Genomic DNA, 144,179 nt, shown 5'->3' on the forward strand with positions numbered 1-144,179 from the left:
TCAGATAAATGTTTATCATTTACGCACGAAATTAGGGATGGCAATTTCACCCGAAAAAATATCTACAGTGGATAGAGTAAAAACCTGCAAAGTAGGCACAAGTACGGTCACGGGTAATTACCCATTAAAATAAGCGAGTATAAATGCGGACACGAATATCTTACTATCCACCCTACCTCATACCCGTACTACATATTTACTTAATGTCATTTACATTATTATATAAAAATGCATGTTTATCAATTAAAAAAGATATATTGCTATTAAACTATTACATATTTTAATAAAAATATTTATTTATTTCTTAACTCAGCAATAATATCCATAATTTTTTTAATATTGTTAAAAAAACTTAAAATTATATGTTATTTTATAATTAATTACGGATAAACGAGCACATTGCTGTCCAAATTCTTCCTATTGTTATTCCTACACAAAACTAGTATAATAATTGAGAACCATAACTTACACTCAAGTGATAAAGAAAAGGGTATTATTGGAGTTTAAAAAAGTTTTATTCTATCTCCCCGCAATTTCTCAGACATTCAAAGAAAAATCAAAATTTTGAAATTTGACTTCTCAATCTCTCTCAACCACCTTCAACCAAAGAGAGGATCACATCACAGTAACAGAATCTCGATGAGTCTAGAAATGGCAGCGGAATCATCGGAAGGCGAAGAAGAAGGAAAGTTAAGCGGCGGCAACCAGATATTGACTGTCGACGACGACCTCCGAGAATTGGGGAAAAAGGCCGCCTGGAGCGTCAGTTCCTGCAAACCCGGCAACGGCGTTTCTTCACTCCGAGACGACAATCTCGAAACCTATTGGCAGTTACTCTCACACATTCATTCATCTTCGCATGCATTTATTTTCATAATTTGTATATAATACTAACTCCATTCATTCATTCAATTTGTTTGGTTTTTCAGATCTGATGGAGCTCAACCTCATTTTGTTAACATTCAGTTCCAGAAGAAAGTTCGACTTCAAGTAAGTAACTACATGCTTTCACTAAAAATGAATTGAATTGCTTAATTCAATAGTTTACTTACTTTTTGGATTCTAATCATGTTTATTATTTGGGGAATTTTGGTTTTGATTTTTTGTTTAGTTAGTGGTGCTTTATGTGGATTTCAAGCTTGATGAAAGTTACACTCCCAGTAAGATTTCCATTCGTGCTGGAGATGGCTTTCACAACCTCAAGGTATTTTTTTTTTTTCAAACTATGTTGTTAAATTGACATGGCACTGAAATACAGTCTCTAGTAATATTTTGAGAAAATGGAACTAATTAAATGAAATCACGGGTGATGGAGCCTTATAGGATGGAAAAAAAAACCTTATAATTAATTTTTATTTACTTGGAGAAGGCGTAGGGTATGATACAGTATTTTGAGAGATTTTGTGAAAAACCATAGAGAAGAACAGAGTATTTTGAGAGATTTTGTGAAAAGCTGTAGAGAAGAAAGGGATTAGAATTGCATATATTTGAGCCATACAATACAAGACATAAGAGATATGAAAGAGTATCGACTAGTGTGCGGACACATGGTGGAGAGACAGCCAATTTTTCCATTACAATATGTTTGGATCAAGGTTCAACCCTAAATCCCTACCTTTTTACTTTAATTTTGGATGTATTCACGGAACACATCCAAGAACTAGCCCCGAGATGCATGCTTTTTGCAGATTATATAATCCTATTTGGATAGTCGAAGGAAGATTTAAATGAGGTTGTATACTTGGAGACGAGTTTTAGAAACACATGATTTTCACCTAAGCAAAAGTAAAATGGAGTGTATGGAATATAAGTTCAACAAAATGAGAAGTGTTTTTAACCTAGAGGTGAAAATTGGAGACCATATCATCCCACCAGCCTCGCGGTTTAAATATCTTGGGTTCGTAATACAAAACGATGGAGAAATAGAAGATGTAAACCATTGAATGTAAGTTGGATGGCTAAAACCAAGGAGGGCTTCAACAGTTTTATGTGACACAAAGGTACCGCTCAAGCTAAAGGAAAAATTTATTGGACTGCGGTAACATCTGTGATGTTGTACGAGACAGAATGTTGAGTGGTTAATAATAAACACGAAAATAAAGTAAGTGTAGTAGAGATAAGGATGTTGCGTTGGATGTGCAGTAAAACTAGAAAGAATAGGATTAGAAATGACAATATTAGAGAGAGTGTTGGGATAGCTTCTATAGTAGAAAAGATGGTGAAAAATAGACTTAGGTGATTTGGGCATGTAGAGAGAAGACTTGTAGATTTTGTGGTTATGAGAGTAGATCACATGAAGAGAAGTCGAACAACAAAAAATATCTAGAAAAATTATAAGAAAAGTTATTTAAAAAGATCTCGAGATTAACGCTTTTGATAGAAGTATGGTCCTAAGTAGAACATTAGGACAAAAATTGATCCATGAAGCTAATCCCACTTAGTGGGATAAAGCTTGGATGTTGTTGTTGTAGTTGTAGGTGTATTTTGGTATTGTGTGTTGAGACACGAGAGACACATTTAATATGAAATGTTTGATGTTGATGCTATTTTTTATTTATATTGGTTTGGTTGATGATCAATTTGGTTATTCTGAATTTGTGAACAATTTTATATTTTAGGAGATAAAAGCTGTGGAACTTGTGAAACCAACTGGTTGGCTTTATCTTTCATTATCTGGACTTGATCCTCGGTAAATATTTTTCTTTTATGTCTTGGTTTTTTTACCCAATCTCACATGTTGTTTGTTGTCTTCTTACTCTGTTGAAAGCAAGTGACTTTACATGTTGTGCAAACTAAACCTGCAAGTCTTTCTGCAATTTTGATATACACTTATGATTATGAAGCGAACCAATGTAATCTAGTAACTATTCTTCTAAAACAGCGATTGGTTCCTTTGTTTTTTGATGCATAAATTTTGCTGCTTTTTCTTTTAATAGTGATTGTTGTGCTGTATCCTTTGATTTACTAGTTTGAAGATGTGTTTGGTAAATAATATACATAAAATGAGTGTAATGATCTCTTTAAAGTGAAAGTGTAAAGTGAGCAATATCATGACTAAATCGTTGATTCAAATCCAATTGAACAGTTCTATTTTTTCGTTTATTAGACCGTTGGATTGTGCTCTTGATTCTTATACTGGAATTCAATATGCCAGTGAAGCCTAACTGACATAAAATTACCATGTAGAAGATTTCTCTCTTTTGATAGCATCTTATGATTTCCTTTCATCGCCAATTGCAGTGAAACTTTTGTCAACACATTTATGTTACAAATTGCTGTGTTGTCCAATCATCTCAACGGAAGGGATACTCATGTGCGGCAGATCAAAGTTTATGGGCCTAGACCGTATGTCTTCTTATATTTTTTAATCATTTTCTTAGACATACAGTTACAATATTTCAGTTTTTTTATGCAAACCCCTATTGCAGGAACCCCATTCCACAGCAGCCATTTCAATTTACTTCTAGAGAGTTCATTACTTATTCTACTATAAGATGAGATTTTATGGAAGAAAAAATCAAGCCAAACATAGTGTGTTAAATCGAAGAAGGCTTCTCAGTTCTCACTGATCTGAATTCATCCAAACATGTCATCAGGAAATGTGGCTATCAGTACCCTTTGTTTGTTTCTGGTATTTATAGTTTGTTTAGATCTGCAAGTGGTATTTATAGTTTGTTTAGATCTGCAAGTGGTATATGACCCTTTGTTTCTTGCTGGAATTTATAGTTTGTTTAGATCTGCAAGTGGGTTTAGATTAGGATTAGATATGGGATCTGCATTTTCCAAGGCATCCTGTTTTTATATTTCAGAACAGAATGATATGTAGATATCATTTGCATTTCTTTACAATATTAAACCTGCTATCTTTCTTCCTTCCCACGGGAAGTAGTTTTTTTCCGAGCAGAGCCTGTAGATCAAAGTCTAGGTGATGCATTTAAATTAAGAGAATTGCTATATAGTACGAATGAATACATGCACGACTTGATACGGATAAACAGTGATCCAACAATTATAGTTCACTCGCCGCATTTTGTCGATCACCAATTATAGTTCATTCACTGCATTTCGTAATCACCAATTATATTTCATTCCCTGCATTTTTTCATCTAATTTCTCGCCCCATTTAGCTTTTTCCTTAAAATAATTATACCAAGTCATCAAAATAATTTTAGAAGTCTATAAACGTTGATCATGCAAGAGCTTTAGTAATTGTGTTCTCCATTTCTTTTGAGAAATGGAGAAGATCTCAACTCCCCACACACACCCTCACCAATCTCCCCTATACTCTTTGCTATCTAGTTTCATCATTGCTTGGCTTTTCTGGATCTTTTTACGTGTGGCTCTTCCCAAAGTGGCAACTCTAGGAATTTAACCACTATAAATAAAATTTGTCATTTTTCGTTGTGGTCAGTCACTTATTGGGTACAGAATAATTTTAATTTAAGTGGATACTGAGGAAAATTTATTTTAAAACCTTAGTATAATAAAGCTCAATAGTTCCATTTGGGACCAAATTCATTATACATTGGGTCTATTTAGATTAACTTATTTGAACATATATATGGGTCCGTTTGTTTGAGTTTTAAAAAAATAGATTTTTTTTTTGTATTTTTGAAAATAGATCTTCCAAAACCATTTTTTAAAATATTATAAATTTTGTTATATTCGTTTTTTCTAAAATACATTAATTTTGACATCCTAGAACATAAACATAAATTAATGAAGACCAAAACTTAGTCAAAATCACAATTTTTTCAAAAAGTTGTATTTTAAAAATGTTTTTTATGAAAATCTATTTGAAATAGCTTCAAAATTAAGTGATTTTTTGAAATTTTGATATCTATTTTTTTTTCTCATAGATAGATGAAATACCTAAAATCACATTTTAAGAATAACTATTCAAACAAAATTTTCATTTGAAGCTTTTATAAAAAGTTTTTTTGTAAAATTTTTTTTCACAAAATTTTGTAACACTATAAAAATCATTTAAAAAAAAAAAAAACAAAACAAACGGGCCCATATTGTCACATATTGCCATAAGTTTTGTGCAACTGTTTGGAAGACTTAATCAAGACATCTTATGACATTTTTCAAAATCTTTTTTAAACTTATTTTTATTAATTCTTCAGGATAACTAATGAAAATGACTTATAACATATATAAAAATAATTTATATTTAGTTTATAATTTTATTATTCTGGACTGGGCCGAGCAGGCCCATCGTCGAGCAGGCTCAGTCCGTCGTTAAGGCCCAAATCGATTACCACCCCCTTTGTGATCGTTGGAGAGTTTTGATCCACGTGTCCCACGTAAAGCACGTGGCAAACTGCCTAGCGGGAGATTCAGTCTTCTTCTCCTGAACCCTACAGGTACAGGTAATCGATGAGAGTCACTTGTTGACTTTGACCTACCACGTGGAATTCTGGAAGTTTCCTGATTTGGGCCTCAAATAATCCAGTTCAAAATAGGGGACCTTGGCCCAGCGCTGGGAACTATAAATACTCTCTTTCACTAGAGGATCAGGTATTCTTCAATCATAATCCTACTCTTACTCTCTGTACTTGCGCTCCTTTGCTTTCTCTCACTTTAGCATTGGAGTATCTTGCAAATACACCCCCATTCACCAGTCCATCTAAACGCAGATCAAGACGATCCATTCTGATCAGGTACGATCAATTATAAAAAAATAACTATAAAAGTTTATTTATAAACACTTACTTTAATAAGCATTTGAATTATAAATTAAAAATAAGTTGTTTATCTAAAGAGGCCCTTGTATTCTTGATAAAGCCATAAGAGGTGGCTTTTATGATGGAAAGCCAAAAGATGCGTGAAAGCAAATACTCTAAACTAACAATCAATTAAACGTTTTGCATTCTTTACCCTATATGATTTGAGAGTTAACTGATTAGTCTTTAAATTGTCAGTTTAAGATATAAACCAAATTGATTAATTGTTTTTTTTTCTGGATTAGACTAATAGATTACCTATTTATGAAAAAAATTACTTTTTAGATTTATATTGTTCAAATAAATAAATTATTCAATGTATCTAAAAAATATTTTTTTTATAAATAATTAAACAAAATTTATTGTTTAACTTCCTTTTACATGAAAACCAACCAAATACAAAAATTTTATATAATCAATTCCGGAAAACCAACCAAATACATTACAAATTGGTAATGCAAGTGGATGCACAGTTTATTCACAAATCAAACGTGCTAACAGACACATAGTCTCATACAGGTGTTCTGAATACTCTTTTGCCTTTGACTAGATCTTTGATAATCAGACAGACAAATGAAGTAATGATTTTTTCTCAACTGGACCCGTCCCCCAACATAAAATAGAAAGCAAAAGAATTGGTTTGGTGGTGTCACTAAAATTATTAAAACTCATATCCTACTCATACAGCACTACTTATTCACAATATTTATTTGGATATATGGTATAGGACGGCATAAATTGACCCAAACCTAACAATGTGGGGTACCATTAGTCTCAATCAGATTATTAGTTTCAGTCATTCAAATGTTATGTCAACCAAACAAAATGATTCAATTCTTACCTGTATGTATCATAGTTGAGATAGTCATTATATCTAGCTCTTACTACAAGAATTCAATTGACAATTGACATAATCAGCAATAAACAACAACAACTTACAACAATTCAGAATTGAATATGTATTACTTATATATATTACAAAATTCACTAAACATCTTTCAGTTTAAATTTACTTGCAGGACTATGAAACAACATACAGAATAGATTACAGAATTGATACAACTTATACAAGGGGAGAAGAGAATATTTATGATTGCGGATCTGAGAATTTTCACCTGCATGCCAGGGTGCTGTTCTTAATGAACCGTGCGGCTGTGCCTGGCATTTTTATATGCAAAAACTCAGCAGATGATGATCGCGTATTAACACGGCTCTCACTCGCAGGCTGGTTTGGTATCAAAGCTTGTCAAGCAGATGGCAAAGGCTTGAAAGGCAGAAAGAGGATAAGAGTAGTCCATGGTGAATATATCTTTTCCAATCTTTCCGAACTGCAAGATTACCCTTTCTTGCTCCGCAGGCGAAACATTATGAGACGGATCAACAGCAGCTACGAGTTGAAAGTTCTTTACAGATGCGACTGTAACACGTCCCATAAAGTTTAGGCACCAACACTGGAGCTGCTCGTGCCATCTGGGAGATTTGTTTTTGAGTACCAAGGGCTCGATGGAGCCTTCAGTCAGTTCTGGTAGCTCTGATAGGCTGCCAGAGTACAAATCTGACATTGGGCTTTTTTCTTTCAGTGATGGTGAGGGAGTAAAAGGTTCACCAAATATTTGAGGTAACGCTGTTGGAGTTGGGGCATTTCCACCTTCCTCGATAGCTGAGATAGGTATAGAGTTCATGGTGCAGTGCACTCTTCTTGGCCCTCTAGTCCAGAGAGCATTCAGCTCGTAGGAAACGGTGCTAACAAGATTGCTACATACTGGAACTCTTGGTGACACCTGCTTAGAATTAAATCTCCCACTTGGACGATGCTTTGGTTGAACTGCAGCATCATGTGAAGGTTGACTATCGTATACAGAGAATTTGGTGCCCCAAAAATTAGACCTGCAAAATGTATAAAAATCAAGTTGTGGTGATTAAACTGGGCAGGATGAAAGTCAATAAAAGAGCAATCATTGTTTCTGTCCACCGAAACTTGCCTCAGTTTACCAACATATTTGTTGCTGGCTCGAGAAAAATCGTCTGCAGCCAAGGATATGATAAAGCCGGTACCTATAGCCCTTCTTATCTTTCTGGCGGCTAGTAACAACTTATTACTCTCATGCTCCGCTATACAATTACAAACAAACCAAAACAAACTGATTAAATGTGTAGACTATAAAATACAAAAAAAGAAAATATGACAGTGCTGATAATGAACCACAGTCTGAATGATAATAAATCAAAATAATAAATGAAACGCATAAATTAAGAGCAAGTTGAACTTCAACGTTCCTAGTCATGCTTTGTGATTGTAAGCTTGAAGAGTAATTTAAAGATGAAAATTTTGAAAATTAATGTTCTTTATCTTAATAAAAGTGATGAAATGTTTTTCAGTAGTGAAATACTTACATGGCACCAAACCTAAGTACAACTCGAATGTAGAAGTTTCTCTGTTCCTCCTAATAAAGCACTGTATTGGATAATCACGAGGACCGGGCTATTCATACACATAAAGGAAAGAGAACATAAGAAACACAAAAGGGATACGATTAACTTGGATCGGACCAGAAAAGGTATGAAGAATTTATTACCTGCTTCAACGAAATAGGAAACGTGATCCTTCCACATTGCTGAGGAGTCTTGACGATCTCTTTCATAATAGACCTCCAAGATTTACATACCGAACCACAAAACACAACAACAGCACGCGCAGGCCAAGACGTCTCACTCTCTTCAACCCTCCGGATTATATCCAAAAGCAATTCAGGCGGCAGACTCGCCCACTGTCCCTGCTGAATAGGCTCAACTGGAGTCACATCCGGAGCTACATGCGACTTTGACCGAGAGAGCCAATGCTTGCTCTCACCACCCCGCTTCGATATACTACCTATCCCATTTCTCATCCCCTTGAGTTCCCGGACTATACTCTTCAACGACATGACTCCACACCTTACAAACCACGCCAATCCAACCACAACAAGCTTCTAGATTTCTGCTCCTAACTAACAAAAACACAATAACTAATCATAAACATGCTGAAAAATCAACCTTTGATTTTTGCTTACTTGAGTCAAACAAACCCATCAAAATTTAACAACCACTTAGTCAAATTCATAAACAATAACTCATGAAATGTAGCAACTTTTCATCTTCTGATGAACTTCACACACATAAAAAATGCAATAAAAAAAGCTACATCATGGATCTAAGAGCAAGACCCCAAACCTCAAACCCCAAAAAGTAAAAATCATGCAATTACCATAAAAATTTGAAATTGAACAAAAGGGGCTAACCTGAATGAAGAAAAACAGCGATAAATAGCAACAATTTTAGAATACGGATCTGTTAAAAAAAAAAAAGAAGAAGAAGAAGCAGAATCGGAGAAGAAGGAGCACGAGCAAGAAGAGAAGAAGTTTATTTGAATTTGTGGCGAAAATTGGAAGAGCGAGTAGTTGACATGGGTGAGTTAAGCGCCACCGCGATTCTGCAGAATCGCGTTTGTTGAATAATTTGATCAAGCTTTTTGATCATGTCTCATTTTTATAATAATGAATTGTTATTTTGGGGAAAGTGAAATGTGATCTGCTTTTGAACTCAATGTGGTGGTCGTCTCAGTGTTTTGATTTTTTATTTTATTTAACTGTTTAATTTATTTCTCTCTTTAATGGTTTTAATTTAAACTGACATTATAAATATAAATAGTAACGTTTCCAAACACAAAAATACAAATAACAGTTTCTTAATCTAGTTAACGACTAGACTAATGAATTAAATTAAGTGGTTAATCTATTTTAAATATTTTTTACATGCTTTTTAATAGGTATTTTATGCTAAAAGTATTCATTTTAATATTATGTATTTCTAAATTATAAAACTGTAAATTAGAGTGATTATTTATTATTGAAGTACTAATGGTAACTTGTCAAAATTGTGTGTTGACTTATTATTACTCAATACTACTTTAGCAGAATTTAATTTGCATATCCTATAATTAAAACGTTTTAAATTGTTAAACAAAATTGTCTTCCGATGAAGAGAATAGTCTCTTTCTTTTCCCTGAAATTTATCACAACAATCATAATCTTGCAAGCATTTTGAAAATCTATACTAAACCTTCAAAAACGGTTAGTTTCACGACACATCTCTCTTAATAATTACAAATATCCGTTATCAAGATTTGAAATCAAAACTAGAGGTTGAAAATGAAATAAATTATATTTGTAAGACTTTTTTAGTTTTCAAAATGAGAGGTTGTTGATTTCACAAAATCACAATGTTGATTATGAAATTGAATTTTAAAAATAAGGTGACAAAATCTATATGTGCTGGAGATTATGCACAAAATAGATGGAAAATGGATTGTTAGATTCGAGTCAAGATCATTTGTGATTTGAGTCAAAATGAGCAAGTATAATGGAACAAGATCTCATAAAGATAAGCAACCCATTTTCCTTGATTCAAGTCATGTTGTATCTATAATTCGAGTTATGTACAAAGCTTGACTCGAGTCAAACTAGTCAGAACCAAATAGGAAAAAAAGAATAAGCTTGTGATTCGAGTCATGTAGGTTGGTGATTCGAGTCAAATGACGCAGTGGCTAGCAAAAAATCTTTTACTCGAATCAAGTGCAACTTGTGATACGAGTCACAGTGTTGCACGATTTGAATCATGTACAAACTGTGATTCAAGTCTTAAACATGAAAAATTGTGTGCTCCTCTGTTTGATTTGATTTGAGTAATGGATTGTGAGTAATTCGAGTCACGCAGAATAAATCTCATTTTTTTAAGATTTTCAAAATAGTTTGAGATTTCACTTTCCACATAACTTAAACCAACATCAAATATGATTTTTGTTCCATTAACTCAAGCAATTGATTGAAACCATAATGATTATACTAAAATACAAACAATTCAATTTATGCATGCTAAAAACAAATGGATTCAAAACTTGATCTAGAGATGTGCAATTATGAAGGATACTCAATAAACAATCATGAACGGAACGAAAACCGTATTGGAGTTCTCCCCTAAATATATAAGATACATACAACTTCAGTCTTTAGTACCCTCATGAACTTGAAGAGCGTTCCACATTGGCTATGCACTTTTAAGATGTGAAATAGTGTAATATACCTTCAATTTTAATGCATAGATAAGTATATTTCTCGCCTTCAATTCATATGATTCCTTATTGGTTTCCTTATGTGACTAGTCCCTTAGGATTTTCTCAGTAAAAATACCATTAAATTCAATTTTAGGAATAAAAGGTCCATCAGTCATAGCCACCCAAAGCATTTTTTCTATTGGCATTAAGTGAATGCACATATTGTCCTTCCAATAATCGTAGTTTTCGCCTTTGAAATTTTGAGTTGTATTGTACGCTCCATTCAGATCATCATTATCATATTCTCAACTTTTGGACTCAATTAGACATGATCAAAAGAATAGATTTGAGGCCAATTATTTGGTGAGAATGTGAGAATTCAATATTCAAATGACAAGTTTTAAAAAATCATTTGTTTCAAATTAAAGTTCAAAAGTTATTTGTATAGCGGAAAATCGTGCGTACAAAATATATGCTTTTGGACGGAATATACACATCACTTAATCGATATACAAAATAAAAAATAGATGAAACAAGCAACCAAAAACAATGAAGAGGTTTATTGAATTGCAATTGTTTTAGATAATTTGTGTAAACGAATAATCTCATTACAACAAGAAATCTAATATCACAGTCATGAGTATAAATCAACAACAAGAATAAGTCAAAGTCTCAATCTAACAAAACCTACACTTATGAATAAAATCACCATTAATACAATAAATTTTATTCGCATGAGATTCTAAGTAAGCAATAAATCTAAACATGTAACTATATAGAAAATTAAAAAGATAGGAATAGAGAAGATTGCACTATGATTTATACTTGTTCGACGCTTTCGTCCTCGCTTGCGCCTAATCTAGTATTTAATGGTTGCCCATTGAAAAATTTTGTTCTTCCACTGCGATTTTGAGAAATTTATGCAGAGTTGTTTTGTATAATCACAATTCAAATAATGCTAAAAATAAAAAAATCTTCTATTCAATAACAAGAACAAGTCAAAGTCTCAATCTAACAAAATCTACACTTATGAATAAAATCACCATTAATACAATAAACTCTATCCACATGAGATTCTAAGTAAGCGATAAACCTAAACATGTAACTATATAGAAAATTAAAAGGATAGGGAAAAAGAAGATTGAACTATTATTTATACTTGTTCAACGTCTTCGTCCTCACTTGCGCCTAATCCAGTATTCAATGGTTGCCCATTGAAAATTGTTGTTCTTCAACTGCGACTTTCAGAAATTTATGCAGAGCTGTTTTGTATAATCACAATTCAAATAATGCTAAAAATAAAAAATATTCTATTTGAATCCTTGTTGACTTGTACAGAGTACCTTACAATGAGCTCTTGAAAAATCTTCACTCGAATTTAGCTTAAATATTCCAGCTCCATGAATGTTGCTCCAAGTCTCTGTTCTGCAATGATCTTTACTCTATCCTACTGGTATCTTGTGTCTTGGTCTTTCTGAACATGAGAAAACTCCAACTTTTTTGTAGGCTTCCACATAACACTACCAAAGTAATTTTAAAGAGAAAAACCTCCTTTTTTTCTACTGAATTTGTCAATCCCAGCCACAACCATACACACAGAAGCAAACCCCTGAAATCCTCAAGAAATATTCAAAGAAAATGTTAATCGTAATAACGATCCTCCTCACAAATCTCACATCCTAAGATGAGAGCTAGATCCAAGTGGCAATGGATCATGCAAGAGGTTGAAGATGAAGAGATTTCATTTTCATAACTCAAAACAAGATTCAAAACTCTTTTTAAAATTAATAGAAAGAATGTGTTGTGAATTATAAATCATAAAATGGATGTGTATGTTTTCCAACATTATGAAAGGGATTTGAGAAAAATCTTTATATATGTCCCGGATATCTAACACAATAAAAGATATAAATATGCTATTTGATTCAATTCATAAGAAAAAAGTATGAGACGAGTCAAAAGATCAAATGATTTGAATCAAGATCCAAGAACCAAGAAAAACTAACCATATGGTTCGAGTCAAGCTTTATGTGATTCAAGTTATATGATTCGAGTAAAAAAAACCTCTAATTGGAATTAGATCTACAGAACGAAAACCCAAAATTTCCCATTTGTGTTTGATTCAAATAAAGCACGTTTGTGATTTGAAACAAGCCTCTCTGATTGGATTCATGGATTATTGTAATTCGTATCATACAAACAGAAGCAAATCCTGCTTTTTAGAATTATGTTTTATTCACGTCATGATATCTGTGATTCAAATCATGAATTCACATAAGAGATTTCTGGCTTCATTGCTACTATGATTGGAATCATGTAAACTTGTGATTTGAATCACACTTCTAGATACTTAATTTTTGCAAAATATGAAGTGTTTTTCATAATCCAACCTTTACATGACTTTAACTATTCTCAACTGTGATTCTTAATTATATTCATGCGTAAAAACATACTAAGACTCAACTCTAAGATGCATAATCGTGTGACAAGACTCAATGATGATTAAAAAAGCAAAAGCTAAAGGACAAGCAACAAAATATAAACCCTAAGGGGCTGAAGCAACTTGAAGGAGCAATTCAAGTAAGTCTCAGGTTATTTCATTACTCAATGACAATGATGATAATGATGAATCATCTTAAGAAGATGTGGAAGTTCCAAATATTTAGGTGAATCGGAGACCTCAAAGAGTAAAGAATGTTCCAAAAAGGCTGCAAGATTGTTAGCCGAACAATGACAATGAGGTGACTGAAGAAGGTGATTTAGTTCACATGGCAATGATGGAAGATGGTGAGCCCATCAACCATCATGAAACATAAATATGGCATATAATAAAAGAAAATGGAATAAGATCTAGCTGCAATTGAAATGAATGATACATGAGAGCTAATAGAACTGACATGTGATAAGAAGGTTATTAAAGTAAAGTTGGTGTTGAAGTTGAAACACAATCCAGATAGATCAATTGCAAGACACAAGGTCGAGTTAGTTTTTTGAGGTTTTTTTGCAGAGATAAGGTTTATAATATTAAGAGGTTTATGCTCATGTAGCTAGAACTGAAATAATTAGGCTCGTGATAGCCATAACAAATACAATGGGAGGCTGTATTTTCCACCTATCAAGTCAACAACTTTAAATGGACAAATTGGGGAACTAGTCATTGTCACTCATAGGGGTGGACATCGGTTCGGGCCGGTTCGGGTTCGGGCCCAAAACCCCAATCCGGCCCAACCCTCGGGTGACACATATAGGCCCAATTTCGACCCTATTGTCGCACGCTCGCGAAAATGAACAGAGTCGCCACCAATATATTTATCCCAAAGAGGGAAAGGAATATCAGAAAACCTGAAATAAGGATAAGAGAAGGTCTTGCGACCAGAGATAAGGTACGGGAGTCGGTTACGCAAGGGGAAGGTATTAGCACCCCTCACGTCTGTGGTACTCCACAGGATCCACTTATGTTTTTTCTACTCTAAGGGTGTATAAATCTAAAGCTTAATTACTAAGGGAATGCATGCAAATGAAAGAAAAAGAAACACGGGGAAAAAAAAGGTTTATAAATAGTTGTGCTCGCTTAGGCCCCGCGACCTAATGCCTACGTATCCTTTTCAGGAATCAGAGCGCCGTAGTTCGGCTCTTTAGTTTTTGTTTGTTTTTGTGTTTTTTAGTTGAACAGTTACATTCGCACTCCGCTGCTCGACCTCTGGAGTCTTAAGCTGGGAATGGAGCGGAAATAACGTGTCCGATTAGGAGAAAGAATGCCCTGAAGGCAAGAGAAAGAATGCCTCTGAGGCAAGAGAAAGAAGAGAGAAAATTGGTTTGTGTCTTTTAGATGTAATTCCATGATGAACAAAACCCAATACAAGGCTTCGCGTCACTTCCTTACTTTGTTTAGGTCTGAGCCTTTATTAAGTGTTTTAGATGTTTTTGGTTGGGTATTTTTAAGGGAATTTACTTTGCGATTCGAATCACATAAAAATGTATAATGATCGAGAAGCAGATTAGGGAATGAATCCCACTCACTTCTATCCCATTATGTAATGTTCGAGAAACAGATTAAGGAATGAATCCCACTCATTTCTATCCCATTAGTTAATGTTCGAGAAACAGATTAGGGAATGAATCCCACTCATTTCTCTCCCATTAAGTAGTGACCGAGAAACAGATTAGGGAATGAATCCCACTCATTTCTATGCCACTAAGTGATTGAGAAACAGATTAGGGAATGAATCCCACTCATTTCTCTATCACTTTCTTAATGTGATTCGCATCTTCCTTTATTAAATGTTTTAAAGTTGAAAAGGAAAAGAAGAAAACTAGCCTAAAATGAATAAATAGCCTAATGTCATGATTATACCTAATTGTTAGGATTTTAAGGGAAAAGACTAACCTAAAGGTTATGGAGATTATAGGTCCTAAATCTAAAGGAACAAACAAGTAAAATTACAAGCAAAAATTACAAGCAAAACAATGATACAAAATTAGTGCAAAAATGACTAAAAGAAAGACTTGAAATATGGTACAAAACATAGAAGCAAATGATGCAAAATATAGTACCAAAAGTGAATTAGAGGACTATTATTTTTATTGATTTTTATATGACAAAGAACAAGAATTCTAATCAAGCAAAAGAATTAAAATACAAGCCTAAACTAATATTTTTTAGTGATTATTTTCTATGTCAAAATTGTGTATTAAAGGTCTAAAATGATGGTAGAAAATTAGTATTTTTAGTACCTAAAAGAAATAGGAAAAAAACTAATTAAAACCTAAATCTAACATGAACAGGGGGTGCAAAATGAGTTTAAGGTGTAGATAGCGAATTGGGGCGCAGGGCCCAAAAGCATGAGGCCAGGAGCTGTTTTTGTTGCAATTTTCTTAGCCAAAAATGGCGCTGCATGGGCCCAGGGTGGTGCAGAAAGCAAAATGGCCCAAGGATATTGTGTGTTTTCGTTTTGCCAAAAAAAGTGTATGATCGGGCCAGAGTGGGGGTGCATGGCAGTTCGTTTCAAGGCCCAGGGGAATTCGATCCACTTGATTTTGTGTTAATCTTCTTCAATCAGTAATTAACCCCAATTAGGTATTAGTTAATTCAATTAATACTGTTAAATGACAATTAACCAATTAATAGAAAATAAGAAAAAGAAAAAAAGAAAAGATTAAGTTATGTGACGCTTAGACTTATCGCTCTCAGACCCTCTCGTTCTCTCCATGCTCACCGGAAACCGTCTCCGCCGCGTCGGGGGCGGCGGAGCTTGAGCAAATGCGAAATTAAAACACTCAACCATACCTATTTCTCTCCCTCTCTTCGAATCTTTAACTCTCTTTCACCGATTCAAGCTCACACTCCCCTAATCGGACCAACCAGCAAACCCTAGATCTAGAGAGAAATCAAATCAAAGGCTAATGGCTACGAATCATAGATCAAGATCATGGGGGAAGTGCTCAGAGATGCTAATACTACATCACAACATCAAGAACAGCAAGAGATGAAGAAGGAGGAGTCGATTCGAAGACTTACCTGGATGACGAAGATGGCGACGATCGTTGAGGAAAGCCGGAGGAGAGAATCCAAAGCTCTTCAGTGTGCGAAATAAACGCAGTTGAGGAACTTGACAAATTCTTCAGGTGATTCTTTAGATTTCCACGCCTTTCCTTTGTTCTTGCTTGCGATATCTTCTTCTTCTACTATTCTTTTTCTGGATTTTTGCGTTTTCGTGATTGTCGTTGTTGAGAGTGTGTGAGATTATTATAGTTGCAGAGCGTTTGAGTGTTGAAAGATGGAAGCTAAGCTCGTTCCATTAAAGCTTCAATGAGAAGCTTTAATGGAGGTTGACGGTGAGAGCTTTGAGTATGGGTGAAGAATGTGATTGAAGGTGAGAGAGAGGGAAGGGATGAAGATGAATCTCTGTGAACAATGGTGAAGAGGTGGTGGAGAGGAATGGAAGCAGAGTGGTGAAGATCAATGGAGTCGAGAGGCTTGAATGAAGGAGAGGTTGAGTTTATATAGAATGAGAGTGAGAGGATTCAGTTAGAGGAGAGTCATTGTGAGCCCTTGGATTGAGAAGTTTCTGTTATGATATTAAGGGTGAGAGATTGAGTTGGTTATTGTAGTTTAGAAATCGGTTATAATTCTGTTAGAGATTTTCTAGGTTGTTATAATTCTGTTAGGGGACGGTTATTGATGGTTTGGAGGTTAGTTAGGTAGTTATGATTAGTTACTAATTGGTTTTGACAGTTATGAGTTAGTTATCTTATAAGAATAGTAAATGTTAGTTGAAAATTCTGTTAGCATGTGTTGTTATGCTAAGTCAGAAAGTTTGAATCAAGTAGAAAAGTCAGTTGTGAGATTGTTAGTAAAAAACAGTTAACTGTTTGTTTATGACAACACTGTTAGTTGGTTAAAAAAAGGGGAGATGTGAAGTTGGTTACTGATTGTTAGGGTAGTTGAATTGGAAGTTGAAAAAAACAGTTAATGGTTATGAATAATTTTGTTTAGTTAGGGATGCAAGTGGTTCTGTTCTAACTGAATGTTAGGAAAGTTGGTTAAGGTTAAGGTGACATAATTTGGTCAGTGTTAAAAGAGTTAAGAATTGTTAGGTATTTGTTAGTGAATTAGTGATGAGGATTGATGAGAACTCTCTGATAGGCTTGAGAATTGATTCAAGCTGAGCTTCAATTTCTCTCCTTATTTGATTTTCTGAGCTTTGATGTCAAGCTATTCCTTTGTGTTGAAGGCAGGGGGCTAATGCTCAATAACTTAGTGTGCCTTTATTTCTTTCTATTTGTTGCTGATCTAGACTGCAGTATGATGAACTGTGTGTGGATGTATTGTATTGTGATTTTGATTTTTTTGAATGATCAATTTCTTGAACATGAACTGGCTGCATCGAATGAACACCTTGAATTTGAATAGTTGACCATTGCTTGACTGTATGAATGAATATTTGATCACTGTTAATGTTTGGAACTGATATGGAATGGTTTTCGTATGTTGCGGGTTGCCGACTCGGTTTTAATTGGAAGCTGCCAGTATGTATTGGATCTATTTCTTTTTAATGCCATGATATTGAATGTGATGATGTTTGGATTTGTTGGATCGAAACTGGCTGCGAGTTTCTGAATTATGTGCATTTGTTTTGACTGAGTTTTGAATGGATATTGCAGATTAATGGTTTAGGATAAGGTTATAAAGGAAACTAGTTAAAGGTTAGGTTGCTGTAGGTTAGAATTTGCAGGTGTAATGTTTGAATTGAAAATGATGATGATAATGATAAATATAAATGCCAAACTATGTGTATTTTTTACTGATGTATGGATGGTAAGAACATGGTTTTGAGATACTTTTGTAAGGATCAATTTTGGGTATTTGAATTGCGACGTCGTAACGTCTTGGCTGAACTGTATGAAGGTTTAAATCCGATGGAATGGTGAATAATGAGGTATACGTGTGGCAGTGTGTAGATTCTGATTTGAATCATTTTTGTGTATATATGCAAAAGGCTTGGCATAGTAGGATGAGGAGAGTGGATCAGGGCATGGGATAAGGCTTGAAGATAAGGAGAAATGTGAAGATGGAATAGAATTGAAGATTATACTTAGAAATTAGTATATACTTTACTGTATAACATTCTTGTGATGTAAGGTGCAACTGGACAGAAGCGAATGTGGATGTGGTTGTGTGATGTAAATTATAATGATTGTTTTGCCATACATTTCTGGATTTTTTTTATAATGATATTGACTTGGAATGAATGAATGAATGACCTATCTCATATATATGTTGACTTTTGTGACCTTGAATAAAATGATTATTTTCTCTTTTCCAAATTCAATAACTAAACTTGAATGAAAACCTTTGAAGCAAATGTGTATTGTATAACATTTAAATCCAAACTCAATACTTGTGTCCCGATTGAATCTCAAATCCGTAAAACTTTGTATTCGAAGCAAACTTGATATGCACAAGACCTTGGTTTGATATACCCAAAATAGATGAACTCATTATCGTTTTACTGCACAAACCATGATTCATTCCCTGTACCTCAATCGATTGTAGGACCCCTTGAATTGGTGAGAGATAGAATTAGAAAAATAGAGTTGGAGAACGACTCAACATATTGTTCCGCATGTGAATAATTATTAAGAGCCATAGAGGAGTCCTTACACCCAAGATCCTTAATCTCACTTCAAATTATTAACGAATGCGTGATTTTGTTGATGACCTAAAAATGCAAAATGAATGAGATATGTAAGCCAATTAAGAATAATTAGATGGGCAAATTTTGGGGTGCAACAGCTGCCCCTATTTAATCGTCTTAAACCTGAATGTAAGATTGGCGCTAGCCTTTCGATCATTCGAGGTAGAAGAAGATTAAATACCAAGTAAACCTGAAAATTTGCCTGATGAGAGATAGGATCCACTAGGGAAAAGATGGTGTCAACTCCACTGAGGAATAATGTATCAATTATGGATGAACAAATTAACTCTGGGTTAGAAATGAAATGCACATCAACTCTGGGTTGAAAAAGAAAAGTGGGTTAACTCTGGGTTGAAGAAAAAATATACATTAACTCTAGGTTGAAAATGGAAAGGGAAATCAGTATTAGTAGGACAAGATATAGGTATCAACTCTGGGTTGAGGAAGAAGGAAAGAAGATCAACTCTGAGTTGAAGGCAAAAGGTAGACATCAACCATGGGTTGAGAGAAGGTGATTCAACTCTGGGTTGAGCAAGGAATTGGATAATGACTATGGATTGAAAGAGGACAGATGAATAATTAGAAATAACCGTTAACTCTGAGTGGGAAGAAAAAAGGTGACCGTCAACTCTGGGTTGAATAAAAGATAACCGTCAACTCTGGGTTGAGAGGGAAAGGAGGAAAGATAACCGTCAACTCTGGGTTGAGTAAGAGAAGGGAAAGATAACCGTCAACTCTGGGTTGAGTGGAAAAGACAAAAGATAACTGTCAACTCTGGGTTAAGTGGGAAAGAGAAATCAATTGTGGATTGAACAAGGGACAACCTTCAACTCTGGGTTGAGTGGGAAAGAAAGAGGATAACCATCAACTCTGGGTTGAGTGGGGAAAGATAAAAGATAACCGTCGACTCTGGGTCGAGTGGGAAAGGAATCAATTCTGGATTGAGTAAAAGATAACCGTCAACTCTGGGTTGAGTGGGAAAGAGATCAACTCTGGGTTGAAGAAAAGATAACCGTCAACTCTGGGTTGATTGGGAAAGAGATCAATAAGAAATATCCGTCAACTCTAGGTGAGAGGGAAAAGATAATGGATAACCGTCAACTCTGGGTTGAGTGGGAAAGGAGAAACAATAAGAAATATCCGTCAACTCTGGGTTGAGTGGGAAAATATAATTAACTCGGGGTCAAAGATGAAAGGAAAATCAACTCTGGGTTGAACGCACAAACATCAACTCTGGGTTGAAGAAAGATGAACATGATTGACTTTGGGAGATAACACCACAATGGTAGCTCTGAGTGATCCAGTGGAATATCAATTGAATGTTTTATAGGGACCTCATCTGATGAGTAACCTGGCTTATGCTTCATATGCAAATGTTTGATTAATTTTATGCACTTCTGAAGATGCGATGCAATGATTTCTATATGCGGTGTACTGATGGATTGTTCAGGGTTTCTGCTTTGTGTGAGGAATATATTAAGTGGAGTTCTGACACTGTGCTTGAGATTCAAGGTGAGGTGGATGCCCCTACTTTATTGATGATTGGATCATGTGTGATAAATGATAATGAAAATGCAATGATATGCATGATGTATGTATGATTATGAATGGGATGATTGTTTCCAAGATACTAGGAATGGATGGAGAATGCCTTGCGGAATGGTCATTGCTTGTGAAAGTGTTGGTGAAGGTGAGGTGTTTGACTTGACTCCTCGACATTTGTCTCGACATCTGACATTTGATTGAAGATGAAGAAATGACTTGTTTCTATCTTGCCCCAGCTTGTATGATCTCTTGAGAAAGAACTCCGATATGCTTGAATCATGGAGATTTGCGATGGTCTGCCCCAGTGTAGATCATGGAATGGATGCCCCAGATTGAAAGGAACTCTTCCACCCAATGGATTCTTCAGATATTTGCTAGTTGATGACCAACCTTTGCCTTTGTAAGATTACTCGATGGAATTTCAATGTTGATCTTTCCTTGGTATCAAGTACTTACTTTCAAGTTTAGAGACAATTCTGTTTTGGAAAGATAATGAGAATGCAATGCACATGTTAATCTCAAAGTAAAAGTTTTTATTTGTCAAAATGTTGTACTTATACTAACACAAATGACACAGCAACATTAGGAGTCAGTTTTGACATGATTTCACAGTTTGTATGCTTTCAGAACGAACCCTGCTTCAATTAGGGCTTTTGAGGGTTGTAACGTGGCCGGGTTCACGGTTTAAGAAACAAAGGATAAAGGCTCAAGTTATACTTAACCCACCCCTTCTTCGTGATGTCCTCCAGTCCTATGTTCAGCTAGTTTGACACGAGTATTCGCCTTTCAGGAAGGATAGTGATGGATGAGGATCCTTTATGGTTTTGATGGAGGTGGCAGTCACCCTTTGGTGCTTTCGTTGATGATTATAACAACTTGTCCCTTGGAGGATTTTTGTTCTTGTTCTTTTCTTTTGCTTTCCCTAACTTTTGCCTGGACATAAAGTTTCTTTTGATTTTGGTTTTTGTTGTCCAGCGGGATATGCCCTAATTTTTGCCTAAGTCAATTGCTTCAAAGCTTTTTTTCTTTTTTCTTTTGACTTAGCGGGCTATTGTTTCTTTTTTTTTTTATCATGATTCATAACTTTCTTTTCATTCTTTTTTTTCGTTCGGGAACAAGTTGTATGACTTTGTTGATTGACTTGACGAAAAGGTTGTGACTGCCTTCTTCTTAGTGGATGGGAGACATCCATTGTGGATTGTGCTCTTCCTTTTTTTGTCGTGAGATCTGAGATATGATTGATCCTCTGATGGAATACCTGAAAGTTGAGCGCTCGGTCGCACTAACTGAAGACTACCCTGCCCCTGGTTAAGATTGAGGGTTTTGTATTTTTGAAAAAAAACTACTACGCCTTAGGCTCAAATGGGTTGACGAGGGTTTCACTCCCTTATAACACCGGTGTTTAGGAATTGAAACAATGCCTGTACATCGTCAGCAGGATCCTTGTTCCAAAAGCATACGGTTAGTAGTGCATGTATTTTTTATTTTTCATCATTCTCCTTTTTTTAGTTGCTTAAGACAAATGAGTAAAGTATCAATGAACATAATGACAAAGATGAAATGATTTGAGAAAAACATGTATATTGCATTATTTTTATTTATTCAAACAGAATGAGTTTCTTACAATGAGAAGTACTTGATAACAACAAAAGTAATACAATTGAAAATACTAAAGAAATTTATACAACGGCAAGCTTGGCCTTATTCTAATGCAAATGAAATGTTCTCTGACAAACATAAAGTCTTCATGGTCCACTGGTGGAAGCTCCATTGTGAGGTGGCATGGGATTATTGATCACATTAGGTGCCACAGGTGCAAACTCAATCTCTTTTGCATCAAGCAGATCCTGAACTTTGTCTTTGAGAACTCTGCATTCTTCAGTGGTGTGACCAGATCCTCCTGAGTGGAATTCACACTTGGCATTAATCTTGTAGTTTGGAGGGAGGGGGTCAGGAGGAGGCCTAGCTTCCGCTAATTGAATCAGTTTGCGGTCAAGCAAGGCAGCGAGAACTTGGCTATAAGTCATTGGTACACGATCATACACCCTTTTTGGCCTATTCTGCCTCTGTTGACCTTGTCTTTGTTGATAACCTTGTTGTTGTTGGACATATTGTTGGTAAGGAACCCAAGGTTGTTGACCAACAGGTGCCACATAAGCTTGAGGAGCGGTGGCGTTCACTTGATAGCAAGGAGCTTGATCTTGAGTAGAAACAGCACTAGTCTCGCCTTCTTTCTTCTTGATGAAATTACCCTGAGGCTTCTTGTACCCATATTGATTTGCAGCAGCAGCATTGGCGGGATTCTGGATCTTACCAATTTTCAAGCCATTCTCAATTCTTTCACCAATCCTGACTAGATCGGAGAAACCAGAAGAAACACTACCCACCATTCTTTCATAGTAATGCCCTTGAAGAGTGTTCATAAACATATCAACCAGTTCGGATTCAGAAAGTGGTGGATTAACCTGAGAAGCCATTTCTCTCCACCTTTGGGCATATTCTTTGAATGTCTCATTGGTCCTTTGCACCTGATTCTGTAGTTGCAACCTAGTCGGTGCCATGTCAATGTTGTATTGATATTGCTTGAGAAAGGCATCAGACAAATCCTTCCAAGATCGGATCCTATTACGCTCCAGGTTCATGTACCAGTTCAAAGATGCCCCAGACAAGCTATCTTGAAAGCAATGGATGAGCAATGAGTCATTGTGAATGTGAGAAGCCATCTTACGACAATACATGATGATATGGCTCTTTGGACAACTTAAACCCTTGTACTTCTGAAAGTCAGGAGTCTTGAACTTGGGCGGAATAACCAGATTAGGAACTAGGCACATCTCTTCAGCATCCATTCCATAGGCACTAAAACCTTCAATAGCTCGAATCCTTTCCTCAAGAATTTGATACTTCTCAGCAGATCTCTCAACGGGTTGAGCTCTTTCAGCAGTTGGTATTGGATGCATTTCTGGATTGGCAAATTGAGGACCACAGAAAGCAGGATAAGGAATCTCTGTATGAGGAGGTGGAGTAGGAAATGGGAAAACAGGCCCAGTCATAGTTGGCACTCCAGAAGTTATGGGCATGGATCCTCCTTGGTTTAAAGCTCCAAGAGTATCAGTAGTCATAAAGCTAAATGGCATTCCGAGAGTAGCATTAGTCCTTGGTTGGAACTCAGGTGGATTAGTAGAAGGTGGAATGACATCAGGTTGACTAGCAACAACTTGATTAGCGCCAGCAGGAATCTCTTGTGCAACTGGAATCCTTTCATTTCTCAAAGCTTGGATGGCTTCTAAAATAGCATCAACCTTGCCTTTCATTTGGTCCATCTCCTCTCGAATAGCAGCTTGATCTTGTTCATAATTCTCCATGATTCTTCTTCTATGAGCTCTTGTCAGATATCGGTGTGGAGGAATCGTCTTGACTGATCTGATGGAGAGGAAGAGTAGTAAGAGTCTTGGTAACCATGGATGCACATGCATGAATGCAAAAATGTTAATGAAGATGCAAATGTAACATAAATCGGATCAAGGATCAAGGCCTCTTGGACAACAGCTTCTCATGGCCAATAAGATATGGTCGAACCCTCCAGATTCAGAGGTTCGACGTTGCTTTCTGGATAAATAGCTCGTGCATAAGTCAAAGATGGTTGAACCCTCCAGATTCAGAGGTTCGACGTTGATTCTGATAGATAACCTTTGCATAAGTCACATAAGGTCAAACCTTCCAGATTCGGAGGTTCGACGTTGATTATGATAGATAGTCTGAATGGCATAGGGTAGGATGGAGGCATGTTTTCCTGCAAAACAAAATTTCCCAACCCCTCTCACAGGTATGGTCTAGTATAAGGTAGGTTAAAAGGTCTCCAGCGTTAACAGTTCTCCTGAAACACCATCATTGTTGCAAATACATGCCAACAATGGTATCCCATTTGAACCTCAACTGGTCGTGGGTCTCATGATCGCAATCAACAGAACCTGACATTCTGTTGGCGTCATGACTATCCACTCTATCCTAGGTAGCCTAAGTATCACTCTGGCCTGGGTATTGGGCCTTTTACCTCAAATCAGTAACATCCCATCCCAACAGAACAACATAATAATAATCATAGTATATGAAAATAAAATGCAAGGCATAAAGAAATAAAGCAATAAAGCAATAAAACAGTAAATCAATAAAGCAATAAATAAACACCCAAAGAAAGGAAAACAAACAAAAGCTAGGATCGACTAAGCTAGGTTCCCCAGCAGAGTCGCCAGTTGTCGCACGCTCGCGAAAATGAACAGAGTCGCCACCAATATATTTATCCCAAAGAGGGAAAGGAATATCAGAAAACCTGAAATAAGGATAAGAGAAGGTCTTGCGACCAGAGATAAGGTACGGGAGTCGGTTACGCAAGGGGAAGGTATTAGCACCCCTCACGTCTGTGGTACTCCACAGGATCCACTTATGTTTGTTCTACTCTAAGGGTGTATAAATCTAAAGCTTAATTACTAAGGGAATGCATGCAAATGAAAGAAAAAGAAACACGGGGAAAAAAAAAGGTTTATAAATAGTTGTGCTCGCTTAGGCCCCGCGACCTAATGCCTACGTATCCTTTTCAGGAATCAGAGCGCCGTAGTTCGGCTCTTTAGTTTTTGTTTGTTTTTGTGTTTTTTAGTTGAACAGTTACATTCGCACTCCGCTGCTCGACCTCTGGAGTCTTAAGCTGGGAATGGAGCGGAAATAACGTGTCCGATTAGGAGAAAGAATGCCCTGAAGGCAAGAGAAAGAATGCCTCGGAGGCAAGAGAAAGAAGAGAGAAAATTGGTTTGTGTCTTTTAGATGTAATTCCATGATGAACAAAACCCAATACAAGGCTTCGCGTCACTTCCTTACTTTGTTTAGGTCTGAGCCTTTATTAAGTGTTTTAGATGTTTTTGGTTGGGTATTTTTAAGGGAATTTACTTTGCGATTCGAATCACATAAAAATGTATAATGATCGAGAAGCAGATTAGGGAATGAATCCCACTCACTTCTATCCCATTATGTAATGTTCGAGAAACAGATTAGGGAATGAATCCCACTCATTTCTATCCCATTAGTTAATGTTCGAGAAACAGATTAGGGAATGAATCTCACTCATTTCTCTCCCATTAAGTAGTGACCGAGAAACAGATTAGGGAATGAATCCCACTCATTTCTATGCCACTAAGTGATTGAGAAACAGATTAGGGAATGAATCCCACTCATTTCTCTATCACTTTCTTAATGTGATTCGCATCTTCCTTTATTAAATGTTTTAAAGTTGAAAAGGAAAAGAAGAAAACTAGCCTAAAATGAATAAATAGCCTAATGTCATGATTATACCTAATTGTTAGGATTTTAAGGGAAAAGACTAACCTAAAGGTTATGGAGATTATAGGTCCTAAATCTAAAGGAACAAACAAGTAAAATTACAAGCAAAAATTACAAGCAAAACAATGATACAAAATTAGTGCAAAAATGACTAAAAGAAAGACTTGAAATATGGTACAAAACATAGAAGCAAATGATGCAAAATATAGTACCAAAAGTGAATTAGAGGACTATTATTTTTATTGATTTTTATATGACAAAGAACAAGAATTCTAATCAAGCAAAAGAATTAAAATACAAGCCTAAACTAATATTTTTTAGTGATTATTTTCTATGTCAAAATTGTGTATTAAAGGTCTAAAATGATGGTAGAAAATTAGTATTTTTAGTACCTAAAAGAAATAGGAAAAAAACTAATTAAAACCTAAATCTAACATGAACAGGGGGTGCAAAATGAGTTTAAGGTGTAGATAGCGAATTGGGGCGCAGGGCCCAAAAGCATGAGGCCAGGAGCTGTTTTTGTTGCAATTTTCTTAGCCAAAAATGGCGCTGCATGGGCCCAGGGTGGTGCAGAAAGCAAAATGGCCCAAGGATATTGTGTGTTTTCGTTTTGCCAAAAAAAGTGTATGATCGGGCCAGAGTGGGGGTGCATGGCAGTTCGTTTCAAGGCCCAGGGGAATTCGATCCACTTGATTTTGTGTTAATCTTCTTCAATCAGTAATTAACCCCAATTAGGTATTAGTTAATTCAATTAATACTGTTAAATGACAATTAACCAATTAATAGAAAATAAGAAAAAGAAAAAAAGAAAAGATTAAGTTATGTGACGCTTAGACTTATCGCTCTCAGACCCTCTCGTTCTCTCCATGCTCACCGGAAACCGTCTCCGCCGCGTCGGGGGCGGCGGAGCTTGAGCAAATGCGAAATTAAAACACTCAACCATACCTATTTCTCTCCCTCTCTTCGAATCTTTAACTCTCTTTCACCGATTCAAGCTCACACTCCCCTAATCGGACCAACCAGCAAACCCTAGATCTAGAGAGAAATCAAATCAAAGGCTAATGGCTACGAATCATAGATCAAGATCATGGGGGAAGTGCTCAGAGATGCTAATACTACATCACAACATCAAGAACAGCAAGAGATGAAGAAGGAGGAGTCGATTCGAAGACTTACCTGGATGACGAAGATGGCGACGATCGTTGAGGAAAGCCGGAGGAGAGAATCCAAAGCTCTTCAGTGTGCGAAATAAACGCAGTTGAGGAACTTGACAAATTCTTCAGGTGATTCTTTAGATTTCCACGCCTTTCCTTTGTTCTTGCTTGCGATATCTTCTTCTTCTACTATTCTTTTTCTGGATTTTTGCGTTTTCGTGATTGTCGTTGTTGAGAGTGTGTGAGATTATTGTAGTTGCAGAGCGTTTGAGTGTTGAAAGATGGAAGCTAAGCTCGTTCCATTAAAGCTTCAATGAGAAGCTTTAATGGAGGTTGACGGTGAGAGCTTTGAGTATGGGTGAAGAATGTGATTGAAGGTGAGAGAGAGGGAAGGGATGAAGATGAATCTCTGTGAACAATGGTGAAGAGGTGGTGGAGAGGAATGGAAGCAGAGTGGTGAAGATCAATGGAGTCGAGAGGCTTGAATGAAGGAGAGGTTGAGTTTATATAGAATGAGAGTGAGAGGATTCAGTTAGAGGAGAGTCATTGTGAGCCCTTGGATTGAGAAGTTTCTGTTATGATATTAAGGGTGAGAGATTGAGTTGGTTATTGTAGTTTAGAAATCGGTTATAATTCTGTTAGAGATTTTCTAGGTTGTTATAATTCTGTTAGGGGACGGTTATTGATGGTTTGGAGGTTAGTTAGGTAGTTATGATTAGTTACTAATTGGTTTTGACAGTTATGAGTTAGTTATCTTATAAGAATAGTAAATGTTAGTTGAAAATTCTGTTAGCATGTGTTGTTATGCTAAGTCAGAAAGTTTGAATCAAGTAGAAAAGTCAGTTGTGAGATTGTTAGTAAAAAACAGTTAACTGTTTGTTTATGACAACACTGTTAGTTGGTTAAAAAAAGGGGAGATGTGAAGTTGGTTACTGATTGTTAGGGTAGTTGAATTGGAAGTTGAAAAAAACAGTTAATGGTTATGAATAATTTTGTTTAGTTAGGGATGCAAGTGGTTCTGTTCTAACTGAATGTTAGGAAAGTTGGTTAAGGTTAAGGTGACATAATTTGGTCAGTGTTAAAAGAGTTAAGAATTGTTAGGTATTTGTTAGTGAATTAGTGATGAGGATTGATGAGAACTCTCTGATAGGCTTGAGAATTGATTCAAGCTGAGCTTTAATTTCTCTCCTTATTTGATTTTCTGAGCTTTGATGTCAAGCTATTCCTTTGTGTTGAAGGCAGGGGGCTAATGCTCAATAACTTAGTGTGCCTTTATTTCTTTCTATTTGTTGCTGATCTGGACTGCAGTATGATGAACTGTGTGTGGATGTATTGTATTGTGATTTTGATTTTTTTGAATGATCAATTTCTTGAACATGAACTGGCTGCATCGAATGAACACCTTGAATTTGAATAGTTGACCATTGCTTGACTATATGAATGAATATTTGATCACTGTTAATGTTTGGAACTGATATGGAATGGTTTTCGTATGTTGCGGGTTGCCGACTCGGTTTTAATTGGAAGCTGCCAGTATGTATTGGATCTATTTCTTTTTAATGCCATGATATTGAATGTGATGATGTTTGGATTTGTTGGATCGAAACTGGCTGCGAGTTTCTGAATTATGTGCATTTGTTTTGACTGAGTTTTGAATGGATATTGCAGATTAATGGTTTAGGATAAGGTTATAAAGGGAACTAGTTAAAGGTTAGGTTGTTGTAGGTTAGAATTTGCAGGTGTAATGTTTGAATTGAAAATGATGATGATAATGATAAATATAAATGCCAAACTATGTGTATTTTTTACTGATGTATGGATGGTAAGAACATGGTTTTGAGATACTTTTGTAAGGATCAATTTTGGGTATTTGAATTGCGACGTCGTAACGTCTTGGCTGAACTGTATGAAGGTTTAAATCCGATGGAATGGTGAATAATGAGGTATACGTGTGGCAGTGTGTAGATTCTGATTTGAATCATTTTTGTGTATATATGCAAAAGGCTTGGCATAGTAGGATGAGGAGAGTGGATCAGGGCATGGGATAAGGCTTGAAGATAAGGAGAAATGTGAAGATGGAATAGAATTGAAGATTATACTTAGAAATTAGTATATACTTTACTGTATAACATTCTTGTGATGTAAGGTGCAACTGGACAGAAGCGAATGTGGATGTGGTTGTGTGATGTAAATTATAATGATTGTTTTGCCATACATTTCTGGATTTTTTTTATAATGATATTGACTTGGAATGAATGAATGAATGACCTATCTCATATATATGTTGACTTTTGTGACCTTGAATAAAATGATTATTTTCTCTTTTCCAAATTCAATAACTAAACTTGAATGAAAACCTTTGAAGCAAATGTGTATTGTATAACATTTAAATCCAAACTCAATACTTGTGTCCCGATTGAATCTCAAATCCGTAAAACTTTGTATTCGAAGCAAACTTGATATGCACAAGACCTTGGTTTGATATACCCAAAATAGATGAACTCATTATCGTTTTACTGCACAAACCATGATTCATTCCCTGTACCTCAATCGATTGTAGGACCCCTTGAATTGGTGAGAGATAGAATTAGAAAAATAGAGTTGGAGAACGACTCAACATATTGTTCCGCATGTGAATAATTATTAAGAGCCATAGAGGAGTCCTTACACCCAAGATCCTTAATCTCACTTCAAATTATTAACGAATGCGTGATTTTGTTGATGACCTAAAAATGCAAAATGAATGAGATATGTAAGCCAATTAAGAATAATTAGATGGGCAAATTTTGGGGTGCAACACCTATTTAAAATCAGTTTTTTTCGGGTTCGGGTTAAATCGGTTCGGGTAACAGCAGCAATTAAGTTCGGATCCCATTTGCTGTTGAGCCAATAAAATATAATCCAAATAACAAATCCAACATGTTCTTTCTATTTTTTTTTTAATTCTTGATAACAATATAGTAATTGGACCACTCAAATTTCCTCAAACCATTTTTAATCTAAATTTTATTTTTCTTTTAAAATGACAATTGACTAATTTTTTATAAAAAAAGACTGATTATTTTAATTTTAATAAGGATTATTGGTTCATCCCTCTAAGTTATTGTTGGAACATGATACCCAGCAAATTAAAGTCATTACAAATTTAAAAATAAAATAACATGACAACCCAAGATAAAATAAAACAGCCAAGTCAACATAAATTACAAATTATAACTGTTGTTCATCTTCATGGATCATACTTCTAGCACCTGAGTTTATGTTCAACATAAGAACATCTTCAACCTGAGCTGAGTTATTTCAAAACCAGCTTCAGACAGTATAAAGATGGATTTCTCTATTATTTTGGTCTTACACACACCTACAATCAAAATAAATAATTATCAAACCAACTATGAATCAAAATTAGCTAAATAAAAGTTAAAATAAATATAAAATCCTGCAACAAATATGTGAAGCCACTTGCTCATCAACCACCAAAAACAAAAAAGCCATAACAAAAAAGCAATAATTCTTGTCTTACCATCTCAAAAACTTCTTACTCTGAAACTGCACCGATACTCCTGAAACAAAAAATATATTTATTTTCCAAATACATTTAAGACAAGGTTACACAAACAGAAATATAAATTTACACAAGACAAAAGTTCAATGAAAATAAAAGGGAGTTCACTGACCTTAAATTTTCAGCCACTACTTTGTCATTAGGAGTTTACGTTCCAGCTGAAACAAGATTATGCATATAACGTGATATGAAATAATCATCCTCCATTAAATCTAAATAACAGAACACAACAACAGAACACACTTTGAAAAATAAAAACTTCATAGATATTATAAATGTAAAATAAAAATTTAAAAAAACACTTAAAATTTAGAAAATAAACTTACCCAGATCTAAACAAACTTACCCAGATCTAAAGGAGAATCGAAAAGATAACAGTTCTCTTGTCTTTGAAAATTCGAAGTAGTCTCTTTTAATCAGAAAGATTGAAACTTTACAGCAATAATAAAAAAAACACAGATTAAATTTAACATGAAAAACAAAAACTTCATAGATGACATGAATGTAAAATGAAAAAAAAAGAACACTTATGACTTGGGTATGTTTGGATATCACGAAATGAACGGAGCGGAATGGAATGGAGCGGAGTGGGATGGAGCGGAGTGGAACGGAGCGGAACGAATGTACCATTCCATTGTTTGGAAATTTTAGAAAGGAATAAGACAAATTATTCATTCCGCCCAAATCGGAGGGGAAGGAATATGGTGGTAAGTGATGGAATGGAATGGAATCCATACCACTCCTTTCCGCTCCGCTCCATCCGTTTTTAAATTATCCAAACAAGGGAATATCATTTTATTCCATTTCATTCCGCTCCGCTCCATCCGATTCCATCAATCCAAACAAAGCCACTTACCCAGATCTAAAGTATAGTCGCAAGTCATCTTGAAAATCCTGAGTAGATTCAGCAGAAAGATTAAACTTTACACCAATCATACAAAAAAAACACACAAAAATGAAGTGAAGAGTGAGAGAATACTTACGGAGAGAAAGAGACAATGAAACTGCGTGAGTAAAATACGCCAAGTGAAGATGGTGGTGGTAGTTTGAAGCTCAGCGACGGTAAAAAACCTAGAAGGATTGAAGCAGAACACTTGAAGGTGATGAAGAGCGGCGGCTAACCCTATGGTGTTGTTATTATACTTGCAAACCCTAACCAAAAATTATGAAATTGGGCCAGGCAACTTCACGTTAACATTTAAGCCCATATAGTAATATAATTATAGTTATAATTTATATAGTTATAATAATAGTAAAAATATTATTATTTTATTCGGTCGGGTTTGGATTCCGACGGATCAAATATTAAAAACTGATTTCGACCAACTATATCCGTTAACACCCAATTAAATGGCCCATTTATACCCGAAAACCGAAGTTAACCAATCCGTTGCCCAAAATTCATTTTGGACTGGTCGGTTTCTCCCGGGTGGTATATGTTTGTCCACCCCTAGTCACTCAACCACCAATGTTTGAGATTAAAGCAAGGAATACATGATGTATAAACTGAACAAGGCTTTTTATGCCTAATACAGGGTACCTAGATCATGTAACACGAAAATAGATAGATTTTTAATGAAATCAAGTTTCAACAAATGTATGATTGAGTATGGTGTGTATGTGTAGGAAACTACATCAAACATGATTCTAATATGTTTGTATGTTGATGAATGATCTAGGCAATAAATATGAGATCAAGAGATTCGAGGAATTGATGATGTTGAAATTCGAGATGATTAGTCTAAGCATGCTATCTTATTTCTTAGGAATATAAATTATCAACACCTTTAGAGGGTTTATGCCACACAAGAAAAAGTATGTTGGTGTAATAACCAAAAGTCAGAGTACATGTCTAGTTCATATGTTGCATGTCAGGCTATATGAATGAAGTCAATTCTAAAGGAATTGAAGATTGAAGTCAAGAGGCCAATAAAGCTGCAAATTGATGACAACTCTTCCATCAGCTTAATAAATAAGACTAATCCTATTTAGGCTACGTTTCATTTTTGAGAGAGCAAGTCAATTAAATAGAGCTAGAGGTTACACACTGCCTTACCTCTATATAGGTTGCATATGTGCTAACCAAAGAATTAAAGACTGGCAAACTTCTGATTCAAAATAACACATTTGGTGTATTTGCTATCAACTGATTGTTATATGATTTGTTTAAATGTAAGTAATAAGGTGGTTAACAATTATAACTATTTTCAAATGTGGTTACTATTAGTCACACATGTTTTACTACTAATTAATTACATACGTTATTACTTCTCACTACAAGTTAGTTAACTAGTAATATCATCTTATTTAAATGATGTAACACATTATTTAATGTAAAAATAACCAAACATAATTAAATACATCCCTCTCAATTCTCTCTTTATTTTCTTTTTACCTTATTTCTTTAAAAAAAAACTTTTGCTAACAATTTTATATCATCATCTTAGTCGCATAAATATCTCACTTTCCTGATAATAAATTTTTTTAAAAATAAAATCAACCCCAAATACATTGATTAGATCATTATTTGATTTTTTTAATAACCAAGTACTAAAAAACAATACACAAATAATCACATTTCAGAGAAAATTACGCAAATAACCATGTTTCAGAAAACATTAAAATGGAGGCGTCAAATGAGATGGCGACACCACTTAAATTTCTAAAGGAGATGCCAAATGAGATGGCTCCTCAATGCATGTGTTTTTTGACTTAGACATTTGAGATGGCACCTCCTTTATAATTTTGGGAAGAGGCGCCAATTGATATGGCTCTTACATGCATCCGTGTTTTCTTTAAATACAACACTCATTTCTCCAACATTGTTCACACTTTCTCACATTCTCTTCTCATTCTCTTCTTATTTTGCGTCATGACATCTCCCATAATTTTCATGAGAAATGGATATGTTATTTTCTCGGCCACAAAACCTCTGATGAAAATGAAATTTTGGCACATTCATTCCACGGAGCGTCTGAAGAGAGAATTGACGCGATGGTTAGACGGACACATCGAAGATGGTGAAAAAAGTAGAAGGATCCAGAGAAGAAGAAGAACCACTTCACTTGCAACTGGAAAACCCCGTTGTTTGTTGGAGGAAGTCAAAACAGACATAGACGCAATCTCGAAGATGCACGAATCCGATGAAACTGTTTTGACTATTGTAACTTTTTAGCTATGTTGTTGCGTTTGTTACCTTTATTTTTATGTGGCGTATGTGTTATTGGTTTATCTGTTGTTTGTGTTCTTGTTTTAGTCTTTATGGCATTTAATGTCTTGTTTGTGTTGGTATGTTGTAACAAATGTTCGTAATGAAAAACATTCTGTTGAGATAATAAACTTTTGGATCACCTTGGCCCGAATGATGTACGCATTAACTCGAAACTTTTCTTCTTTTAAATTAGGCATTTTTTAAGTTATCATTATTCTAATTTAATTTTATCCAAAGTTTATATGGAGACCATATATGGGCTTGGACCATGAACCCAACCCCGAGGATGCATTAGTTTGGACTGCAACTACTACAATCATATGGTTCGACGTCGTGGAGATGGACCAAAGCGACCGTGTCAAGATGCAATTCGGAATGCATCAAGAAATACCCGGCGCTCCAACTTGTTTAGAACATTGGCATCTTAAAAGGGTCGACGACCAATGGGGTATTGATTGGAAAGAGTTCGCTCCGAAATGGTGTAAGATGTGGCATAGGCATCACCGATATATCTTGCAATTCCCTGTTTTCCTCAACCAAAATAATATGCGACACACCGATCAATATGTTGATTGGTACATATCAGTTACCAGCCCTGAAATGTTTGTGTCTGGCCCGAGGTATTTAGGCATCACCGATATATCTTGCAATTCCCTGTTTTCCTCAACCAAAATAATATGCGACACACCGATCAATATGTTGATTGGTACATATCAGTTACTAGCCCTGAAATGTTTGTGTCTGGCCTGAGGTATTTAATAAACCCACACATACAATGGGCACAACCCTCAAATCCCCAACAACACTACCAATAACCATACCCCACCCAACAATAGCCCCGACAACAAACACACATCAACCTCCCATCAAACACCACGACAATACAGATCCACAAACACCTAACCCCAATCACAACCTTAATACCAATACACCCACATGCCCCACACCCAATCACAGTACATAGAATACATCCGTCATCCAGATGTGGGCCCCTTATTAACTTATCTTAGCCCAGGCATTGGCCTACCTGAAGAATATTCCCCAACCAACCCAAGTTACGATCAACAACCTCAATACCAATACACCTAACAATCACGGTACCAAACTCCACAAGATTCATTTCATTAGCACTCGAGTTATTCATACGATCAGTGCTATCGACGACCCATTGAACCCCATCCCCAACCAATACGACCAAACTTTGAGGGCATGAGTAACCGACTGTTTGAAAGCAGATCTTCCAGATATGACGATCTGACGAATTTCATGGATATTGAATGCATCGACTACAAAAGGCCCTCGACCCAACCGAAACAACCCTCGACCCAACCGCAAGAGGAAGATCGTCGAAACCCACCATGACTTAGGCGAGGACACGGGTGCGTAACATGTAACACCCCATAAATTCTTATTCATTAATTTAATTAAGTTTTAAATTAAATTACTGGAGTTAACATTTTATTGGAAATTATTTGGGAAATAATGAAATATTAGTCATTGGGCTTAGTGTAGTGGTTAGCAAAAGGGAGGTGTTAACTATGTAAGCCTATTAAGACATTTTCTATTTTTCATAAAAATAAAGGAAATTGGAAAAAAGGGGAAGTTAGAAGAAAGAGAGCAAAAGTCTGGGGAACAGAAGAGATACGTGAAAAGAAGAAGAACCAAAGAGGAAGAGGACTTTCGAAGATTCGACTCTGAGGTAAGGGGGGGCTCTTCAGGTTAGTAATCCTTATGCAATTACGGGTAGTAGAATTGATTAGGATTGTTATTTAGTTCAATCGAATGTGTTGGGTTTTGGGGAATTTGTTAGGTTTTGATGAACATTCATAGTTTTGTATGATTTTGATGAATTTGAATGATAACCATGATGTATGTTGTTTATTGATGTTTAAAACTTATTAGAATTGTGTTATATTGTGTAAATTGGTGTTGTTTGTACGCTATAACTGTGTGGAGACGAAATTGATTGAATTGGAATGATGGCTGTTGTTGAAAACCATGAAATTGCTGTTGCAGGTACGTAGGAACCGGTTCCTGTGTGAAAGGAACCGGGCTCCCCTATTAAAAAGCAGAGGCGTGGGAATTCTGGGTGCTGGGAACCGGTTCCCAGCTAGTGACGACCCGGTTCCCCATAGTAAAAACCAGAGACGAGTTTTGAGATGAAGCCAGGAACCGGGTTCCACATAGGGAGGAACCGGGGTTCCACTGTGTGTTTTGAAAAATTATATTTTTATTTTGAAAACCCATAACTTTTGATCCGAGTGTCTGATTTATGTGCCGTTTGGGGCGTTGTGAAGTTGATTAATAGCCCTACATGATGAATGGGTGAAATGGACGGGGATCCGAGTTTATATTTTGTTTAGATTATTCATTGGGTGATGCCTAACATGAATATGTGTAATATATTTGAATGAGTGCTGAAACATGTGCATGCTTATTGGCGATGAATTGGTGATTGGTAATGAGACGATGCAATACATCAGATCGGTGATGTTGTAAGCATGTTATACGTTGCATTCATTCACATACATTTTGGTGATGGATCCCGATGACGTTGTGGATCAAAATGGTGGGCATAATTCCCATTGTGAGGAATTTGTGCCGGTTGGACTGTATCTTGATGATGAAAAGATCAGTTGGATGGGTTTAGCTCATGTATGGTACCACATGCATAGTGTCAGTCCATTCATGTGCATAATAACATGATATAACTAAATGATTGTGTAATGTGATAGGTGATACGTGTGAATTGGTGCTTGCTTAGTTGTAGTAAATCTGAATACATGTATGGTTGGGTGAATGATAATTGCTATGATATTTTATTACTTATGAGTGTATAATGCTTACTAATTTCGAATGAAACTCACCCTTACATGTTGACATTTTCAGATTAAGGAGTAGCGGCATCTTGATTTGGTGAGGATAGCTCGTAGGCTAGTCCGTAGTTCGTGTCGAGTCATGCTCTGATTTGTAACACGGGGAACGATAGTCTTAGAGTTACTTGTGATACACTATTTCGCCATTTTGGATTATGTACCGTTGATTTATGTTGGTGATGTCTTATAACACATTTGAATAAGTTTCCACTATGCTGAATATGACTTTTGCTATTTGTGGATTATTCCTAATAAAGCATGACAAACGACCAGGAGTTTTCTTTATTTTATTAATTGTAACATCCTTGTTGTATGATTACTCTGATTATTATTGTATTTTCCGCGGGGCTTAGAAGGGTGTTACATAACAATGGGTCGTTATTGAGTCCCGGGAAACCACTAAATAATATGTAACTTTTGTTCTCATTATGTAATCGTTTAATTATTAATGGAGTCGTTTAATTATGTAATTTTCACTTATTTTTTCAACAAAAAAAGTAAAATGAACTGAAGCGCCATTTGAGATGACTAGTTCAACCAAGGAGTCATCTCATTTGGCGCCTCCCTTAGAAATTTAAGTGGTGTCGCCATCTCATTTGGCGCCTCCATAATAACGTTTTCTGAAACATGGTTATTTGCGTAATTTTCTTTGAAACGTGGTTATTTGTGTATTTTTTTTCAATACTTGGTTATTAAAAAAAAATCTCATTATTTGATCTCTAACTCTTAAATTTAGAATTTAAAACGATATTTAACTTCCATGAGATAAAATTTCTTCACTAAAAAAATAAGATAAAAGTTGGTTAAAACTTAGGGTCTATTTCATAAAAATAGCAGTTGGCTAATAAGCTAATTGATAGTTTATAACTTATGGTTGATGACTGATGACTGATAATTTATAATAGTTTATAGTTGATGATTGAGACTGATAGCTGATAAGGTAATTAAAATGTTTGATAAAATTAAAGATTCAACTAACTCATAAATGTAAAATTTAATATATAATTAATTCATTTTAAATTAAAATAAATTATAATAATAAAAGTGAATTTTTATTAAAATAATAAGAATAAAAATAAATAATAATAAATTATAAGTTAAAACACTATTTAAAATAACGTCGTACAAAAATTATAAACTAATAAAAATAAATTAAAGACTTTACAAAAAATGTAAATTGTTACACGATATTATCACTTATAACTTATAAGCTCCAAAATATCTCTTACAAAATAGCATGATCATTTTCATAAGAAAAAAGAATAAAGTAAGAAAAGCATTTATTATTATTAATTTACTATTGATCCCAAATATTGGGTTAGAAATCTGATCTGAGACGAATTGAGTCAATGGCTTGAAGTATGCCACAACCTCAATCATCGCTCACCGCACAATCTAACAAAACAACCTTAACAACCTTAAACCACATATAAGGTTCGGTCTGAACATCCTCAAAAAGTCTCCATTTTTCTTCGAACCCACGTTTCCCCATTTCAATGGCTTCTTGTATATCTACTCCCTCGCCTTCTTCCCGATTACAACTCACCAAAACAACCTTCATTGCTGCAACTTCACCCCCTCTCTATCACAGTTACTCACTCTTCTCTACAACACTATTTCTAATTCATACCTTTTCTGTATCTGTTTGTTGTTGTTGCTGATTTTGTTTATGTTGTTTGAAGGAAGTAAATGTGAAATGAACAGAAGAAGTTTAGCAGTTAAAGGAATTGTTGCAACTGGAGTTTCAGCTATGGCTATGGCTTCCACTCTTACTTCTCAAGCTCAACCATCTCAAGGTTAGTTAGTTACTCAATGATGTCGTGACCTAGATCTTGGTGTTACTTTTTTTTGTTTGCTTATATTTATGCATGTACTTTTGCTTTTTAAGACAAGGGACTTGAAAGATTGGCATACAAAGCTGAAGGGTACAATTATTGGAAGTGGAAGGATCATAATATTCACTATGTTGTACAAGGAGAAGGTCCTCCTCTTGTTCTTATTCATGGTTTTGGTGCATCTGCTTTTCACTGGAGGTTTGTTTTATGAAGTCTTGTACTTTCATTTATGAATCTTTTATGGGTTTTGAATTGTTTGTTGAATTTTACATTAAATATATGTATATAGTTAGTTATTCATGTAATTTGTTCAAAAAATGATCAAATAGTCAGCCACTCCGCGCACGCTGCTATATGAAATTGACAACTAAGTTTTTAGGATATTACATGCATTTAGCAGTAAGTCGGTTGCTCTGCGCTGCTATCCGGAATTGAACTTTGTTCTTACTTAGGATATTACATGTATTTAGCAATAAACATGTATTGGTTGGGCCTAACTCATCCCTACAAAACTGTCTTGTAGAGTGAGGATTGCCCCCACTTATAAGTACATGTTCAAGCATATATTCGATGTGATACTTTTAACAATATTCATAAATAAGTGATTATAAAACAAGTTCCTGATCTTAAGTAGCAATGAAGGTTCATTTTATAACATACAAGGAAAATTTTGAATAGCAATCAATCTGTGTTGGACTGGTCCATAAAGAGCTTTGCTCTGACTTCAATTGGATCCCTCGATAGTGAACTCGCTAGTGAACAGTGGGATTGATCCCCTGAATTTGTCGGTCTTTAGGCTGGATAACGAGTCTTAAAAAATGTTATATCTGCATGAAATATCACATGTCACACCGGTAGTTAATTAAAAGCATATACATAATGAACTAATATACCTGTTGTTAACATTTAAAGCATTTCCGCACTATCATCACTCCACAATTTAGTACATGTTAACTGCATTTAATCATTATTTTTTACTTCAAGCTGAGAAATGTTAATTCTGAACATTCACATAAATCAGCATATGTACTCACTTATTTCATTGATGACAAATATGTTGTGTTATAGTGCAAGTAAATGTGTCTGTTGCTCTTGCTGTAGCTCTTTCTTGTAAGGTTATAACTTATAAGCCTGAGTGTTGTCTTTGCAATGTTTGTTACAGAGACCTTAACTTAACAGTGATTCAATGTTAGTTTTTTGTCATGTTGATAGTCATATACCTTTATTTACATATTTCCAGATACAATATTCCCGAATTGGCTAAGAAACATAAGGTTTATGCCTTAGACTTGCTTGGATTTGGATGGAGTGACAAAGCACTCGTCGACTATGATGCCATGGTATGGAGGGATCAAGTCACAGACTTCTTGAAGGAAATCGTAAAAGAACCAGCAGTTTTGGTTGGAAACAGGTAGTTAATGACTATTAATACATTTACATTGGGTTATTAGGTTGAAACAAACAGGTAGTTAAAACTATAATGTTAATCTCAATCATGATGAATTTTCAGCCTTGGAGGATTTACTGCTCTGATTGCAGCAACCGGGTTGCCCGAGTTTGTCAACGGGGTCGCTCTACTGAATTCTGCAGGACAATTTGGTGATGGAAATAAGGAAAGTAAAAATTCCGAGGAATCACCTCTACAAAAGTTTTTCCTAAAACCTTTGAAGGAAGTTTTCCAGCGAGTAGTTCTCGGATTTATATTCTGGCAATCGAAACAACCTGCTCGAATTAAATCAGTCTTAAAAAGTGTAGGTTAAATGCTATCTTCAACTTGTGTTTCTTTAAAAGCTTAGTAGGTATAAAGTTTAATTGCATAGCTTGTCAATGTAGGTGTATGTAAACTCTTCGAATGTCGATGATTATCTTGTGGAATCTATAACAAGGCCAGCTCAAGACCCGAATGCCGGAGAAGTTTACTACAGGTACATGACCGTGTCCATTCTATACTGCCTAGTTAGTCTTTGAGCGTGTTTGGTTCTACGGAGACGACAATTGATTTTGCAATTTTATTTTCTGCAGGTTAATGACGCGCTTCATGATGAATCAGAGCAAGTACACTCTCGATTCCGTGTTAAGCGAACTCACTTGCCCGTTGCTTCTGCTATGGGGCGACCTTGATCCATGGGTTGGTCCAGCCAAAGCTAATAAAATCAAAGAGTTTTATCCGAAAACAACCCTTGTTCACTTGCAAGCCGGGCATTGTCCACACGACGAGACACCCGAGCTGGTGAACTCAGCTTTATTGGACTGGCTCACCACCCTTACTCCGGAAGTCTCTCTGCAAACAGCTTAAACACGTATAATCTTGTATGTATAGCTAATTGAAACATATTCTTGATTAAGTTTCGAGATTCATGTTTCGGACGAAGTCATTACAATACGATGTATAGAAAAGCCGGTTAAAAATACCGAGGATAGTGGAAAATGACGATACGCATGTAGACATAGTCGTGTTTCTGCATGCCTGCAGTTTTTGAAGATCATGTGTATGTATTCATTTGTTACATTACATAGAACTTTCTCTTTCGTTGATCAGGTTATATATTTGAATTTTCTCCAAACGTTAGCAAATAGAAGTGTATTACTATTTGGTTATTTTTCAATCGTCTCATTTCATTTTAAACGAGTTTGTTATAACTGTGTTGCAGTGTGAGCTTCGTGAGAATGAGTAGGGAAGGTTGCGCTCTCTTTGTTACTATGTTATAACTTTGACATCTTGAATATTTATTTTCTGGCCTCAGGATCACTTCTAATGTTGTTTTTAATAGTTGATCATTTTGAGCCTAAAAATTAGTAAAAATCTTGGTCCCAAATGTTTTTGCATAGGAATGAAAAAGAAGTTTAAAATAAATAGAATGAAATGGGAGAAGAAAAAAGAAAAAAAATTGGATCTAGTGAAAGAAAGAAATAACTCATTTATTTTATGAGTTATTACTAAGTTATATATACTCAAGTCCTTAAAACATTCATAGATTGATCTTTTCACCTTGAAAAGTCACAAAGTCACATTCAGATAATTTGAAAATATCTTTGAAATACTACATAAATAAATCACAAGGCATATCTCATGCACACCAAAATATTTCGTAAGTGAGTTTTTTTATTTTACCAAAAAATAGTTCGGAAGTTAATCTCCATATTATAGACGGGTGAGTCCGTAGATTAAGTTTTAGACTAACCTTTGAATACATTTTAAACTCAGGGTAATGTATTAATTTCAAAATTCAGTAGATATTATAGAAATTAAGTTTCATCGGGACAATAAATTTCTTATATTTTAATAAATCTTATATTGTAAATTATTTGTACAAAGTATTCATAATTGTTATTCAATTAAACCACACATTTATGTAATTCAATCAAAATATCATATATTAAGTTAAAATGCAAATCATCCATTGTTCACAAAACACAAACCAAAATATAAATTATCAGCATACAAAGAAAAATTCAACTACTAGACATATTTGACCCATCGGTTCCTCCTCTGTCTTTCGTACGGCAACACATGTCGTGCCTCGACCATCATGGCCTCTAGAGTGGCCCTCCTAAGAGTGTCTTTCTAAAATTATCTGTTGCGGCGCGAAAAATATCTGAGCGTAGTAATGCTCAGAATAATTACATAGTCGCCACCAAACTTTTTATTTGAATAGAAACGTCGATAAAACCCTTGAAGGATAAAACATGGTCATCGCAACCAGTTTAGGGTTCGGGAGTCAATTACGGTCGGATATAGATGGTGTTCTTTTACAAGTCTGTTTAGTATTTCCTTTGGAGCAGAGATACATAGCGGCTGTTGGAGGTTGTTACCGCCGGTCTCCTTGCAATTGAGATTCGGGGTATCTTTCTTCGAGCTCTCCTAGTGGACCCCTACTTTGCGATCAGGTCGTGGGAAACTCTAGTTATCACGTGGAAATCCTATGGCATCTCCATGATGCACCCCGGTGTTAGATCGGTGCCCAGAATCTACAACGAACTTGTTGTATCTGAGCGTCATTAACTACGAACTTGTGGTATCTTGAAGGCGTCGCCTCGACACGATCCCTGACAAGAGGGGCGCGAAAACAATGTTAGGTCGCCATCTCTTTTAAAGCCCGACACAACCCTAGATCTGGGTCTGAGACCTCTATTTTCTACTATTCTGCAGACTTCTCGTTTATGATATATGGAGAAGTCATAAACTAGTTAATCAGAGATCTAGATATGAGCTGCGAGAATGCAGATCTGTAACTTTTGAGTTCGTTCGATGGTGTTTAGAGAAGCGAACAAGATTTTCATAGGAAAACAGGGGATTAGAAGTCGACTTGTTTCTTGATTCGGTAGCCTGAGGATGTTACGAGTGGTGAATCGAAAATTGGATTTGAGATTGCAAAAATTGTGAGGAATTTGAAATCGATTCCCACAATGGTGTCATTGTTCCGTTCGAGAGCAAAAAATGGATGATCTAACTCCATACAAGAATCATAAATGAAGAGAGTTTGATATTAATGGTTTAGATTGGTGGTTCAGACCTCATTTACGGCGGCGCAAGGTGGACTTGCATGGTTGACACTTCAACATCCAAGTCAGTTAAAAATTTAAGATGCGTATAGTAAAATTGGAGATCAGAGATTGTGTACCTTCTCAACACATGTGAACCATTTTTATATGTTGAACGAAATAGAATGAACTTTTTATAAATTGAGTCTTAATCAATTGAATCTTTAGCCAGTACGGGACATGTTCTTTTAAACTAGTTTTATTTATAATTTGATTTATATTTAGTTTACATTTATTAAATAATATTTTTTTAAAATAATTATTTAAACTGATTTTTCATTTAATTTTAATTAAGTGGATTATTTATAATATATAATTTAATTTATTAATCATTCAAATATTTTTTATTTTTTTTATTTTATAAAATCCAGTTTAAAAATACCATAATTTATCATATTTTTCATACCTTTAATCTATAATATAAGAAAATTTATTGTTCTGGAAATCACAATAATACTCTTTTGTTATCTTAGTTTAAATTAATAATTTAGGGGCAAAAAATGTCTTTTGTTGATTTTTCCCAACTTACTTTTCACTTTTCACTTTTTTCACTTTTTATTATTTTTTACTTTTTCTAATAAATTATATTTTAATAAAAAAAATCATTATGATCATTTTAAATGATTGTTAATTTACATTTAAAATAGTATTTCATTTTTAAAAACTAACTTTAGTAATTGAATATTAATAACGAAGAAATATAATTTGAAATAATTTTTATTTTAAGATACAATATTTTTTTAAGAAAATAATAATAATTTTAGTTAAAAAAAATTATTTCAACTAATATGAATTTAAAAATATACTTGAAAAGGTGTGTTATTGGATAAAATACAAAAATATATGTGACTTATCATTAATTTTAATTTATATGATTTAAAATATTATTATATTAATATATGTCATTAATGAAGTTTATACAATTAAAATAATGTTTGCACAATTAAACATTAGAAAAATTATTTGTTATTGATGTCATTTCACAAATATATGTTATCAAAGTAAATAGGAGAAATATATATATATATATATATATATATATATATATATATATATATATATATATATATATATATATATATATATATATATACACGAAAAATGATATTTATAATCCAAAAAAATTTATTCAAAAAAGGTATACGGGAAAAAAAACTATTATTGATATAAATAATATATGTATATTAGAAAAATATATTAATGATCTAAATATTTTTATATATGAAAAATGTTATTTATGATCCAAATAAATTTTATTCAAAAAAGATATACGGAAAAAAAATTATTTGTCTAAATATTGTTATATACTATAATTTATAATTGATTCAGATATTTTTGTAAATGATACCTAAACATAAATAATATTTGTATATGAGAAAAATATATTAATGATCTAAATATTTTTATATATGAAAAATGATATTTATGATAAAAAAAAATTTATTGAAAAAAGGTATACGGAAAGAAAAACTATTATTGATTTAAATATTTTTATATACGAAAATTTACAATTGATTTAGATATTTTTGTAAGCGATACATAAATATAAATAATATTTTTATATGGGAAAAATTTATTAATGATCTAAATATTTTTATATATGAAAAATGGTATTTGCGATCTAAAAAATTTTGATTAAAAAATGGTATAAGGGAAAATATCTATTATTAATTTAAATATTTTTATAAACGAAAAATTTACTATTGATTCAGATATTTTTCTAAATGATACCTAAACATAAATAATATTTGTATACGGGAAAAATTTATTGTTGATCTAAATATTTACGAAAAATGGTATATATGATCCAAAAATTTTGATTCAAATTTTATTTTGATTTAAAATAAATATATTATGTAAACAAATGCGTGTATCAAACCAGAACCTGTGCGTATGCACGAGTTTGTTACAAGTTTATATTACAACACTATTTTCCGTTTGTTTATGAGCTGAATAGGCATCCTTAATGGAATCTCCTTTCCATCAACTATAAAATGTGACAATTTCTTTATAGACTCCTATGGGGTGAAGACCTCTACTAAAAACCTCAAAATACTCTTTAATTTGACAATCTCTTTGTAGACTCCTATGGGGTGAGGACCTCTGCTAAAAACCTCAAAATACTCTTTCATTTCAGAGATGTATCTCTGAAATCACCTATTTTTACGTTTTCAATTATTTCGGAGATGTATCTCCGAAAACATCTATTTTTGGGTGTTTTCGGATATGCATCTCTGAAAGTATTTATTTTCCAATTTAAACTTTGAATTTAAAATGTGTGTTTTTTCGGAGGAGATGTTTCTCCGAAAAAATCTTTCCCAAAATTTGGGATATTGATATCCGAAATATCCCAATATTCTAAATTTTACGTATCAAATTTTATTAACACACAAATTAAAATAAAGATGATAAACCGTACATTCAACCAAAAATACATCGTAAAATAAAATAATATTAATATTTTAATATGTCATTGGTAAATTAATCGATCAAATATATATATATATATATATATATATATATATATATATATATATATATATATATATATATATATATATATATATATATATATATATATATATATATATATATATATATATATATATATATATATATATAAACACACAAATTAAAACACAAACTAAATAAAATAAAGATGATAAACCGTAAATTCAAACAAAAACCAAAAATACATCGTAAAATAAAACAATATTAATATTTCAAATATGTCATTGATAAATTTGTTGATCAATTAAATGTTACTATATATATTATATTATAAAATAATTAATATTTTTTTTGCTTTATTACATTAAATAGATATTTTGATTAAAATAGTATATGTTTAATTATATATTTTAATTAATACAATTAATTATACTATAATTACTGAGTTTTTTTCGGATATGCATATCCGAAAAATTTCAAGAATAAAAATTGAGTTATTTCGGATGTATATATCCAAATTCAATTTTTTTCTTCTAAAAAGTGATATTTTCGGATGTAGCCATTCGAAATTTTTTATTTTTTTTTAAATGTTCATTCGAAAATGCGATTCTGAGAGGTATATAAAAAAAATGGCTGAAATACATAAGATTTTTTTTTTTGGTAACAATGTCCATACTCCACACCTTGGGGATGAAATCTCCCTTGTGTATAGATAGGTATTGTGATGTTCATATGGCACTACCTGAATGGTCTAAATTCATTTGACGTAAAGTATTCTAGAATCTAGATAAATATTCTTTCATGATGTTATTTGAGTGACTCAGTGAGTGAGCAGAAAATATCTTAACGTAAAAAAGAAAAAGAAAAGAAAAAGCAAATAGGTCCCACCCAGACACTCACACGTGCCATTCCACCACTCCACGGTATCTCACTAACGTACCTATCAGTCGCACCCACCTCACAAATTCTCAACCCCGATTCAACTTCTTCATCTTCTTAATTAATCATTGTTTACCACTTCATTCATCACTCTAAAAACACTCTCTTCCATTTTGCATGTTTCTATAGTCATTACCTCAGAATATGGCTAGCAACGGCAACGATCAAGATTCAAAATCGACTATTCCTTCTGATTCGCCTCCGGTTTTTGCGCTCAATGAAAGGATACTTTCTTCAATGGCAGATAAAAAAGATGCGGCTGCTCATCCATGGCATGACTTAGAAATTGGTTCATCTCTTTTTCTTTTTTTTATACATCTGCAATTTTATTTTAACTGTATAATTTAATTATTTTTTAATTTATTTATAGTGCTTCATGAATCTCTGATTAGTTTTGAGCTTTGAGACTATCGAGATAACCTAATGCTTTTAATTTTTGTGAATACAGGGCCAGGAGCTCCATCAGTTTTCAATTGTGTAAGTTTTATTTATTATTTATTTATTATTACTGTCGAAAAATGAAAAATAATTTTGTCTGGAAAAAATGTATTGTGATTTTTGTAGGACCGAAATTGTGTCAGGGTCGGTGTCTGAAATTTACGATTAAGTTTAATTTATTTATTTTTAAAATTATTACTTGTGTTGACATGTCGGTGTCAAAATCGTGTTTGGAGTGTCCGTGCTTCATAGATCTTAATTGTTAATTATTTTTGAAATTCCCTTATTTGCTATGATGGGATAAATATTATGTATAATAGCTTAGGGAAGAAAATTTAGGGCTCTCATATGTGTTAGAGTATTTGATGGTTATTTATCAATCATGCAGTGTTTGTATACTTGTAGTGGATGCAACTAAAACAAGCCTTAACAAGGATATGATGCTAATAGAAAACTCAATTTTATTTTTTGAGATCATGCGCAGTGATAAATGAGGCGATATCACTAGAATTCATTTACACTTCTAACAAGTAAAGGGATATTTACTATTGCAGGTGGTTGAAATTGGCAAAGGGAGCAAGGTTAAGTATGAACTGGACAAGAAAAGTGGACTTATAAAGGTGTCATTCTCATTCTTCCCTCTTATATCCTTTCATTTGTTAAATTCATCTGCTTCCAACCAACAATATGCTTGGTTTAATGGCAAAATGTAAAGGCTGTTTGTTTTAAGGGAATTGCATTGTAATTTAGCATTTTTACAATTTTTGTCCTGGTGCTATTGTCATCTTTTACGTTTAAATGGCTTCAAACTCTATCAATCTCAAACTAAATTCTCCATAGTTGTGACGGCTCATTTGCCTTTGCTCTGTATATTACATGTCTAAGTCTTTAGGAGTAAGATTGCTAATAATGTTTGCGTTGCAAAGCGGTCGGATTTTTAGTATATTATGCATTATTGAATTAAATAGCACACTTCAAACTAACGCTTGTCTGGCTGCTGACACAACACCAACACATGTAGTTACATTCAATCACTCTCATTTTCTTAAAGCATTATTGATGTGTATGAGTGTTGTGTCTGCTCATGTGTCCTGTTTCATGTAGATAATGATTTGGTTTTTAGCTGTGAAATTTGTGTTTCTTTGTTCTGAAGTGTAACAAACAAATGATGGAATTACATAGGTTGATCGTATTCTTTACTCATCAGTTGTCTACCCACATAACTATGGTTTTATTCCAAGAACCCTCTGTGAAGATGAAGATCCCTTGGATGTCCTGGTTCTGATGCAGGTAACAATTCTAAAAGAACTTATTCAAGGTATTTTACAGAAATAGCTGTTTACTGTGAAATTACAACTGTATTTAAATGGGACTGGTATTTTGAATAGGAGCCTGTGATACCTGGTTGTTTCCTCCGTGCCCGTGCTATTGGGTTGATGCCCATGATTGACCAGGTAAAATTTGTTCCATACTGCACACACTCGCACACACCTGTGTGTATGGTTTTGTTTGGGAGAATGAAAAAAATATTATAAGTGATCCCTTTTAAAACTGAAATTTTGATTACTCGTAAACCATTTTATGTGCTTGAGGATTTGGTTGCATATATGCTATTGAATTAAATGTTAACTCAAACTGGTTTCCTATGAATTTAAATGATGATTACCATGCCTTAGCTATATGCAATAATGAAATTTATGATAGGATCAATTTAGTATCTAAGTGCAGAAAAATAAAGAGAACACAGTAGATATGGAAATAGACTGATTATTGAAAGCAGGAAAGCTAGAGTTCAAATGGGATCTAGCATACAATCAATCAAAATAGCTAACAAGCAGTAGTAAAATGCAGAAAACAGAAAGAAGAAAGATAAAAGGCACTTAGAGAGGCCTATTCTCTCCCATGTGGAGTGTACTACTCAATTTCTGCCTACCCTAATGATTGTTGAACCAATCATAAATACTGAATCCTAGGATTTATTCTCCACTCACAGGCTGCCAGCTGTAATTCCCATGTGCAGCACAATCTAGTAAAGATTCTATTCTCTCCCCTTCCCTTTTTGTCTTTTCCTCACATAAACCTTACCATATCTATCAATTTATCACCATTAACATTTTAATCCCTTGTGCAATTTTATCTTGGGAGTAATATGATTGGGATACGAGTAGAGTATATTTCAATGGACCAATGAGAAAAAAGAAAATGGTGCAAGGAAACTAGTTAAATGCATTTGTCCACTTAGTCATAGAAACTCTAATATCATAAACCAAATACTATTCTAGAAGCTTGCTATGCTGTTAGATGAAAATAAATGAATTGCATTGTTGTTTTATACTCTAGCAATGTGCTAGAGAGATAAGTGAATGAAATGATATGCTTTAACTTTTCCTCCCACTGAATTCTGGCACAGGGAGAGAAGGATGACAAGATCATAGCAGTTTGTGCTGATGACCCCGAGTTCCGCCACTACAAGGACATCAAGGAGCTTCCTCCACACAGGCTTGCCGAAATTAGAAGATTCTTTGAGGACTGTATCCTGTTATTTGAATCTTAATATGCAGAGCTGATAATTTTTTACGATACATTCATAGATGATTCGTTTCACTGTGATCCTTTAAATGCTTACCTGAATGAAATATAAATCTTGTATCTTTTTCTGCTAGTGAGAAAAGCATCCCAAATTGATGTCCTATATCCTTAACTTTCCACACTAGACAAGAAGAATGAGAATAAAATAGTCAATGTTGAAGACTTTCTACCAGCTGAATCTGCTGTTCAGGCTATCGCACACTCCATGTAAGCTAACTGTCCTTTACAGTCCTCTAGAGCAAATTGTGACTGTTTTTACTTTTTCCATTGGAGATCAAATGATTCATTTAGATTTCATACATGATTTTTTTTCCCTTTCCATTTTTGCAGGGACCTCTATGCTGCTTATGTAGTCGGAAATTTAAGGAAGTGACTTTTTTGGTAACTGATTAGCAAATTACAATGACATATTCAAATATATTTGTAAATTGTCTATGAAGATCATTACTTTGATCTGTTTGTCATGCTATCGCGCTACAATTCAAATAATAAGCACTTTCCCTTGTTTTAAAATTTTCCCCTCCACAGGATGGTTGGATTTGATTGCAATACATTATTTTTCTTTGCAGTAAGGGAAATTATTAATGGTCTTGGTGATTGCTTTCATTTTGAATAAAGTTTACATAGACTTTGAAAGGATAAATGAAAGCTCACATTTGGTTAAGCTGCATCTTTAGTGGGAGTTTTCTTATTCTTTACCTTAGTGCATGCATCTTGTTCCATACATCATGTGACCTTTTTATGGTGTTCAATACAATTCACATGGCAGATTACAGTTAAAATTAATTCATGTTTAAAAAGAAAAATATGATTTTGGAAGTTTTATAAACTCTATCGTGTGCAAGTAGTCATTTTAAAAACATTATAATGAAAATTTTAAGGCAATTCAAACCATTTCACATAGTAGGATACAAAACAACACAGATATGGACAATGAAAAGAGTAGAGGGCATTACATAACAACAAGGTTGAAACATAGTTTATTACACAACAACAAATTGCTCCAGACAACACATTGCAGTCCATGATAGCAAGTGTTAAGCTTGTGAACCAATGAGTAATGTCAATTGATTGAGGACATGGATTCATGGTAATTTTTTTCTCTTTTTTAATTAACTGTATTTACTTATTTTCTCAACCAACAGATTTAAGACAGAATGAATAGTTGATTGTAAAAGGCAGATATTGTGGCAAATATTTGACATTTCAATTATAAGTTTAATCTATAGGTTCTTACATTATAAGTTTAATCTATAGGTTCTTACACAGGCATCAGAAGAATGAAAATAAAGAATTCAATGTAGATTGATCTGTTAATAAATTTTAATACAAATTTTGTAAAAAATTGTAATCAAATGTAAGAACCGTATTAATTGGTAATATAACCAATTAACCTTTAAAATTTTCTTTGATTTTAATAAATTTTTGACACTTAACTCTTAAATTTTTTATAATATTATTTTTATGAGAAATGCTAACGAGTGCCCCAGGGGCACTGGTTAAGGATTTATGTTTAGTTTATTAAAGACTTGTATTCAATGTAATGAAAATGGAAATAATTGATTTTTCTAAGAAATAAAAGGTATGTTTTCTTAAAACTACTTGTATTCAATGCATTGTAAACTAAAATATTTTATTTATTTATAGAATATTTTTTATATTTGGAATCCTTAACCAGTATCCCTGGGGCACTCGTTAGCATGACCATATTTTTATAATATAAATTGGTGTAGTATCATCACATTGGAAAAATGTAGACGTATGAAATAAAAGTGTGATGCCATGTCCTATTATTTATGAAAATAATTTCACAAGTATTTACATTAAAAATGATTGAAAATATTTCTAGCATATACTAATTGAATTCTTCATTATTAGTAGTTGTGATTTTGCAAACGATTTTGCTTTAGCTACACGATCATCATGATTGTAATCTTACTAAGAGACTTCTTAAACACGCTTTTGTCTACTAAAACACAACAATCATATCATTATATTTTTTATGAAACTAGATTGATCATGACATGCATGCTTTCTCTTTTCTTTTCTTTGTTAATTACAAGCTAAATAGTACTAGTATCACCTTTTTTTCTTAGCATTATATAACATTATTAGGAAAAAAAAGGGAAAAAGATTCCATTGCCGGGAATCGAACCCGGGTCTCCTGGGTGAAAGCCAGATATCCTAACCGCTGGACGACAATGGAAGCTGTGAAATCAATTTGATATTTAATTTTATAAATTATATTGAACGCATAAATATTGAGTTTGGTAGATTAATTTAAATACGTTAATTTTTATAAACAATAATGTAATTGACAACTAGGCATGCAGCAACCATATTGATTAATACAATTTTTAACATCTAGTTATAAGAATAATAAAAATTTATATTGATTGAACTTTTTTCATAGTAGTAATGATGAGTATTTATATGATTAAAGAAAAAAATTGAGTAGGAGTATTATTAAGGAGTCTAGAAATACAGGGTTGGTAGCCGTGATTGAATGAATATAAAGTAGACGACATATGGACCCAATTGCCTTCACCTTTCTCGTTATCATCATTTTAAATTTCAAATACTACATACATCTAATAAAAAATGTATTCTCTATTTTTCTTTTTTTATTAGTTAGGTATTGATTATTATTTTATTTCAGTCTCTATTATAGAAAATATATTAATTTAAATTTGTTGTGAACTGAGATATCTTCTATCAAAGTTTAATTGGCTCGGTTCATGAACTCTCTAACTCTTAAATAATATGATGAATATTTGGATAGAAAATGGCGAGGTCATGTTGATCATGTTTGATCTAATTATTCTATGTTGTATCTCGTGGTAGAATGTGTCAAGCCACGTTGTAAGCTAGTTGACCGATATTTCCTCATAGATAACTGAAGCATTTGTTGAACTGATCACACTTCCAACATAAAAGTAGACTCATCCCAGTCATTCCCATAGGAGTTAGAACCTAGAGACTTGTAGTCGATTTTGTAGGTATGAGAATTAGTCTCTCCATGAACTCTTCTATCAGATGTTCACATCTATAAATACACAGTTCGAAAATTGGGTAAAGGCATTCACTTTATACATGTTAGAATCTAAATCCCTCATGTGCTCCATAACGCAAGCAATGCTCTCCACTTCTTTAGCCCATAAAAGGTAGGATATATTGCTCGGAAGTATGCCCCTCCAATGGTTGTTGTTGACAAAGAAGAAGAAGTTGTTCATGCTGCTGGTGTTAAAGAAAGGTTGGACCCTTCGGTCAAATAGTATATAAATTTTTATGTGGCCAAATTGATTGTTGATACTCAGATGAAAGAATATCGCTTTGAGGCTGCTTCCAGACTAAGAGAATAGCATATTAAAGTTGCTGCTAAGTTGCGAGAATATTGTATGATAGCTCTGATGACATCTCGATTTGATTCCGTCAACAACTAAGTCAATCTGTCATGCGGTCAGTGTTTCTCAGTGAAAAAGCTTACTTCTAATGGCCTTTATGATCCCTACCTCTCTGATGCAGACCCCCAATTTGCTACCCAACCACCTTATTACAATTCATTTCATGTAGTTAACTTTTTTAACTTTAATTGCTTTTAACTTTTGGTGTTTCAACTAGTCTTTTTACTTCCACATGTTTTGTTTGGTGCTTTTGTCGATATTTTCTTCTTTTGAAATTATGTATTGCATTGTTAAGTGTCTATCTAATATGCACAAATATGTATGCATGTCTGTTGGTTTTTACCGTTGTATGTTACATTTTTAGCCTTTTTTGCCCTCTTTTTTTTTTATTTTGTCAAAGGGAGAAAAGTTTCTGAGATTATAACATTAATTTTGTGTGCATGAGTGTTGAATGCACGAGAGCCTAAGATGCTCTGAGGAATAAAATATCTCAAAATTTACCAAACATCAAAAAGGGAGAGACTGAAATTTCTTTGTTGGTATTAGTTATCCCTTTTTAGATAACTAATATGCATGATAATTCTCTTCTCTAAGAATATGCGTAGGAATCACACTCAAATACTTAGTACACTTTCCCTCGTACTCTTTCTCGGAATCAAATTCATATATAAACAACATATCAACCAACTAAAACTACATCTCTTCTATAAAAACCTAATGGTGGGTCAAACTCAAAGACCCACACATCAAAGTAATACAAAGAGAATGCGCCATATTAAACAAAGTGGAACTACATTATGTTTTTCCTCTATAAACATAATGCACCATACAAACGTGATAAACCAAATACTTATTGGAATCTTGCTTAAAAAATTATTCAATAAGAAAACCTAAGTTCAATCATGTTAACTCAGTTTCAATCAGCAACCCAAAGTTTCAATGATTCTCACTCATTTTCATATAAGCAAAACTTACAATAAATTTTGCAGCCTTTTCATTGACAATTGATTCATCTTTACAAGTGTGAGTTTTGACGTAAATCTATTGACGATCAGGCAATACTCCTTTGCCCTTTTTTCATCTAAAATCAAACATACAAGTTATATGTTAATTGTTTTTTAAATACAATTCACCCTATAAAAAGTACAACAAAAATAAACAGTCCTTTTCATCAATAAGTTTTAGTAGACTTTTTGTATCCATGTAATGGACATCTTCAAACTTGGCATGATTTTGCCTATTGATAACGCGGAAATGTATCGTATATTTCGACCCAATTCACATGTTATTTAGTATATTTTATTTTTTTTTCTATGGTATTATGTTCTTGTTTCAGGTACTTTTCGATTATAGAGCATCCATGCAAGAAAATCAGAAAAGGAGCAAAAGGGAAGAAAAAAGAGCAGAAAACCAAGTTTCTGGTCCATAGTGTTTGTCGTGGCTTGGTGGCGGTCCCCATTTGTGTACAGTTTAGAAAAGTAACCGCCCACTAACAACATTACTTTGGAGGTTTCTCCTACTTTCTCCACTACTCACACATGATATATGGAAGTTAGAAAACAAAATCTCTCATATAAATAGACCTTGGAATCACATTTTCACGATATCCAAGTTTATGCGCGGAAGCGTTGTCCGTAGTTTTAGGCAGAAATTACCATTGTAAAAGTGGTAGTTTCTCACATCGAGGAACTACCACACCATTAGTATTAGGCCTACAAATTAACTCTTGGATCATTAATCTTGTTGTCATTAGTGAAAGCATTCCAATTTATTTATTTATGTCTTTTTCAAGTTCATATTTATTGCTTTATAATTATTGTTATTGGTGTTTTTGTTACCATGTTGTTTTTCGTCGCAATCGTTATCTTTAATGCGTTCTAAATAGTTTAGAGTCCAGTATGTGAGGACCATCGTTTCCGACGGGACTCGATAATAATGCTGGTTTAATCTTTATTTGTAAATTCTGTTTTGGTATTTGTTTCCCTTTAAACAAATATTCATAGCCTTAGACTTAGAAAGCGACAATATATTACATTAGGTTGACATTGGTCTATGTGGTTTGACAATCTTTTATATTAATTCGATATTTCCGTGCACTTGCGAACGCATCACCTATTAATTTTACTTATTTTCTGCAATTGATATACAATTTATATATATAGTAAAAAATAATAAACATTTCAATGTATTACTTATGATATGCATAACTTACTTGTTCATCATCGGAGAACCAATAATGAACTTACTCACAATATTGATCTTTGTCAACCCTATAATCAGGTAATATTAATATAACTTTTTCTTGTGTTTTACTTAGATCATATGTCATTACCTTTAGATCACCCTTCTATTGCCTCCACTTTTTATTCAACTCAGATTTTATCACTTCTTATATTAAGTCATTTATTGGAGGATCAAACTCAAATTTTCTCTACACAATGAGAAGTTAAATTAAAAATATAAGTTATATTAAATATACAATAATAATATACACTTATACTACTTTCATTACTTATACAAAATTAAATTAAATATACAATCATAATATATACATCTACTACTTTTAGCATATATGGCTTAAAAAAATCTTCTTGTCAATGATATCTTAAATAACATGGAATAATGCATTCATTTGGACTTCTTGAAAATCCCATGGACCAATACATATACTAGAAGGTCAGTGGAAGTAAGATTTGTTTTTTCGTATTTTGTATGAGGATGATATACTATTTGCAACCGATGATAAGGGTTTACTACATGAGGTGAAACAATTTCTCTCTAAAAACTTTGATATGAAGGATAGGAGTGAGGCATCTTATGTCATTTGCATTAAGACCCCTATAGATAGATGATGACCTCTCGACAAATGTATCAATAATATTGAAGTAATAATAAAATATTCGTCTCCATGAGGATCGAATTTTAAAAAGATAATTAATTGCGAAATTTAGTAATTAAATGAGGGGGAGTGTTCAAAAAAGTGTTTCTAAGCAAGAAATTAAAAAGAAGTGATTCAAGATTGCAAAACTAGATTATGACTAATTATCGAATACCCTTATATTTACCTGTTGATGAACTATGTACCTGTTGAGTTTCTATCATATTATTATCTCAAAGCGAATTAACAAATATTTTATAGGGTTAAAACCTTATATTTTATAGTTCTTGGAAGTATTGAGTTTTATTTTAATAAAACTCTTTTAGGTTGTGTTGATGTTATTGAATGTAGTTCAGTTTTAAATTGATGAATGAATGTGTTCTAATTAATTCATATTTTATACATATTTGAAGTGATGAATGACTTTAAATTATTCAATTTTTTTATATAAAAACAATTAAACATTTCATAACAAGTAAATTTTAAAAAAAAAAGAAGGCAATATTAAGTTCATCTTATAATAAACCAAAAAGAAAAGTATATACGTAAAAAAAAAAGTATTTGAACATTTTTAAAATTGTCACATTGACACAATACGTAATAAAAAGGGAATTTCTCATTCCACCCCTATACCTTCTTAGGCGCCTTTGGCACAATTCCTTTTTTACTTCCCTAATTCGGAGATACATCTCCAAATGCACCACATTTCGTTTTTTATAGGTGTTTTTGGAGATGCATCTCCGAATTTACTTTTTTTCAAACTTATAGGTGTTTCGGATATGCATCTCCGAATAAACTAACTTTTTAAATTTTGGGTTTTTCGGAGATACATCTCCGAATTAGGCTAAATAACCAAACTCACGACAGAAGCACCCTCATTATGTGTGTGTTCTTCAAAACTCAAACGAAAAAACTCATTCATTGCAACTACCAAATATACACTTCCAAACTTCATTTCCATCTATTTCCATAAATATTACTATATTCATTACAACTCTGTGTCACACCATTCAACAAATTTCTACACATTGAGTAAGTTTTTAATTTTTTTTTCTATTTGTGTGTGTGTCTATATATATATATATATATATATATATATATATATATATATATATATATATATATATATATATATATATATATATATATATATATATATATATATATATATATACATATATATATATATATACATATATATATATATATACATATATATATATATATATATATATATATATGTATATATATATATATATGTGTATATATATATATATATGTATATATATATATATATATCTATACATATATATATATATATATACATATATATATATATATATATATATATATATATATATATATATATATATATATATATACATATATATATATATATATACATATATATATATATATATACATATATATATATATATATACATATATATATATATATATATATATATATAATCATTTATAGTTAATTGATATAGTTTAATGTTGGTTGTTTGTAGTTTAAATAATGTAAAAATGGATTTATTGGGTGACTGTAGTTGAAGCTTCAAAAATGAAGTTCGCGTGTATTTTTAGATGTGCATCTCCGAAAACACCTCTGAAGGGTTTCAGAGATGCATCTTTGAAATAATGACAGTTATTTTTTTAGTTTTTCAAACCTTACCTGTTTTTATCATTATTTCTTTCAGGAAAAATATCTGACAACCCGGATAAAGTGAGACTCGGCAGGCCAACTGTAACACCCCAAATCTACCCCACAATTATAAGCAAAAATCATAGTGCATTTAAAAATCTTCATCAAACAATGGGATGTCATAATTCGACTTAACCAAACAAACATACTTATATTGCATTTAATAAAGATACATAGCATTCGGAACAAAACTTCATTCACCACTTACAACTTAAACTTATAAACACCTTTCAATTCAACTTAACACAAATGTCATCATGGAATACAATAATCATATAATAACAACTAATCCCCCCCGAGTGCTACGTATCAGAGCAATGGACACCAACTCGACTTGCCATAAAGCAACATAAAGACTTCACATAGATAACCTCGGACATCCACGACTAATCTTGAGTACCTGCCCATTTCCCATGGTAGGGGAAATATCAGCAAAGGGGTGAGATATCTTACAATATAAAGGAATGCATGATAAATAATATAGGAGATATAGATCATACATAATTTCATCACTTCGCATCACAAAACATCTCACAACAAGTTTCACCATAAAACAACTTATCAATATAATACAACTTTCAAAACGGAAACGATGTCATTAATCACATGTTCAAATATACAAGTATGATATCAAATACATCACAACAAACATATCATTATCACGTCACAACAAACACCTCGTCATCTCAACAATCTAAACACAATTCAAATACCATTCAAATGCGACTCGAGTGTGACTCAAACTTATGCATATGCATGTGGTACCATTGGAGTAAAACTCCCGTCTCAAACAGTTTTGCCATTGGGCCGTCTCAAACAATTGCCACAAGGGCCGTCTCAAACAATTGCCACAATGGCCGTCTCAAACAATGCAATGGATGTGACTCAAATGATGCACATCCACAAACACAACTTAAACCACTTAATCAACTTAAACGACATAATCAACTTGAACGACATAATCAACTTAAACAACATAACCACATTTCAATCACATCCTCACATCATATCGACATACAACATCTATTCAACTTCATTCTTATCAACATAATACAACTTATCAATAGTGACCATAGGGTCTACATAATAACGACAAATTCATCATGTCATAGCAACAATAACAATTCAACATATTGCACAACAACAATGAACACCAATATGTTACAACAAACAATTCATCATGTTATAACAATAACAATTCGTTATATTGCACAACAACAACAAACATCAACATGTTACAACAACAACAACACATTCATCATATTCCTTAATTCAAGTAATCATCATAATACGTTATATTCAATCTCATATATATTGTTAAGTCATCGCATGGCATCTTCGTCGACTCATACATATCAAATACGCACAATTGATCGCATATAGCATACAACATCTTTGTTAATCATGCATATCATCACATACATCATTATCTCATTCATCATAAGGAAGGTACTTATCATCATCTCAATAACATTGTATCATCATAAGAAAACATACGTCAAGTTATACTACAACACAATTATGTCAATTCATCACAAAGAGCATACTTCATTTGTTAACACAACATAGTTCATCATTTAATCCTAATAAACATAATAGGAAACTATATCATATGGATCATTTTATCGCATCATGGTATAGTTCATTACGTTAGCTTTCCAACGCTTTGAACGGCGCCTAAAACAGAGTTACGGATCAAAAGTTACATCATTTCAAAGTTTAGAAAAAGTTCTGCAAAACAGGGTTCGCGGCGCGAACTGAGCGAATTCAAAAATTCCTAGGTTTCTGCCAAGCAGTTCGCGGCGCCAACAGAGGTTCGCGGCGCGAACTGGCGATTTCAGAAACCCCCAAAACACGAAAACAGCATACGAATTTCATCCTAAAACCCCTAAACTCAACTCAATCAAGCTGGAAAACACCAATCATCACGAATAACCACAAAATACATGTTATAAACACAATTACAACACCTATTATGGATCTTCTAACATCATAACATCAATTAAGCACATTTCAAATCATCAATCAAACATTTGTTCATAAACCCTAACATCTCTACACACAACTTCCATGGAGAGTAACATACAATCTAACCCACCATACACATCATCATGCCAACCCTTAGAGAGTAAGAACCCCACCCTTACCTTAGCAAAAGATTCACTTCAATGGAGTCATCCCTCTCGTCATGCCATAACTTTCTTCTCTTCCTCTCTTCTTTCTCTTCTTTCTCTTCTTTCTCTTCTTTCTCTTCTTTTCCACAAAATGAGTTATGAGGTTTTATCTCTAAAACCCTAACTCTACTACTATCCTTATTTTCTTAATTGGGCGTAACCCACAATCCAACCTCATATTCTATATTTGTTTCACTTAGGCCCAATTCATAATATCTCTTTAATTACTCAATTAATCCGAATAATACACGTAAATAAATAATCGCACAACATAACCGAATATTATTTCCAATAATATTCCACATTTACCATCAATACATAACTTTAACAATACTAACTCGCAATTGTATTTCTCCGACTAATTAATCCGACCATAAACTTAACTGCTCAAATTAACATATTAATCCAAATTACGCCTTTAGAATAATACCGATAAACCTCGACTTCAACTAATTCCAATGAATACATCCTCGATCAATTTAATTAAATAATTAATTAAATCCGGGGCGTTACACCAACCCAGACCGCTTTTGATCAACGTGAGAGAGCTGAGCAGGCTACGAAGGTTCGCGAACATCGTCGGGTACTGCAAGAGAAAGTGGAGGGATCACCGGCTTCTACTCCTAGGATTCATCTATCTCGTGCTTCCTCATCCAAGGAGGCATTGGAAGAGGTACATGTTACTCCACACAATGAGGTTTGTGTTCCTGCACCTTAGGAGGTTCGTGTGTCGGTACCCGTGCATGTTACCCCGGCTTACTCAGGAGGGCCCTCTGACACCTCCCTCTTGATATATTACTTCGATCATGTCTCCCGACATGTTTCCAGTGAAAAGGTATATTTTTTATTACACTTTTTAATTACAGTTTTACTTTTTTTACTACACTTTTGTATTATACCTCTATCTTGATATTAATTTTTATTTTACAAGAGCGGCCTGTACTTAAGACCCTAAACCACGCTCGCAAAATATTCACTCTGCATCATCCCGTTGCAAATTGGTTCAGTGATGCCATTATTGCCTCCGGACTTTCAGGACTTTGTTGTTCCGGTTACAACACCATTAACTACAAAATGCAGGGGACATCCATAGAGATATGGCACAAGGAGACATCGTTTTTCCACTTTCCAGTTGGAGAGATGACGATCACTCTGGATGACGTTGTCTGTCTGTTACACCTTCCTATCCACGGGAGACTCCTTAACCACTCCCGCATCATTCGTGATGTTGCCATTGAGTGTGTTAACTCTCTATATTTTGGTTGGCATTATGTTTGGTAAAATAACTTATGGGAACATGTTGAACAAGATGTTCTATCCACTTCAACCGAAGAGACATGTTAACATAGATGTCTTATGCAGGATCATCTGACATCGTGACGGTTAGAGTACAGTTGGATCTATTGAAGTCTGTTTTTATTTACAGGTGGAAAATATTTTGAAATATTATACAATCCTATGTGGCGCTTGATTTAGGGATAAGAGATTGTCTTTGTTTTCAAGATATTTGATTAGTTTCTAAATATGGAGAATATTTAGGAAACTAATGATTGAAGCCCTATCTTCATGGAGAAGATTTTGGAGTATTTTCTAGAGTGCCCTGCTGCGGTTTGAATCCCAAATCCAGTTCAGAAGATTGTTTTAAATAGCAAGCAACAAGCCTAGCTATTTCGTGGAACTTACATTGTAGTTTGTGTTAGGGTTTATGCAGTCTTTTGTATTGTGAGACTCTTTAATATCATCTTGAAAGAAGAGTTGGACGTTTTCATTGAGTTGTAAGCTCTGTGTTCATTCATAAGCTTTTAAGCATTGAGTGACTGTGTCTTGGAAGTGTGTCTTCTAAAGTATTGTAACCGATTATCACAATTGTGATTGGGGGAGGATTGAGAAGGGTCTCATACCAAGGTGAGTATTAGTTAGAAGTATAGCACAGGTAGTGATTAGGCGAGAAGGCAGTAAACCGGAGGTTGTTTACGTGTGAACTAGAAGTTGTTTGCATAATACTTCAAACTGATACTATCATAATGGACTTATCCCTGACTTGGTAGCCTCCATAGTAGATATTATTATATACCAAACTAGGTGAATAATTACTTGTGTTCTTTTAAGTTTCTGCACTGCACGTTTATATACCTTGTCATTGTGTGTTGTTTAGAGATCATTATCTCGACATCTCTTAGGACATCTGAGATCTAAACTCCAGAATTTCAGAGTGGATGGTTGAGTATTTGGCAGCTCAACCGGAAATATCAGTTGAGTAGTGTTCCTCGATCAATGGGGCACAGAGGAGTTCTCATTCTTGAAGGACTTTTTTAACTACCACCTTATTGTGGCAGCTAATTTCGAGACCGGGGGCGACAAGTTTTTTGTTCAGTACCACCGTCAGTGTGCTTTGAGGTGTTACTTCATGTACATGATTATGTACATGATTGGCACATCCCTTTTTGTAGACAAAAGTTCCACCTACTTGGATGTAACATACCTCTGGTACTTTATGTATTTGGTTGTTATGGGTGAGTGGAACTGGGTGCCCGGCTGTTTGGTATACCTATGCCAAAAGCTAAATAAGGCCTCTAACTGGAGGACGAGGCAACTTACAAGCTCTTGCACGCTGCTGACGATACCTTTCATTTCCACTATTAAATTATTTTACTATTAATATTTTTTGCTTATATGCTTCTTATTAGTCATTTATGGGTTGGATCATTTCTCACTTCCACCGCATCCATGGATATGCTCTTGATCTTGATTATACAGAGGTTATGCCTAGGGCTGCCATGTATCTCCCCCATAGATGGAATCATGTTGTGTTTTCGTTCCGGGTGTATCGATCGGACAGTTCATGATGACATCCTATGGACGTTGTTCGAGGTTCACAAAGAGGTTATCTCGTTCGACTTCATCTCTTTGTACTCTGGGTGTCTGGCATGTGGGACCAACATCATGGTCAGGTATCTGCCAGAATGATGCATGCGACAGTTTGGCTATATCCAAATCATACCCATATCTCCATCTTAGGCTGCTCCCGACACCATTGTTCTTCGGGATCTCGATGAGATCTTTGATGATTGGGAGTAGCATTTGGTGCCACATGACTATCGGATGATATAGGCATCCAACAATTGACATTGTGTAGAGGGATACATGACATGGTTCTACATAGTATCACACCCTAACATGACACCAGATGCTCCCGGAAGTCCACCTAGGCCGTCCACCTAGGCCAGCTCATGAGGAGATTTTGGAGAACCAGAAGGCCGAGGATGACCATGTCACCGATGTCTTGTCGATCTTGTAGCGGATACATGCGATTGAGAAGGAGACTCTGAACTTAGGGAATATTGAGAGGGGCGGACCTGAGGTGGTGGCCAGCATGGGGAGGGGGGGTTAGCGAGACAGCAATTGCGGTGGGATACAAGAGGCAGATGAGGGGTCAGAGAGTGAGGATTAGGCATATGCAGTAGGCTATGTTTTTTTTTCTTTCTGGAACAATTTATGTATAATATTTTACTATTTTAAGAACAACATATAATCGTTTGTTATCGTTGTGCTTATCGTTTATTATCGTTTGCATTTTTATTTCATTCGCATTTTTATTATCTGTATCAAAACTTGATTTTGATAATTTTCTATAAAAAAACTGTCGTCGGTTATTTCGGAGATGTATTTCCGAAATACCTTTAAAACTTATAAATGATGCCTTTAGAGATGCATTTTCGAAAATACATATTTTGTGCTGCTTTCGAAAATGCATCTCCGAAAAGTATTTTGAGATTTTCAGAGGTGATTTTCATCACCACCCGGTGGAATGAGAAATTCCTTAAAAAAAGGATTGGACCCAAATTATTAATAAACCCTAAAAAACTGATCTCTGAAACCAATAAAAAAACGAACCAAAATACCTGAAGGCTGAGCTGAACAGAATTGAGCCAATTTATCTCAGCCGAGAGTTGGGCCAATTTAGAGTTTTGGACCTGAACTTTAACCGACCCGAAGCTATGTCCACCCTAATAGAAAATTTCCTAGTTGAAAGATCAGTTTATATAGGAAAGAGAGTACATACCGAATCATCTTTAACTTTAATTAGAGGCATCGCCTTATTTTGTCCCTGTCCTTTCAAACAAAAGTGTACTAGACTTGGTTTTGTTTCATAGGACATACATAAGATCCCTTATTCCCTTTACACACGTACTACATGATAAAAATACTTATTTGAACGTCATTGAAAATTTAAATATTAATTTCTGAAAATTTCAAATCCATAATACAGACTAATATGTTTCAGTATTTTTTATTATATAAATCCAGATGTGCAAAGAATTTTGAGCAAAAGTGAACGGACACCGTCTTGCAATAATTGCAATCGATTGGTGAAGATTTTAAAATCCTGTTGGGTAGCTTCAAATGAAAGTAACTTGATTAATTTTTAATGAGAGTGCCATTTCATTATTATTTTAGGAAATTTCTTTGGCCACCTTCCAACTTTCTAGCCCACCTCCAGCGAAAAACCCAAATTATCCCTGACTTCGGAAATGCATCTCCGAAATGCAAGGAAAAGGTGTTTTCGGAGATGCATCTCCGAAAGCGCATTTTTTTTTGAAAAAATTGTCTTATTTCGGAAATTCATTTTCGAAAACAGTATTTCGGAAGTTCATTTCCGAAATACTGCGCGTTTTGCAGATTAAGCAAAACAGCCCCCTCCCCCATTCATTTACCCTAATCTTCTTCCAAAATCATCCTCTTCCAAAATTTCTGCAACAAGCAAGTGTGAAGTCAAATAGATTGCCCAAGTCTTCTTCCAATCTCAACCTAAATAATCTCAAACACTAATTGGTAAGTTTAGCATTTTATTTCAATTTTTAGATCCATTTGAATAAACTCTATTAGGGTGTTTAGAAATTGAAAAATATACATTAAGATAGGTTGGTACTGATATTAGGTTGTTTAGTAGGCATAAAAGTAGTTTTGAAGTTTGATTTTGGGGTTTGCCATTGGAGGTTGCAGAGAAGTTCTGCGCAGGGGTGTTTCGGAAGTTCATTTCCGAAAACACCTCCATCACAGTTTTCGGAAATGAACTTTCGAACTGTATCAGAAGTGCAATCTTTTTTGGTTTTTCTTTTGTCTCGCATATTAATCGATTTCAATTGTTTACAGGAACATGTCAGGCAACCAACCAGCACGCATCAGACAGGGTAGAGAGTCCCAGACTGCGTTGGCTAGACGCGAGCGGGCGGCGGCGCAGCTGGCGTCGACCCAGGGACGGGGGCAGGACCGGGGACGCCGCGTGCGAGTTCCCGTGGACGTGGGAGAGGGTACCTCTTCATCTGGATCTAAGAGTCGGCTGGGTCGGGTATCTTCTTCCCGCTAGCGAGAGGAGGAGGAGGAGGAGGAGCAGGAGGAGGAGGTGGCAGTGGCATACCACGAGCCGGAGGGGGTACCGGATGTTGACCCTCCATCCGGGGAGGAGGATGAGCAGGAGGACAGCTACCCGGGAGGGCCCTTTGACACTTCCGTGCTGATATCCTACCGCGATCACGTCGCTCGGCGTATCTGGGAGGGAGAGGTATTTTTTTAATTTAACCGTTTATAATTTAGATGTTTATTCGATATTTTCTTAACGGTCTATTTAACATATGCTTTTATTTATTTTTTTTGTAACAGGAGAGAGATCCTTTGAAAATGGTGAACCACGCCCGGAAGATTTTCAGTCTGTTTAAACCAGCAGCTGAGTGGTTTAACGACGCGGTGCGAGGTTCAGGGCTTAGCGGGCTCTGCATGACGGGGTACACCACCATCAGCCACGGCATGCAGGGGGCTTTTGTGGAGCGCTGACACAAGGAGACGTCTTCTTTCCACTTGCCGGTTGGGGAGATGATGATCACCTTGCATGACGTGCAGTGTCTTCTCCACCTGCCGATCAGGGGTCCGCTGTTGGCCCACACCCGGATCCAGAGGGTCGAAGCCAGTCAGTGGATGGCGCTCTATTTGGGCATGGAGCCCGAAGCTGCTGACTATGAGTGCATCACGACATCTGGGCCTCATATCCGGTTCACCACACTGAGCGCTTATTTCGAGCACCACTTGGACGCGGCAGCCGAGGCTGAGGAGGCGGGTGACGATCTATTCACACAGTATCACTGCGGCTGCGCTCTCCGGTGCTGGTACATGCATGTGGTAGGCGCTGCATGCTTTGTGGACAAGAGTGCAAGGTACGTCGACGTGACCTACCTCCGCTACTTCATGGACCTACCGTTCACTAGTGGAACTGGGGGGCAGCTACTCTGGCATACCTCTACCAGAAGCTGAATGAGGCCTCCAACTGGAGGACGAGGCAGTTGGTTGGATCCTGCACACTACTCACGGTACGTTTCATTTTAATTGTTTCGTATTTATTTATGTTTCTTATTTATTTATGTGTCGTATTTGTGTTTCGTATTTACTTATGTTTCGTATTTATTTATGTTTCAGAGCTGGATCATCTCCTACTTCTCCCGCATCCACGGTTTCCACATCGATCCTGCGTACGTTGACGCCATGCCCAGGTCCGCCAGATACGTTCTCCAGAGGGGGAACAATGCGGTGGGATCATACCGTGGGTACCTGGACCGCACGATGCACGACGACATCATCTGGAGGCCGTTCAGCGACTACACTCAGATTGTCCCCTTTGACGGCATATCTCTATATTCTGGCTGGTTGGCATGCAGGACTACCATCATGGTCCGGTATCTCCCTGAGCGGTGCATGCGGCAGTTCGGATTCGTGCAGATGATACCCAGGTCACCCTTCGAGGCTGCTCCCGACACAGTGACCAAAGTGCAGCTCACTACCATGTGGGACGATTGGGAGCATCATGTGGTACCGGAGGAGTACCGTCTCATGCGGGTCACCCAGGACTGGCACAGTGTGGAGGGGTACGTCACATGGTTCTACCGGGTGTCTCATCCTCTGCTGACACCCGACGCTCCCGGCGCTCCTAGGCCAGCACACGAGGAGATCCTTGAGAACCAGCAGGCCGAGGATGACCACGCCATTGATCTCCTGCCGATCTACCAGCGGATAGAGATGCTTGGGCGGGACGCTTTGGATCGAGGTGTCGTTCATCAGGGCGGTCCAGAGGCAGTCGCCGTGATGGAGATGATCGTCACTGATGCGGGCCGTGCGGCGGCATACAGGCGGCAGAGGAGGGCCCAGGGTGAGAGGGTTAGGCACACCCAGTAGTGGTCGGGTTTATTTATTTTTTGTTTTCGGATTGTATCTTTAGCACACTATTTTTATTTGGATTTGGATCGGCTTGTATATATTACTTTTTTTATCATATTAGTTTTTTCTGTTTATATGTCATTTATTTTATTTTCCGATTTCCTTTAATTAAAAATACGAGACTGTGAAAAACATAAAAAAAAAACCAGTTTCTGCATAATTCGGAAGTTCATTTCCGAAACCCCCCAAAATCTGAACAAAGGTGTTTTCGGAGATGCACTTCCGAATTGTGGAAATTTTTTAAAAAAAGAGTGCTTCGGAAGTTCATTTCCGAAGCAGGGGTAATTTGGGTTTTTTGCTGGGGGTGACCCCCATAGGGAGGTGGCTAAAGAAAAAACCTTATTTTAAAGTTTTTTTAATCATAAACCATTTTTTTCTTCCAAAAATTACTGTTTGAAGTTCTTTTTTTAGTGTCTATTCCTATGAAGCATACTAGCACTTGGTTCTTTAGTAAAAAAATGTCGATAGATAAGTTACTTAATAATTCAGAGTTTTTCACTAAAAACTCATAATTTATATCTATTATATAGTGAAATTTTGGCAGTAGCATAACAATTCTCTCAATACAAATTAAGGTACAAAATATCCGGAGGCTCAAATTCATAACTTAAATTTATTTTAAATATTTGAATATAATTAACTTAAATTTATTTTAAATATTTGGATATAATTAAATAGTTATTAATCGGTTTAATAATTAATAGGTTGATTATCCATCTATATAATCTGAATATAATTAAATGATTATTAACTGATTAAATTATTTTTGGATTCGGTTATAATCCGGTTATTATCTAAAATTCAAAAGTAATCTAAATATTTTAATTCAATTATAAATATTTTAATTTTTAAAATAAAAATATTTTTAAAATTGGATTTAAAAAAAATTATATAATTATAACCAAATTTATAATCGATTTTATAACCAATTTTTATTGAAACAAGGTTATGGTTATAAATACAAACCATTTAAATGGTTTTAAAATGGTTATGGTTTGGTTTTTAAAAATAACCAACCATGCACACCCCTATAAATCATAATGTCAGGACAGATGTTATAACATCACCTGTTGACAGAAAACACTTTTACCAAATAGAAATTATGCATAATTAAATTGCAGGAGGTAAAAGAATACAATCAATTGTTAACCCATTTTAGTGCAACTCACCTACTCAGAGGGCTACCAACCCAGGAAGGAAATCCGCTATAATAATATTAATTCAAAGCCTAAAGAGTCACAGTTTACAACTTATCACCTAATCACTACTTCTATGTAATTTCTACATAGGAACCTCCTAGATACGATAACCCTCTCTCACTTTCCACAATCACCTCAGTGATAAAAACAATCAGAGTCCCAACATTTGTACCAAATAACCAAATAGAATACTACACTTCCAATAAACAATATTTGATCTTGCTTAAAAGCTCCAACGAAGAACAATACTTAACTCTTTTGTTTAAAAGCTTCAAGAGTGAGAACAATTATTCTACCTCAATATATCATAAGATACATGAGTGAGATACAAACAAAAACACTAAAAACCTTAAAAGACTCTCGAAACCAAAACCTTTATTTAGCACCCAGTAGTTGTTGTTGTGAATGCTTACTATTCTAGGTTTAGCAAGTTCTTTTTTATAGACTCTTGCGGCATGAGCTTCGACTCTTACAACAAATCAAATCTCCTCCTTTTTTAATCAGCTACAAGATCTTCACACAAAATAGGAACAAATCAAATCGTATCAAATCCTAGTTTCCTAAGAAGTCTTAAAGATCCTTTTTTTGAAACCAAATCGAATATGCATTATCCCTAAAATATCCTTGATTGACTGCGCTTGATGAGCACTAGAATCAGAATCTCATATTTTTCAATCAAATCTTCAAGGAAATAAACCAACAGTACTGTCAAGATGTTTCGGTATAACATGTCACAACATATGACAAAACATCTGTCAAAACACATGACAGTTGGTCAAGATTTTATAACATCTTGCTCAACATCGGATAAGAATCATGTTTTAGCAAAATTTATGTCAACCATAAAACCATGGATCTAACACGTAGTTTATAACTAATGATTGATAAGTATAAATTAATTAAAGTGTTTGATAAATTAATGGTGTTAATAATTGACAAATATAAAATAATATAAAATAATAATTTTTAATTAATAATTTAGTGAATTTATATCTTTTATATATTATTATTATTATATTAATTTTTATTTAAGAAAATGAAACGTAACAATAAAAAAATATAATTAAATATAATACAAAAATATATTTAATACATGTTAGTTTTAACGACAAACCATATTGATAAAGTACGAGTAAGCAACAATAGAATACAATAATTAAATAAGCGAAGGAAGAGAATGAATAAAGATGAAGTGGTAACTAGGGATGACAATTGACTAGGGATGACAATGGGTATCCATGGGGCTGGGTACTGGTTTTCCGCTATCCGCCCCGTTTAATAAATATGATACCCATACCCATGGATTTTGAGATACCCGCGGGTATTTACGGGTAACCATGGATACCTTTTTTATTTGGAATTTACTAATTTCTTTTATTAAATAAAATTTTTACCTTTTTTTAATATAAAATTTTGTATAAATAGAAAATCTACTTGTAGCTTTCTGCAAAGAGCCATGATTCAACAAGCTTGGAAGAAATATAGTTTGAAACTATGCTCACAGAATGCGAGAAAATGATCACAGAATACATATTAGTTTATAGAAACATCAAGAGTGAAAGGGATGAAATCGCTGTCGTCACTTCTTTACAGACTTCCAGAAATCGCAATCGCCGCTGTGTTGGAGGTGAAGAAGAAGTTGGCACAGTAAAAATATATGCAGCTTAAACTTTAGGGTTTTTGGTGAAAAGTGAAAAGGAGATGCAAAGTCAAGTGGCTATTAATGAAAACTATATTAATTTTAAAGGATATTTAAGTAATTTTGTTAATTATTAACGGATATGGATACCCGCGGGTACGGGTACCATCAAATCCGTATTCGTGCCTATTAGAAAACGGGTAACTAAATATCCATTTATTTTACCCGTGGATACCTGTTAATAGCAAAACCCGTATCCGTGACAAATTTTATCCGCGGGTACAATTTTTTTGCCATCCCTACAATTGACAAAGTTTGGGCAGAGTACTATAATACTTGTTTTCATATCCGCGATTTGAAAAATTTTTCGTATCCGAACTCATACGCGTGTGGGCACCAATGTTCATACCCATACCCGTATTCTATGAGTACCTCAATATACATTTACACGTGTTTGTAATAAAATTAAATTAATTAATTACAAAATATCTTATAATTTTATGTTTTTTTATAAAATATTAATTTTTTTATGGATGTTATTGTTGAGTTAAGAACTACTAATGCCCGTACTCATACTCATTTTACGGATTTTTACCTTATCCGTTTGGGTATGTTTTGCAGGTATCCATAGGATATGAGACAAATTGATATCCCTAATAAAAATTATAAAGAAAAGAATAGAGGAAAGTTGTAATAAGATATTTATAATTTTTTAAATACACAAAACTTGATTTCTTTTATTCCTGCATTTAAAATATATTATTTTATTTTAAATTATAATAAATTATAAGGATAAAAATAAAACTAAGTTAAAACATTAAGTATAAAAAAATTTAAGACAAAAGTTCTAAGTTTGAAAACTATTTCAAATAGCATTTAGAAAAAAGACACAAGATAGTAAAAAAAATCTACAAACTCTTGATAAAAAATAACTACTTACTTAGTTCTATATTATTTGTTGCAATTGAACATTTCACATAGATTAAGAAAACATAATAAATAAAAGAGAGAGAATAGTGACTTTACCAAATTATCCGAATTAACAATTGGTATATTCAAATTAACATTAATGTTAAGTTAGAAAATAATAAATTAAGAGTATTTATTAGAGGATACAATTGGAAGATTAAATATAAAATTGTATTGGTAATCTAAAGTGATAAGTATTTTTGGACAATTTTTTTTAAATGTGACAGTTATTTTGGGACGGAGGGAGTATTAAACAGGCGCTAGTGTTTGTTAAAAAAACATCAAAAGTAGTATTCTACAAAACAATTTGCCAACCACCAAATAAATTTAAGCAAGTGAGCATAAATAACATTCAGAAGAATACGAATCATTCTCAACATAACTGCTATAAATTTATCTGAAAAACTCAAATTCCAAAAATAAATATTGAGTGTTCTCTTTTTTTCTTCATCCACATGTAAACTCCATTGATCCTGGTTATAGTATTCCTCTTCTCTCCAAATTGTCTTAAATAAAGATACTATTGTTGATCAACTTTCACATAAATAGAGATACTTTCAGTTACCTAAATTTATTTCATGCGATCTACTGGATCAATTCAAGATCAAAATGATGTTCATGAATTAGAATATGATATTCATCTTTCACTGAGTAACCAATATCACTATCATAAATCCACACCCAACTATCAACAACATTATCTTCTAAAAAAATGTTATTTGCCAACTCCATCTATACTCCCATCCTAATATTCGCATCTACCCAACTAAAATATTACTTCTTATTGATAACTCATAAATCCAACAAAACCTAAAACGTAGTCTGCCACCCCCCAGCCAATAGTCATTTTAAAAGGACGTTTCTTTCCTATTGCCGACTTATCAACCTAAACATTCATCTAACCACTGGCCACCACCCACCTTCGTCCCCTCACCGACTTTAGGTAAACACCTTAACCATACTAACACCCTATTGCTTCAATCATCATATATTCCTTATTTTGGTACTAGCACCTTGTGTCATATACCATTTTAAATAACTTGTAATCTCCACCACCATTTGACTATTGTAGTTGCTAAAAGTACAAATGTGTGACAGCCCATGGTGATTAAGGGTTGTTAGAGGCTTTAAGGTTTGTTGTGATATTGAGAGCTTGCTCATGTAAGGGTAAGAAGCTCAATCCGTGTGTATTTTTGTATTGGAGTTATATTATTCTTCTAGCATGATATAAGGGTATTTTATAACCACCTTAGGTCTGAATCCAAGGTTTCTTGGAACGTAGCAACTACACATGCACTAGATAATTGATTCTCTGGAATTCAGGGAATAGAGTTAATTCCTACGACTCCCTCCGTGCCATTTTTGACCCAATATACGTTACTTGCACGATCATGCGCCATGGACACGAACATAGATGATCTGAGCGACATATCTGAGGAAAGGGCTCCCTATCCAAAAATGATGATGATGGTTTTATACTCAGCCTAATAATTTCTATCTTTAAATTTAAACCTTAGTGATTGTTAAATCAATATGTCATATGGTCCTTCGATCAATATTCTAGTGCCACTCTATTTCACGTTAGAGGCATTGTCTACCAAAAGGATCCTGGTGGGGGAAATGTCCTTGCCAATCAACATGCTAAACTCTGCTAGAAAATCTACCAATACATGTTACTTAATGTTTTCTATAAGAATGTATTGGATGCCATATTCAAACAACTCGACTGCCTGAGATATCATTTTTCTTGCTAGATCAAGCTTCTTAAGGAGCTGACATTTAGGGTAGTCTATTTTTACCAATATCCGATGTCCTTGAAAATAAGGCCAGAGCTTTCTTGCGGTCGCTACTATTACCATTGCGAGCCTTTCTATTTACTAATAACTAGCCTCATCACCCCTAAACACTTTGCTCACAAAATAGATAGGTGGTTCCACCCTATTTGTTTCCTGAACGAGTATTGAGCTTAATGTCTGGTCAGTAACAGACAAGTAGAGATATAAAGGTGAACCTATTGTTGGGCGTGTCGGGATGGGCAGTGATGCTACGAATGCTTGAAGCTTTGAGAATGCTTCCTCGCATTCGCTCGTCCATTCAAAATTTCCTTTTTCTTTAACGTGGCGAATAAGTGGAAAACCTTGTCACCTGTATAGGAAAGAAAATGAGAGAGGGAAGCTAAATGCCTGGTTAGTTTTCGAACCTCCTTAATATTGGAGAGGCTCCTCATGGATATGATGGCTTTACATTTGTCTGGTTTTTCCTCTATTCCTCTTTTGGTGAGCATAAAACCCAAGAATTTCATGCTTGTATGCAAAATGAGCACTTGGTCAGATTTAAACGCATGTTGTAGTTCCTAAACAACCCCAAGATATCTTATAAGACCGCTGCATGGCTATCTCGTTTTGACGTCTTCACTATCATGCCATCAATGTAAACCCCCAAGTTGTGCCATATTTTCTTTGATAACACTGTATCCATGAGCCTATGGTAGGTGGTGTTGGCGTTCTTAAGCGTAAAAGGCATGTCATTGTAATAGTAATTGCCATGGTTGAACATGAATTTTATCTTGGGTGCATTTATGGGGTCTATCTTAATCTGGTATATGTTAGGGAGAGGATACAAATCTACGGGGTATGCAACATTTAGGTCAGTGAAATCAATGCACATACGCTACTTGTTTGATGCCTTCCTCATCAAGACTACGTTAGTCAATCGCGAAGGGTATTTGACCTATATTTATGAAACCAACACATTTTAGCTTACTGCTTGTATGCACAATGAGCACTTGGTCAGATTTAAACGAATGTTGTAGTTCTTGAACAACCCCAAGATATCTTATAAGACTGCTGCATGCCTATCTCGTTTTGACATCTTCACCATCATGTCATCAATGTAAACCCCCAAGTTGTGCCATATTTTCTTTGATAACATTGCATCCATGATCCTGTGATAGGTGGTGTTGGTGTTATTAAGCATAAAAGGCATGACATTGTAATAGTAGTTGCCATGGTTGAACATGAATTTTATCTTGGGTGCATTTATGGGGTCTATCTTAATCTGGTATATGTTAGGGAGAGGATACAAATTTATGGGGTATGCAACATTTATGTCAGTGAAATCAATGCACATACGCTACTTGTTTGATGCCTTCCTCACCAAGACTACGTTAGTCAATCGCGAAGGGTATTTGACCTATATTTATGAAACCAACACTTGTTAGCTTATGCACTTCTTCATCAATGGATACCACTCTATTAAATATGTCAAGCATATTTAAGGGCGCCCAATTTCAATGTTCTTTTTGAAAAGGACGATCAAATCCTCTTCTTCAAACTCAGATAGTGAGGTGCCTAACTTTATAATTTGGTGGTGCAAAGGCCCAATCTCTACCTATTTTAAATCTTCTATTGAGGTAAGGTTTTCACTCTCTGCCCCCAACCTGGTGTCCCAGCTTACTGTATCAGCATCGTCTATTTATGAACAAGGGAAAACACCTAGGGTAAGGGGTTCCATCATTATTTCCATAATACTCTTGTAACATTTTTGGGCGATCGCCTAATCCCCTATGATTGTACCCACGTGTTCGTTAGGTAGTGGATGTTTGATGCTTAAATGAAAGGTGGATAATACCGCCCCAATAGGTTGAGAACGAGCCTTCCTAGGATGACATTATAAGGGGATATGACGTTTACCACACGATACTTCACTTTGATGGTTATAATGCTTACCCTTGAGTCGAATGTTGTTTTAAGTGTGATGTGACCCTTGAGATGCACCTACTCACTTTAAAGGACAACCAAGGATCCTTAGAACACTCCAATTCTATTAGGATCAAGCTGAATCCCTATAAGACGCTTTAGAACAAGATGTCAACCGAGCTTCTTGAGTCGATCAACACTCACTTCACATCCTAATTGGCATACTAAATTGTGATGACCATGAGATCATTACTGTGGGGGGCGAACACCAAGTGCATCTTCTCTCAAAAAGGTGATTCTGGGTTCTCGGTCCCTACTTGAGGCTCTGAGAGCTTTAGCGTATTGTAAGTTTGTTGTTAACACCTTCCAGATGTACCTTCTCTAGGAGGAGCTAGATTTCCTCCCTGATGAAACCTCCAGTGATGGTGTTGGTGGTCTTCTCGAATCTTTGCTCGAACATCCTCGTGAGAAAAAGATGAAAGCAACAACAAATAAATAATGAGTGTGACCCATGTTGGTTTTATCTATCCCAACGGTGAACGTCTATTGTGCTTGTTATAAGTACAAATGCGTGACAACTCCTAGTGATTAAGGATTCTTAGAGACTTTAAGGTTTGTTGTGATGTTGAGAACTTGCTCATGTAGGGGTGAGAAACATTGTTCGTGTGTATTTATGTATTGGAGTAAGGTTATTATTCTATCGCGATATTGGGGTATTTTATAACCATCTTGTGCCTGGATCCAAGGTTTCTTGGGATATAAAAACCACTTCGAGAATGGGTGGTTGATTCCCTAAATTTCAAGGAGCGTAGTTAATTCCCATGACTCTCTCTATGCAGTCGTTGACCCAATATACGTTACCTGTCCGATCATGCGCTACAGACGGGGACAAGAATGATTTGGGCCAATGTTTTAAAAACCTGACTGGTCATCAAACCATTAATGGTACTGGGTCACTGGTTAATTGGTCGAACCACTGAGTCATTGGTCGAACTGGATGATTAAATCGAATAACCCAAATAAATAAACTGGTCTCTATAACAAAACTATATATTTATTTAATCGATCGAACCAGATGACTTGGTCTTTAAAAACATCAAGACACCTACGCAATTTCAAAATATCATAATTCCACTTGTTTATTCTTTAAATTCAAATTCTAAACATAGTCATCACACACAACAAAATAGTACAAAAATACAAATCCAAATAAATTTGGAACAAGGTCTAATTGCAAACAATGAAAAATTATTTTAAATAAGTTTTGAACAAAGTTTATTCATATTTTAATTTTATTTAAAAAAATAAATATCAAAACAACGTCATTTTTCCTGAGGAAAAAAACACGCATTTAACCTGCCGATTCAACGATTTTAATCGATTTTGGTCGATTCTGACAGATTCCCTTTAGTTCAATAAAATAAACGGTCCAACAATCACACAAGACCGATTAACCATTCAATTCCCGGTTTGATCGGCCAGTTCAACAAATTTGACTCATCGATTTGATATAATTTTTAAGACAATGATCTGGGCAACATATCAGAGAGAATGACACCCTATCTAAAAGAGGGACACTTAAATCAACAAAAGAGTAATTTAAAGAGAACAAATAAGGCGAAACACGAAACATATGCCTCCATGACCTCCCTCCAGTCAAAATTAAATTTCCTCATCCTTTAAATCCCCAATCCAATTGCTTATTTATCCGAAGACATTTTATATCTCCTTATTTAATATTTTATTTCATATTTTATCTAATCTCAAACCAATTAAACTTCTTTAAAGGAGAAAATTTGAGTACTATTAATTATCATTACTTATATAAAGATTATTTTTTAACACGAGACTCACAATTAAAATAAAATAAAAATAATTTAATAAATAAATACATTATCTAATCTCAAACCAATTAAAATCCTTTAAAGAAAAAAATTTGAGTACTACTCCCTCCGTTCCTTTTTAAGTGTCGTTTTAGAAGAATTTTTTTGTTCCTATTTAAGTGTCGTTTTATAATTTAATATTATAATTTGTCATTTATATCCTTATTTTCTCAATAACTCCACCTCAAAATTTTCAATTAGTTATTGGAAAAAGAGTGTGTATGATTGAATTTATTTGGAGAGAGAAAAATAAATAAGGGTATAATAGAAAAAGTAACTCTAATAATCCACTATCTTGGTTGAAGAGCTTTTTGCTAAAACGACACTTAAAAAGGAACGGAGGGAGTATTAATTACCATCACTTATATAAAGATTATTTTTTAACACGAGACTTATAATTACAATAAAATAAAAATAATTTAATAAATAAATACATTTTAGAATTTAATGATATAAAATTATTTAATAAAAAATGCAAGGTATTAATTGAAATGATGTAGAATGTTTATCAAATTATATATATATATATATATATATATATATATATATATATATATATATATATATATATATATATAAGAAAATAAAAAATAGTACCATACTGTTTTATTCTCTATTTTCCAAAACAGTTAATTCAAATTCAGTATGTTTGCATTTTTAAATTATTGAGTTAACTACAGCAGTAGTACTATCATATATTTATGCGTTAAAAAGTGGCAAGGATGTCTCCGTCTCGTTGACGCTGCCCCCAACAACTCTTTATCTTTCCCGCGTCCTCACCAGATGCTCTTTTCATTTCTTTATTTTTAATCAAAATAAAAAAATAAAAGAGTTGCTACAGAAAAAAGAGCCGCTAATTTGTACCCTTAGAAATATTAAGATATGTTTTCGTGATATAAATTGACTTATAAAGAGACAAATAAAACATTTAAATTAGATATTTTTAAATTTATAAACTGGCTCGCACGACTTTCGAAAGAGAAAAAAAAAGCAGGAAAAAAAGAATTGCGGTCGATGTACAACATCGAATCACGTTTATTTTTTTAAATATAAAATTCGTTATAGAAAAACATAAAAAAAAACACAAGCCCAATTTGGTAATTTCCTCCCTCTTCACCACCACCTTTTTTTTCTTTTCATTTTCAATTTCTTCACTCATTTTTTCTCCATTCGTCCTCCTCTGACGCTTCACAGTAGTGTCTGCATTCTCACCCAAAGAGCCATAAGCCCATAACAAACAAGAGAGAGAAAGAGAGGAGAGAGAAACTAGAACCCTAGAAGCTCCGTAGAGAGAGTAAAAGCCAACATTTCCATGGAAAGTGTAACGCATTCTCGCCAACCGAACAAGGTTACGCTACCGAAGAAAATCACCAACGGTACTTTCTCATCTACCAAAACTCTATACGACGACGTTTACGGTGGTCCACCGAAGTTCACCGCCTCCTCTATCTCGCCACGGTTTGAAGACTACGGCGAGATATTCTCGAGCTTCCACGCTGCTCGCTCTTCCTCCATTCCGGTGTTGGATCTTCCGGCGGTTGACGCCGGTGAGGTTTTTTTTGACTTCCGTCGTAATGCTTTTGACTATGCTGAGGTCTTTGGAGGCTCCGGCGGACTGGACTTTTGGTCTTCGCACGAGGACTTGTTTCGTGACGGTGACTATGAAGAAGAAGAAAAAGCCTGGTATGTATGAATGCGATCGAGGTTTTAATGTTATGTTTAGTTCGGAGTTTTGTGATGAAATGCATGATCTATGTGTGTAACGGTTTTGTTAGAGCGAATTGGAAACTCTTCTTAAGTGTTGTTTTGATTCTAGTTGTAGATAATTATTATAGTCCTTGATCTTAGCATAGGTTGAGTTGTTTAAGTTAATTGTGACGAATCTTACCGTTCACGAGAAGTAATACGTTGTGAAAGTTGGTGTGTGGGTAAGGAACAATGGTTCTCTGCTTATTTCATGGAGGGCTTAGTTAATGTTCTATTCAATGGCCTATTTCCGTGGTAAAATTTGTTTGTTGTTCTTTACTGAAAAGTGGAAGAGGCCACATTGTTTTTGAATCCCCGTGAAAAGAGATGGAGATTATCGATTTGTAGATTAACCAGTGAACTTATTGGATTACGATTTATATTCTCTATGTCACTTGTATAATCTACAACACGAGTAAAATTTCAGTTACATTATTCATTTTATGTTTGATACGATTATTAGATTATTGCGTCTTCTATCTGTTATTTTAATCTACCGGAATTGGAATGCGATGTTGTTAATTGCAATTATACATCATTTGTAGGACTTCAGTAGAAGCTGATTCATTTTCGGGAGACTTGGACCATTTTGGAAATAATGTAGGCTTATCAAATGGCGGTCTCTTCCAGTCCGTTGATGGAAATACAGAGTTCAACATTTCGTTTCATAAGGTCAATAGTACTAGCAATGAAGATATGTCAAAGGGGAAAGCTCACATAACTCAGCTGCATGCTGTTCCTGGTGTAACTCATGTAGTTGATGAAACCACACTATTTCATAGGACTGGTCCATCCTTGCAGGTTGTGGATGACATTGACCTCGATATGGAATTTAATGCAGGCAGGGGAAAGAGAAACCATCATAAGAAAATGACGTCGCGCCCCTGTAATGTTACTTCTGGTGAACAGCTTCTCTGTTGTGATCTTGATCTGCTTGATGGATGCAACAGAAATGATTCTCATTCCAGTGAGATGTTCATAACTGTGTCTGACGTCAGCCTCAGAACCATACCATCCAAAGTACCACCTCCTTGCCGGCCACCACCTTTATTAGATCCAAGCAAGGGATACATTAGTGAATCTCATTCCAACAGTGAGCGGATTGATTCTGAAGATACTTTAGGCGATGGTTCACCTCCTTTCTTTGATGTGGAGGTTGATATTAATTCGTCTGCTTCTGTTGTGAAAGAAGCCACAAACATATCAGAAGCAAAAGTTAGAACCGTAAAAGATTTGAAGGGGAGAAAGAAGAGGGGTTCTGAAAGCAGCATGAAATCAACTTTTGATGTAAAAACAAATGAAACAGAGATGAGTGAGAATATAACTAGATTTAATAGTTTGAATGATGAGAGAGTGCTTCCTACTTGTGATCGAAGATCTGGCAAAATAAAAATTTCCGCCACAGATGAAAGGCAGAAAGCTAGGAAGGCAGCTCCAGTAATTCCAGAACCATTAGAAGGGAAAAAACATTTAAACTTGTTCGAGGAAAAGCACATGAAGGAAACCAGGCCTTCTCAAGAATCAGATCAAAGTATTGGAGTTGGGACATGGAAAGAAGCAACTGAATTTATTGAATTGGTGGGAACAGAGGAATCTCAAAAGGTAGTTCATCCCATAAAACATACTGAGTGTTTGGTGCAAGATGCCACAACAATTGAGCATTGGAGGAAAGAAGGAGAAGCATCTAATATCCAAGAAGAATACAAAAAGGTAAAAACAAGTCTAGAAAGTTATCAGCCTGACGAATACAAGAAGAAATCTAAAGCAGAAAGAGGGGCTTATGAACCGGTGAAAAACATCAGGAGATCTAAATCATCTAATGTGGAATGCAGACAGAGAGAGCCTGCAAGGAATGACGACATTACTGAAAATTTTGAGCTTGAAAAGAGTGAGAAGATAAGAATGGCCAGCCAACATGGAAAAACCGAGAAAAAAGCAACTAAAGCAAATCAAGTGGAAAGTGGGATATCAAAAGAGGTTGATGGACAAGAGCTATGTGAAGTTCAGTTTAGCTTGAAACTTAAAGAAAATGAGAAGAAACTAAAACAGAATGGAGAGCAGCATCTGGGTGTGAAAAAGCACAAGCAGCCTCAAATAATGAAAGAAAATGAAACAATTCAAACAGAAGTTTTTACTCCTGAAGCAGCAGAGGGTGAGGAAAGAGTCAAAGATTCTGAGGGGTTTGAGAAAATTAAAGGAAGATCAATTCAAGCTATTAAGCTGGATAAGCCGGAAGAGAATGTAACTTGCACAAGGGAAAATGAAATCATCTCCGAACAACATTTACAGAACAGAAATGGAGTCAAAGAGTCATGTGAACATGAAGAAAATATGAAAAGCCAAAAAGATTCATTTATAAACAAAGAAAGTAGTGACAGCCAAAAGCCTGCTCATGGGCGGGTAGTGAATGAAAAAGGGCTTATAGAAGAAGACTTTGAATCAGGTTTGAACAAGACAAAAACTGAAGAGGCATTTGAGCACAGAACAAATGAGGCAAGTTTAGAAGATCAAAGTAAAGAAAAATTCAAAGTAGTTTCTAATGAATATGTAAAATCAAATATACTTGAAGAAACTAGTGAGAACAAAGGGACTTTGAAAGTTCGGAAACAAGCTATAGAGCTAGAAAGACGAAGTGGAAATGAGGCTCAGATGAAACAAGAAACCGAGAGTATATCAAACCAAACATCTAACTGGGAAACACCTTTAGGTATATCAAATAAGAATAGTCACTCCAAGCAATCTGAGAAGATACTCAAAGATGCTGGTAGGAGTGAAAAAGATGAGGGGTTTGATATAGCTTTGGAGCAAATGAAAGTGAATAGAGAATATATGAGCATGGAATTTGCTAAAGAAACCGATGAGAAACGGAAAGCACAGCATGGCGAAAATCTTCTAGCAGCTCATTCATTGTCCATTCATGAAGAAAATGTTAGAAAACCGGGGGTATCTCTAGAACCTGTCGCTGATCATGAAATTAAAGAAGCTAGAACTGACTGCAAAATTGGTGGAAGGAAATTGGAAGAGGTAGGGTTAGAAAAAATAATAGCTAGCGGGAAAATAACTTCTTTTGAAAGGTCCCAAGGAAAAGAAGAGGTTTATGGGACACAATCAGGAAAGGTGGATTGTAACGTGAGGCACACCGAAGAACTTTGTTTTAGTAGTGAACATGCATGGTCTGAGAAAGCTAAAACAGTCCCTCAAATGGAATTTGATTCTAGAAGTCAAGAGATGAAAATTGGTCATGAATGGGGTGAAAGCAAAACGATTAAACATCATGTGAATGTTGCACTAAATCATGAAGGAAGTAGGAACCTGAAGTCGTCAACCCAAGTAAACACATGTGATGATTACAAAAGGAGCACAGTAATGGATAAACCTGCTGCAGTTCAAGAAGCAGTAGATGATTGCAAAAGGAGCACAGTAGTGGATAAACCCGCTGCAGTTCAAGAAGCAGTAGATGTCCACAACACTTCCCAAAGATCTCATATAACCCATTCCACAAAAATCAAAGAGAAGTGTCTTAATGAAACTCTTGCCTCAGTAGAGAAAGATGCCGAAAAGCCGAGAATAGAAAGAGAGTTAGAAAAAGAACGCCTCAGAAAGATAGAAGAAGAGGTGGAGAGAGAAAGGGAAAGGCAGAAAGATAGAATGGCTGTTGACAGAGCAATGCTGGAGGCTGAGAGAGAAAGGGAAAGAGAAAAAGATAGGTTGGCCGTTGATAGAGCAACCTTTGAAGCTCGTGATAGAGCATATTCCGAAGCCCGCGACAGAGCAGAAAGGGCTGCATTTGATAGAGCAACAGCTGAAGCTCGACAAAGAGCACTGACTGAGGCTAGGGAAAGACTTGAAAAGGCCTGCGCTGAGGCTAGAGACAAATCATATGCTGATAAAGCAAATGCAGAAGCCAGATTGAAGGCAGAACGGGCTGCTGTTGAAAGAGCAACTGCAGAGGCTCGAGAGCGTGCAATGGAAAAAGTAAGGGTTGAGAGAGCTGTATTTGGGTCCAGAGAACGATTAGATAGATCTGTATCTGATAAATTTGGGGTCTCATCCAGAAATGATGGAAGAATGGGCTCCTCATCATCTGTAAGTATTGTCATAATCTGCAAGTGATTAAATTGCATAATTGCCTGAATTTCTAATGAATGGAATTGCAGGATATACCTGATCCACAGTTTCACAACATCAGCTCTGCCCCTGGTTCCAGACATCCATATTCAATTTATGGTGGTACGTGATTTGTAACACCTCTGCAGTACTATATTATAAACTGTTAATATACGTTTTACTGCTTTCACTTGATACAGACACAGTACTGACCAGATATTGTCTTGGTTTTAAGCTTCTTCTTTTTGTGAGAGATCTGAAGGTGAATCAGCTCAGAGGTGTAGAGCTAGACTCGAGAGGTGTCGCCGAACAGAAGACCGTGCAGTAAGATCTCCAATCTTGTGATATTAGTGACATGCTAATTGTACTTGTAATAAAATGATCATGACCATGAGTTTTTTGAAAATATTATTAGGCAAAAGCTTTGGAAGAAAAGAACATGCGTGACCTTCTAGCCCAGAAGGAACAAGCAGAGAGAAGTGTAACCATCTATACATTTGTTCTTTAATGTTCTGAATTATTGTTTGTCCATGTTTCATTGATTGTTGAATCTGATACTCTTAGCAGAGATTAGCGGAGACTTTGGATACTGAAGTCAGAAGGTGGTCAAGTGGAAAAGAAGGAAACCTGCGTGCATTGCTTTCAACCTTGCAATATGTATGTGTTCCTATGCTGAAATTTCGAAATAACTTCACATATGCTTCTCGTCTCTTCCCTTACCCCAACTTCTTATGCTCACAAAGTAGGGAGTGACATTTAAAGGTCCAGTAAGAGTCTTGAACGGATGGATTTTAATCAGCTGGTTGCTTAATCCTGATTCCTGATATTCACGACTCCTTCATGTCCTCATTTTTTTTCTTCCTGTTTGAGACCTTTGTTGGTGTTTATCCTGAATAACAGTTAAGGGAAGACTATACGGAATACATGGCTTCTTTTCTAATTTTTGTACTTTGTCAGATCCTTGGGCCTGATAGTGGATGGCAGCCAATCCCACTCACGGAGGTAATTACTTCTGCTGCTGCAAAGAAAGCTTACAGGAAGGCCACCCTTTGCGTCCATCCCGACAAATTACAGCAACGTGGAGCAAGTATTCAGCACAAATACATATGTGAAAAAGTCTTTGATCTCTTAAAGGTTTGTTTGGCATGCCATATTTGTAATTATCTATTTTAACCAGAGTGCATGTGCAATTTGGTTGCGGTACTATTTTATATCAGAGACGTATAAGTCTTACTAAAAAGCTTCTGCAGAACTTGAAATCTATCTGGTGCACATGCACACGATCACAAACATATTATACCAGCATATGAAACTATGCAGACACAGGCACATAGACACATACCAATCTACATTTTACTAAACCTCCTATCCAAGCTTGATGATAAATGCTAGATCATCGGAGATTTGTTATTTGCTTCTTGTATTTAGCATGTCGGTCTATTCAATATCTCTTTAATTAACTGTGACATATCAACAAAACAAGGAATATTGCCTAAAAATATAACATTCAACTCAAAAAATATTAAGAGAACTTCTAAAACCTAATTATAGAAATATTGAATATAATACATTTTGTGGATATTGGGCAGATTAGGTATTTTAAGACTACATTGATCTGTACTCATTCCTTGCATTCAAACTCGGTTAATAGATAAGACACCACTCATTTTTTGTGTACTCATTTAGTTTGACTATGATCCAATTGCACCGGTATTCTGTAACCATTTTATCGGATGATAAAACAATGTTGTTGAACATCCAACATCTATTTATTAGCCATTATCATCTGCCTCTCATTTCAGCATTATTGTGTAATTTTTTTTCAGGATGCTTGGAGCAAATTCAACTCCGAAGAAAGGTAGTACACCCTGTTCTCGTTCTGAACCCATCCTTCTTTTCAAGCTAGTAGTTCTCTTCCTTGGTGGTACAGCAATCCACAGTAGAATACCCCTTTGCAAGCTAGTAATTCTCTTCCTTGTGGGAACAGCAATTCACAGTTGAATACCTTAGTAATTATTTTATCATAGTCCACATTCTGTAATAATACTTCTTAAATATTTAATGTAAGAAAATATTAATCCCATGTGAGGCAAAAATTAAGAAATTCAAGTAAATAGATAGGGAAAAGATATATGACTTTGCTTGCATTTCAATCTGCAAATATTGTAATGTTTGTGGATGTCACGGATTAGTTTAGCAACACAAAAATTGTCTACCATTTCCTTGACCCCTTTTTATCCTTGCTGAACCGAGAACTGATTGCTGAGTGAATGGTGCTACACACATCTGTTAGCCTTCATACTTGCACAGTATGTTATAAGTTTGAGCTAGTTTATAAGTTAGTTGATAATTTGTAGCTGCAAATCATTTATAGCTTAACAGCGCACATGAACATATTCTTAGCCCAATAGGGTCTGTTTTGGTGAGATGTTTTGGAGGAGAGGAAAAATGTGTTTCAAATGAAGTTTGTTTGATTTAACTTTTTATGAAAGGAGTGGAAAGAAATGAATCAAAATATCTCTGGAGTAATTTTTGGTTTCCCAAATTGAGGAATTTGGAGGGAACGAGAGGAGGGTTAAAACACAACTTAATATTGATAGAATTATTTGTTGAATTTAAGTGAGAACAGTTAAGTTCCACATAAATGGCAGAAATATTGAATTTACAAGAAAGATGATCTATATATCTAATATTTTAAGATTTTGGTTTGGGTGGATATCAGTGTTAAAGTCGATTGAATCTTGAATGTTTAGTCTAATGACACTTCCGATGTTTTATGGACAAGTGGTATTAGAGTCACTCCCGTTCTATAGACAAGTGGTATTAGAGTCATGATAAAACTAAATTGTAAAAATGTTGAATTTATGAAAAAACTAAAGTGTAGATTTATAAGAGATAGAAGTCAAATATTTTTAGGCCATTGACCCTGACCCTCTCTTTTGACACTCTTCGGAATCCTTAACACTTCACTTTTTATTATATTAAAATTTTAAAAAGTTTTATTAGACTATTAAAAGTTTAGGTTTTTGTCTAATTTTTCTTTAGTGATATTACAAGCTTTATGCGGGTTTTTGGTATGTTAATTTTTCCCTTGTCAATCTCATTTTCATTTTGGGTAAAATATTTTTTATTGGGAAGTTTGAAGAAACTATAAAAAAAGATGTCACATCTCCATCCAAAAAAAATATGAGTCTCCATATCCTATAATAGATTTCAACATCGGATTCAGCTCCCGCTCCTCCACCAAGCTAAAAACTATGATCCTGATACCACTTATTAGGAAAAAACGACATAGAAAAAATAAAAGAACACAATAACAACACAAAGACATAATGTGAAAACTTCAAAATTGAAGAAAAAATTACAGTCATTTTCAAATAAAAACTAGAAAATAACACTATGTTAAAATGTTACAAGACATAAAATATCCTCAATCACCCCAGACCCTTTGTACACCCACAACCTCCAAAGCAAATGTTTAACTACATCTCACAATACTCTAACACAAGAGTATAAGCGAAGAAAAAAATCAATACAAACTTAAAGTGTTTTTGACTGATGCATTTTGTAATGAAAAACTTGAATCCTTTATATAACTTTGAACTCTCTTTTTTCTTTGCAAAACTTTAAAACGCGACTTCTTCAACATGTATATTTTCAATCAACCCACTATTGGTTGAAAATAATACATCAACTTCCATTATATTCAACGACGATCATAGTTCAAAAGAATTAGAAAATTTCTTTAGCCACCTCCCTATGGGGGTCACCCCCAGCGAAAATCCGAAAATACCCCTGCTTCGGAAATGAACTTCCGAAGCGCTTTTTTTTTTTTAAAAATTTCCATAATTCGGAAGTGCATCTCCGAAAACACCTCATGGGGGGTGTCTTCGGAGATGAACTTCCGAAAACACCTCATGGGGGTGAATTCGGATGTTCATTTCCGAATTATGCAGAAACTGTGTTTTTTTTATATGTTTTTTCTTAAACAGTCTCGCATTTTGATTAAACGCAAACGGCAAATAAAATAAGCGACATATAAACAGAAAATACTAATATGATAAATAAAATCCAAAAACACTGTGCGAAAGATACAATCCGAAATCAAAACAAAACAAAACAAAACACGTCAAACAAAACAAAAACACGTTATTCTGCCCGACGAGCGTTACAAAATACACACCAAACAAAACAAAAACACATTATTCTGCCCGACGAGCGAACTCCTCCGAATGAAGATACTGATACCAATCCTCATCCCACTCAGTCTCAGAACCATCAGCATCAACCACGACTCTCACGCCAGATAGTTGAGCTTGAGCATCCGGGCCCCGGGCCCCCTGGGAACGAGAAGTAGAGCCGGTCGAAACCTTCTTCTTCTCCTTCACCTCCTTCACTCCGCGAGAGCACGAAGTAGAGCCGGTCGAAACCTTCTTCTTCTCCTTCACCTCCTTTTTTCCCTTAGCGCCACCCATTCCTGCGTAAAAATGAAGAAAGAAAGGTCCATGAGACCTCCTTTTATAAAAGAAGAAAGGGGACAAAAACGCTTGGGAAACGGACAAGTCATTAAAGAACAAAGGAGGTGAAGCAGAACGCATGCACACAAACTTCAAAGAAATAGGCACAATAAACAAAGGCGTTAAAAATAAAGTACTTGCAAATTAAAACGGACACTCCCTACCCTGTGTAGCTGACGCAGTCTGGGTCTCCCTACCCTGTCTGATGCGTGCTGGTTGGTTGCCTGACATGTTCCTGTAAACAATTGAAATCGATTAATATGCGAGACAAAATAAAAAACTAAAAAATTTGAACTTCTGATACAATTCGGAAGTTCATTTCCGAAAACTGGGATGGAGGTGTTTTCGGAAATGAACTTCCGAAACATCCCTGCGATGGGGTTTTCTGAAACTCCCATGGCAGACCCCAAAATCAAACATAAAACCAATTCAAAAAGCTTCTAAACAACCTAAATACTACTAACAACCAGTCCATATATCATTTATGCAATTGAAACCCTAAATAACATGCATTTGAATAATGAATCTAACAAATTTAAAACTTACAAATTGAGTGATTTGTGGGCTTTTGAATGTTGTATAGCAATGTGATTGGAGCCTTGATGCAGCCTTGGAAGTGTGTTTGCACAAATTTTCGCCTTTGCTTGTTTTTGATTTGAGTTAGGGTAAATGAATGGGGGAGGGGGAGTGTTTTAATAAATCTGCAGAACGCGCAGTATTTCGGAAATGAACTTCCGAAATAAGACAATTTTTTCAAAAAAAAAGGCGTTTTCGGAGATGCATCTCCGAAAACACCTTTTTCTTGCATTTCGAAAATGCATTTCCGAAGTCAGGGGTAGTATGGGGTTTTCACCAGAGGTGGACTAGAAGGTAGGAAGGTTGGCAAAGAAATTCTCAAGAATTATCATACTCCACTATAAAGTATATAGTCACTTGAAGCTACATCACTTACAAAATTTTCACATTGTCTTCACCTACAATCGTAGTTCAAAATCTATCATACTCGAACGAGAGAAGAGTATACTTCACTCGAAGTTAAACGACTCCAAGAATTTTCAGATTGTTTTCACCGACAAACATAGTTCAAAAAGAATATATTTTACTTAAAGTTAAACCACCCTAAGAATTTCACATTGTCATCACCGACAATTTTATATTTTATCATAAAAAATATATTTCACTTGAAACTAAACCACTCCAAGAATTTCACAAGTCAAAAATCATAGTGGAAATTTATGGTACAACTTTCATGTAAAAAATCACCGGCATAATTTCACAGTACACTTTGCGTCATTGTCAATCAATGATCATGTACTAACCACTAACCAGCATATTGTGTAATCTTAATTGTATCAATACATCTTTGACTTAAATTTTCTACAAATTAAAAATAATTCTTCCATCAAATTTTTCTAACTCAAATTATACAAAAAACTTATGACTGCAATTCAACAACTCTTTCACAATACCACCATTCTTTTCTGATATATCAAATGAGACAAAACTGTAATCATATAACACACTCAGAACTTCTATACCTTATAAATATATCAATTTTCATTTTTACTATCACAAAATATTTCCTTTAAACAATAGCTCCTCTAAAGTTTTTTTTATCAACAACAATGGTCCTTCCAACTATGTAGAACGTCGCGTGATATGACAACATAATAAAGATGTTGATGTGGTGTATGGCACGACATCTACCATTTTAGGTTAAGAAATTAAATATATAGACTGAACACTAAATCCGTTGTAAAATATGGAAATTCTTGACAAAAAATCCAAAAAGAATTGAGCAATGTTACTGTGCTCAATTCCCAGTTTTCCATTTCTGTTAATTTTGTTTCCTTTTCAGTTCTTGCATGTCTTATTGGATTTCTCTTTGAGAATACTTATTCTAAAATAACTACATTACATATACAAATTTTAAAATTTTCTTAAGGCAGATGGTACAAGAGGTGAGGCTTTGCAGTGAACAATTTGTCCTCTCTTCTTGGCTTTGGTAAGTACTAACAAAATATTGGCTGTTTACTGAAAAAAAAGACACCAAATGGGTGTATTTTTGGGGAGGGGGGCTGCTCTTCTTAATAATAGTGATAATAATAGTTCTAGTATTTAATTGACTTCTTTTAGGACATTAGTCAAACAGACCAACAGACAAAAAATAAAATAAACAAAGGCCTGTCTAGCAGCCTTTGATGGTCTGATATTCTTCATCGCTCGGATGGCATTTTTGGTTGGGTTTTGGAAAATGCTGAAAACAAAGACAAGAGAAACATGAGCATGAATAATTGCTTAAATTAGATTTACACATCTAAATTATACTTTTAATGATATATAACTTAAGCATAAAGCTTGAGTTCTTTATACGTATAGTATAGTATGATACATAACTATTTCTACATTGAATTTTTCTAGCTCGAGTTCTTTATACATTGTATAAAGGTTGAATGCTTATGATTTTAATGATCTAACCTGCAAGTCTCAGTGTCATGTGTGGGTTAAAAGCTCATAATTGAGATCTGCATATCATGTGTGTGGGTCAAAATTCAAGCACAAACAAAATATTCTTAATAAAACTATTTTATTTTAAGGCTAAATTACACTTTAGGTCCCCCTATTTTACATGATTCACGAAATTAATCTCTCTATTTTAAATTCAAACAGTTTTGGTCATTTTATTTTAAATTTGAACATTTTTAGTCTCCTTTTCATGTTTTTTCAAAGAAAATCAATGAGATTTTTTTATTTTTTAAGTTATATTTTTATCTACAAAGTTTAATAATAAGTTTATATACAATGATTTGTCATGTTTTACACGTAATTTATCATTTAAAAAGTAAAAATACCGTTAATTTTAAGTGCAAAATTATGAAAGGGGACCTAAACTGTTTAAATTTAAAATAGGAGGACCAAAACTGTTTAAATTTAAAATAGGGGGACCAGTTTCGTGAATCAATGAAAATAGGGGGACCAAAACTGTAATGAAGTCTTATTTCAATGTATTGTATCCTTTAATTATTTTTAATAAAATGATTTTTCATTAATAATATATAATTAAATTTAAAATTAATTTTTAATGACAGATTCTGAGGTTTAGTGACGGATAGTGAATTTAACTAAAGAGATTGAGAATCATTTTTAGAGATATTAAACTTGTATAGAAAGTTGGAGACACTGAGAAACACTTGGGTAGATAATAAAATTTGTTCTTGGCAATTTAGATGATTATTTTTTGTAACTCTTTCGTAATTTTTTGTAACAATTTTTGAAATATAGTGAATTGAAGAATTGCCTTCTCTTAAGTAGATTTGTTTGATCAAATTGGGTAAACAACTTTCTTTGTATATTTTTTTTTGTCTTTTATCCTCATCTTTCTTCTTGTGGGTTTGCTATAACTAATTATCAATTATTTTGGTTACTTGAGGCCTTATTTTTGTTGCCATTGGTCTTTATTCTACACATTAAATCTCATGGTGTGTTTGAAACTATCAACTAATTCACTGGAATTATTAGAGTTTTCATAACAAGTGGAGGCCATCGTGTGACAAAGAAGTTTTGTTTACTAGTGAGCACCATGGATAATAATTGAATATTTAGATGTTTTCCGGATACAACTACTTTGGATACTAAAAAGTGAAGATCCAAACAAGCGTAGTACAACAAAAGTATATTGAATTATTGAAGGGTGATACATCGATGTCTGCACGCCTAACCCATGCAGAGAAAATCAAGATGGTAGATAATGATAGAAGTGTCATTATCTTGTGCCTTGGAGATAAAATTTTAAGAGAAGTTGTAAAGGAGAAATTGTTCTTTGTTCTTTGTTCTACACATCAAATCTCTTGGTGTGTTTGAAGCTATCAACAAATTTACTAAAATTGTTAGAGTTTTCACAACAAGTGGCGTCCGTCGCGAGGCTTAGGGGTTTTGTTTACAAGTTAACATCATGGATAATAAAGATGATATCAAAAAGTTTATCAAATAAAACTATTTTGGGTAATGGAAAGTGAAGATACAAGCATTTTACCAAAACAAGTGAAGATACAAGCAAACGTAACATAAAAAGTGTATTAAAACATTGAAGGCTGAGACATCGATACCTGGATGCTTAACTCAAGAAAATAAAGCCAACATAATGAATAAAGCCATGAGTGCAATCATCTTGTGCTTTTGGGATAAAGTTCTTAGGAAAGTAATTAAAGAGAAGATTGCAACTTCAATGTAGGCAAATCTTGAATAATTCTATAGGACTAAGTCTTTAGATCACAATTGTGTTTGAAATAACAACTCTACTCATTCCGCTTAATAGAGAACAAAATCATAATTTAGCAGCTGGCAAAATTTCACAAGATCAATGATGATCTGTAAGATTGATGACAAGGACAATACTTTACTCTTGTTAAATTTATTATCCATATCTTTTGAGTAGTGACTCCCTTATTTATGGTAATGAATATACTATTTTATCGGAATGAAGTCCAGACGACCAAGAGTTCCAAGAAATTTCAAAGGTGAAAGGTTAGAAGATTGACGATAATGATGAAGACTTAAGTGTCTCAAGTGGAGCAAATAAGTGTAAGGGGTTTCTAGATTCAAGAGGTTTGACAAGTCAAGGTTAATATGCTTTATTTGTCAAAAACTCGAGCACTTCATGAAAGATTATCCCAAGAGGGAGGACAATGAAGATTCCATATTCAGATTGTTGTTTCCTCAGATGAGGATAGTTATGATAGTGTTGGTGAACTAATGATGTCAAGTTTGAAGACTGAAGAAAGTTGAGTCATGAACTCAATTTCTCTTATCACATGTGTCCAAGGATGCAACGTTTTGATAATTTGAAGCTAAATGAAAGTGAAGTAGCTGCCTTGATGACAACAAGGCCTACAAGGTTCATGGTGTTTTGCGGCCAAACTTAAAATATTTAATAATACTGGGTTTCTTCTACACAATGTGAGGTATGTTCTAGAGCTTGAGAAAAATGAGTTATTCATAAACATGTTTGATGATCTAGGCTATTACACTAGACTTAAACAATGGAGTATTGAAGATTTTTCTTGGTGAAGTGATCATAACTAATTGGTCTAAAACGACCCAACAAGAACATTGCTCCATGATAAAGAAAACTCAATTATACTCCTAATTCTAGGTTCTATTAGAAGAACGACATGAAATTAACAGACACAAGGACAAGTGTCTTGAAGAAGATGATCATATGACCTCGGGAACATGTGTGATATTGCCCTAGGAAAACACTCAATCCATGATTGAAGGAAGACAGTTTGATCATATAATGAATAATATACCAACACTTGTCCCATGGGACAACTATTCTACACAATAAAGTTCTAGGTCCCCAAAACCCTAGAACGAGACTATAAAATAAAGGCAATAGAGAAAGACAATGTACACACTTGTTTGCAACATAAAAATTCTTTTAATCTCCGATAGTTATTGTTTTAGACGTCAGAGTGTATGTAGATACTATCCTCTGATGTCGGATCGAGACACCGAAATACATGCCACAAGTCGGAACACACCATAAAATCTAGACCAACAAATCTAGTTGTGGACACCTTATGGATACTCTAGATCAAATGAGTTTCTACACATAAAACAAACATCAAAACATAAAATTATTTTCTAAAATTTTGTTATCATCAAAACAAAAATTATAGATAATTGTTCTTCAAACCACTCCAATTCAACAATCTTTCTTTCTTTTTTACGGTAACAAACATGTATTTTGATGTATAATTTTAATCTGTAAGAGTGTGTTTGTTTCAAGGTTAGAAAAAATATATTTCCCAAGAATAGAACTATGGAAATTCAATATTCTTATGTTTGATTCAAGTTTAAACAAAAACCAAAGAACTTTTTATTCCAAGGAATCTCATCTATACATGATTCTTTTATTTTTATTCCACGGCATAAAGGGTGGGAATATAACATTCCCATGGGAATAATTTCAACCAACTATAACTTCCCCCTACTAATCACTTTTATTTTTATTTTTATTTTTTTTGTAATTTTAAATTAAACAAATTTACAATTATTCATAAAAAACTTTAATTTCTATCAAACACATAAGTGTGAATAATAATCCTAGAAATAATAATCTTAAGAATACTATTTCAAAAAATATAATTTGAAACCTTGAAACAAACACACCAAATAATCTCAATATCTCCGGTGTTAGTATATACATAATGTTTGCTTTCACAAACTAATCCACCTATCAAAATATAAAAATAAAATGAGTCCACCTTTTATTAAACCCATTTAGATGGATTTAATTTGGACTATTTCATCATGAACAAGTCTTAGATGGATTTAATTTTGGCTATTTCATCATGAACAAGTCCTAGTTGTTTAGATTATTCACAAAGTTGTAATTAGAATAGAAGTAATCAAGATTACATATTTAAATAATTGTATAATCATGCCAGCTGATCTTGTTTGTTCACTCTAAAAAATTTATTCCAATGTTTCAATGTGTCGTTTGCAAGCAACACAAACACAAAAGGCAGATGCTGTCGAGTCTTAGGGACAGTTTGACTAAGAAATTCAAGATTTGTTGTATATATACCACCAAAAAAACGTGAAATGTCATTTTCATATTTATGTTATAAAAATAAAGAAAAAGCTATCAATCTTTTTATGGTACCTTCATGGTAATGGAGATACATAAGATCACAAGTTAACCTTATAAAGTTATATTATATAGAGAATTTTTTTAGGACGGTTGAAAATGTCAACATATATTGAACATTCAAAATGTTACAATATTGAATTAAAAAAACTACTAAGGTCCAACAAACAACTAGCAAGCCAAACTTGACCATGTAGATGCATATATAAATCCATCCATTATGTTGTTTTACTACAAGTTATCTCATCAACAATCCTCACCAACTCTTTTCCCATCCCTTCACACTCTATATATTTCATCTTTTACGCAAAAGATTTAGGACTCAGGGTTTAGGATTCAGCTCGAAGATAAACATGTTTAGATCGATGAGTAGAGGTTTTGGAACTGGGAGGTATGAAAGGTTAGGGAAAGAATCTGCCACAACAACACTTTTGCATGAGGAGTTTAAGAGAAGTACAAGCATGCCTTCTAAAGCATCTAATTCTTCAAGAAAAATGGCTCTAGGTTCAACTTTTAGGGATATTAACCTACAAAGAAACCCTACAAAGAAGACTAATAGTGGCAGTAACAAGAAGAGTCATCCACTGTTCAACTTCTTGGATTTTCGTAGGAAAAAGAAAACAACATCTAGGCCTGAATTTGCAAGATATATTGAGTACCTCAAAGAAGGAGGCGTGTGGGATTTGAATTCCAATAAACCAGTTATCTATTACAATTGATATATAGCTTTATTTCTTTGGATTAACTTGAACTTTGTATAATGAATGTTGCTGGTATTTGTGTTAGAATTTGGTTTTGGATTCAATTGCAAACATGCTCAAGTTCATTGATCTTGATTCACTAGTATCTAATATTTAGATTTATGTTGTTTGCTCTTTAACATAGACTGAATATTGAAAAAATACAAGGAAAATGAGGTATGAATTGTGTGTTTAATATGCAAATGTAAAGAGATCATGAAGAGAGTAGACCCATAGAAGTAGTTATGTTCATTCTCTTCACATTTTAAATATTTTAGTTATAATCCCATTAATTTACAATCATTAAGGCTATGTTTGTGAGTTTGGAAGAAAACGGAGGGGAGGATTTTGTAAAATAAAAAGAATTGGGTGGAAAGAATAAAAAAAATTGGGTAGGAGGGTTTTGGAGGGTTTGATTTTATTCATAACACCAAAAACCCCACAAAATAGATGAACTCAAAAATTGTATTGAATTAGGGTTTTGGAGGACTTATATAAATTTTCCAAATATCTTTTAGGTTGTTATACTATTTCGAAAATTAAAAATTTAGTAATGATAATACTCTTTTATCATACTAAACAAAATTATTTTTTTTAAAAATGTCAAATATTTTTCTATAATTTTTTAAATTTTTGTTTTTGGAAGCCTTTTCCTCCCCTCTCCTCCAAACTCACAAACATAGCCTAAAGTGTTATCTTGTCCAATTGATTAGATTTTAGATTTTTCAACAAAAAGGACATGACTTAACTCTACGTCTTTTCAAATAATCTTACTACAACTTAATCATTGTAAAAAATTACAATAATAAAATGTAAAGGGGTTTGAGTTTATAGTATCGCACTCACAGAGAAGATAAAAAACATTGGTATCACAACAAAAGTGTTTGATCTACGTAGAATTTTAATTTATTTTAAATTTAATTCCCTATTTAATTGAGATCATGGAGCGGTGGTGATAATGAATGGTTGAGATTATTCTTGTCTTTCTTGTTTTCACATTTTCTTAACAATAAGCATTTTCTATATGAAGTACATGTGATTTTTAATATTTCTTGAATTCTTTATTTTTTATATTCGCAACAAAGTTCTCAATAGAGTTCTTGTAAAAGTTCATGTAAAGATCGTATATTGCTTTACCATAGAGTTGGTTATATTTAATAACTTGATTGGACTAGATGTTTTTCTAGGATAAGAGCAGTTGCGGAATGTGTATTAGGTGTGTTAGAAAATTTTCATATAGTTTTAAACTATTATGTGTATAAATTGTCACACATAAATTATACTATTATACCTTATGTATTATGATTCATACCTCTTTATTTAAATTTGATACTTTGAGAGAGAGTGGTTTAGGAGGATAAACCATTAATCATCATAAGATAAGCTTCTTGTGGATAAGTTATTTGACCTACCTCTTTTTACATACCTGTTGAAAGTATTTTAGGGTAAATATTTTCTTATATATCGTATCCACAGAGACTGAGTAATATTGCTGCCGTTCTATAGTTACTTTATAATGAGTCATGAAAAGTATTGGTTTGGTTATGTGATCTCGAATTGCAATTAATAAAATAAGATTTAAATGAATAAAAGCTTAAAGATTGAATAACAATGGTGAATGAATAAGTTGAGTTCTAGGGTTCATCAACCTATTCATCTACAATAATCAATTAATCCACATGTGAACATTATCTAAGTTATTATCTTCATTCATCCTCAAAACTGATATTATGTCTAATGATCAATCTAGAACCACCTCTACCGGTATGATATTCGATCTCTCAGAATAACTATAAAGATAAAGGGAATGAATAACGATGATTTATGAAAACTTCTTCAAAACTTCATCTCTGAGTATTAATCAACAAGTCAATGTAAAAACCTAGGGCGAAAGTATAAACCCTATCTCTCGATTGATAGTTCAACAATGATATAAAATAAAAGCAAGGTTTTTCATTGATAATAAAGCTTAAACAATTGTTCACAGGAATTAATCAAAGTAATTGCATCTTCATAGGTTAACTACTACCTTAAACTCAACACAATGGGGTTTAGCTCTCCATAGCCATGAAGAACACACAAGATTTCATGGAAGGATTCATCTTCATCAAGGGAATGTCTTCAATTGATGTTGAATTCTCCGTCGGAAGTTGTCTTCTGCTCTGGAATAGGATTGCTCTCTGAATTTCGCTCACCAAAAGATCTCCTTCTTATGAGGATTAGGGCTTCTATTTATAACAATTTGTCTTTGTAACGCAGCTGTCGCGGCTCGGCACGTACTAGCGCGGCGCGAACCCAAGTCAGAGGGTTTGGCGCGTCTCGCCCATGATTGGCGCGGCTCGGCCTTTACTTTATCCCACTTCTTTGTGATTTCTCTTCTTCAGAGCCTCTATGCCTGCGTGTTTCACTGTCTTTGCTTCTTAACTTCAATATCTGCACAAATAACACCCAAAGTGACGCAAGTTGTTCTACAATTAGCATCGAACCTCTCAAGTTCAATTCTAACTATAAAATCCTTAAAAAGCACAAGATATGTTCACTTCTAGCTCAAACGGTAGTTAATTTGACAAATGAAATCACTACTAATTCACTCCTAACAATACCTAAGTTCTTAACCAACTTTATATTTGGAAGACAACCATTTAGGATGAAAAGCGGCCATGATGAAGACCACCATTCCCATTTGAAAGAAGGTTCTCCTAAACGAACCCCGTATGTCCAGGATGGTGCTTCGAGGTCGATAACCCCTTCCTCGTGCGCCTGAGGAAGTTATTGGTACTTTATTGAACGAGGATCTGTCCTTCGTCAAAAACCTTGATGAGGCAGAAAAGATGGAGCTCTTTTCTGAGGTCATCTTCCACATGTATCGTGTAACACCCCAATTCTACCCGAAAATATAATGCGAGAAATATCAGAGTATTTAAAATTTCAAACAACAAATTGGAGTATCACATATCAACTTATAACTTCAACTTGTATTTCATTCAACAATGATACATAGCATTCGAATAACAGTCAACTATCAGCTTTATCTCAACTTAAACAACTTGGAAGTATAATAAGTGTTTCATATTATTCAACTTGGATTCAACGGTTATAATAACAATAACTAAAAACATCGACAACATAGAAATAGCGATATAAACGACCCCCCCGAGTGCTACGTATCAGAGCGACACACCAACAGGACTCGATGAAGCAACAAACTTCCACAGCTATACTTGAGTACCTGCCCATTTCCCATGGTAGGGGAAACATCAGCAGAAAGGGTGAGATATCAAACTATATAAATAGGATCATGATAAATCATATATTAGGTAAAGCATATAAATGAATCACCGCCTCACACAGTATCAACATAAACAGCACAAAGAACATCATCAATGAATAGTCATGATATCAACACATAAACATATTCAACATGTCATCATATAAGCATCATCAACAAGTCAACACATAGTCATCTTTATTATATATCAGAAATTAGACATATTCGGTTAATCGCATTCACCAGTATTAATATCATCATTCTATTCATTAAATCACAAATTCACATCTTCACATAATTTCATCATTTAATAAGTCACAAAAATACAATCACTATAGTCACAAAACATCGCAACTATGAATCACATAAGACACATGGGACATGACTCATGTATATGCATGTGGTACCAATCGGAGCTTCAGCCCCCGTCACCAATTGCCCAATTCAGAGGCACAAGGCATAAGCCTTCGTCACTAGTTTTCCAGTCCAGGCCGTCACAGAGTATGCATATAAAATATGACTCGACAAACAAGACAATAAAGCATACTCATCACAATCACATATCGTCACGAGGCATAAGCCTATATCATAATCAATTACCATTTATACAAGGTAATTCACGTCATCATAATATTTCATCTTCACTTAGTCACAAAATCATCATCACAAATATATACAACACCACGTATTGCAAATCATCACAAAACATCGTCATGTTTCGGCACATCATCGCAATTATACAACTTCGCATATAAACAAGTCATTACATATATATCCTCATGCTTCGACATATCACAACAAACATACAACTTCGTGTATTAACAAAATCGTCACAAATATACAATTCGCACACCATCAAGATTATTACAATTATCATCACGTTTCGGAACATCGACACAATTACTCAATTTCACATATTAACAAAGTCATCTCAATCAAAACCACAATTTTCGATCAATTTGTAAGATAATCTCAACATGCTAATTTATCAAGTAAACCGAATCAACCTCCAATTAACATTTAACTCAATTAGAAATCATGTTAATTATCAAAGACAACATCATTGACATAACAAGATATTGTTTTCAACATCAATATTCAACCAAAACACGATTACGGTCAAATTCTCAAGGTGTCGTAATTTACCGATAAACCGAATAATTAATCTAAGTCCAAGTTTATTCCAATTAAATAGTCTTATTGAAATTAATTCAACTATTAGTTAAATCCACCAATTAATAATCCTATAATATTAAGTTTTAATTCAATATTCTATTTGCAATCCAATTTTCGATTTACTATTTCATTTTCTATTCCAAAACCAACATTTAATATAAAGGATACTCAAATCTACACCATTTCGGTCGGTTCGTAAAATAACACAATTTCAATAAAATATCACTACCATATTAACCTACTAATTAAACTTAGCTACCACGTAAATTTTCATCAAATTCCGGACAATTAATTATACCGCTTAATTCAGCTATTTTGGTCAAACGAGACTATTTTGAATTACATTAGTTCTATGACAGAATACATGGTATATGCATATATGGTTCTTATTTGAAAACAAGAAATAAAGAAATGCAGTTCTCAATATATATATATATATATATATATATATATATATATATATATATATATATATATATATATATATATATATATATATATATATATATATATATATATATATATATATATATTGGAATGAGTAGGTAACTGTTATATATTTCATTCACACACTTTCATTAATATATATTTCCAAGAAATATTAAAAATATGCGCTACATACTACATACAGTAACTAAACACATGCCATATAAATTATTAGGTATCACATAGCTCATGTTAAATGATATATATAGCAATATATCTACATAAGAAAAGAAAAAGTGCCGCTACAGTGATGTTTCAAATTCAATTTTCTATTTTCTACGCACAGCAAGAACAGCAACACAACAATTTAGACAGAAACAACAATTAATACAGCACAGTGGAAAATCTACACCCTAAACCCACATAAAATCCATCATATTCCCATTTAGGTAGAAAGAATCCCCCTTACCTTGGATTGAATGCAGCTTTAAGGAATTTCAATGGAAAAATTGAAGAAAAATCACACTTTGGAGCAACACTTTGGGTCTCCTTCTTCTCCTCTTCACAACCCTAACCCCTCTTTCCTTTTTTCTCTTTTTTTCTTTTTCCTCGGTTACTCTCACACTCTCTCTTTTCCAAAATGACAAAAATTATCCACTACTTAACTACCACTTTCTAATGGGCCTAACAAAATATACCCCTTAATACTTAGAGATGTCATTATTTAAGCCCAATATCTTTTCTACACTTAATGTAAAAATAATACTTACACTTAAATGCCATTAAAATAAAATCCAACTATTTAATATACCGACTTGTTACTCAATGTCTCATATTTCCGGTCTAATCTTAATTACTCAGAAAATTCCCAAAATGCTAAATAATAACTCATTAATATTTCTAATACTAAAAATATTAAAATCTTTGATTAAATGTCGATCTGCTATCCCGAACTAATACCGACTAAATCGTCCCAAAATGAGAAAATTTCAATAAACATCTCAATAAATAAATAAATAATATTATTCTTAATATTATTCTTCTGACTATCCGACTAAAATCCGACTTTAACTTAATAAATCCAAATACGCCTCTTAAAATAATACCGACCTTCCAAATTCGACTAAATCCAATATTTAAATCCTTTAGTAATTTAACTAACCAAAATGTCACTTCTAATAATATTCCATCGATATAATAGTTTACTCACCGATATAACCACTTATTCACCATAATATAAATTCCAACTGATAATTTCGAAAATAATATAAGAATATTTAATTAAATAAATAATTAAATAATCGGGGCGTTACAACTCTCCCCCACTTAGAATATTTTCGTCCTCGAAAATTCGCCCAACACAACCATCCCTAACATCGCGTCCTCATCCGACTTTCTTATTCTCAAGTTGCACCTGACAACAATCTGACTATTACCTTTCCGATATATTTGTATCTCAACACGATTTGAATCCAAAACTCATATGTCAATCTCACAATTTATCCTTGCAACATAATCGTTTCTAACTTGCTAACCATTTCAGCAATACCTTGGAATAACATCTTACGACATAACAACTACCTTCACTCGCTTATACTTGACGATACAACATTGCTTCATCATCGCAACAACATACTCAACGCCGATACACATATACAATTCTTATTTCCATACTCATGTGTCCTTCACTAACGAAGCACCAACAACAACATTACTGCAACAGCGACAAACTTATCATTATACCAACCTGATAACATAACTCGACTAATAACCACATAACTCATTATCGATCCACAACTTACAAGAATATCCTAATTCAATCAGCATTATTCACAAGAAAACACAATACATCTGACACATCATGCTCCAGCTGCGCGACTCTGATCATCCATCTTAATTCACTGTCCTTATTAGAGTTTCTATCAACTTATATGATTCACAAGCTTCGACCAATTTCAGACTTTCCTCGACATTCACCAATTTATACACCATTGAGATAGTAAGATAAGTCTATAACATCCAATACAATTTCGTCTACTATCAACAAGGGATTAAGGGTGATCAAGTCCTCAATTTGTCAATAGAAAGCCGACAATCATAATGGAGTATAACTATCATTACCAACTATAATAGTGTTCCTTTAGCAATTGTACTTACGTCACCAATAGTATCATACTTCAACAACTTACAAAACCATCCGAACCTGCTAACACCGACGTCTTGCAGCTACCTACTAACGCACCTCTGACGATGCATTAGAATAAAATTTCTTTACACCAATATCAACACTTCTTATCATTGAAATCATACTCATGTATTTGCATTTCCAACTCTTACTCACGATCCATAACGTTTCAACAACTTCAACAACTTCTACCACAGTTTCAAACACTTATCAATAATCCTACAGCAAGGCCTACAACAATACTTGACTTAATTGTTGTTCCTTCGTCAACAGCTTACACAGGACTACTTACACAACAACATGCTCGACTTAACTTTGTTTCAGACAATTGCGGCAATATCCGTTTATATTCAACTGACTTCACTTCTACTATATCCATAACACTCCTATAAGGTAGAGTATAGTCTCACCTCTTTATAGGCTCAAACGGTACGTCAATCCGACACTCGAAGCTCAAGATGCAATTCTCTGACGTTATCCGAAATACAAACATCAACGTCATGTTGCGATAATCCTTACGATATCTCTCAAGCTCTTCAAATGACACACTTGATCTTAAAATTTCTCCTCAACAAACCTTCGAATTGCTTCTTCAATTCACTCATCTCTGACGCTGACGTCCTGCGCGATACCAACACACAAGTCCATTTTCCAAGGACAAGCGTAACCGCTAACTTCACCTTTTTCCAACACCATCTTGTCACAAATAAATCTACTTACAGTTGCGGCATCCATTCTTGTATTAAAATTCACCTCTTTATCTTTCTGACGCTTCAAATCGGATATCCAACAATCACTTGTGCGAGTCCAACATAAAGTCCACCGCAACTTCATCACTCTATCACTTTTCCAACACCGGTACCTTTCACAAGGCTAATTGCACTGACAACTTCACAGTTCATCCATAATGCTGAACACAACAACTTTCTAAATTCCATCTTCCAGGATTTATTCTTGGTACTTAACGGTTACCTCCCGAAACATCATGAGTTTGCACCATACTTGCAAATCAACAACTGCTACACTGTTCCTCATCCTTCGAAGAGTAAACGTCAACAATTCTTGATCATTCTCCTTCTGCCGACGCCCCCAGCTTGTTAAACAAACAAAACCTTGGATCCATGTCAACAAGCTCCAACAATACTTACACGGTCTCCTTAAGCAGTACATTGCACCAACAACTTACGATTGAAACATATCCGAGGAGCAAAGCTTCTCCCCCACTTCGCTCAAACTACTTCCTGCAACAAAACAAATAAGTACTAACAGTGTTTCACACACATATCGCGTACTAAGGAATAAAACACTGACAGCATTCAACTGTCGCGCAACTCAACTAACTCGACAACGTGGCCGGACGGACCCACCTGCTCTGATACCACTAATGTAAAACCCCAATTCTACCCGAAAATATAATGCGAGAAATATCAGAGTATTTAAAATTTCAAACAACAAATTGGAGTATCACATATCAACTTATAACTTCAACTTGTATTTCATTCAACAATGATACATAGCATTCGAATAACAGTCGACTATCATCTTTATCTCAACTTAAACAACTTGGAAGTATAATAAGTGTTTCATATTATTCAACTTGGATTCAACGGTTATAATAACAACAACTAAAAACATCGACAACATAGAAATAGCGATATAAACGACCCCCCCCCGAGTGCTACGTATCAGAGCGACACACCAACAGGACTCGATGAAGCAACAAACTTCCACAGCTATACTTGAGTACCTGCCCATTTCCCATGGTAGGGGAAACATCAGCAGAAAGGGTGAGATATCAAACTATATAAATAGGATCATGATAAATCATATATTAGGTAAAGCATATAAATGAATCACCGCCTCACACAACATCAACATAAACAGCACAAAGAACATCATCAATGAATAGTCATGATATCAGCACATAAACATATTCAACATGTCATCATATAAGCATCATCAACAAGTCAACACATAGGCATCTTTATTATATATCAGAAATTAGACATATTCGGTTAATCGCATTCACCAGTATTAATATCATCATTCTATTCATTAAATCACAAATTCACATCTTCACATAATTTCATCATTTAATAAGTCACAAAAATACAATCACTATAGTCACAAAACGTCACAACTATGAATCACATAAGACACATGGGACATGACTCATGTATATGCATGTGGTACCAATCGGAGCTTCAGCCCCCGTCACCAATTGCCCAATTCAGAGGCACAAGGCATAAGCCTTCGTCACTAGTTTGCCAGTCCAGGCCGTCACAGAGTATGCATATGAAATATGACTCGACAAACAAGACAATAAAGCATACTCATCACAATCACATATCGTCACGAGGCATAAGCCTATATCATAATCAATTACCATTTATACAAGGTAATTCACGTCATCATAATATTTCATCTTCACTTAGTCACAAAATCATCATCACAAATATATACAACATCACGTATTGCAAATCATCACAAAACATCATCATGTTTCGGCACATCATCGCAATTATACAACTTCGCATATAAACAAGTCATTAGATATATATCTTCATGCTTCGACATATCACAACAAACATACAACTTCGTGTATTAACAAAATCGTCACAAATATACAATTCGCACACCATCAATATTATTACAATTATCATCACGTTTCGGAACATCGACACAATTACTCAATTTCACATATTAACAAAGTCATCTCAATCAAAACCACAATTTTCGATCAATTCGTAAGATAATCTCAACATGCTAATTTATCAAGTAAACCGAATCAACCTCCAATTAACATTTAACTCAATTAGAAATCATGTTAATTATCAAAAACAACATCATTGACATAACAAGATATTGTTTTCAACATCAATATTCAACCAAAACACGATTACGGTCAAATTCTCAAGGTGTAGTAATTTACCGATAAACCGAATAATTAATCTAAGTCCAAGTTTATTCCAATTAAATAGTCTTATTGAAATTAATTCAACTATTAGTTAATTCCACCAATTAATAATCCTATAATATTAAGTTTTAATTCAATATTCTATTTGCAATCCAATTTTCGATTTACTATTTCATTTTCTATTCCAAAACCAGCATTTAATATAAAGGATACTCAAATCTACACGATTTCGGTCGGTTCGTAAAATAACACAATTTCAATAAAATATCACTACCATATTAACCTACTAATTAAACTTAGCTACCACGTAAATTTTCATCAAATTCCGGATAATTAATTATACCGCTTAATTCAGCTATTTCGGTCAAACGAGACTATTTTGAATTACATTAGTTCTATGACAGAATACATGGTATATGCATATATGGTTCTTATTTGAAAACAAGAAATAAAGAAATGCAGTTCTCAATATATATATTGGAATGAGTAGGTAACTGTTATATATTTCATTCACACACTTTCATTAATATATATTTCCAAGAAATATTAAAAATATGCGCTACATACTACATACAGTAACTAAACACATGCCATATAAATTATTAGGTATCACATAGCTCATGTTAAATGATATATATAGCAATATATCTACATAAGAAAAGAAAAAGTGCCGCTACAGTGATGTTTCAAATTCAATTTTCTATTTTCTACGCACAGCAAGAACAGCAACACAACAATTAGACAGAAACAACAATTAATACAACACAGTGAAAAATCTACACCTTAAACCCACATAAAATCCATCATATTCCCATTTAGGTAGAAAGAATCCCCCTTACCTTGGATTGAATGCAGCTTTAAGGAATTTCAATGGAAAAATTGAAGAAAAATCACACTTTGGAGCAACACTTTGGGTCTCCTTCTTCTCCTCTTCACAACCCTAACCCCTCTTTCCTTTTTCTCTTTTTTTCTTTTTCCTCGGTTACTCTCACACTCTCTCTCTTTTCCAAAATGACAAAAATTATCCACTACTTAACTACCACTTTCTAATGGGCCTAACAAAATATACCCCTTAATACTTAGAGATGTCATTATTTAAGCCCAATATCTTTTCTACACTTAATGTAAAAATAATACTTCCACTTAAATGCCATTAAAATAAAATCCAACTATTTAATATACCGACTTGTTATTCAATGTCTCATATTTCCGGTCTAATCTTAATTACTCAGAAAATTCCCAAAACGCTAAATAATAACTCATTAATATTTCTAATACTAAAAATATTAAAATCTTTGATTAAATGTCGATCCGCTATCCCGAACTAATACCGACTAAATCGTTCCAAAATGAGAAAATTTCAATAAACATCTCAATAAATAAATAATATTATTCTTAATATTATTCTTCTGACTATCCGACTAAAATCCGACTTTAACTTAATAAATCCAAATACGCCTCTTAAAATAATACCGACCTTCCAAATTCGACTAAATCCAATATTTAAATCCTTTAGTAATTTAATTAACCAAAATGTCACTTCTAATAATATTCCATCGATATAATAGTTTACTCACCGATATAACCACTTATTCACCATAATATAAATTCCAACCGATAATTTCGAAAATAATATAAGAATATTTAATTAAATAAATAATTAAATAATCGGGGCGTTACATATCGGGCTTACTCTCTATTCTCTTTGGCCGCTCCTACTATACGGGACATCTTAGCTGGAGGAAATCCTTCCAAGGAAAGAGACATTTGGAAAGGTAAGCATGAAGAAATGGATCATAAATGCTTGGCCATCCAAAAGGAGTTGGTCGATTATCAAGAGAAGGTCAAGCTTGCCAAAGCTTTGCAAAAAGATGCAAAGGTCTACGTCTCCCCTTCAACTTTGACCACCCAGATCATTGAGCTGGAGTCCTCCCTTGAATCAGAGAAAAAACGGCGCCATAAGACTTCCAATATTGTTGCTAAGGTGAACCGCAATATGAAGGAGGATTGGAAAACTCTCCAGCACGAAGCGAAGACTCATGTTGAGGCTCTAAAGGATCTTGAAGGCGAGGTGGCCACTCTGAGGGAAAGGTTCCATCATTCCCTTTAATGAAATGTGCATGGCGTGTACAGTGGCCGTGATCAAATCATGAAACAAGTAAATGGATTTTGTCCAGATGCCAATATTCCTGTTGAAGGGTTAGGCCCCTTCAAGACTGGTCAAGAAGGGAATTTTGAGGGTGATCATGGTGCTTCGTCTATGGGTGTTGAATCTTAATTACTTTTTTCTCTTGTTTTTTCCTTTAATATTGGCCAAACTTTTGTGCTTGGCTATGATAACAATATTTATATATACATATTTTTACCTCAGTAATTCAGAATTTATTTAACTTTGTGTACTGGCCATGTATTTGGCTCTTCCTTCCTATCGCCTTACAATTCTCATTAGTTGAGAATTGCTATTGCGTCGGGGCTTGCTTGTTACCCTTGAAATTTAAAGTTTGTTTGGCTCGTGGGCAATTTAATTTTTTTTGCCTCAAGGGCTTTGTGGATGTGCATTAGTGGAGTGCAAGTCTGCGTCGCGATAGCTTCAAGGTATTTCCCACTCTAGGTTAAGAACCCTCAAATCTTTGCTTTACTTTGAACTCTATACTCTCAATTGGAGTTTCATTTTACTAGCCCCGATTAAGAAGAGTTATTTCGCTTTCTCTAAGTCACAAGGAACCATCCTCATCCAAAGTTAGGTCCATGTCCCTGCCCCCAGGGTTGACTTGGTTCGGGTGGACGCCTTCGGGCTCCACCGCCTATGCTATTGGAGTGGTTAGTTCCTAAGAGGGGGTGCACCATCTACATTAAAAAGAGTACTCCTTAGAAGTGAAGTTTGATGGAGAAGAGTGACTTACTTTGTCCTGCATGAAATTCACAAGATGCTCTATGGTTGCAACGTATAACAAATATCATATCAATTATTAGCATTTTGCAACAATTTCACAGAGTACTTAATTCATAGAAGGAGTTGTCATGATGTGGTGCTCTCCTCTTTTATCGCATATTCTTCAACAGACTGAAGCATCGATAGGGATGGATGTGGCGATGGACCGCCTCAAATTCATCCAGGAATCTTCATGGATGTCTCCTGTTGGTGGCTAGGGATATCGTCCTAAACACCAGGAAAACAGAGTATTTTCACCCCTTTACTTTGGAGTAGACGCTCACCATGATCCTTCGAGGTGTGACTGGCGGTGCGTCTATAGGAGACATGAGAATTCGTCCTCCGGTGCATGGTCAAATTCTACTTATGCCGAGAGCATAACCGAACAGAGATGAGATTTCCTTAAGGGTTTTTCTCCATAGTTTCTCCTCTTCCCTTACAGATTGAGCCTGGTTACTTTCTTTCACTTGATTGTCTCCTTACAGATATGTGAATCCGAACTGGATATTAAATAAGAGTGTTGATAAGAGGTGTCTTTGATGACACTTTGTTTCGTCGTTACAAGTGCTCGATGTGCCTTTTCCCTGTGTGTTCCTCTATGCGGGGTGATATATTCTCTGTTCTATTGTAATGATCTAAAGAACTATTGAACATCAAAGAATTTTGTCATATTGTCCATTTGGTTTCGGTCAGCAACGATCGGATAGTGTGAAGACGTCAAATCAGAAGTAATTGCTAAGAGGTTTTTGTATCAATATTTCGCAAAACTTATCCCTCTTTGAACGTCTCTATGTGTGCACTCCTACGCGACGATCGATCGGTCCATTTGCATCCTTTGAAACTTTTGTGATCACTAGTAGGCCTGTAACTATATTTCGCAGAACTTATCCCTCTTCGAACGTTTCTATGTGTTCACTCCTACACTTGTGGACTCACCATCAACTAGCCAAATGGAAAAGGTATTATAGTGGGGGATCACCATTAAAAGTAACTGCACTTTGAATCTAAGTGATGATAATAAGGTGTGGTAGAGTAGAATCATAATATCTAACACCTTGGGCCTTGGTAATGTGCAGGACTATTCATGATGATACTCACCTCAATCACTGATAGTTATGCGCTTGGAGTTTGTTTCATTTCGTCGCTATTAAGAAAATTTGAAGCAATACGATCTTCATTGTGAACTATCAGTTCCAGCCTAACATGATCTCTTTTCATCATTTGGAGGTAATGGATCTGCACTGGGAGTAGCTATGAATTTTCCATATCCTCGAAGTCATCCCAGTAGGGATCTCGTTGGTGATAGAGTCGTTGTCAGTATGCACAATCACAAAGAAAAAAATATTTTAGAAACTATCACATTTTATTTATAATTGTAAGTTACCATTATACATAAGGAAAATGATTATATAGTCACGAAATTTAATACAGATGAGAAAGAAAACATAACTAGGTGGGTTAGCCGCTGCTTATTCTTCTTGTTCACCTTTTGTTTGCCTAGCCACTTCTTGGGGTACGGATGCCCATCCTACTGAGCTGGCCGGTTAGGGAAGCTACATTAATCTCCATGGCGACACATTCTCCTTGGTCTCTCTAAAGTTCTTGATAAATTCTTTTTTGTTCCCTCGAGTCGACTTTGATGGTGACCGGCTCTTCTTGAAGATTATGATACTTGAGCTTGAGATGATCCAAAGGGGCTACGATGTCAAAAGTGATTACAAAAGGACTTCCCAGGATGCAATTATAAACTCTCTTGCAAAGGACGATAGGAAATTGCAAATTTAATGTCCTAACATCCTTCACTTTGCCTACTGATATCATTAGCTCAACGTATCCCTATAGACGGGTGGTCGTTCCATTGAATGCCTACAAGTCTGAGCCATCATATGGCTATAAGATCCCTCTTTCCAAGCCCATCTTCTCAAACAACTCTAAATACATAATATCACATGAGTTTCCGCCATCAATCAGGATTCAGGAGACATCAAACTGCCAGACTATAGCTGTGATCACCAGGGGAAAATTTCATTGGGGACCCTTCCTATCTTCTCTAAGTCCTAGAACCCCAATATAGGTCGGTCAGGGGTCTTTACCAAGGTACCTCCATGTTTTTTATAGACGGCCAACATCTTTTCAATTTCCTCAGAATATTATGTTTTAGTTGTCATAATTAGCGTCGGCCCCCTACACCGACACTAATTTTCCAATTTAGCGTCGGCCCCCAACACCGACACTAATTTTCAAATTTAGCGTCAGCTAGACCACCACTACACCAAAGTTACGTGCCCTCCTACTATTTTCTTATTACGTTTGGCGATGAATTCATTTTGTTTTTTTATATTAATTTTAGTGTCGCCTAAATCGACACTATGTATCATTAATTAATAATTAAATTATTTATTTATTTATTCCCTCGAAAATTTTATTTTTTTAGTATTTTCGGTCCGATTGACGCTACTTATTTATTGTTTGAATTTTTAAATAAATTTTATTAAACAATTGTGGCGGCTGCTCTGACGCAATTTTTAAATATACTTTATTGTGTTTTATTTCGTTTACCTCCTCTTCCTTTTCGTTTGAAAAAAAGTAGCGTCGGTTCTTTAGTGTCCATGTAGCCTCGTTTTAGCCACGGCTAAGTAGTCTCGGCTCCTCTTTAGCCAACACAACCTAGTAGCTTTCCAGATTTTATTCAAGGCCTGTCACCGAAGCTAAACCGACACTAAACACATATTGATATCTGTTTGTAGCGTTTAGCATTAACTAATGACCGACGCTAATAACTTTTTTTTCTGGTGGTGTATGCTCATCCGTAGGATAGTCCTCATACGTTAACTGGAAGAATTACAACTCTTTCAAAATGGTCGGTTAGAGCTGCCATGTTGGGCTTAAAACAATAATTTAATATTAACTCTTTCAAAATGGTCGGTTAGAGCTGCCATGTTGGGCTTAAAACAATAATTTAATATTTTTTCGTTGCATTATTTCTAAATATAAAAATATTGAAGTGTACATTGCACTCGTGTTAACAGTTTACAAAATACCCCACATTTTGTTTTCTTTGTTATGAGTTTTTTAATAGAAAATAATGATAATAATTGTATTTTATATCGATCATCTACCAAAGTGGTCAAATATGTACAACTTATAAAACCCAACAATACAGTAAAAAAAAAAAGAGTCCACATATATAGGTAGGTGGTAAGAACATTTTATTTAAAGTTTTATTTTCTTGATTGTGTATTATTTTTGTTTGTAGTTGGAAATAGATGGTCAGCAATCACACAAGCATGCGGTTGCAAAACCCTGAGGAAAATTCAAAGAATGAATTGACTTCGAATGATTCATGTGTAATGTGATTGTGAAGGCAATAACTTAAAGGGCACATGTTGTTAGGTCTTAGTGGCAATTTGACTAACAAAATCAAGATTGGCATACCACAAAAATATATAAATGCCATTTTCATATTTTCATATTTTCATATATAAATAGATATAAAGAGATCCATCTTTTTAAGGTGGCAAATAATATATTGAAAAAGTGATGTTTTCAAATCACAAAGCCATATACAAAACATTCAAACGTGTTACATTATTGAACTAAAGAAAAAACCACTAACGTCCAACAAACTACTAGCTAGCCAAACTTGACCTGTATTACTGTATATACCTATATAAATCCATCCATTATGTTGTTCTTCTTCAAGTTAACTTGTCAACAATTCTCACCACACTTTTCTCTTCATTTCTTCACACATTTATAGTTCAGGATATAACCATGTTTAGATCCATGAGTAGAGGCTTTGGAACTGGGAGGTATGAGAGGTTAGGTAAAGAATCTGCAACCACAACACTTTTGCATGAGGAGTTCAAGAGAAGTACAAGCATGCCTTCTAAACCATCTAATTCTTCAAGAAATATGGCTCTAGGTTCAAATTTTAGGGATATCAACCTACAAAGGAACCCTACAAAGAAGACTAATAGTAGTAGTAACAAGAAGAGTCATCCACTGTTCAACTTCTTGGATTTTCGTAGGAAAAAGAAAACAACAGCTAGGCCTGAATTTGCAAGGTATATTGAGTATCTTAAGGAAGGTGGCATGTGGGATTTGAATTCCAATAAACCAGTTATCTATTACAGTTGATATAGCTTGCTTGCTTCGGATTAATTTGAACTTTGTATACTGATATTGTTGGTATTTTTGTGTAAGAAATTGGTTTTGATTCTTGTATCTATTACCTTAAAATTAGGTAGTTGATTGATATACCTTTGTTCTTAGTGTCATTCATCAATTTGATTCAACTGCAAACATACTCAAGTTCAATGGTCTTGTTTCATTAGTTTCTAATAGTTTATCTTTATGTTCTTTGCTATGTGCTCTGATTTTTAACATGTGTCAATAGACTTTCTAACTGTTTTAACTAACTCAAACAGTTAGTTAATCATTGACTTTAGCATATGTTTCTAATATATGCTCACTGCTTGTCTAACAAGTAATTAAATCCTTGTTGCAACTTAATACTTGATGTCATCTTTTTCCTTAGAAAGTTAGAATATGAAAGTCGATTTCCAAATGATTTGTTCGTTCATGAAACACCGGATTGACTATAATGTGAAGTGCCTTTTGGTTATCACAATAAAGAAGGGTGTTCTTAGACACTTATCTCTTAAAATTTTGAACAAATAGAGCATCCATTGGAGATCATAAGATGAAGCAGTTAGTGCTTTATTTTCAGCTTCCCTTGAAGATCTTGAAACACTCAATTGCTTCTTGATTCTCCATGAAATGAGTAACCTTCCTAAGAAAAAACATTGGCCTGAAATAGAACGACTAGAATCTAGGCAGCCAAACCAATCTGTATTTGAGTAATCTTGCAATTGAATTCGTGGGTCTCTAGGTAGGAATATTCCTTGTCTACAAACATTGGCGGATCCAGAACTTTTCTATGGTGGGGGCTTAAAAATAATGGATATATTTTGACTAAAGAAAAATATTTCAAATTGTTCCAAAATACATAATATAACGACAAAAAAAGTTAAAATACAAAAAAAAAAACCTTACAATTGTCCTCTACGAGTTTTCATATTTTGAAAATGTTCAATGATTTTTTCATTGTCCACTTCATCAAAAAGTGAAAAATAACATATATTTATCTTAATTCAAATACTCTTTGTTGTTCTTCTTATAATAAACACCTAATAAAAAAACTATTTCTATAATTTTACAATGTTATGTTAAACCTAAATAAATGACAAAAATAAATTTATTAAAGAAAAAACATACCTCTATGTATCAGTTGCAAATGACTCAATTAGACAAAGTTACAAACTCACAAACTCACAAAACTAAATTGTGAGAGAATGTGAATAAAGTTAAGAGAGAGAATGAATGGAGATTGTAATTGAATTTGAAAAGTTAAAACAATTAAAAAAAAACAGAAATAATAAATGGAGTAATAATTAAAAAAAGAATTTGAAGAGTTAAAGTAGGATTGGGTAGTTACATAGTACACGTTGGTGAGTTTGTTGGAGTTATATGGGGGCTGAACAAATAATTAATACTAATTATTAAAAAAAAAATTGCTTTGTGGGGTCATGAGCCCCCACTCTACCCCACGTGAATCCGCCCCTGTCTACAAAAAAGGACTTTAAGTATCTTAAGACTCGAGGTGCAACATGAAAGTGACTCGTAGTTGGAGCAAATAGAAATTGACTTAACCGTTGAGCGCAAAAAATAATGTCAGTTCTTGTACCATTTGTGAATAAGAATTAGTTTGTTTCTAGAATAAGGGTTTGTTCCTAGAATAAATTGATTTGTTCTCATTAAATGTAATTATTTAGCGTAATTACCTGTATAGCCCTGTAACATCTATATATACAATAAATATCAATGAGAAAGGCATCAAGCCAATAATTATTGACATGGTACCAGTGGGTTTTCGGTCAAACCTGTGAGTTTTAGGTTAATCTTGGTTATTCAGTGGCACCCCCACTGGGTCGCTCTTGAAATTATCTCGGTAGATCTCGGTTCTCGGTGATCTCTTATAAGCTTGCGATTGTGATCTCTAGTGCCTACAATCGTTTCTCGGATCCGTTTTTGGTAGTGTTTTCATCGGCAAGTGTTATGACTTAGTGGATTGATTCGGTGTCGGCAAGTAGTTTCTTCCGTGGGTTAATTCGGTGTCGGCAATTTTCTTCCGTGTTGTGTCGGCAATTTTCTTCCGTGTTTCGTCGGCAATTTTCTTTAGAATATTTAGATACTTCTTTCACTCTTATTCAATTGCTGCTATCAAAAAAACAATAATAAAAATTTAAATTGCAATGTGTTACTGTACTGTACAGTGGTATCACAAGGTATTTGCTGCCAGTGAGTTTTGTTTTATTATTCATTGAACAAGAGTTGTCTTTAGAGTTAAAGTTATTGTATCATGGCAATGGAAAACGAAAAGAATTTTTGTGTCCGTTTTACCGGCAAAAATTATTCTGCATGGGAATTTCAATTCAAGATGTATGTTAAAGGAAAGGGATTATGGAGTCATCTCGATGATGTTTCTAAGGCAGCGACAGAGAAAATTGATTTAGATGCGTGAGAAATTAAAGATGCTCAAATCATCACTTGGATTCTCAACAGTATTGATCCTCAGATGATCAATAATTTGCGCTCTTTTTCAACTGCTCAAGAAATGTGGAATTATATGAAGCGTATTTACAACCAGGACAATTCGGCAAAACGGTTTCAGTTGGAGTTAGACATAACCAACTACAAACAAGGTGATTTGTCTATTCAAGAATACTATTGTAGTTTTCTAAATCTCTGGACAGAACACTCTGCTATTATACTTGCTCAGGTTCCCAAGACCTCCCTCGCGGCTCTTCAAGAAGTTTACAACACCAGTGGGCGAGATCAATTTCTCATGAAACTTCGTCCAGAATTTGAGGTTGTGAGAGGTGCTTTGCTGAATAGGAATTTCGTTCCTTCTTTGGATACTTGGGTTGGTTAACTTCTCAGGGAAGAACAACGTCTCCTTACTCAAGGAACTATGTCCCCTGATGCTGTTAGTTCCGAACCTGTTGCAATTGCATATGTTGCTCAGAGTAGAGGAAAGGGTCGTGATATGCGACAAGTCCAATGTTTTTCTTGCAAACAATTCGGAGATATTGCTCGCAATTGCAGTAAGAGGTTTTGCAACTATTGCAAACAATAGGGTCATATCATCTCTGACTGCCCCACGGGTCCTCCCCAACCAGCACAACGTCCAGCCCAGGCATTCCATGCCATTACCAACTCTGCGGTTGGTCCTCTCAGTACTGATGCATCCAATGGTGGAGTTCTACAACCTGAAATGATTCAACAAATGGTACTTTCTGCTCTTTCCGTCTTTGGAATTCGGGGTAAGCCTTCTAATGTTTCTCAACCGTGGTTTCTTGATTTTGGTGCATCCAATCACACGACGGGTTCCTCTGAACACTTGCAAAATTTACATTCCTATAATGGTAATCAGCAAATTCAAATTGCTGATGGTAATAAACTCGTTATCACTGATGTTGGTGACATAACTCTAATTTTTGTGACGTGCTTGTATCACCCGGACTTGCTTCCAACTTATTGTCGGTTGGTCAGTTGGTGGATAACAATTGTAATGTTAATGTTTCTCGTGTTGGTTGTCTTGTGCAGGAGAAGGCGTCGGGGAAGGTGATCGCGAAGGGGCCTAAAGTGGGAAGACTATTTCTGCTCCAGTTTAATCCTAGTCATTTATCTTTTGCGTGTATTACTGTTTTGAATTCGTATGAGGATTGGCATAGAAAATTGGGCCATCCAAATTCTGTTGTTTTGTCTCATTTATTTAAAACTGGTTTGTTGGGAAATAAACATGCCTGTCCTGCTTCTATTTCATGTTCTGTTTGCAAATTAGCTAAAAGTAAAACACTTCCTTTTCTGTCAGGTGCTCATCGTGCTTCTACTTATTTTGAGATGATTCATAGTGATGTATGGGGAATGTCTCCTGTAGCATCTCATTCTCACTAAATATTTTGTAACATTCATTGATGATTACAGTCGTTTTACTTGGATATACTTTCTTAGATCTAAGTCTGAAGTGTTTTCTATGTTTCAGAAATTTTTGGCATATGTTGAAAATCAATTTCAAGCAGGTGTTAAAAAATTTCGATCTGACTCGGTAGGTGAGTATATATCTCATGAATTTCAGGAATACCTCAAACAAAAAGGGATCTTGTCTCAACGGTCTTGTCCAATACCCCTCAACAAAACGGGATGGCAGAGCGAAAGAATCATCATTTGCTTGATGTAACACACACCTTACTTCTTCAAGCTTCTGTGCCATCCCGATTTTGGGTAGAGGCTCTTTCCACAGCCGTATTCTTGATCAATCGTCTTCCTTCTACGGTTATTGATTTTGATTCTCCCTTCTTTCGCCTTTTTAAAATTCAGTCTAATTATAGTGATTTACATACTTTTGGATCTGTGTGTTTTGTTCACTTACCTCCGTTTGAAATAAATCAGCTTGGCGCACAGTCTATTTAATGTGCATTTATAGGGTGTAGAAACTCTCATAAGGGTTTTGTGTGTTATGATGTTTCTAATCACCGTTTTCGAGTTTCTCGGAATGTTACATTTTTTGATAATCAATATATGTTTCATTCTCTTTCTCATGTCACAAATGATATTGCTATTCTTCCTAATTTTTCTGTTATGCCTCGATCTATAGAATGTTACAAACCAGAAATCACATATGTCAGACAACGCAGAAAACAGGTTCCCATCGCCCCTCCCGACACAGATCCGCCACCTGATCCTGAACCGGTCGAACCACGACGTTCTGGTCGAATATCTAAAGCACCAGATAGATATTCGTCAGACAGGTATGATTCCTCACATACTTCTTTGACTGTCTTACTGTCTAGCATATCTATTCCTACTTGTTATGCACAGGCTGTTAAAGACGTGCGTTGGATAAAAGCAATGAATGAGGAACTTCAGGCTCTTCAAGAGAATTTTACATGGGATATTGTCTCTTGTCCCCCTGATATCAAACCCATAGGCTGCAAATGGGTGTATTATGTGAAACTAAATTCTGATGGGACTCTCAACCGGTTCAAGGCTCGCTTGGTTGCCTTAGGAAATAAGCAGGAATATGGAATTGATTATGATGAGACATTTGCACCGGTTGCCAAAATGACATATGTTCGTACGGTACTCTCTATAGTCGTTTCTAATGGGTGGTCTCTTCATCAAATGGATGTGAAAAATGCCTTTCTTCATGGTGACCTGACGGAAGATATTTATATGAATCCCCCTCAAGGTTTATTCTCATCATCTAAGGGGGTGTGCAAGCTCATACAATCCTTATACGCTTTGAAACAAGCGCCTAGAGCATGGTATGAAAAATTCCGATCCACTTTACTTGGGTTCTCCTTTACTCAGAGTCGGTATGATTCTTCTCTATTTATTCATAGAACGTCTACTGGAATTGTCCTACTTCTTCTGTATGTTGATGATATGATTATTACTGGTTCTGATAATGCTTCAATTCAAAGCCTTAAACAACAATTACAAGCATCATTTCATATGAAAGATCTTGGTAATTTGCATTATTTTCTTGGTCTTGAGGTTCACTCTACATCCAAGGGCATATTCCTCCATCAACATAAGTATGCCACAAATTTAATTTCATTGGATGATCTCTTGCCTGATCCCCTATTGTATCGTCAACTCATGGGTAACCTTAATTACTTGACTATTACTCGCCTTAACATATCTTTTGCTGTTCATCAAGTAAGTCAATTCATGCACTCTCCTCGCCACCTTCATTTGGCAGGAGTTCGTCGCATAATTCGTTACTTGATGGGAAGCTCTCATCGTGGTTTATTCTTTCCTACTGGAGTTTCTCCTAAATTGAGTGCTTATAGTGATGCCGATTGGGCAGGCTGTCCTGATACTCGACGACCTGTCACCGGTTGGGGCATGTTTCTTGGTTCTTCATTGATCTCATGGAAAATTAAGAAACAAGCGAGAGTCTCTAAATCTTCTACTGAATCTGAGTATCGTGCCATGTCTGATGCTTGTTCTGAAATAATTTGGCTCCGTGGTCTGTTGGCTGAACTTGGATTTCCTCAAATAGAGCCAACTTCACTTTATGCTGACAATACAAGTGCCATCCAAATTGTCGCGAATCCTGTTTTTCATGAACGCACCAAACATATAGAAGTTGATTGTCACTCAATTCGTGACGCGTATGATGACCGACTAATATCACTTCCTCATGTCAGTACTTAGTTGCAGGTTGCAGACATTCTTACCAAGGTTGTTCCGCGTCCACGTCATCAGTTTCTTGTTAGCAAATTGATGCTCATTGACCAGCAGCATCAATTTGAGGGGGGTGTGAATAAGAATTAGTTTGTTTCTAGAATAAGGGTTTGTTCCTAGAATAAATTGATTTGTTCTCATTAAATGTAATTATTTAGCGTAATTACCTGTATAGCCCTGTAACATCTATATATACAAGAAATATAAATGAGAAATGCATCAAGCCAAGAATTATTGACACCATTAAGATGGAGAAGTCTTCTAACCAACCTTCTATATGCATGGATATCAAGATATGCTGAATTGTTATCCTGATGCAGCTAGGATGATTGATCAAATGGAGTAAAAATCAGTTTAGAACAATCATTTTTGAACAATCATTTTTGAACCTTGTAGAATATTTCCTCTGGCATAAGAAAATTTCATACTTAAAATTAGCAACTTCAATACAAAGAAAGTACTTTAACTTGTACATATTTTTTATTTTAAAAGCTTTGTTCAATGCTTCTTTAATGGTCTGCATCATCTACATAAACCAGCAAAATGGTAAACGATGATAAGTTTTGTTTGGTGAATAGTGAAGACTCTGAGTTGTCTTATTTGTAGCCGCGTTGAGTAAGGAATGAAGTGAGTCTTTCATGCCATCGGCTACTAGCATGTTTCAGACTATGTAAGAATTAGACAAGTTTGTAAACTTGATTAGACTTTGCAGATTTAACATCGTGTGGAACAATCATGTATATATCTTCTTGAAGTTCACCATAAAAATAAGCATTGTTTACATCAAGTTGACGAGATTGCCAATTATGAATGGATCCTAGAGCTATAATTATCTTGAGAGTTGTAAGTTTTACAACTGGTTAGTAAATTTCAAAATAGTTAACCATTCTATCTAATTATAACTTTGGTTACCAATCTAGCCTTAAATCTATCAATAGATCCATTGGCTAGATATTTAATCTTATAGACGACTTACATCAAATTGGTTTAACATTTGGAGGAAAATCCACAAGTGTCAAATTTCATGTCTTTTCAATACCATTAAGCTCAACATGCATTGCTTGATTCCAACACTCAAACTTACTAGCCTCCAAATAGGTTTTTGGTTCAATGTGTAATGTTAAGGATAATTAATAATGACATTGAGGGATATACATATTAGAATGAGACATATATTGAGATACGAGATAGAAAATATTTTTGGATGAGTGAGATGGATCATGAGTTATAGTGCATATATAGCTTTGCAAATATGATAGCTTATTCTTAGTTCTTCAAGATGTATGTAATGGTAATTGTGAAGTACCAAGGTCAAGTAAATTAGGTGTATTATGAGTGGATCTATGTGCTTGTGGGTGTAATGGCTGTAGCAATCGATTAGCCTATTTGGTTTTTGTTGTACATGTGACTCCACACATATGAGGGAGTGAATTGTGGGGGTTTGAAAAACATTGAATTAAAAAAAATTATTTTCTAAATTAGATTTTAATAATATTTTCTAAAAATCATTTAGATATGTAGCGGAAAATCAAGGTAAAAAAAAAGATAGGAAGTAAAAAGTTAAGAGAAGAGAGATAACACCAAAGATTTATAGAGGTTTTGTCTTAAAGAGGTGACCTACTCCTCTTCGTGAGAATTGATATTGAAAATATCCAATAATATTTGAGATCTTTTAGAAGCGTACGCCCAGGATCCCCTTACATAAGGAAAATAAAATTTCATGTTTACTTTCAACTAACCAGCGAATAATGAAATGAAGCAGTTATTTTTCACACCAAACAACGAACAAAGCTTCAAGTGGTTAGTCTCTAAGCCAAATAGAGTTTTATAGGACTTATCTCGAACCAAGATGAGGTTTAGAATTGGCTTCTTCTGAACCAAACCAAAGTTTTATACTGAGATGACCATGAACCAAACCGGAATTTATACCAGTCTGATCTCAAATCGTCTGAGCTTTTGTATAGGGATGACCTCAAGAGCCGAGGTGAAAATTTTTCACTGGATATTCTTCTTGAATCCAGAAGGAGAGATTTTTCTTAAGTGGATGAGCTCACAAACCAAACGGAGACTAACATTAATCCCCCAAAAAGAGATTTTAGCAAGTTTAGTTCCAACCCCAAACAAATACTTACTAAAGAAGAATAAGTCACTCAAGAGGAAAAATAACTCTTGGTGAATTTAAAATAATACTCATTCCATAACAAATTCCTCACTAAACACAATATCGTTTCTCAAAGCATTATAAGTATGTGAGAAAATGAAAAATAATTTAGAGGGATTCAGAGAGAAGAAGGTGGGATGTCTCACATTTATAGATGAAAAGAAATGAAAGGGGAATACCTATATTTATAGGCCAAAGTATGGTTCAAAAAGGAAACATTTCTTGGGAAAAATTAACTCACCTAATCGATTAAGTCTTAAGTCTAATCAATTAGGTACCATAAATAATCGATTGTTTAATCCTGATTTGGAAGGTTTTGATAAAGAAACTGTGATAATTAATTATAAACTTGTTTTCCCATATCTAATCGATTATCTACTTGGTGGTCTAATCAATTAAAAAGTTCAAGAATTTGTCCTAATCAATCTAACAGTTTCCAAATCATCTAGCTAGGATCCAAAAATTTTTTAGGTGATTTTATTTGAAAATTAAAGGCTTCAAAAATAATTTTATCGAGTGGGCAATTTATCCATACTACTTAATGAAAAGGCCCTTGTGTCTTTACAAAACATTTATCACTTAGACAGACACGATCGGGCGGGCTTTCACATTTTATCTCTTTCACACTCTAAAGCTTCAAGTCCTTTTACCGGATATACAATATGAGCACTTACTTGAATCTTCTTATGGATGATACTTGAGGTATATTCAAGTTAGAATCCATCATCAATGGATCTCACTGGTGACTTTCTAACCCTAAATCTTCAGCTTTATTCGGAGGGATAGAGTGATCAACTATCTTGTGCATCTTTGACCGCTTGAACCCGTTATAGCACATGCATTTGTTTATATATTGTTGTAATCAAAGTCACTTTAAAGTATGTAACATCTTCAAGAGTTATCATCATTAAAACCATGATGTTGGTAGCGATAGGCATATCTTGCTTATCTATGAGATTTGATTACTTCCTTATGAAACTTGCAAGCACATAGTTCTACATGCTACCCCTTTTTGATGATGACAACACATCTCTCAGAGAGGTGGTAAAATAAATATAGGTAGATAAAAAAATTGGAGTGTTTAAACTCCCCCTTACGAGTACGTTTCTCCCCCTCTATCATAACTAGCGGAATACCCGTGCATTCGAACGGGTACCGGTCGGGTACGCTCATTGAGTTAAAAAATTATTGTTTTTAAATAAAAGAATAATTAAGTGTTATTTTATTAGTATGCAATAAAAATTAGAATAATCAATTATTTGGCTTAAAATATTACTGTTTTACCAACAGTAACTTCATGTTCCCGTTAATATTCAATATTTTGATCACTAATTTATTATTTTGATTAGTAACTTTGTATTTCCTTTAATATTCCAAAATTGTTCCCGTTAATATTCAATATTTTGATCAGTAACTTCATGTTCCCGTTAATATTCATTATTTTGATCAGTAACTTCATGTTCCCGTTAGTATTCCAAATTTATTCACGTTAATATTCAAAAAATTTATCAGTAACTTAATGTTTCTGATAATATTCAAAAAACATTATCAGTAATTTCGTGTTCTCGTTAATATTCAATATTTTGTCAATAACTCCGTGTTCCCGTTAATATTTATTATTTTGATTAGTAATTTCATGTTCCCGTTAATATTCAAAATTTATTCCCGTTAATATTCAAAATTTGGATGAATAACTTAATGTTTCCGATAATATTCAAAATTTTGATCAATAACTTCGTGCTCCCGTTAATATTCAATATTTTAATCAATTACTCCGTGCTCCGGTTAATATTCAATATTTTGAATATTAACGGGATACTCGTGCCAGTGACAAATCTCTTGAGAATTTTTTGGAATATATATATATATATATATATATATATATATATATATATATATATATATATATATATATATATATATATATATATGACGTATCAAATGAGAACTTTGGCTATAATGAGAACTGGGAACTTTTAATAATAACCATTGAATTTAAATTAATGGCTCAGATTTACCTCATAATATTACGTCCCCTATATAAGCAAAGTTCTCATTTGATACGTCTCATTTTTAAGTGATCATTTTAAGTGATCGTTTTAAAATCAAATGACTGATCATTTTATTTTATGTTTGTTAAAATGTATTGATATTTTACACAAAAATTTATAATAATAGATAGAAAATAATTTGATAGATTTGAAATTCATTTTATTAAAAATATATGGCTTAATCATTATAAATTTAATTAATTTACTTAAAGCCATTAAATTGATTTATACTACTATATTAAAATATAACAAAAAGAGCACAATAAATATTTGAGATCGTGTGTCCCTTATTTTTAGAATTATTCTATAGGAATAAATTACATATTTTTAAAAGATCGAGAGTCGTGTCATTGTCCAAATGTAGTAAAATTCACGCATGTAAACAAAAAGCTCATTTACTCCGCGCCACGTGTCCAAGAAGTTGATGATGCATGAGTTGTAGTGGAAATCCCCTAAAAGACGATGAAGAAATAGTGAAGACGTAGAAGAGGAATAAACGGTAACAATGAATGCGGTGAACCCGTTAATGATAACTCGGTTACTAACCTTGAACCAACTTGATGACCATGAAGAAATACCCTACGAATTAACGTGGTGGTTATCCTACATTTCATCGTTAATTTAAATTTTAATATTATAAATTATATTTAATGTGTAATAAGAATATTCATAATTGTAGTTAATGTATAATATGTTTTTAAATCATTTAAACAAATATCAATAAGTTATTCATTTATAAGGTTTAATCATATTTATTACATTTTAATGATCTTGATTTCTTATTTTTGTAAATATAACAACCAATAAATTAATAGTATTAATAAACATTGTTATTGAAATTGTTGAATATTTTTATATAATATTTTTATATTATTAAAAAAAATCATGTGAGACATATATTTAACTTCTTAATTTATATGTATTGTCATAATTTTTTAAAAAAATATTTTAATATTTCATTAAATCTTTTTGTTAATTCAAACTTTAAAGTATTAACGATATTATAATATAAAAGAGAAGGATAACTATAATCTCATAAAGAATATTAAAATTTATCAATATTATAATAATGACCGTATACTATAAAGGATCCAAAATAATAAAAAGATAAATTTAAAACTTAATAAAAATTATTATATTTTAATAAGTAGTATTTATAATGGTGGTTTAATAAGTAATATGTATAATTATATTCCCAACAACGGATAAAATAAAATAAAAATATATTGTATTTTGTTCATGTTAGTTGTACAATTTTATCAATTAGTTGTACATATAGTGTACTATTAGCTTTATTACATACTTTTATCGCTGACATGTCTGAGGCCTTTCACTTATGTGTGCTTCTGGCATTCCATCAAAGACCATTATTACTCTCATCTCTCTTATTACTCCTCATCTCTCTTCTCAGGCTATCCATATGTGTTGCTTCCTTATGGATCTTCTTCTCCTTATTGGTCTTCTTCATATTCTCACTTATCTTTTAAGATTTCTCCTCATTTAACCAAAAAATATAATAGAGAACAAAAACTTACGATACCATAAACATTCCTAGGATAAACATTCTTGCAAAGAATTTTTTTTACCAGTTCATAATAAATAAAATGAGTATAAATCAAATCACAAATTTTAGATCTGTTATTGCCTTCACATCTAAAATGTCATCCACAATATTTTCTAGATTTGAAGAAGAAACTAAAAGGACAAACATATTTATGGGATTCAATCTATCAAATATCAAACTAATTTAAAATTTTGAAAGATAAAGAGATAGAAATTTGCAAGAAATCCTATACAGAGAAACTTTTACCAACACTAAGGAAAATAAAGTTGGAATACTTAAACTATATAAAATAAAGGGGAAAATAGGTTAAAAACAAGAGAAACTTTGAGATCTAAAATGAAACATTAACAATATAAAATATGCAAAAAGAATATAAAACCTAAATTAAAACACAAAAAACCTAAATTAAAACACAAAATACCAAAACTTAAATCACAAAACAAAACACCGTCAACGATAACCATTACGAAGAAGAATATAAAACACAATAAGAGGTAGTAAGATTGTTATAGCAGATTTGAATTTTATTTTGAAATCATAAATTGTTTTTGCATATGGAAAATAAATCGTTCTACGAAATTGAGTAGAAGGAGAACGATGCACAAATTTGCAACCTTCGTGGAATTAGAAACAATTGAAATAAGAATATGCTAATAGATGGAAGAGAGAAAGAGAAAAGAATAAAAAATAGAATGTTTCAAAACAAAATGGTCGAATGTTAGACTAGACACATGGCTTGATGTGGAAATAGTAGAGCGACTTTTCTTATATGATAGATAAAAAAGGCAAGGATGAAATGTAGAAATTTAAATATGCAAACACATTGATCACATATTCAAGCATTTAGAAAGGGAAAAGCAAATTTTGTATTAATTGAAAAACTAAAATTCAAAGTAAAAGATGGAAATTGAAACAAAAGACTAATTCGCTTCTTTATCATCATCCCCACTAGACACAATTGGAGATATGAGTTTGGATTTTCTAGTGTCTTGATGATGTACAAGGCTTTGAATTTGTCTTCCTATGAATCCATATCTTCAATTAATAGTCTTCACGGATCTCTTTGACGATGATTGAGGGAGAAGGAGGAAGGTCATCATTCGATGCTTTATGTCTTACTTTTGGTGGTTCCTTTAGAGGTAGAGAAAGGATTTTCTTACCTTTAATTTCATACCTCATATGACTCAAGGTGCTCAATCCTATTATTGATTGTTTAACCTCCAATTCGTCCTCCTTTAAATCGTAGCCAGAATACGCCAGGATTTTTCAGACTAGGTCACTGTACGGTAAAGTCGTCTTTCTCTTTTTGCTATTCATCATGTGATGGATCACAATATTTTCCCAAATTTTGGAAATTAAACAAAAATGAAAAAAAGGAAAACTAGTTACAAAAATTCAAAACTAAAAATAACTAAATAGAAACGTCGCACACTATTGCCTGGTCGAAAATATCAACAATCCTAAACAACGGAGCCAAAAAATTAATGGACAATTTACTAGCAAGTGTACTAGATTTCTTAAGTTATAAAAATAAATTCGTCTCCATAGAGATTGCAAACTTAGAACAAGGTACATTGTGCGATGTAATTAAAAACAATAAATGAAGGGTTTTTTAGATTGTTTTGGTTGAAAATGAAAGAAAGAAGTTTTAAGAACAATTATGATAAAGACGATCATGTCTTATTATCAGAATCCCGTATTTCTACTTGATTGATGAAACACGCATTAACAAACATGCAATGACTACAAAGTTACACGACATATTAACTTTATCACTACACCCAATTCCTTGGCATGCAGCTCACTAGCATAAGCGTCGATTCCCCCATCTCTCGGGTCAATTATACCGTTAAACTAGGCAACATAACACGTTAATCCATAAGTCATTATTCTTGATCATACTATCCCTAGTCAATTAGCAAATTCAACAGTTAAAGTATGTCTGCTAAATATCCCTAGGGTCGGTAGTCACTACTTATCAAGATCAATTTGATTGTCGTAACAAACAAAAGGCAATGAGAACAATCAACAACTGAATAATAATAATGAGTCAGAATAATTACATTAATATCATCCGATCATATGTCACAATCAAGTAAAAACATGTTCATCATCAAATAAGACCTAACCTACAAGGAATTAAGCTACTCATGTTGAAATAATTTGATTCCATTAGTGTATATTCAAAGAACATGAAGAATCAACGAAGAAGAAGCTCTTCAATGACCTCCAAAAGCTTCAAAATCGCTCCAATACGTCACTTTTTATCTCTCCAGAGTCGAACCCCTTTTTTCTTCTATGCTTTCTCCTTATAAAGCTGCCAAAAACATGTTAGGAAAAAGCTTCAGCGCGGGTGCACTAGGTGTCAATGCAAGCGCGTTCTGGGCACATTTTTTCTAGTATCTAGCAGCGCATTTTTGTTTCTTTTTTCACCACTTTTCACAATAACTGCTTTTCTTCACCCAAGAGTGTTTTTCAAGTTTTTTCACTCTTTTGCTTCTAACTTGATCATTTTAAGTTAGATTTGGCTTATTGTTTTTGCTAAATGACGTACAATGACAACATATCATCACAACCACTAACATGAATTGTTGCTTGCTCGCAAGTAACTTGTATGCAGAGTGAAACTTTATCAAAATTAAATTACTAAACGTACCCAATGAATGTCACTTGCTTTTGTTGAATGAGACGTCCATTCCTTGCTTTTCTATAATCAATTCATATTAGATTTTTCAGCACTAGTACTCAACCTATCTCTCTACTCACCATTATGCACTCAATTGAAAAGGTGTTCACTGAATCAATATACAAAAGTAAAAATCAATGAATTTGTAATTTATCTGGAAAATCAGCCAGATCATATTGAAACACACACATTTGAAGACTTTTAAGGTTGTAACGTGACTCATGTTAAGGTAGGATAATGTCCAACCAGAACTTTCATAAAATGCCTTGCATAATCTATTTAGCCATAATCGATGGACCAATTTTGGGCCTTCTTTAAAGTTTCTTCTTCTTTTTCTATATAAAGAGGTTTGATGCTCATCTAGAAAAAAAACCTTCTCTTTTTCTCTCATTCTGTTTTTATAATTTTCATACACTTTAAAATTATTTTATGTTGAGAGAAACCACTATTTAATAACTTGTGTAAACGCTGATGGCATTCAGATCTATATTGTAAAACCAATATAGTGTTGTTCTCTTGAAGTTATAATGTATAAAGGTTGCAAGTTAATTAAACTCGTAATAAAAGGTTGATGTAAAGGTTGCAAGCTCGATATGTGTTTAGCTTGGTTGATAATGAAAAATCTGAATGTGTTACCCTTATGGACTAGACATATAAGTCTCATGATTTTAAATCGAACTAGGATAAATCTAATATGTGCTTTCCTTTTTTACTTGTATTTATTGTATTTATCATTTATTATATGTGTTATATTTTTCTTCTTTTACCCTCTTTTTAAAATTTATTTTGAAAATATGTATTTTTTCTAAGCTTTCAAATATGTATTTTTTTCTAAGCTTTCAATTTTTTTTTTGAATTCATAATTAACCCTTCTTGTATTTTAAATCACTTTGATCAACATATTTCTCATTTGTTAAAAAATATGAAACAATAAATTGTCTCAAGATCCTCCTCAAAGGCCCAGTGCGGAGCATTAACCAATTTCTTCATGATTTATGCATTTTCATCCCAATACAAATTTTTGTGACAAGAGATTGACCATCTAGTTTGCCAATAACAATGTGTTTCATGAGGACATAAATCATATGTGAATTGTCACATAGTCTGAGACAATTTCAAAAAAAAAGAAAATTTCTTTCATCCTTATTCTTATTCGCTCTTTCAATCAAATTGCATACCTATTTATCAAAACTCTTTATTTTGGTTCTTTCTCAAATTTGTTGGAAAAACTTAGAATGCTCAATATTTATTTTGTTATCAATAACTATCTTATCATAATAATAATAATAATAATAATAATAATAATAATAATAATAATTATTATTATTATTATTATTATTTATTTGACTATTAAGTTAGTTAGAATAATTATCTATATTTTCTTTTCCTTATTTATTAGTTTTGGATCCCTACGCGTGTGTAGCATTTAACTTTAATAGAAGTTTTGATAATAGAATTTAAGATTATTGCAAAATATTTTAGTAATAATGCCTCTATTATAGAATTTGAGTTGTATACTATAGTATTTGTTCTTATATTTGCAGTTTAAAAAAATTCTCTTACCGAGCCCAAACACGCATGAGTATCAATATTTACACCCGTATTCGTATTCTGTGGATATTTCATGCACATATCCGTACCCGTTTACTTGCATTTATAGTAAAATTAAATTATTTAATTATAAAATATCATATAATTTAAGTCTTTTTAACAATATTTAAAAAAATATGCATGTTATTGTTGAGTTAAGAAATAAATAAATATTTTTATTAAAATGTAATGATTTAATAGTGATATATTTTTAAAAAAATTTAGAAACATGAATTTTTTATATAATGGATAATTATTCGTGCCCATGCCCGTATCTATTTTTGCGGGATTTTACCATATCTGATGTTAGTACTTTTGTGGGTATCCACTGGGGATGAATCAAATTGTCATCCCTATTTCTTCATTTTTGTTTTCAAAAATCACACTTTAAAACTTCATCAAATATGCTAATCGTTTGGATACTACCCAAGTTCGATTCTTGATGGAAACAAGGCTCGGCCATTGAGTGGTTCTTCTGAATCACAAAACCAGATTAATCGATTCATTATATGGATAGAAACTGGTTCGTTAAATAAAATAAAAAACTTCATCAAATATATTCACCTTTCATGAGTAATAATAAAATATAGACTTGCATTGATTTCTCTTACCTACATCGCTAAAATTGTATTTCTATTTAGGGGTGTACATGGGTTGGGTTAGGGGTGGCAAAACGGGCAGAGGCCCGCCGGGCCGGCCCGCGCACCCGCCAAAAATGGCGGGTTGGGTTGGGATTTTAGGCCCGCCGCTTGCCAAAGTGCGCCCCGCTAAAATCCACCGCCCGCCATAGTCCGCCCTGACAATGCCCGCCTCCCGCCAAAGTCCGCCCCTCCTCCAAAATTCCCTCTTTTTTAGTTAATTCTAGTAATTCCAATTCTTGATTGTTTATTTTATATATTTATTTGCAAATATATGTAATATTTTTTTAAGTAAAATTTGTTAAAAAGTTGGTTTTATAAAAATTGTTTTAAAAATTAAGTGAAAAGTTTAATTAAAAGGTAAAAAAAAACCTATTAATCTATTAAAAAATGAAAAAAAATATAAATAAAAATAGACGGGCAAGCCCGCCGCCCGCCAACCCGCCATCTTGGCGGGGCGGGCATGATTTTTATGCCCATTTCACTTGGCGAGCATGCCCGCCCCGCTCATTTTTTGGCGGGCTTAAGGCGGGGCGGGTGGCCCGTTTTGCCACCCCTAGGTTGGGTCGACCCAGAAAACTGGGTAAAACCCACTCAAAAAAATCTTAAAAAGTGGGTTGGGTCGGATAATTTGGTGGATATGAGTTTAAAATCTAAAAAACCCATTAAAAATCGTGTTTCGGATGAAATCCAAATCAAACCCAAATAACCCATTGACCCACTAATCAAACATTTCTTCCCACCTGAACTCAATGAGACTAACATATGTCTTATACCGAAATGTGTTAATCCAAAGTATATGAAGGATCTCAGGCCTATCTCTCTTTGTAATGTTGTTTACAAGTTAATTTCCAAGTTACTTGCCAATCGTTTGAAGGTGGTTCTAGATAAGTGTGTTTCGGAGGAGCAATCTGCTTTTATTGAAGGGAGGTCTATTCTTGACAATGCTATGGTAGCTACAGAAATCATTCATGCGTTGAAAAGAAAGACGAGTGGTAGTATGGCTAATCTGGCGCTAAAGATTGATATTAGTAAAGCTTATGATAGAGTCGACTGGGGTTTTCTGAAAGAGATTATGGTGCGTATGGGGTTTGATGAGAGATGGATTCACTGGTTGTTGATGTGTGTAACGTCGGTGCATTATTCAGTGCTAGTTAATTCGGATAGAGTCGGACCCATTTTTCCTGGAAGGGGATTGAGACAAGGCGACCCCTTATCACCTTATCTGTTTATTCTTGTCTCTGAAGGCCTTTCCGCTCTCATAAAAAGAGCCGTTTCTCGCGGAGATCTTCACGGCGCTCATATATGCAGGGGGCACCTAGTGTGTCTCACTTGCTTTTTGCTGACGATTGTTTTCTATTTTGCAGGGCAAATCTTATGGAGGTGTCTCATCTTATGGAGGTTCTAAAAACTTATGCTGAGGCGACGGGTCAAGTGATTAATCTTTCTAAATCCGAAGTTTTTTTCAGCCGTAACCTGAGTAGACCGGCTCAAGAGGATTTAGCTAAAGTGATGGGAGTGAGAAGTGTTATAGGAACAGGGACATATCTGGGTCTACCGTCAATGATTGGTAGAAGTAAGAAGGCGGTGTTCTCTTTTATTAAGGACCGGATATGGCGAAGAATCAATTCTTGGAGTGGTAGGTCTTTATCTAAAGCGGGAAAGAAGGTTATGATTAAATCAGTGCTTCAGTCAATTCCAGCTTATATTATGAGCATCTACTTGATTCCGGATGGTGTGGTGAATGATATTGAAAAAATGCTCAATTCGTTTTGGTGGGGGGGAGGTCGTAATAACAAAGGTATAAGGTGGTTGGCTTGGGAGAGAATGACTACGATGAAGACGGAAGGAGGATTGGGATTTAGGAATTTCAAAGCTTTCAATATGGCTATGGTGGCAAAACAAGGTTGGAACTTTTTGACAAAACCCAATTCTCTTGTATCTAGAATTTTCAAAGCAAGGTACTTTCCTCACTCATCTTATCTAGAGTCAAAGGTTGGCAACAATCCGAGCTTTGTTTGGCGCAGCTTGTGGAAAGCTAAGGAGGTGTTAAAGGTTGGAAGTAGGTGGAGTGTAGGGGATGGTAATCGTATTAAGGTTATGCATGATCCATGGCTTCGTGATAAAGAGAGCCGGTGGGTTATAGGGCCACAAAGTCAAGAAGTGTATGAACTTTATGTTAAGGATCTTTTTCTCCCTAACGTAAAGCAATGGGATGTAGGGATGGTGAAAAATCTGTTTGATCATGTGGGGGCTAAATCTATTCTTAAAGTACCTTTTGTGGAGGAGGTCACGGAGGATAGGTTGGTTTGGCAAGAGGAGCATAATGGTGAATATAGTGTGAAATCGGGTTATAGAATTTGGAAAGAGATGCAAAGTAGTACTCGGTATCTTGGGGTGGAGGGTAATTGGAAGAACTTGTGGAACATATCTGCTCCTTCTAGAGCGAAACATCTCTTATGGCGAATTTGTAGAGGTTGCCTTCCTACTCGTACGAATTTGCAACAACACCATGTACATTGTCCTTCTCTTTGTCCTTGGTGTGAATTAGAGGAAGAGGATGAGTGGCATATTTTTTTTGGTTGTATTTCTACGGTTCAAAGTTGGCGGGCAGCAGGTTTGTCTTCTTTAATTGACACCCATTTACATTCTTTTCATGATGCTAAGTCAATTATTTTTGACGTCTGTTGTCGTGAGGACCGTAGGGATGCGGGCATATTTGCGGTCTTACTGGAGGCTCTTTGGAGAAGTCGGAATAATGTGGTGTGGCAAGATAGTCGTGAAGATGCAATAAGAATTGGGTTACAAGCCTATCATAATTGGTATGATTGGTTTCAAGCCAAAGAGGAGTGTGTGGTGTGCGATAATAATAATAATTTGGTTGCTTGGATTCCACCTATGGTTAATCGGGTGAAGTGCAATGTTGATGCAGGTTTTAATCATGCTCGTGGAGCTACTAATAGAGGTTGGTGTTTTAGGGATCATTTGGGAAGATTCATCAGTGCAGGTGCTTCGTGGGATGTGGGTTTCTTGTCCGTTTTTGAAGCCGAAGCCATGGCGCTAAAGGAAGCTATCCAACATGCTATCTCTTCCCAACTTTCTCATGTGACCTTTGAAAGTGATTGTCAAGTTATTGTTAATGCTATCCATACTAAGCATGTCGGTTCCTCAGAATTTAGTTTTATCATTAAGTTTATTCGGAATTTGTTATGTTCTTCTCCGAACTTTGAGGTTAAGTTCATTAAGCGCCAAGCGAATTTGGTTGCCCATACGTTAGCTAAGGCGGCCAATTCCTGGACTAGGCGTAGGGTCTTTAATATGATACCTCCTTGTATTGAACGATGTTTGATAAATGAAATGTGTTGAGTTTGTTTCTGTCAAAAAAAAAAAAACTTAGTTGTTGTAATTTTAGTCTCTTAACATTTACTACTTTAATGAACCATGACATTAACTAATTTTAAATGTATCACTCCTTGATTATTTTGATGCTGTTATAATTTTATGTCATGCAACTTTTTTTGTTGCTAGTATTTTAAGATAATTTTTATTAGTTGATATTATCATTTATTACCATATGATGCTAAAAGATAGTAAAAATAAATTATCTATTTTTTTAAGAAGATAAAAATTTTGAGTTAATTTTTATGAAAAAAATATGATGAGTCATCATTTAGTCATTTAATATTAATAAAACAAAAAGATTATTCGAGCAACCCACTACCCAACCGAATCCAAACCGAAAATGAATGAATTTGCCTAAACTAGTCCATTGATTTAACGGGTGGTTAATTTACCTCACCAAACAGGAGTGTTCTATATGAATTGAATAATGAATTTGACCAAATTCAATCCAAACCGGTCCATATCCACCCCTATTTCTATTGATTCAAATAATAAAATCAATCAGTCATTGTTAAAAAAAATGTTGAATAGAAATCAAAAGAAGACCGGTTAAAGAAAGACCCCAGTGCAATTGTCCAAATGTACCCTTAAAACACAACCTACCTCCTCACGACTCTTCCTTATCATTGTATTGTTATTTTATGTCCTTTCAAAATACACCTTCACACTCTTTTTCTTTCTTTGTCAGCAAGACACCAATTCAAACTAGGAAATTTCTATATAATAATAAAGGAACATATGCTCACATTGCACATGATAAATATTAAAACCCATAAAAAATCAAAAAGTCAATAATATCCTTCTAAGTTCTATTACCCTGACGAAGGGCATGAGGTATCACGGGCTGGCCCATACACGACAAATGCTTACCACGAGCACGCCCATGGGCCACACACAACAATAAATTCAAAAAATCAACTCAAATAAAAAAATTAAAATAAATTTAAATTTGTTTGGTCAGCAATAAATCTCAAAATAGAACCAAAAAAAGAAAAATAGCACTAAATCCCTCCAACACCAAACCTAAAAGAAACGCGGAGAAGCTGCCACCAAATCCCCCCAAAAAAATTAGGAAGCAGAAAGAGAGAGATTGAGGGTGGTGGAGGTTGTTGAAAGATTGAAATAATTTCCATTCCACAGGTGTGGGAACTCTATTCTCCCTAACAAACAATCATCAACATATGCTGCTTCCTCTCATCTCATTCTCTCTCTCTCTTTCTCTCCTCTTATTATTAGTCTTTTCCACTTCTTCCATTCTTCTTCCTCACGCTAAGGTTTTTTTCTTTCTCTAATCTTTCTCCTCTTTTTTCGTTATTCCGTAACTTAATATAAGATAACGATTTTGCGAATTTTATTCGCATTCTGTTGATTGCCGCGAAACTTCTGCTAAAGGTTCACAAATTACCGATTTCGATTTTCGTTTCGATTTTTTTGAATTTTTTAGGTTTTCGCTACAATAGGATATCTATCAACTATCATGCATTGCTTTTCTTTTTTTCTGCTTTTGTTCTTCCGGAAATCAATAACATGATTACGATTTGTTGCTGTTAGGTTTAAATTGTGGAAATGAAAGAAGGTGATGTTGATTAAGTTCGGTTAGGGATCATCATCTTGCGTTTTCTTTGATTTTTTTTGTTGTTTCATGAATTTGCATTAATTTAAATCGGATTCAATCATAGGTCGATTATTGCGGTTTTGTTTTGTATTAGTGATTTTGCATGATTGGAAAAAGTTGAATTCAATTCATTTTTGGTATAGGATTCTTATTATTATTTATTTTATTTTTCTTTCAATTTTGTAATATTTATGTATGATTTTGATTTGTTTTTTATGCAGCGATGCCGACTTTTACTGCGATAGCATTTGATAGGTTAATAGAACCTGGAGCTTCTAGGGCTGGACAGAGATCTGCTTCCACCTCCGTGCCGGTTCCTACTACGAAGAAGCTCGAGGGGAAGAGCAGTGAACGAACTGATCGAAAGAAGGTGCCTCCTCGTCCTCAATTAAAGCCGTCACTCTATGCTACTCCTGAGGTGACGCAGCTTCCGGATTCGCCGCTTCATAATTCGCCATCTTCGTTTCCGCCTTCTCCTTACATTATTAATCATAAACGGCGTGGGCCGCGCTTGCTTAAGAGTTTCTCTGAGGCTAATGTACAGGCAAAGCAGGAGGTGAATGACGAGGGAAATGTTAATGGGAAGAGCTCTGATACTGTGGTTTCTAGTTCAGCTGGTGACCTCCAAGTTACTTTCGTGAACCCTGAAAATGTTAAGGAGGAAAAAGATAATGGTGTACAGGAGACTGAACTTAGTAGCAGCAGTGGTGGCGATGTTGGGCATGGGCAGAAAGAAAATGAAATTAGTAGTGATGCTAATGGAATGCATGTTGAAAAGGTAGAGGTGTTGAAATTGGAAAAAGATAGTGAGAATGAAGACTTTTTTGATCTAAATGATTCTATGAGCTTGGCAAGTTACACCGATGGAGAGGATAATACAGGCACAGCACGCTCTGCAAAGTTTAGCACTCACGGAGTGGAGTTTTTTGACGCTTGGGAAGGTAAATTGAAACAGGTTAACTGTATTGATTTTTCGCAATTGGGCATGTGCATGTGGACGACCATAGGGGTTCTTCAATAGAGTTTGTAATTCAGTTTTATATTTAAATTTGTATTTTATTTTCCTCATATTTTATGGATGCATCACTTATGATTGTTGCTGTGGTCATAATCATAATATCTTAAATTTTCAGTATTTATCTTGTTTAATTGATACATAATTAGAAGGCTTACCATAAGGGGAGGGAAAAAGGATCTGTTGATGTTTTGGGAATATTTCATCTCATAAATTGGCTTACCTGAAAAAATATTTCTTTCCTGTAGAACTCTCTTCTGAGGGTGGGACTCAATGTTCTCTACGTGATGTTGATGCTGAATTGCGTGAAATAAGGTTGAGTCTATTGATGGAGATAGAGAAGCGAAAGGAAGTGGAAGAATCTCTTAAAAGCATGCAAAGCCAGTGGGAGAGAATCAGACAAGGGCTTTCTCTTGTTGGAATTGTTTTACCTGCAGATCTTACTGCTTTTGCGGAAGGTAGGCAACTGAATTCTGATCCCGTGGATGATATATGTCAGCAGGTTTACATTGCCAGGTTCATATCAAACACCATTGGGAAAGGAACTGCCAGGGCTGAGATGGAGGCAGAGATGGAAGCCCAATTAGACTCAAAGAACTTTGAGATTTCTCGATTATTGGAACGCCTTCATTATTATGAGACCATGAATAGGGAGATGTCTCAGAGAAACCAAGAGGCAGTAGGTGAGATTTTCATCAACTTTCAATATGTCATAAATACATCTATGTAGCTTCCTAGCTTGTTGGGTTTATTTATAGTTTTTCTTTTCCTCATAACAAATATTTCGCATTATCATCCATTTAAAATGAAACAAGCATTTTTTGTTCAAGATTATAAACATTAGGTGGCACTGAGTTTGTGCATCATGGTAATTGACTATGACTGGCATATGGTAATTTCATTATTAGAGTATCGGAGTTGTTTGTCCATAGGTAGGGGTCATGTTTGACTATGTAAATAATATGTAAGATACTATGCTGATTGGACTGAAAATCCATTATTATGAAATGAAGATAATTGTGATTATAAATTAAAAACTCATAAGTTGATACTTGTATGCAGTGTTATTGCAATTATAGACCCAATAACAAACCGTATATCATTATTGTTTATTGTACTGGATTTTTACTTGGTAATAAAACTAGTGAAGTATGGCATGCATTTCAATTGCTAGGTATGCATTCTACAAGTGCTTTACTTCCAAAGTTTCTTTGAATTATTAACATGTATTTTTCCTTAGTATTTTGGATTCCATGTGCCTTTACCTTCAATTTTGTATTAGGTTCATGTAATAATACATTTGTAGGAGCAGCGTTTATTTGCTTGCTATTTCTGGGCTCTTACCATTTACTCCCTCGGTTTTTAATCATATGTCACTTTCAACTTTTTCATTAAAAAATGTAATTATAATTTTGTATGAAGAAGATAAATTATGAGCTATTTTACATAATTGTCATTTGTTATTGGTATGAGAAAGATAAATTAAGACAATTTAAAGAATAGAGAATAATAAATAGTTCCGATATGATAGAAAAAGTAGTAGGAATGTTTCATTAGTATTGTAAAGTGACTTTTGAAACAATTCTCCCCCCCCCCCCAAATCAGCTTATGATTTGAAACGGAGGTAGTACCTATCTATCTTAAGTTATGCCTGATCATGATTATTACCTATGTTTAGTGGGTCAACCCAATAGATTTTAAATTTGCTAGGCTATGTAATTAGCTGTTGCCGATGACATGTATGCACAATTGATATCCTGTTGTTTGCTTCCTAAATGTATGTCCTAGCTTGCTTTGCTCCACTTTTTCTCATTTATGTCATTTATTGTCATGTTTAGAGATGGCACGGCGTGAGAGACAGAGAAAGACTAGAAGGCAGAGATGGGTCTGGGGCTCTATTACTACTGCCATTGTACTTGGTAGTACAGCAATAGCATGGTCTTATCTCCCATCAAGTAAAGGATCAACATCTGCAGACCATGATCAGGTTTCCGAACACGATGATGGAGCCAAGTAATATTCCACCAACTCTAACTTTGCCTAGTAATGGTAGGAGAGGAGAATAAAAGTTTTACATGCTACTATTGTGGCTTACACATATCATACTTGAACAACTACAATTTTGCGGCATTTTGAGTATGTGCATAATATATTGGGCCGTTTAGTTCAATAACTTTGCCTTCCAGGGCAAAAGTCTAGATGGTTGATTAGTAAAATGGTACAGTCCATATTGATAAAGATAATACCCTATAGTTTTTTCTTACCTTGGCATCTGATACATTTCAGAGCACATATAAATTCTTTATGCTTGCTTCTCCAAGCATTCTAATACAGCAGAAGAAATTTGATACCTAGTGTTATTAATAAATGAAATCTGGTCAAAGATGGTTGCACAACCTGGTAGAATCTGGTTTCTAATCTGGTGTGATTGTGCCACATTTCACTTGTTTGTGTTACCTGATGAAAAAGCAATTCGTTAACTCTGGAGGTATGACCATGTTTCCCAAGCAATGATGCGGCCCCTTTTCATATTGAAATAAAATGCTGCTGATTGTAATATTTTTATTTCGTATTTATTGTAATGCCGTAGCAAATTACATTTTTTTGGGGATGATTTTACAAATCCCGTAACTGAAAAAAGTTTTCATGGTTTAACTTTTGAGGCATCATGTTGTATCCCTTCAATGGGAAAGACATCATTTTTATGCCATCTGTTTGCTCTTTAGACATAGAAATATGGTAATCATGGGTAAGTGCAACACAGATTTATACGATCGAAGTATATCTCTGGTGATTCATTTTTTATTTTGGTGCGTAAAACTCAACTATTCACCAAGGTGTCACTTTTTATAGTTTTTTTTTATAAGTGGAGTTTACCATTTACATTAAACATTGACGTTTAAGTTAATAAAGCTCTAAATAACTTAACCAATTTAGTTAGGTAATTGTAGGAGTGTGAGCAGATCTCACAAAGTCAATTGTAAAGCACGTCCACAAATTACCAATCGTTCTCACAGTAAAGTTCTCACAGTAAAAAACGGTCTCAGTCAATTTAGTTGGATATATATATATATATATATATATATATATATATATATATATATATATATATATATATATATATATATATATATATATATATATTTTGAAATTTTTTATAAGTTGTATGAATATTTAGTAAAGGTAAATAATTTTGTAAATAATTTAAAAGTGTGAGATAATATAGTGGAACTCATTTAAAGAATTAAAATGAGTTTTTTGTACGTGGTTGTTAGCGGCTCAATAAAACCTTAAAGTATGTCACCATTTTTGTGATGTTAGTAGGACAAAACTACCCTTAGCTTTGGTCTAATATTTTATTTATTTGGGAGGTCAAAAATGTATATGTGCTAGCATCTTATAAGAGATTTGTAAGGGCATATTTGTTTTAGCTTTTAAAAAAATAGTTTTTTTTTTATATTTATAAAAATGATTTTTATAAAAACATGTTTCAAAATTTTAATTTTTTTAAAATTTGTTTTTATAAATTGAATAATTAATTTTGACATTCTATATAACATAAACATATTATAAAAGATTAAGATTAAAATATAATCAAAATTGCATTTTTCAAAAAAATTGTATTACAAAAATAATTTTTATTAAAAATTATTTGAAATAATTTCAAAATAAATAATTTTCTAAAATTTTAATATTAAATTTTTTTCAATAAAATAACAAAATATTTAAATAATATTTTAAAAATAACTATGAGTTAAAAACTAGTGCAATGACAGTGTAAAATTATCAAATAAAAAACTATCAAATAAAAGAATGGTTTAATTGGATACATGATGGTGATTGGTTGACAGTGTAAAAATATTTTACACTGTTGTGCATCACCCCTTTTCTCAATAACTATTCTAAGGCTCTGTTTGGTAAGACATATTTTCGAGCTTATAGTTTGTCTTATAAAAGCTCATATGATAATTTAGACTCGTTAGGTAACAGTCTTTTCATCACTAGCTTATAGCTTATTTTATTAGTTTATAGCTTATTTTTCAGACGCTATTTCAAATAGCGTTTAACTTATGTCTTATAGCTTATTATTTTCTTTCTTTTTTATCTTTATTATTTTAATTAAAATCCATTTTTAATCTTTATAATTTATTTTAATTTAAAATAAAATAATTATATATTAAATATCTTTTATGTCATTTTATATTTATAAGTTAATTGAACCGCTAATTTTACCAAACATTTCAATTAACTTATAAGATATCCGTCTCAACCATCCGCTATAAGCTATAAGCCATCCGTCATAAACCATTAGTCATCAGTCATAAGCTATAAGCTATCCGCTAACTGCTATATTTACCAAACAGACCCTAATTAAATTTTTATATTTATAATTTTTTTAAACAAAAATATAATATTATAAAAATTATTTTTAAGAGAAAGTAAAACAAACATGCTCTTATTATCTTAAAAAAAAGAGTTTAAAGGTAGTGCACTGACAGTGTAAACAAACTTTACACATACATCCAATCAAAATTCTTACATTTGCCATGTCATATTAGTTTTTTTAAATTAAAATTGTGTTTTAATTAGATACATGGTTGTGATTGGTTGACTGTCAGTTTTATAATATTACTTATTCTTGCTTTAGCTTTTTCAAAGTAAAAGTAAACGTTACTAAGATAGTTTATAAAACGACGTCGTCAAAAAGATTCCATTAAACATTATCTTCGGACTTCAGATAAACAAAAAGGCCATTACAATGAAGAACTTGGCTTCGCTTGCCGCTTCAACCGCAACATTTCCCACACACCAATTCCCCTTTCAAATTCAACACTCTTTCTTTCCGCTTCAATTCACTTCCCGAACTTCCTTCCTCCGAAATCTACATCTATGCTGCCAAACCAAACAATGTCGTTCCAACGCATTTTCCACCAAACAAGACCTTATCGCACTTCAACAACAACTAGAAGAAGATGAAGAAGAACAGAGAGCTTCATTTTCAGATGATGATACATCTTTCTTATCCCTCAGCGAGAAACCCGACCGCAATTTGGGTTTGCTCGATGATTATGAGACTGAAGAACTCGGTTATGATTGCGATCCCAATCACCGAAGCGGTTTGTATTCTAATTTTTACTTATAAAATGTAAATTAGGGTTTGTTTGAGTTTCCATAATACAATGTGAATATGATGAATGAAAATAATATTAAATTGTTTATTTCATAGCAATGATGACCTAGTGCGGGCCAAATGATTTATTAGAACATAATAGAAAGTTAGTTATGTGTAACTAACTTGTAACTAACTTAACTAACATAACAATATCAAGTAACTCTAGTATTCTACTTTCTGTTGCATTGCTTATTATCTCGCAATGTTATGCAGGGTATGTGGCTTTACTTGGAAAACCAAATGTTGGGAAGAGTACACTCGCGAACCAAATGGTTGGCCAAAAGTTGTCTATAGTTACGGATAAACCTCAAACAACAAGGCATCGGATTCTTTGTATATGTTCCGGCTCGGATTATCAGGTTTGGTATTATGTGTTACCTCATTCTTATGTTTGATTTCAAAGATTTTTATTAGCATCTGGACGTAACAACTGAGAAACTATGAATCTCTTGCAGATGGTACTTTATGATACTCCTGGTGTTTTGCAAGAGCAAAGGCACAAGTTAGACTCAATGATGATGCAAAATGTTCGCAGCGCTGCAGTTAATGCTGACTGTGTACTGTTTCTCGTTGATGCATGTAAAGCGCCTGAAAAAGTATGGTTTTTGGTTTACGAAGCTGTTACATTTTTTTTTCTCATTTTTGCTGAATTTCTTTTTGTGTCTAGATCGATGAAGTGTTAGAAGAAGGTGTAGGGAACTCCAAAAATAAACCCCCCACTCTATTGATTATGAACAAGAAGGATCTTATCAAACCCGGTGAAGTTGCGAAGAAACTTGAGGTTGGGACTCATTTATTAGTATTTACACGTTAGCATGTATAACTTAATCAATTAGTATAGACATGATTTTTCATGTGTTTGCAGTGGTATACAAAATTTACTGATGTTGATGAGGTTATACCAGTTAGTTCCAAGTACGGTCAAGGGGTTGAAGATGTCAAGAACTGGATACTGTCAAAGCTTCCTAAAGGACCAGCTTATTATCCAAAGGCATGTTTAAACTTAAAATTTTGTTCCCCTCATTCAAATGTCCATTGTTGCATCATCACCATCTCATTTCAATGTTAGAGATAAAAACAGAAATCCATTAGACACTGACTGAAATGACCATTTCCTTTCTATTAAACTCCTGATTATGAAAAGAGTAAACACATTTAATTTAGGATGAACTTTAATTAAACCTGGCTAATTATGCTGGGCTTATGGTGAATGTCAAAAAAGCGAACCAAGCAGGATATGAATGTGAAAAACAGTGACTAATAAACATATTGGTTACTTGATTTTGGCATTATCTGCTAATTTAGCTCATTGTATAAAGATGTAAAATGAAGTTAAGATATTCAACAATCACTTATCAAATTTTTATACATTTCTCATTTCTTTTGGGTCATATTGTAGTTTTTGAATTTATCTATCAAGGATAAATGAACTGCTTCATATTTTTTATTGACTTTGAGCATGTAAATATGCCATTTTTGGCAACCACCTAATGGTATAGAGATGCATTAATGTTAGAGTGGACTGTGGAGAAGGATTTCAGTGCAACTTGCAACCAGTGTGTTGCTAATCTCACATACATTGTGACTTGTGAATGTAATATTTCCTGTACTGTAAGAACTGGAAAGAGAAAGCCTTCAAGTGACAATGTATATTCGAAATGCTATGTTTTTTCACGCTCTAATGATGCAAATAGTCTGTGCAGACTGTGCACCGGTGCACTGACACGCCAATATTGCACATTCTTCGGCTATCGCTATAACATGCCATTTGCAACTATTGATATTATGAGTGCCTGAATATATCTTAGTTTTTTCTTCTGCATTATGTGCTATGCTCACCATAATGTTGCTCTTGAATTCACAGGACATTATCAGTGAACATCCTGAAAGATTTTTTGTAGCTGAAATCATAAGAGAAAAGATTTTTTTGCAGTATCGAAATGAAATCCCCTATGTGTGTCAGGTAGTCATTAAGTTCATTTTCTATTTATGATTTACTGATTTGGCCACTTCCCCACTCCCCACCCTGCAAAATGAATAAGGTTTAGAAAAGCTAGAAAGAAATTCAAGGAATAACTATTTTTCTTTTCATAGATACTACATTTACAAATATTTTCTTATTGCCAATTCTTTCAGGTGAATGTTAAAAGCTATAAGACCCGACCAAAAGCAAAAGATTTTATACAGGTGGAGATTTTGGTAGAGAGAAACTCCCAGAAGATTATCGTTATTGGAAAAGTATGTCACTTATATCAAAATTCAATTGATCATTTGTGTACTTACGTTATTGATTGCAGGCTAGCTGAAAAACTGCCAACATATTATGATTCTGTCTTTGTAGCATTTATTTTAAGCGTAATTTAATGCTGGGTTTGATATCTTTAAAAGTAACCTACATTTATGTTGTGCTCAATTACTTCAGGAAGGAAAAGCTTTAAAACTGCTTGCAACAGCTGCCCGCCTTGACGTTGAAGATTTTCTGCAGAAGAAAGTTTTTCTTGAGGTGCCTATTTGCGTAGTTTTTATTCTGTATCTGTGCTACATTTGAACCTGGTCCTCCATATTTTTCCGTTTTATATATTAATTTTGAGCTTCAAGTGGTACTGTGCTTCAATCTTCGTTCATATTATGTTGAGATTTGAAAAATATTTGCTCAAGACTAGTGTTTGAACTTTGAACAGATTCAAGTAAAGGTTAAAGAAAATTGGCGACAAGACGAAGGGTTTCTTAAGAACTCTGGTTATGGTGGTCAAATAGGTGTTGTATAATGTGCACATGTAAGAAAATTCGCGAGACATGTATCATATTATGTAAGTTAAGAATCCTATCATAGTATGTATGATAAAAACATAGATGGAATATGATTTTGGCAGGTACTAACCCTTTCCTCTCCATGTAGGTATGTCCCGTGATCAATTTTGTAAAGCAGATCTTGTTAAAGCGCTACAAACAATAGTGAAGATGGTATTCGAGCACTAAACTGTCTCGAGTATGGTTCGATATCACATTTTGATTAAAATGTTCAAATGAGTATAAATCTTTCCACGTACGGTGATAGTTATGGATTCTTTTGATAGCTAGACATTTGTAAAAATTCTATTTTGAATGAATCAAAATGAAATGTTTTAGCCCGTACAGCATGGTACGATACAATTCTAATGTTATATCACACTTTCATTTAATTTTGTCTTTAAGCCACAGGAGAATCATATGTAAAAGAAAACATAAGAACATTCCTGCAGACCCCAAAACAACAATGACTCTGACCCCCAAGGAGGATACAAAAGCATCTAGCATAAAAGCATTCCATAGCCAATACCATAATACAGAGCAAATGGATCCTATAACAGCTCCAACGACCACTTGGCTCGCCGTATGAAGTTTTTGTGACACCCGCAGGTATGACTGAAATCAAAGAATAAGCATAAGAAGCTGAGATTGAACATCATGATAGTAAACTTTATATTGAAAACTTCATTCCATGGCCCAATGAACAAGTTGCTATCAAGATATTTGTAATCAAGATACTGTGTAGAGGGAGTTACTATATTCTTACAAAATAAGAACTTAATGCGAAAGCCAAGCCACAGCTGATAATGGTGAGTTCATCTATTCTTGACATTTTAACACCTGCAGCATTATCATAGAGACATAAAATTTAAGTAAATGCAAAATGTAAAGAAAAAAAAAGGATATTTCATTTTCTTTGTAATTTGAATGGAAATAGAAGGTGGGAGAAGTTACTTGACAAGATAATAAACATGACAGTAAAGAAGATGGATTGAGCATGTGAAGATGGCATTCCAGGGTCAGATTTCAGGGTTGAAGGTCTTTTCTGATTCAATATTTGTTTCAGTAAAATAGAAAACATTGTATTTAAAATGGACCCTGCTGCAAACCATAAGGATTCTTCATCATGCCTCCAAATAATGAAAACACCAAAGAAGAAAGTTACTATCCACTTGCTCTGAAAACAACATCATTATCAGAAAGTTATTTGATTTTTTACTATAAAAATAGGTTATGCATAAACACTTGTATCATAAGCTCTTATGATATAAGTACTTTAATTATGGACATGGAGTACCAACCAATTGATTAAGAGTTGATTCCATTTCATGGAACAAAAACTTTGGCTGAAACTCAGATGATCTATCAACAAAAGCTTCTTGTTCAAACACTTTAACTTGTTCATCACTCTTTCCATTTCTGTAAGGAGTTTTTATGAATCCATCCATTGCACTTGCCACCCAAACTTTGAAAGGAACAAACCTACAACTGAATGATCTTGAAGCAGATAAACTAGAGGAAAAAGGAGTATTTTTAGAGTATCTTAGTTTAGGTTGATTTGTCCTCAAAAATTTGTTTGATGGGTTGCAACAAAGGGTGGCTGCTGTTGTCATCTGGAAGGATAGTTTCAGCATATTGTTTGAATTTGAAAGAATCTAATGTATATGGAAAAAGACAGAAGTTAGTGAGAGGCTGAAAAGAATAAAAAGATTAGTATTTTCATTGATCCTGCAGGTTTTGTTATATCAAATTCGCAAAGCACACGTTTTATAAACTTGCAATTTATATATTTTTTGTGCGATGGATTCCAATTTTTAGTTAAAAATAGAAACTGTGATGTGTAGGAGGCCATGACGTCTTTTGTTCTGGTTTTTGTAGCTGACCATAATAAAGACAAGGTGATACTTTGAGATTTTTATCAGGGCAAATGAATAATATTAAAATGATGACACACTGGCGATGACTTTGGATCAATGTATATATGCGTGTGTATGTTGTGTAGATCAATAAATATCTTAAAAGTGATTAATTATTTAATTATACAGGAACTGATGCAAGAGAATAACAAAATAACAAGTTTTGCAGCTAATCTTTTTTAATATTAAAATCAATACTCTTAAAAATTTCATCAATAGATTTATGAGACACAACATTATTCTTATGCATGATCTTTTGATTTTTTTTAATAAAATATT

General features: G+C 34.1%; 11 protein-coding genes, 3 long non-coding RNA genes and 1 other non-coding gene across 18 annotated transcripts; 8 read left to right on the forward strand and 7 right to left on the reverse strand.

Moving 5' to 3' along the window:
* The first annotated feature begins 462 nt into the window (after positions 1-462).
* Positions 463-3,879, forward strand: LOC131640261 (anaphase-promoting complex subunit 10). Its single transcript, XM_058910674.1, has 6 exons — positions 463-830; positions 930-990; positions 1,112-1,204; positions 2,619-2,689; positions 3,241-3,345; positions 3,429-3,879. Exons 1-6 carry the CDS (start codon positions 640-642, stop codon positions 3,496-3,498), a joined length of 591 nt encoding a protein of 196 aa, XP_058766657.1. The 5' UTR covers positions 463-639; the 3' UTR covers positions 3,499-3,879.
* A 2,785-nt stretch (positions 3,880-6,664) lies between these two features.
* On the reverse strand, positions 6,665-9,312 carry LOC131640270 (tubby-like F-box protein 2). Of its 2 annotated transcripts, none has more exons than XM_058910685.1 (5): positions 9,008-9,312; positions 8,306-8,712; positions 8,124-8,211; positions 7,712-7,841; positions 6,665-7,616 (listed from the first exon to the last, which is right to left on the reverse strand). In XM_058910685.1, the coding sequence occupies exons 2-5, from the start codon at positions 8,651-8,653 to the stop codon at positions 6,944-6,946; spliced, it is 1,239 nt and encodes a 412-aa protein (XP_058766668.1). In that variant the 5' UTR covers positions 8,654-8,712; positions 9,008-9,312; the 3' UTR covers positions 6,665-6,943. The 2 variants fall into 2 exon arrangements, with proteins under 2 accessions (XP_058766668.1, XP_058766662.1); XM_058910679.1 differs by having other exon boundaries at positions 8,306-8,716.
* Positions 9,313-30,104: 20,792 nt separating this feature from the next.
* On the reverse strand, positions 30,105-30,793 carry LOC131608312 (uncharacterized). Its single transcript, XR_009285583.1, has 3 exons — positions 30,724-30,793; positions 30,570-30,609; positions 30,105-30,407 (listed from the first exon to the last, which is right to left on the reverse strand). It is a non-coding gene; the product is annotated as an uncharacterized LOC131608312 (long non-coding RNA).
* A 162-nt stretch (positions 30,794-30,955) lies between these two features.
* LOC131608323 (uncharacterized) lies at positions 30,956-31,822 on the reverse strand. Its single transcript, XR_009285594.1, has 3 exons — positions 31,595-31,822; positions 31,468-31,505; positions 30,956-31,020 (listed from the first exon to the last, which is right to left on the reverse strand). It is a non-coding gene; the product is annotated as an uncharacterized LOC131608323 (long non-coding RNA).
* A 6,196-nt stretch (positions 31,823-38,018) lies between these two features.
* On the forward strand, positions 38,019-41,097 carry LOC131608334 (pheophytinase, chloroplastic). The gene is made up of 7 exons (XM_058880182.1): positions 38,019-38,288; positions 38,381-38,494; positions 38,587-38,731; positions 39,774-39,944; positions 40,044-40,284; positions 40,367-40,458; positions 40,556-41,097. The coding sequence occupies exons 1-7, from the start codon at positions 38,195-38,197 to the stop codon at positions 40,827-40,829; spliced, it is 1,131 nt and encodes a 376-aa protein (XP_058736165.1). The 5' UTR covers positions 38,019-38,194; the 3' UTR covers positions 40,830-41,097.
* Positions 41,098-46,471: 5,374 nt separating this feature from the next.
* Positions 46,472-50,098, forward strand: LOC131640283 (soluble inorganic pyrophosphatase-like). The gene is made up of 8 exons (XM_058910696.1): positions 46,472-46,754; positions 46,914-46,942; positions 47,458-47,523; positions 48,086-48,193; positions 48,292-48,357; positions 49,314-49,434; positions 49,618-49,699; positions 49,823-50,098. Exons 1-8 carry the CDS (start codon positions 46,610-46,612, stop codon positions 49,863-49,865), a joined length of 660 nt encoding a protein of 219 aa, XP_058766679.1. The 5' UTR covers positions 46,472-46,609; the 3' UTR covers positions 49,866-50,098.
* A 1,528-nt stretch (positions 50,099-51,626) lies between these two features.
* TRNAE-UUC (transfer RNA glutamic acid (anticodon UUC)) lies at positions 51,627-51,698 on the reverse strand. Its single transcript has one exon. It is a non-coding gene; the product is annotated as a tRNA-Glu (tRNA).
* A 25,711-nt stretch (positions 51,699-77,409) lies between these two features.
* On the forward strand, positions 77,410-84,408 carry LOC131640293 (auxilin-like protein 1). Of its 2 annotated transcripts, none has more exons than XM_058910705.1 (8): positions 77,410-77,993; positions 78,602-82,142; positions 82,214-82,286; positions 82,399-82,487; positions 82,579-82,644; positions 82,728-82,820; positions 83,121-83,297; positions 83,990-84,408. In XM_058910705.1, exons 1-8 carry the CDS (start codon positions 77,623-77,625, stop codon positions 84,023-84,025), a joined length of 4,446 nt encoding a protein of 1,481 aa, XP_058766688.1. In that variant the 5' UTR covers positions 77,410-77,622; the 3' UTR covers positions 84,026-84,408. The 2 variants fall into 2 exon arrangements, with proteins under 2 accessions (XP_058766688.1, XP_058766695.1); XM_058910712.1 differs by having other exon boundaries at positions 77,411-77,993; positions 82,731-82,820; positions 83,990-84,407.
* A 1,957-nt stretch (positions 84,409-86,365) lies between these two features.
* On the reverse strand, positions 86,366-87,370 carry LOC131608350 (uncharacterized). Its single transcript, XM_058880183.1, has 3 exons — positions 87,227-87,370; positions 86,845-86,915; positions 86,366-86,640 (listed from the first exon to the last, which is right to left on the reverse strand). The coding sequence occupies exons 2-3, from the start codon at positions 86,909-86,911 to the stop codon at positions 86,366-86,368; spliced, it is 342 nt and encodes a 113-aa protein (XP_058736166.1). The 5' UTR covers positions 86,912-86,915; positions 87,227-87,370.
* Positions 87,371-93,700: 6,330 nt separating this feature from the next.
* Positions 93,701-94,054, forward strand: LOC131644521 (uncharacterized). The gene has a single exon (XM_058915043.1). The coding sequence runs from the start codon at positions 93,701-93,703 to the stop codon at positions 94,052-94,054; it is 354 nt and encodes a 117-aa protein (XP_058771026.1).
* An 8,547-nt stretch (positions 94,055-102,601) lies between these two features.
* Positions 102,602-105,022, reverse strand: LOC131608366 (uncharacterized). Its single transcript, XR_009285635.1, has 2 exons — positions 104,887-105,022; positions 102,602-102,877 (listed from the first exon to the last, which is right to left on the reverse strand). It is a non-coding gene; the product is annotated as an uncharacterized LOC131608366 (long non-coding RNA).
* Positions 105,023-110,753: 5,731 nt separating this feature from the next.
* Positions 110,754-111,119, forward strand: LOC131644529 (uncharacterized). The gene has a single exon (XM_058915056.1). It carries the CDS (start codon positions 110,754-110,756, stop codon positions 111,117-111,119), a length of 366 nt encoding a protein of 121 aa, XP_058771039.1.
* A 21,266-nt stretch (positions 111,120-132,385) lies between these two features.
* Positions 132,386-136,684, forward strand: LOC131640301 (uncharacterized). Of its 2 annotated transcripts, none has more exons than XM_058910721.1 (4): positions 132,386-132,783; positions 133,228-133,947; positions 134,270-134,704; positions 135,860-136,684. In XM_058910721.1, exons 2-4 carry the CDS (start codon positions 133,230-133,232, stop codon positions 136,036-136,038), a joined length of 1,332 nt encoding a protein of 443 aa, XP_058766704.1. In that variant the 5' UTR covers positions 132,386-132,783; positions 133,228-133,229; the 3' UTR covers positions 136,039-136,684. The 2 variants fall into 2 exon arrangements, with proteins under 2 accessions (XP_058766704.1, XP_058766701.1); XM_058910718.1 differs by having other exon boundaries at positions 132,387-132,665.
* Positions 136,685-138,739: 2,055 nt separating this feature from the next.
* On the forward strand, positions 138,740-142,376 carry LOC131640316 (GTPase ERA-like, chloroplastic). The gene is made up of 10 exons (XM_058910731.1): positions 138,740-139,138; positions 139,408-139,553; positions 139,650-139,790; positions 139,862-139,975; positions 140,060-140,185; positions 141,059-141,157; positions 141,331-141,432; positions 141,617-141,697; positions 141,876-142,004; positions 142,094-142,376. Exons 1-9 carry the CDS (start codon positions 138,781-138,783, stop codon positions 141,960-141,962), a joined length of 1,254 nt encoding a protein of 417 aa, XP_058766714.1. The 5' UTR covers positions 138,740-138,780; the 3' UTR covers positions 141,963-142,004; positions 142,094-142,376.
* Positions 142,369-143,942, reverse strand: LOC131640325 (lipid phosphate phosphatase epsilon 1, chloroplastic-like). Its single transcript, XM_058910738.1, has 4 exons — positions 143,286-143,942; positions 142,939-143,161; positions 142,751-142,824; positions 142,369-142,599 (listed from the first exon to the last, which is right to left on the reverse strand). Exons 1-4 carry the CDS (start codon positions 143,616-143,618, stop codon positions 142,369-142,371), a joined length of 861 nt encoding a protein of 286 aa, XP_058766721.1. The 5' UTR covers positions 143,619-143,942.
* Between the last annotated feature and the right edge of the window lie 237 nt (positions 143,943-144,179).

Source organism: Vicia villosa, linkage group LG1 (assembly GCF_029867415.1).
Source record: "Vicia villosa cultivar HV-30 ecotype Madison, WI linkage group LG1, Vvil1.0, whole genome shotgun sequence".
In the NCBI taxonomy this organism is placed as follows: domain Eukaryota; kingdom Viridiplantae; phylum Streptophyta; class Magnoliopsida; order Fabales; family Fabaceae; genus Vicia; species Vicia villosa.

Coding starts and splice junctions, on each gene's coding strand:
- LOC131640261 (XM_058910674.1), top strand. CDS start 640: ATGAGTCTAGAAATGGCAGCGGAATCATCGGAAGGCGAAGAAGAAGGA. Junction 831..929: donor AATCTCGAAACCTATTGGCA/GTTACTCTCACA, acceptor TTGGTTTTTCAG/ATCTGATGGAGCTCAACCTC. Junction 1,205..2,618: donor ATGGCTTTCACAACCTCAAG/GTATTTTTTTTT, acceptor TTTATATTTTAG/GAGATAAAAGCTGTGGAACT.
- LOC131608334 (XM_058880182.1), top strand. CDS start 38,195: ATGGCTTCTTGTATATCTACTCCCTCGCCTTCTTCCCGATTACAACTC. Junction 38,732..39,773: donor GCATCTGCTTTTCACTGGAG/GTTTGTTTTATG, acceptor ACATATTTCCAG/ATACAATATTCCCGAATTGG. Junction 39,945..40,043: donor GCAGTTTTGGTTGGAAACAG/GTAGTTAATGAC, acceptor ATGAATTTTCAG/CCTTGGAGGATTTACTGCTC.
- LOC131640325 (XM_058910738.1), bottom strand. CDS start 143,618: ATGCTGAAACTATCCTTCCAGATGACAACAGCAGCCACCCTTTGTTGC. Junction 143,162..143,285: donor AATCAACTCTTAATCAATTG/GTTGGTACTCCA, acceptor TGTTGTTTTCAG/AGCAAGTGGATAGTAACTTT. Junction 142,825..142,938: donor CATGTTTATTATCTTGTCAA/GTAACTTCTCCC, acceptor ATAATGCTGCAG/GTGTTAAAATGTCAAGAATA.
- LOC131640270 (XM_058910685.1), bottom strand. CDS start 8,653: ATGTCGTTGAAGAGTATAGTCCGGGAACTCAAGGGGATGAGAAATGGG. Junction 7,842..8,123: donor GTACTTAGGTTTGGTGCCAT/GTAAGTATTTCA, acceptor GTAATTGTATAG/CGGAGCATGAGAGTAATAAG. Junction 7,617..7,711: donor AAATATGTTGGTAAACTGAG/GCAAGTTTCGGT, acceptor TACATTTTGCAG/GTCTAATTTTTGGGGCACCA.
- LOC131644521 (XM_058915043.1), top strand. CDS start 93,701: ATGAGTAGAGGTTTTGGAACTGGGAGGTATGAAAGGTTAGGGAAAGAA.
- LOC131608350 (XM_058880183.1), bottom strand. CDS start 86,911: ATGTCAGGCAACCAACCAGCACGCATCAGACAGGGTAGGGAGACCCAG. Junction 86,641..86,844: donor GACTGCGTCAGCTACACAGG/GTAGGGAGTGTC, acceptor ATTTTTACGCAG/GAATGGGTGGCGCTAAGGGA.
- LOC131644529 (XM_058915056.1), top strand. CDS start 110,754: ATGTTTAGATCCATGAGTAGAGGCTTTGGAACTGGGAGGTATGAGAGG.
- LOC131640301 (XM_058910721.1), top strand. CDS start 133,230: ATGCCGACTTTTACTGCGATAGCATTTGATAGGTTAATAGAACCTGGA. Junction 133,948..134,269: donor GTTTTTTGACGCTTGGGAAG/GTAAATTGAAAC, acceptor TCTTTCCTGTAG/AACTCTCTTCTGAGGGTGGG. Junction 134,705..135,859: donor GAGAAACCAAGAGGCAGTAG/GTGAGATTTTCA, acceptor TGTCATGTTTAG/AGATGGCACGGCGTGAGAGA.
- LOC131640283 (XM_058910696.1), top strand. CDS start 46,610: ATGGCTAGCAACGGCAACGATCAAGATTCAAAATCGACTATTCCTTCT. Junction 46,943..47,457: donor CTCCATCAGTTTTCAATTGT/GTAAGTTTTATT, acceptor TTACTATTGCAG/GTGGTTGAAATTGGCAAAGG. Junction 48,358..49,313: donor TGATGCCCATGATTGACCAG/GTAAAATTTGTT, acceptor ATTCTGGCACAG/GGAGAGAAGGATGACAAGAT.
- LOC131640293 (XM_058910705.1), top strand. CDS start 77,623: ATGGAAAGTGTAACGCATTCTCGCCAACCGAACAAGGTTACGCTACCG. Junction 82,143..82,213: donor GAATGGGCTCCTCATCATCT/GTAAGTATTGTC, acceptor ATGGAATTGCAG/GATATACCTGATCCACAGTT. Junction 82,821..83,120: donor TGCTTTCAACCTTGCAATAT/GTATGTGTTCCT, acceptor GTACTTTGTCAG/ATCCTTGGGCCTGATAGTGG.
- LOC131640316 (XM_058910731.1), top strand. CDS start 138,781: ATGAAGAACTTGGCTTCGCTTGCCGCTTCAACCGCAACATTTCCCACA. Junction 139,791..139,861: donor CATGTAAAGCGCCTGAAAAA/GTATGGTTTTTG, acceptor TTTTGTGTCTAG/ATCGATGAAGTGTTAGAAGA. Junction 141,698..141,875: donor AGAAGAAAGTTTTTCTTGAG/GTGCCTATTTGC, acceptor AACTTTGAACAG/ATTCAAGTAAAGGTTAAAGA.